Source organism: Gallinula chloropus, assembly GCF_964237585.1.
Source record: "Gallinula chloropus genome assembly, chromosome: 4".
In the NCBI taxonomy this organism is placed as follows: Eukaryota; Metazoa; Chordata; class Aves; order Gruiformes; family Rallidae; genus Gallinula; species Gallinula chloropus.
Window position 1 is genome coordinate 5,794,077 of NC_140088.1, and position 121,973 is coordinate 5,916,049.

General features: G+C 44.7%; 6 protein-coding genes across 6 annotated transcripts; 2 read left to right on the forward strand and 4 right to left on the reverse strand.

Annotated features, from left to right (window-relative positions):
- Positions 1 to 820: 820 nt before the first annotated feature.
- Positions 821 to 10,645, reverse strand: COQ6 (coenzyme Q6, monooxygenase; the record flags this gene model as incomplete). Its single annotated transcript, XM_084263414.1, has 12 exons — positions 821 to 971; positions 2,452 to 2,618; positions 2,977 to 3,092; positions 4,175 to 4,377; positions 4,794 to 4,901; positions 5,204 to 5,266; positions 5,371 to 5,478; positions 5,864 to 5,994; positions 6,715 to 6,838; positions 7,904 to 7,962; positions 8,628 to 8,762; positions 10,480 to 10,645. The coding sequence occupies 12 exons, from the start codon at positions 10,643 to 10,645 to the stop codon at positions 942 to 944; spliced, it is 1,410 nt and encodes a 469-aa protein (XP_084119540.1). The 3' UTR covers positions 821 to 941.
- A 286-nt stretch (positions 10,646 to 10,931) lies between these two features.
- FAM161B (FAM161 centrosomal protein B) lies at positions 10,932 to 20,354 on the forward strand (the record flags this gene model as incomplete). Its single annotated transcript, XM_084264224.1, is given in 9 exon segments — positions 10,932 to 11,050; positions 12,048 to 12,610; positions 14,174 to 14,511; positions 15,593 to 15,720; positions 16,891 to 17,058; positions 18,123 to 18,222; positions 19,592 to 19,722; positions 19,959 to 19,987; positions 19,990 to 20,354. Coding segments are annotated over 9 exon segments (1,635 nt in total). The 3' UTR covers positions 20,049 to 20,354.
- Positions 20,355 to 21,947: 1,593 nt separating this feature from the next.
- On the reverse strand, positions 21,948 to 38,729 carry ZNF410 (zinc finger protein 410; the record flags this gene model as incomplete). The annotated part of the gene is made up of 9 exons (XM_084263532.1): positions 21,948 to 22,540; positions 23,082 to 23,207; positions 24,376 to 24,465; positions 27,731 to 27,912; positions 28,661 to 28,820; positions 29,638 to 29,829; positions 30,124 to 30,357; positions 30,636 to 30,771; positions 38,697 to 38,729. 9 exons carry the CDS (start codon positions 38,727 to 38,729, stop codon positions 22,356 to 22,358), a joined length of 1,338 nt encoding a protein of 445 aa, XP_084119658.1. The 3' UTR covers positions 21,948 to 22,355.
- Positions 38,730 to 44,181: 5,452 nt separating this feature from the next.
- On the forward strand, positions 44,182 to 63,901 carry FBXO33 (F-box protein 33; the record flags this gene model as incomplete). The annotated part of the gene is made up of 4 exons (XM_084263453.1): positions 44,182 to 44,738; positions 50,968 to 51,078; positions 57,201 to 57,886; positions 61,397 to 63,901. 4 exons carry the CDS (start codon positions 44,182 to 44,184, stop codon positions 61,666 to 61,668), a joined length of 1,626 nt encoding a protein of 541 aa, XP_084119579.1. The 3' UTR covers positions 61,669 to 63,901.
- Positions 63,902 to 66,950: 3,049 nt separating this feature from the next.
- On the reverse strand, positions 66,951 to 104,490 carry MIA2 (MIA SH3 domain ER export factor 2; the record flags this gene model as incomplete). The annotated part of the gene is made up of 29 exons (XM_084263774.1): positions 66,951 to 67,501; positions 68,268 to 68,493; positions 68,832 to 68,908; positions 71,254 to 71,385; positions 72,596 to 72,748; positions 74,607 to 74,744; positions 75,107 to 75,189; positions 75,751 to 75,818; positions 76,778 to 76,813; positions 77,156 to 77,216; positions 78,474 to 78,575; positions 80,288 to 80,426; positions 81,667 to 81,757; positions 81,958 to 82,004; positions 82,837 to 82,960; positions 83,531 to 83,653; positions 87,547 to 87,651; positions 87,977 to 88,048; positions 88,374 to 88,484; positions 89,201 to 89,272; positions 89,661 to 89,749; positions 89,860 to 89,881; positions 91,788 to 91,919; positions 95,418 to 95,515; positions 95,646 to 95,861; positions 99,441 to 100,599; positions 101,428 to 101,514; positions 102,739 to 102,872; positions 104,376 to 104,490. The coding sequence occupies 29 exons, from the start codon at positions 104,488 to 104,490 to the stop codon at positions 67,350 to 67,352; spliced, it is 4,164 nt and encodes a 1,387-aa protein (XP_084119900.1). The 3' UTR covers positions 66,951 to 67,349.
- Positions 104,491 to 110,995: 6,505 nt separating this feature from the next.
- On the reverse strand, positions 110,996 to 121,609 carry PNN (pinin, desmosome associated protein). Its single transcript, XM_084262756.1, has 9 exons — positions 121,461 to 121,609; positions 120,921 to 120,992; positions 120,038 to 120,106; positions 118,277 to 118,349; positions 118,085 to 118,179; positions 116,337 to 116,412; positions 114,640 to 114,795; positions 114,419 to 114,557; positions 110,996 to 113,379 (listed from the first exon to the last, which is right to left on the reverse strand). Exons 1-9 carry the CDS (start codon positions 121,571 to 121,573, stop codon positions 112,097 to 112,099), a joined length of 2,076 nt encoding a protein of 691 aa, XP_084118882.1. The 5' UTR covers positions 121,574 to 121,609; the 3' UTR covers positions 110,996 to 112,096.
- Between the last annotated feature and the right edge of the window lie 364 nt (positions 121,610 to 121,973).

Below are 121,973 nucleotides of genomic sequence, written 5' to 3' on the forward strand. Positions count from 1 at the left end.
GTTGAGAAGCCAGTCAGGTCCTCACACTTACCCTAGTGCAATGAGATTATTTATTAGCTTAAATAAAGACTAAGCAGCCTTTTAAGAGAAGAGTTCTACTTGCAGCCCTGATTTGTATCTCTTCCTTCCTAATGTCTTCTAGCCCAATATGAGTGACTGAAGCAGCACAAGTAAAGGCTTTCAGTTCAAACCTTATGTTTCATTCTTTCTGATGTTAATTCCTCATACTGGTCAACTGTATGTGTAAGTCTTGCCCATGGGTATTGCTCACTTAATGTTGTGAGTGTCCAACGTCTAATGCAGGAGGCTGGTGTTTGGAACCTAAGACAGAATATCTTGAATGTCTATTTTTAGTAATTAAAACATTTGTAACAATATTCTGATGTTGTGGTGGAGTTTTCTGTCCTAGACACACTACTCTTGTCTTGCATCTCTCTTTTATGGAACATTGAAGTCTACCCAGTTCCACAAAGAACAGCATTATGAAATAAAGCACCAAGAGAAGGGCAGGGAAAAGGGGGAGAGAGAGACAGGTTAGAGCTTTCAAACATACCTGCCAGCAAGAGCCATCTCTCCTCTACTGAAAACTACCCCTCCTTTGCACATCCAGGCAGTGCAGAGAACTCAGGAGTAACACCACAGCCCTAGAAATCGTGTCAGAGAACACTGATAGTAATTAAGCAGCCAAAAAGTTGTAGCTGGCAAAATCCATCACTGCATTTGCAAAGAGACAGCCAGCTGCTTCCACCTCAGTCTTCCACCAAAAGGTCCAGAGTGAAATCACGCTGTACATACAGTCACCAATGGATGATGTCATATGTGGCTCAATCCCTCAGTTTTATTGTTAAATAAAATAACACAATTCAAAGGTTCAAGTCAGTCTCAGTCCTCAGAAGGGCAATGCATTCACTGGGAGGCTGCTGCTCCCAACTGACAACAGATCACTTGCTGGCAAAAGCCATGATTTGCTCCTAAAAGAAGGGAAGAAAAAGGTGACTAATTTGTGAACTGGCAAAACACATTCATTCTGGAGAGCAGCTGTAGCCTCCTTCCCTCTGACATGCACAGGGACAACTGCTCTTTGCCAGCTGTTTTAGCCACGTGCAGAGCACCTGTCCCTGCACACCAGAAAATGAGAGAAGCTGCTGCCTTCCTTCCCTTCCCAAGTCACACAAACCAGAGGGGTTACCAATGGGGTTCTGTGCTCAGAAAAGGGATCTCCCTTTGGTTTGCTGCTCTGGACAGAAAACCAGAAAAAAAAAGAAGTCTGAGCAGAGAAGCAGCAGCATAATCTTCTTTTTAGTGCAACTAATAAGGATACCTTGCCAGTGGCAGCTACTACACCTTAAGAATTTACTGCTCTTCAACACAGATAGTGTCTTAAGCATGACCATAACACTCAGGAAACAGACCTCCTGTGTGTTACAGGACAATGATTTATGGAATAAAACACTCAACTTGAGAAGTGGGGAATTGGGGTTGTTCAGGCTGGAGAAAATGAGCTTGAGGGGAGACCTAATTGTTCTCCTGAAAGGAGGGTGTGGAGAAGCTGGGGGCTGACCTTTTCTCTCTAGTGACAAGCCACAGGACAAGTGGCAATAGCATCAGGTTACTCCAGGGGAGGTTTAGAATGACTGCGAGGAAAAACTTCTTCACAGAGAGGCTTGTCAGGCATTGAAATGGGCTGCCCAGGGGGGTGGTGGAGTCTCCATCCCAGGAGGTACTTAAAAGACAGCTGACATGCTTAGAGACATGGCTTAGTGGTGGTTGGCAGGTTCAGGTGACAGTTGGACTTGATGGTCTAAAGGGTCCCTTCCAACCAGGACAATCCTGTGATTCTCCTCTGACTGCTTCAGAGCCCTGAGAGCACGTGGCTTAAGGAACCTCATGAAAATCCTGCAGCTAGGTGAAGACAGCACAGAGTTCAGGCAGACAGGCTGCAAACAGAGGGTCTGTGTTTAAGACTGAACCTCCTCCTCGCTGTCTTCTCCTCAGGCACCTGCTGTTGCAAAGACTTGCACTTCTGCCAGGAGGCAGCATTTTCACAAGGCAAACCAGCCCAGAATCATCTAACTCGTTTGAGCTGCACACACCTGCCAGGTCAGCTCATGTCTTGGTGAAGCCAACAGTGCCTTAGTGTCTCCATAGGGCTGGTTTTTCATAGGGCTATTTTCATACCACAGCAAAATAAAGCCAAAGACTTCTAACCTCTCACTACTGATACAACCTACAGGCACTTAGATCCTCACCTTCCTTTGTGTTGCAGGAGAAAACTGTTACAACCCAGTCCTCAGTTACTGAGGAGCTCCTCAGGCTGATCCAGGACACAAAACCTCAGTCTGAATGAGTTAGGATTCTCCAACTAATCCAAAATAATCTCCCCCAATTGCATTATGTTTCAAGATCAGTTCTGAACTCTCCCTATGGCCCCCACTGAAATGAGATTCTTACTTTGACAGGAGGCAGGGCATTTGTGGCTTGCAATCCCCATGTCCTCAGCAACACCAAAGGAGCCAGCCTGGTGGAGTAAAGCCTCTTTAGCACATCAATAGCAGCTATCAAGGAGACGTTGTGTCTCTGTCGTTCTGTCTCAAACTTTAAGAGATGTTTTAAAGAGCCTGGAAGAGAAAAAATGAATGGTCCTATTAAAAGTTTCTTGCCACAAAAGAATTGTGCACCTTATCTATACAGCAGCCTCCACCAGCAAAGGAAAATGTAGAAAGCAAAGGGAGATCAGCTGCTGGTCTTCACCTCACCAACTCTTTAACAACCATCCTGCAGATTGTATTTTTTTAAAGCAGCTTTGAGGTTTGTGGGATGGAAACTGGATCCAACAACCTTTAACTGCTCCACAGCCAACGGACATCTGAACAGTTTTTTGCCTTCAAAGACGTTTCTGCCTTTCAAACACAAACCAGCAGCACACAACCTGCAGCAAAAGCCTGTCAAACAATCATCTCGTTGGCTCTTCCTTACCCAGATCACTCCCACTGAAGGCTGCTGCGCTGAGGTGATGAGCTAAACATGCAATATCCCCAAAGCCCAGGTTCACACCTTGTCCTGCAAGCGGGTGGACTCTGTGGGCTGCGTCCCTGGAGCAAGGAAAGACAGAAAATTATCTCCCTTCTTGAAGAGTCATAATGGTTGGCAAAGCCCAGAAGGGATGAGTACAGCACTCCTCACCTCTCTGCAATGAGCACCACCTTACAGCACTACACAGGCTTTATCCAGAACCTCCTTGCATGCTGTGCTGAACTACCTGGCTGCCTCTCCAGTTGTAAGAAGCAAGACAAAGGGGAGATAAAAAGCAGCTCTGAAAGGAAAAGTTCCAAAGAGGTGGCAAGCCAAAGTCCTCTCTCAGATCACTGTGGAACGGGCCTTAATAGTTTTTTAAGCAACCTTGGCACATCAGGAGGTTAGCACATTTCACAAGCACCAAGGAGACAGACATCCTGAATACAAAGGAGAAGGGGCAATCACTGAACAGAAACAACATCAGGTTCTTTCATGAGCAGACTTATCTATGAAGGACAAAGACAGGCATACTGATAAGGGAGCCTTGAAGTTAAGAGAAATGACATGAAATTTGGGCATGAAACTTAACATCATGCATATCAACAAGGTATAAAGCACAGAGTGCTCCCCAGCTCAGAGTGACTCACAAGTTGGAAAGATGAAAAGAATAATATGAAGAAGAATATGGTATCCAGGAATTCCTGTAAGCTACCAGTGTATTGCAGCTGTGGCAGGGGGAAAAAAAAGTACATGCAGCTACAGAATGTAAAAGATGAGATCTGTTCCTATTTCTATAGGCCACTGTACAAAAGCCTATGACATCCCACCCAGAATAATGTGTAAGCTTTGTCATTTCTGCTCAACAGATGAGTTTAAAAAAGTTATTGTTTGGGGAAATGCAAGTCCAGCTTGAGATACTGGATTGTTCCACTTGAGACCACAAAGCAGAGAAGGGGAATCCTTATCTGCCAGCTGAGCCAGGCAGCACACACAGCAGAGAGAGCACTGCTCACACAGAGGGGCTTTGTTAACACAACAGCACGTGGTACCCACTGGGCCTGGATAAAGCCACCCAGAGACTACTGGGAGTTGCTATGAGCACGTCATGTCCAGCCACGTGGACACCCTCTCACACCAGGGCCACCAGTGGGGAGCTTACCCAATGAGAGCCAGGCGGTGCTGGACGTACTGGGTGGCGTGTCCCACCCCCAGGGGGAAGGCGGCTCGGCTCTGGGCAGCGACCTTGGCCACGCTGGGGGGCAGCTGGCGCACCGCGGCCCCCGAGGGCTTCAGCAGGGAGAGCGCAGAGCGGAACAGGGCCCCGGCGGTGTCGATGAAGTCAGAGTGGTTTACGTTGCTCCACTGAGGCAAACAAACACATCTTGAGGTGTTAAACCAAAGCAGACATATAAAAGCAGCCAGTTGTACAAAAAAAGAGCCAGGAACATGCTCTGGATACTGAATTTTAACCACTTGGACAGAACTATATAAAGTAGAAAAAAACCATCTTCATTGTTCCAGGACACACAAGTTTCCAACTAGGATGAGTCTACTCTTCCCACATTTAGGAAATGTAGTTCAGCTTCTTGTGTGACCTTCAGAACTGACCAAATTCAGCCCCAAAGAGTCATCTTTTCTTTGCCAACTGCCTTTTTAGCATCATCCCCACCAGAGGAGAATCCACCTCGCCCATCACTACCCTTTAAACCATAGGGTTCCACTTTATTTCCTTTGATGTCAACAGCCAGCCTCACAGCCACCACAGGGCTGATACTCACAAAGGCAGAGTTGATGCTGTCCACAAAACTTTCCTCATCCATAGCGAGAAGTTCCGATGCATGTTCATGAGATGTAGACCATACCAGAGAGCTGGCAGTGTCAGACAGCTTTTTCAAGGGAAAAAAATCAAAAGACAAGCAATCAATGCAAAGATTTCCCCACTGCCCTGCCCCACACCAGTCCCTCTGCATATTTCTCTTCCAGCCCAACTTGCTACAAGTGGGAAACACGACAGGTAAAGCCAGGGCAGGAGGGACAAACAAATGCACTAACTGAAAAGAAAGGGCAGAAGGACAAATTTTTAAGACAGAACCAACACAGGAAGGCATGGGCAGAAATTAAGCTACTGGAAAAGAACAGACTTTAAAAAAAAAACATTAAAGAATACAGAGACCACAAGTCATCTTACCGGAAGAAGTGCAATTGGGCCTGTGGGAAGGAACCTCTGCCATGCTACATTATTGTCTGTGGCCTACAGTGGACAGAAGCAAGCAGACAGTTATAACTGATGTGGACCTGGATCACCTCCTTAAGCTGTTCTGATAATTGACTCTTCCAGAAGTAGCAGAATTTCACCTCAGACAAGTGAAGAGTTGCCACAACAGCTGACTGGTCATACCGATGCTCAATGTTCTTAATTTCAGCTTCCTTCCGCACTACAGAGTTATGACCATCTGCACCAATCTGCAGGCCAGAGAGACACAAAGCAATCCCTTCAGCAGCTCCTAAGCAAGCCAATGTCCCAGCCTACAAACACCAGCCTGCACATCCACATTTTTTTGTTTACTCAGAAAAAAACCAACCCAATAATAAAAAAGATTCCCCAAAACCCAGAAGAGGTGACCCCTTCTGCTCCTGTCCAACTCAGCAGAGTCTTTTTGTATCAGGTCCAGAAAAGGCCTTGCACCAGGTCCCATAGCATCTCTGACAGAGTTTGCCCACTCACCTCACTCAAGCCCTCCACGTGGGTGGAGCGGCACACACGGAATCAGAACCCAATCCAGTGGGAAGGACTTGGGTGAGAGATGATGCCTGATCAACAGAAATGAAAAACAACAAATGTAGTTACCAGCAGTTTGGTGTGGAGTCTGCGTCCATCAGCTAACTCAACTTGGACCCAAGGGCTTGTGTCACAGCTGTGGGAGGGAAGGGGCCAGGTATACCCGACTGCTCTGCTCCCGTAGAAAACCTCCACCCGGTCTGATGGGAACACAAAGTACCACGGTCACAGCACGATACAGACATGGAACAAGGAAGAATTGCTACAGCAGCAAAGGCCACACGTCTCTTAATGGTGCCCCAAGAGCTGATCCCATAATGGCACTGTGAAAAGACCAGATCTGGCCAACCCTTTGTCACTGCAAGGCCTGCCTGGTATAGAAAGCTGCAGGTCCTTTTATTAAGTCTGTCTTTGGAGAGACTGTGTTCTGGAGAGAGGTGGGTGATGGTCTCTTCAGCCAGGGGACAGGAGATAGGACAAGGGGCAATGGCAAGAAGCTGCCCCAGGGCAGGGTTAGATTGGATATTAGACAAAAATTGTTTACTGAAAGAGCTGTCAGGGCCTGGAACAGGCTGCCCAGGGAGGGGGTTGAGTCACCTTCCCTGGATGTATTCAGGAAAAGGGTAATGAGGTACTTAGGGATATGGTTTAGCTTAGGATGGGGATGGTTGGACTTGATGATCTTCAAAGGTCTCTTCCAACCCTGTGATTCTGCATGCAGCAATTCACTTGCTAGGGAGATTCTGGAAGACAGATTTCTTCCTTCCCCCCCATTCAAGAAGTTGCCTGTGTCCTGAATGTTACTTAATTGTCTTTCTCCCTCTCATAACTCGGCGCACGCAACAGAAGGCTGAAACATGCAACAGAAGTAACTGAAAGCTCTCTGCAGGAGATAAAATAATAAAGAAGTTGTCCACTACCTGCTACTGCATCTAACTGCTTTGTGAGAGCAGACATAATGACATCATTCTCCACTATGTAACCCATGTCATCTAAGTCATCTTTCTCAAAAACGATCATGGCTTCTGAACAAGCATCCCACACCTACAAAGAAAAAAAAAACACATTACATGAAGCCACATGATAAAGAAGTCCTGCTCCTTTCAGGAACGATGGCTGTATCCATCTTAACAGGAAAAGGATGCAGCAGTCTAGAAATACAGAACTAGAAGCAACGTCCTGGGTTACCATCCATTCCCAGCTACTGAGGGAGCTCACATAATTCCTTTCATCCAGCTTCATCTCAGAAACCAACTGCAAAGGAAGTTTTTTATCCCTACTTTCCTGACATGTAATGAACACATGAAGCTACTGCACCACCTTGTGAATTAACCCTGGCAGTCAGGTCAGCACTGCGCAGCCACTCGCTGCCCCGCAGTGGGACAGGGGACAGAATCAGAAGGGTAAAGCTGAGAAAACCTGTGGGTTGAGATAAAGACAGTTTAACAGGTAAAGAGAAAGCTGCACACAAGCAAAGCAAAACAAGGAATCCACTCCCCACTTCCCATGGGCAGGCAGGTGCTCAGCCTTCCCCAGGACAGCAGGGCTCCATCATGGATAATGGTTACTTGGGAAGACAAACGCCATCACTCAGCATGTCTTTCCCCTCCCCTCCTTCTTACCTCAGCTTTACATGCTCAGCATGATGTCATATAGTATGGAGTATCCCTTGGTCAGTTGGGGCCAGCTGTCCCAGCTGTGTCCCCTCCCAACTCCTCATGTACCCCCAGCCTACTCACTGGCGGGGTGGTGTGAGAGGCATCACAAACCCAAATCACAGCCCCCTACCAGCTGCTGTGAAGGAAATTAATTCTATCCCAGCCAAACAAACACCCCCCTTTACCTTTGTTTCCTGACAAGTACCTACACCTCACTAGCTACAGCTTCCATTAGCAATCACCCTTTCATCCTGTAGCAGCAAGACTCTGAGGACAGGTGTTTCTGAGCTGACTGCTACCTCCCAAAAAAGCAACATCATAAAAAAGAGGCATCATCACAGGTATGACATGCCCTTGGCTGAAGGAAAAAACCTCTGGATCGTTAATTTAAGTAGATCTGAGAACCCAGCACAGACAGTCACACAGTGTACGTGCAGCTCTGCGCAGGCACCTGCATGCGCCGGAAGGGTTTGAGCCTCAGGCTGGAGACGTGATCCCAGGCACCAAAACCTACAAGAGAAAAGGGACACAAAACATGTGACACACAGACCAAACACAACTGAAGCTCACTTGACAGCCTCTTCCTTTCTCCCTATCAATGCCCAGATTCTGCTCCCACAGGGCCAGGTCTGTCTCAATGCTGTCACAGCTCCAGCACCACATTATTTCACCCTGAGCCCAAGCCAGCAAGAGCTTTCCATGAACACTGTGACTTAACAGTCAACTCTCACTGTCCTGTCACCAAGTAATAACAGACACAGAAATGCACAGCTGTCACTGTTTAGAACATTTCTTTCTCCACAAAGGAATCAAGGCTCAAATCTCTCTTTAAAATAACAATTAATCAGGAGAAACAAATTACCAGACCACTAAGCACATGTTTCCTTTTGTGAACAGAACGCTCCAGATGCTGTAGAGCACTTACAACCTTTTACTAGCTTGATGTCCCAAATATTTATATAACAAGATACCTGAAGACAGATCCCTGTTATCAAGAAAAGCCTAATTTAATCACAAACCAGCATGGAGAATACTAGAGACAAAGGCAAATCATTCCATTGACTTTAGGATGAAGGCAGCACATGCTGCTCAAAGGGGTTTTATTCAACAAAAAAAAAAAGAAAACCAGCTCAAACATCCTGTTATAAATGCAGACAATAGAAAAACAGACTTACTGCTGAGGAGGGTTGCTGATCCTGGGGAGATGGAACTGACCCTGTTACTGTACTCCTCTGGTACACCATCATATTCTTTCCTAGGACCAGCCTCCAGCAAAGCAATCTTCTTGTCATGGAAGTGGATATCATGCCCTAAAATAAGCAAATATGTGCTTTGTTACAACAGTCCTGCAAAAAAAAAAAACCCTCATTTCTCAGTTCTGTAACACCTATGGATTTCTGTAGTAAGAGTGGATGCAGAACTTCACCAAGAAACACATTCAGGACACAGTTTTTAACTAGGCAGGTGTGCTTTTGTATTTTAAAACCTTATGGCTGCCATCCTGTTACTGAGATAGACAACCCTTCTGCAGCTAAAGCAAAGCCTAAACATGTTCTTTTTGTGCAAGGCTTACACTTGTGTACCAATCTGTGCAAGGTTTTGAGTTCCTTGCTGATGAGTGAAATCTGCAACGCTTACTCCAAGCACAGAAGAGGGTTTTCAGAGCTTAAACTTAAAATTCACTCATGAGAACAAGAGATCAAAATAAAAACAAAACTCCTGCACTATTAGAAACTACATCCACGTTTTCTTTATCCTTATATTCTGACAGGGGGATAATACAGGCAGTTCAGACTTTAACTTTCAGTTAAAACAACCACTACAGTTGCAGAAGGTACTCAGACCAGAAATGGTGTCCTGAGAACACCCAGAGTTTACTACTAGAGCTGTATCTTCAACATAAGGAGATCAGATTGTGTGTGTAATGCAACCTCATCACTTGCAAGGTCCCAAACCTTCACAGGTCTGAGATACCACTGCTGGGAGGGGGAATCCTCATGCTGCCTCAATTCCATTGTGGTCTTGCTTAACAATGCAAGCAAAACAGCCCTGAGTTCACAAGTACTGATAGAAGTGGTTATTCCTTCCCAGGTGCCAGACTCTCCACTTGCTTTTGTTGAATTTCATCCTGTTTCTCCCTGCCCAGCTCTCCAGCCTGTCCAGGTCTCTCTGGATGGCAGTGCAGTGTCCTGTGTGTCAGCCACCCCTCCCAGCTCTGTATCATCAGCACTTGCTGAGGGTGGGTGCTGTTCACAGAATCACAGAATCTTAGGGGTTGGAAGGGACCTCAAGAGATCATCGGTTCCAACCCCCCTGCCAAAGCAGCTCCCCAGCTCATATTGCACAGGGCGGCGTCCAGACGAGACTTGAATCTCTCCAGAGAAGGAGACTCAACCACCTCCCTGGGCAGCCTGTCCCAGGGCTCCCTCACCCTCACTGGGGAAAAGTTCTTCCCCATGTTGGTGTGGAACTCCCTGTGCTCCAACTTACAGCCATTGCCCCTTGTCCTGTCCCCACAGACACTGAAAAGGGGCTGCCCATTCCCCCTGCATCCCAAGTCTAAGATATTTATAAACACTAATTAGGTCCCCCCTAAGCCTTCTCTTCTCCAGGCTGAACAGCCCCAGCTCACTCAGCCTTTCCTCACAGGGGAGATGCTCCAGGCCCCTAATCATCTTCATTGCCCTTCTCTGGACTCTCTCCAGGAGATCCCTGTCTGTTTTATCCCAGGGAGCCCAGAACTGGACACAACACTCCAGGTGGGGCCTGACCAGGGCAGAGCAGAGGGCGAGGGAGGTTCCCTCATCAAGGTCGTCAGTGAAGATATTAAACAGGACTGGACCCAACACCGAGCCCTGGGGATCACCGCTAGTCACAGGTCTCCAGCCAGACTCTGCTCCACTGATCACCACCCCCTGAGCCCGGCCCGACAGCCGGTTCTCCGCCCAACACCTCACGCTACCGCGGCAGGGGCGGAGGGGGGGACTCGGCTGCCGCTGTAAGGCCGCCCGGGGCTCACAGCCTTACCCAGCACGGCGGCCATGGCGCTCCCGACCATTCCCCCGCCCGACACCACCACATCGTAAAGCGGCGCGGCGGCGGCAGCGGCGACAGCCCGGAACGGAGCCCGCGGGCCGGCCCGGAGCCGCCCGCCCAGCCGCCCCAGCAAACCCCGACCCCACACGACCGCCATCGCTGCGGAAGTTGCGACAGACCAACCCCCCCCACACCACCCCCCCCCCTCCAAGCGGAAGTCGCGCTGGGAAACCATGACAACCCAGCCCGCCTGGGGGCGGGGCTGACAGAAAGGCTGCTTCCCGAGCACCAATGAACGAGCGGCTGGTGCTCTCCGTCCTGGAGGCTGAGTGGCTGCTTGACACCAAGAAGGCGGGGCTAGAGCGCTGCCGGCTTCGCTGATTGGCGGGAGGCGGGATCGGTACCGTTGGAGGGCTGAGGTCTGCGGGCAGCGGCCTCTCGGGATGGGGGGCCCGCAGTCCCCCTCAGGCCCGGGCTCGCCGTCCCGGGCGAAACGAGCGGGTGACTTGGCGGTCTCGGGAGAGGCCGAGGAGCTGGAGCGGTTCGGGCGGGAGGCCCTCAGGTAGGACGGTACCGGCAGCGGGCGGCAGAGGGCGCCGGGTCCCTGCTGCGGCCGACCGGCCAGGGCTGCAAGCACAGGGCGGGGGCGGGGAGGACGGGCCCAACGCCTGAGCGCGTCAAGTGGCGTTTGCCTAAAACACGGAGAGCACGAGTCTCGTTCCCCGGCTGAGCAGCTCATTGTGCCTCAGCCCCGCTACAGGCCAGACGCGTGTCAGCCAGCGGGGCCGGTCTCCAGAGCCCTGGTGCCTCCGACGCCTTTGGGGTTGGTCTGGGTTGAGGGTTGAGCGAGTGCCAAGCAGGGGTAGTGACCAGGAGCCTGGTTACACACGATCAGCTCCTCCTCTCCCTCCCTTTCCCCCATGTTCTTACTAAAATCCACCCTGATCCTTCCTTTTCCCTGCACTTACTCCTTTCCTCAGTTTCACAGTCATCCTCAACCATCCTCTGAGAAGTTTGTGATTGCAGTGAGACCCATGGTAGCATTGAGGGGTTTTTTTTTATTATTATTATTATCAATTATATGGTCTTCTTATCAGCTACAAAAGTTTCCAGCTGAACCTCTGAAGTGCAGTTCCTTGCAGTGGCACTTCCACCAACATCTTGGGAATTCTGGTGTGTGGTGGTGCTTGTTAGGATTTGTGCATCTGTGTGCTTCATTTATTGCCTCTCCTGAGTTTGTTGGTTAGTGATCAGCCAAGCTATGCCCAGAGTTGGAACTCTTTGGTTTACTTGTGGCCCTTCTGGCAATGGAATACAGCAGCATAATAAATTACATTACAAAGCTAGGTAGGCATAACCATGGAAAACAGAAAACAAGCATTAAGCTCTGCTCATAAACTTTGGTAGCAAAGCAGGTTACAGAGCTCAAAACCAAGCCCTAGGCCTGTCTTTTTAACAGCCAGCTCAGCCTACAGTGCCTTTCTCTTTACAGTGTCTCCCTTCTTTTAATTCTGTTTATTTTAACAAATCTCCCTTATTTCCCCTTCCTAATGTCTTAGTTGTACATCTGGTAACAAAAGGCAGTCCAGTTCTTTGACTGACCTCACCTTGGACAGTACCTGGGCCCAGCAAAAGCCTCCCTTGTTTCCTAAATCCCACCTGAGGCCAAAAAGTGCTTCATCTCCCTGGATCCCTTCCATCACCATCCCTCAGCCCTTCAACATGACGCTGCGGGAAGCTCGCCAGAAGTCCCAGTTGGTGGAGTCCCACATGTTTCTTGAGCTAGACAAACTGAGAGACAAAAGGCAAATCCAGGATGAAGCTGAATGTCAGAAACAGTTCCGGGCACAGCCTGTGCCTGCCCATGTGTTTCTGCCCCTTTATCAGGATATCATGGAGCAGAACGAGATCCGCAGGCGGATAGCCACACAGAAGAGAAAGGAGCTGCTCCTTTCATCCCAGAGGCCCTTCAGTTTCCTGGAGAAGGAGGAGAAAAAGAAAGAAGCTATGAGACAACAGTTCCTGGCAGCAGCAACCCCAAAGAAGAGCTCCAAGCAGAAGCAAGCCAGTAAGAAAGTTCCTAAATCTACCTATGGCCAGCTTCTTGGAGAGAAACTCAAAGGTAAAATGCCAGGGCTCTTCCTGTAAAAGCAACTCCTTGCTTGTCCCTCACTGGCTCTGTGCTGGGAAGTAGGATCACAGCCCACAGGGCATTAGTTGGACTATAAAGCCAGTACTGTTGCATCCCCTGATGATGTCTGGTCTCCTGTGCATCACCAGTCATTGCATATGGTCTGGGTACACTTACAGTGTCAGTGTTGGCAGCAGCAGTTCCATACCACTGCCCAGCCCCCGGTACACTCAGACACATTCCCATATCCCTTTTGTTGCAAATCATGACAGTTTGGGGATCCTTTCTGCTCTGGATTCCACACCTGTGGTTGCACTAAAGGGACTTGTGTGATTTGTGGCATGGCTGTGAAGACAGGTGGGGTGCCACAAGTGTCCATGGTCTGTATCTTGGAGCTGGCAGTTTTACTCCCACCCAAGTGGGATCTGTGCTGCACAGGACCCCTAGGAGATATCACAGGCCAAATGAGTGCAGTCACAGGCTGTGAGAGTGCAGTAGTGCAGTATCTCCTGCCATTCTCTTAATTTTTAAGCTACCTTCCCACTTCCCACCTTCTCACTGAGTGCTAAAACAGGGGAGGCAGGTACCAGGACCCTCCCAGTCAGAGGGACAGCCAAGGGAATGTTCCTGATCCTCACTTTCTTTCAGATGGCCTAAGCCACTGCATGTGTTAAGTTTGAAGTAAGCAATACAGACTTCACACTTGAATAGAGGAACTAAACCAGACCTTGATAATCCTAAGTGCTTTTCTCACCTTTTTTGGTTTTTTTTTTACAGTTTCCCACTCATTTCTCCTTGGACAGACACTAGTTTTCATCAGAAAAAAAAACCTTACAAATAAACTACAAAAAAATCTTTACTTTTCAAACAGCAGCACTGATTTCTTTTTCCTAAAAGAAAAAAGTAAAGAAACAACAAAGCCACAGCCAACTGATTGTCTGCATTTTCTCAAACATTTAGTGCAGCACAAGAAAGGACTCAGTTTGATGCTATACCCTGAAATTCTTGCTTTCTAAGGAAGAGTTTGCCACAGAAATCACAAAACATGACCCATCCACCAAATGTTCCCTACTTAAAAATCTTTTCCAGTATATAGAAACCCTGGTGGATATGACCTAGAAAAGCCATCATCTTTCACAGGTGTATTTGAACAGTGTGTTTGGATCACACAGTCAGTGATACAAAGCCCCATGTGAAAAGCAGAACCTTGATTAACACAACACATCTGCAAAACAAAAGGCACAAGTTATCTGGTACCCCTCAGAACAGGAGTAGGAGGAGAAGGCCTACTCAGTAATAAGTGAAAAATATCTAGGCATTAATGTCTAAGAGATTCCACCATGGGGTTTCTGGCATCTTTGATTTATTTTTAATTTGTTTTTTCCTGGGAGGCAGAGGAGAGAGAGGCTGGAAGGTGGGGACTGGGCACCCAGGGTGCCTGGCCTCTCCTATGCATAGCTGCCAGCATAAAGAAAAGCTTAGACTTGTGCAATGGCCGTTTCCCAGCCTGTTGTGTCACTCATCCTTCTCACTGCTTTGCTTTTGATTCACCAGAAGCTGAACTCTGCAGGGAAATCCGCATTCAGATGAGAGCCAGGGATTTGCTGGAGAGCTCCGTGGCTCCCGTAGACACCGGCAGCTGCCGGAGAGCCCCTCCACCTCGAGCTGCCACTAAAACCAAGCAGGACAGACTGGGCTTCTTGCAGGAGAACACTTTCAGCTTCAAACCAAGGATTAATCCAGCAGTGCCAGATTTTGAAGGGCTTTACTGGGCATTTCAGAGGGAAGCACTGAGGAGACAAGATACCAAAGAGGCAACTCGTAGTAAGCCGTTCCAGCTGAGAACCTCCAGCCTCTGCAGCAGGCAGAGGCAGGCTAATGAGAAGGTAAAGGTGCAACAATGGGATGTGTCTGTGGTACTGCTTTCTCTGGCTAAGGTGGCACCTTCTTGAGAGTAGCCCTGCTGAGAAGGACTTGGGGATTGTGGTGGATGAGAAGCTTGACATGAGCCAGCAGTGGCTCTTGCAGCTCGTAGGGCCAATGGTATCCTGGGCTCCATCGGCAGAGGGGTGGCAGCAGGGGCAGGGAGGTGATTGTCCCTCTCTGCTCTGCCCTCCTGATGCCCCATCTGGAGTCCTGTGTCCAGAGCTGGGGCCCCCAATACAAGAAAGATGTGGAACTGTTGGAGAGGGGTCAGAGGAGCCACAAAGATGATCAGAGGGCTGGAGCAGCTCCCCTACAAAGAGAGGCTGAGGGAACTGGGCTTGTTCAGCCTGGAGAAGAGAAGGCTGCGGGGGGACCTCATTGCAGCCTCCCAGTACCTGAAGGGAGCTTATAGGCAGGAGGGGATTCGACTTTTTAAAAGAGCAGATAATGGCAGGACAAGGGGGAATGGACTAAAGCTAAAGGAGGGAAGGTTTAGATTAGATATTAGGGGGATGTTTTTTACAGAAAGAGTGGTGAGGGGCTGGAACAGGCTGCCCAGAGAAGTAGTAGATTCCCCGTCCCTGGAGGTGTTCAAGGCCAGGTTGGATGGGGCCCTGGGCAGCCTTGTGTAGCTCCAGGCCTGGAGGTTGGTGTCCCTGCCTGTGGCAGGGGGGTTGGAGCTCTGTGATGCTTGGGGTCCCTTCCAACCCAGACCATTCTATGATTCTATGATTCTATATTTATAACATTTCTTTATGCATAATTAACGTCCTGTGACCTCTGCCCCTGTCTTGGGAATAGTGCAGAAGTCTAGGACAAGCCAGAGAACAAGATTCTACACAGAGAGATGAGCTACAACAGCTGAGGCTCAGCCACCCTTCCATACTCCAAATCACTTCTTGTCCTCCTCAACCCCTCCCCATGTACATCCATACTGATGGAAAAGGGAAGAATGAGCATGTTGCCCCCACACCCCAAAGACAAAGAATAGAGGAGATTCTAGATTGTGAAAAAACACACTGAATGAAGTTCAATTTTACTTTTCAGGAGTCTCAGCAGCTTTCCAAGGTTTCAGTGCAAAAAAGTCATTCTCTGACTGGACTTTCATCTCTCTCTTCTAACACGCTTCCTGTGCATATTACAGATGCAACTAGAAAAAGGGAATTTGCTATTAGGTAAGTAGAAGTTTGTTTACAAGACCATACACCAACTAATGTTTTCCCTCATCACGTCAACAATTACTTTTCCAAAATGCTTCTCTGCTAATTCACAGAATCACAAGGTTGGAAAAGACCTTTGAAGATCATCAAGTCCAACCATTCCCATCCTAAGCTAAACCATATCCCTAAGTACCTCATAAACCCTTTTTTTGAACACATCCAGGGAAAGTGACTCAACCCCCTCCCTGGGCAGCCTGTTCTAGGCCCTGACAACTCTTTCAGTAAACAGTTTTTTTTCTAACGTCCAATCTGTCCCTGCCCTGGGGCAGCTTCATGCCATTGCCCCTTGTCCCATCTCCTGTCACCTGGCTGAAGAGACCATCGCCCACCTCTCTACAACCTCCCTTCAGGTAGTTGTAGGTGGTGAGAAGGTCTCCCCTCAGCCTCCTCCAGGCTAAACATCCCCAGCTCCCTCAGCCACTCCTCATAGGATTTGCCCTCCAGCCCCTTCCCCAGCCTGGTTGCCCTTCTCTGCACTTGCTCCAGGACCTCAATGTCCTTCTTATGGTGGGGAGCCCAGAACTGGACCCAGCACTCAAGATGCAGCCTCACCAATGCCCAGTACAGGGGCACAATCCCCTCCCCAGACCTACTGGCCTCACTGCTTTTGATACAAGCCAGGATGCCATTGGCCTTCTTGGCCGCCCGGGCACACTGCTGGCTCATGCTCAGCCTGCAGTCACCCAACACCCCCAGGTCCTTCTCTGCCTGACAGCTCTCCAGCCAGTCTCCCCCCAGCCTGTAGCACTGCATGGGGTTATGTCCCATGTGCAGCACTCTGCACTTGACTGTGTTAAACTTCATCCCATTGGTCTCAGCCCATCAGTCCAGCCTGTTCAGATCCCTCTGAAGAGCCTCCCTACCCTCAGGCAGATCAACACTTCCTCCCAGCTTAGTGTCATCTGCATATTTACTGAGGGAGCATCCAACCCCTTCATCGAGGTCATTGATAAAGATGTGATAATTATTTGCTAATTCTTGCCCTGCCTCCCAGTTGATTTGGGCTGCTCACTCCTATGTCTGAAATTTTGCTTTTCTCCTTAGCAGCCTACAAAAATGGAATTCCTCACTAGCATGCAGCCTGGCAGTCCTAACTGAGCTCACTCCTAACTTTTTTCTGTATAGATACTCCCAAGATAACATAAAGGAAGGGGACAAGCAAGGAGCTTATTGGATGGAGAGACAGAAAAAGAAATGTCAAGCTATCCAAAAATCAGTAAACAGAAGAGCAAAAGCCCTGGATCCACATAAAAGTCTGGAGGAAACACACGAGGAGAAGTTGAAACAGAACTGGTCAGTATCCTGTTCTGCACAAAAAAAACCCCTATTTGCTTTACTTCCTGGGGATCATCACATAATTCTTTAGGAGCAGTTGGGCCTAAGAACATTCCTGGCCTAAGTGTTTTGGCTGTCATACCCATTCCACATAAATTTGGATTTCTTGACAATTCCACACTACTTTTTCCATACAAGAACAGTTGCCCTTAGATTAATATTTGTAGAAACTAATTTGTATGAACAAGCCAACTGAAATGTGTCATTTGGTAAGGCACACAGAAGATGAGGTTTGCTAAAACATGGACACTGGTTCTCTGCTTATAGTCCAGTAGAAAAGCATTGTTAGTGGGCCCATAGCTTGCCAGCAGCAGCAGTGCTTTGCTCAGCATTCAGAATCAGAAGAATTACCAGAGCTACTTAAAGGGTAAAAGTTACTGAGAAGTCATAGAATCCCAGGGGTTGGAAGGGACCTGGAGAGCTCATGGGGTCCAACCCCCCTGCCAAAGCAGCTCCCCAGCTCATATTGCACAGGGCGGCGTCCAGACGGGGCTGGAATCTCTCCAGAGAAGGAGACTCCACACCCCCTGGGCAGCCTGTCCCAGGGCTCCCTCACCCTCACTGAGGAAACGTTCTCCCCCATGTTGGTGTGGAACTTCCTGTGCTCCAACTTGCAGCCATTGCCCCTTGTCCTGTCCCCACAGACACTGAAAAGGGGCTGGCCATTTCCCCCTGTGTCCCATACTTAAGATATTGATAAACATTAATAAGGTCCCCCCTTAGTCTTCTTTTCTCTGGGCTGAACAGTCCCAGCTCACTCAGCCCTTCCTCACAGGGGAGATGCTCCAGGCCCTTCATCACCTCTGTAGCCTCCTCTGGACTCTCTCCAGGAGATCCTTGCCTTTTTTATCCCAGGGAGCCCAGAACTGGACACAATATTCCAGGTGGGGCCTGACCAGAGCAGAGTAGAGGGGGAGGATCACCTCCTGTGACCTGCTGGCCACACTCCTCCTAAACTCCTCATTCCTGATCACCAACAGTCAGAGGCAACCCATATTAGACAAGCAAATTTTCCATTTCAGGCAAAATATGAGAGAGAGAACAAAGGAATACAGGAAGGAGCTGGAAGAAATGCAGCTGCGAGTGAAGAACAGGCCGTACCTCTTTGAGCAGGTCACCAAGGTAACTGGTCAAAGTTCCAGCGTGCTTCTGGGCCACAGGATACATTCTCTTCCATTAAAGACAGGCATTAAGGCATCTAGTCTCAAGTAATTAATGAATAATCAGGTGCAGAGGGTTGCATATTCTCTTGAACACACTCAAAATAGCCTTCCACACTTGGAACACAGCCAAGTGGGATTTAAATTCCTCCCCACCATTTGGCAAAAGCTCCAGCTTCTCTCCTGGTTGTAGAGCTTTTCCAGTCCCTAGGGTCTAATCCAAACCAGAAACTAGGTGAATACCTATTCTGCACCTGAATACCACAGTGTACAGTCTCTGTCTAGCTGAGTCCTTTTTCTTTGTACCCCCTGTGCTACCAGAAAAGCATCAGTGACAGGTCAGTTGCTGACATGGCCTCCAAGCTCTGCTGTGTGGCATCGCGTTCAGCGCCGCTCGTCCAGCACACAGCACCATCTGCAACTCTCTGTTGCATTCAGGGTGTAAATACAAACTTTACTCTCTATAAATTATCTTTTTCCCTGGGTTTTCTCTTTCAGTTCCTTCCCTTGCAGGGGTGATACCTGGCTAGAGACATAGTTACAGTACATTGACAATATACTGGTTTAAGATTGCTCAGTGGAAAGCACCTGCCTGGGTCAGGCTGCCTGTTCAGGTGGGTGTTAATGGAGGCAGAGAACACATTTGTATGACAAATCCTGGTGACACTTCTATTTGCCAGGTTAGTAACTATTAACCAGTATCAACAGCATTCACTCACACTGAGACAAGATTTCCTTCTTTCCATATAGTACACCTGTCCCAGTCTGGAGGACTGGCCAGTCCCTCTGGAAAACCATCATCTCACACTAGGTTAATCTGCAGTGTTAACGGGGATGCAGTAAGGACACAGGACCCCAGATGTGTGGTTTTCAGTTTCCTGAAGATCAGGCTTCTCCTACAAAGCTCTTTCAAGGCATTCTTGGCTTATTGAACTCCACTGTGGTTAGGGCTTACAAATTTCAAGCAAACATGCTTCCAGGATTTCTCTAGCCCTTTTTGGCACATGTTCTCATTTTGAATGTTAGGCAGGGCTTGGACACAAGTGCCCTAGGATGGTAACACTGGAATACTGTAGAAGCAAGAGAACAGAGTAAGGAAAAAAAATAAGAAAGAACAGAAGCAGGAAAAAGTGAGCTCTGGCTTTGAGAGATGAGACATTCCTCTAGTATTCACTTTTGGTATCATACTGTGTGTATGACAGAAGTTCTGTGCAGGGGCTTTACAGTCCTCTTGTTCTCATTAGGAGCACCAGCTGTGACCTTTACAACTTGCCCATTGTGGAGAAGCCCCAGTTCTCTGTGTTTAACTGTTTTCAGTTTCAATTCCACAGCAAGATGCTCGCCAAGAAGCAGAGCGCCGCTACAGACACACCCTCCAGCAGCTTGGGCTGAACGAAGAATTTGTAAGGAGAAAAGCAGGAGGTGCCACTGATGAGCTGGAAGAAGAACCTGACATTCACAGGTAATAAAAACAAACACAATACAGCTCTTCTGCCCTTGAGTAGAGAGATTTCTATGTTCATGAAAGCATTCAAGTCTGTATCATCTAGTGCAGGCAAAAATCAGCTTCACTTGTTCAGCATTGTGGCTTCTTTATCTTAACTCCTTTGACTGCACTTTTACTTCTTATGCATGGGGCAAAGTAGCAGGTAAGCACTGCAAACCCTTTCTGGTATAAGGCAATCACTGTTTCTGCAGAGCACCCAAGCTTCAGGGTGAAAAGGACGACTGTGCTCACAGGAAGGAGAATCTCAAGAGGAACAGAGCAGAAAGGAAGTGGCAGCATGAGATGTAACAGAAGAATCCACTGATCACTTCTTGGGGGATTTTTTTGGGTTTTTTTTTTTTAAATTCAGGATTCTCCAGGTTAATCCTCTGGAACTTTCTGGTGTTGGCTGACACCTAAGAATTGCTCTGCAGTGGGATGTGAGAACTCAGTAAAGGAAAAAAAGACCAACTGTTGTTCAGAGCATGTCTTGTCCAACCCAGTGAAGCCTGGAGCCTCCCTTAGTATTCACAAGTGTTCCTTATGTGAGTCATTTCTCTTTCTTTAATGGGAAACAAACCAAGTTTAAAAGGTTGAATCACTGGCTTTGGATAAAATAGATAAGAAAGATTGAAGAGGTGCAACCTCTAGTGTCAGCTCCTTCCTGGGTGCTTCTGTGGCACAAACACAAGGGGAAAACACCTTTCAGTGTGCTAAACCTTGGTTTGCACATGTATGTGGTAAAATGCTTTTCAACAAGGTATTGCTAAAAATAAATAGTTTCTGGTTTTGACCTATATTGGGAGTACACTCAGAGGAAAGTCCTCCTCTGGTTTCTTAACTCTTCGTTCACTCATTACCAGCTCTGCTCCTTCTTCCCATTAGTCTTTCTATATTAAAACACCTCCTGTATTTCATGATTTGAAACTACTTTAACAGTTTGGCACATTCTGTCATTGATTTGGCTGGATAAAACACCAAAATTATGAAGACTGTTGTAATTAAACAATGCATCACTTTGGATTCTTATTGTCCTAATTCTACAATTACTGTGATTTCAAAGGTGGACTTTGGTGGGAGAAAGATTAGATATTACCTGTCAGCACGTTGCACTCAAATGCCTGGGGCACCTTAAACAGTGTAGTTCACACAGTAGGGGGTCTTCCTTTACCTGACAGCAATACAAACACCACCTGGAATGTTTTGTGAGAATTATGATATCAAAGCACTTTGTGATTAAAAGATTTTTAAGTGGCTATCAATGTTTCTGCATTGTCCATTTTTTGAATCCTCCTTTCCTCACTTTTCAAATGAAAGCTGTGTCTCTTCATCTTAGTTACCTCAAACCATTTCTCCTTATGCTGTAACAACAAAACCTCATCATCAGATCAGAGCTACAGTACCTGTATGAGCTACCACATTAGATAAAGATGTAAAACTGAGATCATGGCATTTTTAATCATAACAAAGTACTCACATCCCCAGGGTTTCAGGCTGCCATCTTTCACTTCCACAGACATCAGTTCATGCTGATACATGGCTGAATACATCAGGTTGCAGCAGTTCTCCTTACTGACCCAAAGAATCTCCAACAAATCTAACTTTAGACTTGTGTTTTTCCTTTTTTCATCCTTTTTCCAGTTGAAGACCTTTTCCTACACAGTGCACCTGCTGAGTACTGTGTCACAGACTGAAGTGCAGCTCTTCAGCATGGAAATAATTTCCACTTTTGTTCTGTAATTTTGCATTTTATGAAAATATTTTGTTATTTTCAGTTAAAAGAATTATAGCCTGTCCAGCTAACCTATAAAGATACTGTAGTAAAGAAGACATCTCACTAGAGCACCTCCCATCATCTGACAAGATGGTAGCCAAACTGCTTCTGCAAGAACCTCCAAATTACAGTACCTTCACCACAACAGCAGCAGCTTTACCTTCAGCCTGGGAGCACTGTCAACTCAAAGCATTCTCCTCACACAGGACCTGTTACAGGTGCACAGCATCATAGCAGAGCTCTGCATTCAGTAATGCTACCTCTGAACAGAGTTAAATTCAAAGCATCTACATGTCAGGCTCATTATAAAGAGCTTGATAAACCCCAAACTGATTTTGGAGGGAAGAGTGACTGGGAAAGGCAGGAAAAGAACACAGCAAATGTAATTAAATGATACCAAGTAGTACATTTATTTCAGATAGTAGGTCATCTTCTGACAGTGAGATGTATTAGAATATAGTCTCTGAAGGTAAGGGATGGAAGGCAGGCCTGTTGCTCAAGATACTGAATGGTTGTACAGTGCCTAGCACAATGAGGTCCTGGTCCTTGACTGGGGCTCCTATGTGTTCCAGCAAAACAAATGCTTTAGGTTTGAGGAGAATGGGCTGCATAAACAGTTTCAAATGGCGTTCCACAACATGGGCTAAATGACACCTAAGCAGCAGACTTCACCTGTTAAGCTCTGCAAGAGAGGAACTTGGTCCAAGTAGGTCTTCTCCAACACACCAGTTGGCCCCGTTCTCCAGCCACCCACCCACTCTGTGCACAGTTTAAGCACCGTTTGCTCCTCTCACTGTGACATGGTGAGCCTCTAGGAGAAAGGATCGATCCCACTTCAGTCACCACATATAAGAGGGCGGAAGAAAGAGCAGCTGGTCTCACCCTCCTCCACTCCAATAATCGACTCAGTGTCTGGCAGGTGCAGAGACTCAACACCAAGGCTGGGCTGAGAGTTCATGGAAATGAGATTCTTACTGTGTACTGTAGATTCTTCCAGCAAGCTGCTGCCCATCAGTGACTCTGATCGTGAAAAAAGAAGGGTAAACCAAAATTCTTATGATGTAATGACACTGCAGTAAGAACCAACCCCTCCTCCCCTCCAAGTCACATAGACTTCCCTCCCAGGCACCTGCTTTATCCATTCCTACTCTTGGGGCACTCCAATGGATGGTAACATCTGGATTTATTGTTTTGAGCCTTAGAATGGTGGGATGTCATGCAGGCTTAGCTTTCTCTTTAAATAATTCACGCTGCATGAAAAGCCCAGGCTGCTTACAAAAATAATACATGACAATGGGCACAAATTCCATGTAAAAAAAGATATTAGATTCATGTTAATTTTGAAAACAATACACCTATCTACCTCTTGATGACAATACAGAATTCTATCCTAGAAAAGGGGAGTGTGAGCAATCCATCCTCACCTCCAAGAGGAACAGTCTTTTATTCCTTCCTGGCTTGTGGTCTCATATTTTCAAGATAAACATCTTCCCTCCTCTTTGAGCATCTCCTAATTCTTTCCTGCACCCATCCCTCCCAGGGAGGGCCCTCCTTTCCTTACCTGGCTGCTCCCGCTCCCTGCTGCCAGCTGTTCCAATCCGGGAGTGGTGTTTCCTCATGTGCACGTTTCTGCTGCCACTCTGGGAAAACGTCTTCCCACATATTTGGCACTGATGGGGCTTCACTCCTTGGAGCAGAAAGGGGAAAAAATATTACCCAATTTGGAATAAAGACCTCATTAACGAAGAAGCCAGTAATACTGTTTTGAAATGGCTTCTGACGTCACTGATGCTGATTATCCCACACTCAACCCCCCTCCAAAAACAAATACCCCCCCCAACAAACACCAAAAAGAAGAAAAAAAACTAAAAAAAAAAAAAAGGGAGAGATATTCCTGTTTCCTGGAGAGCAATAAGCTCCAAGAACAGAAGAGTTTTAGGGATCAGTACTGCCAGCTGTTAGAAATCTCAAGTCTAAAGACTAACATAAAGTCTTCAAGTTTGATTTATGGGAGGGAACACGTTATTTGGAACCTCTTACTCAGTGACACAGAAATACCTGATGTCCCATTACCTAGAATAAAATGACCAGAAGCAAGAAAGCAGAAGCAAAGCCACCTCCTGCCATCAGGCAGTAACCTGCAGCATCTGGTTCACGTTACTGAGTAGACGCCGGATGGAGACTTGTCACTGTGAAAGGATTTCCATTTTACAGAGCAGCCCATCTCCCAACACAACAAACATGATGTCCATCTGTGTCAGCTCAGTAGCATGGGAGCCAAGGACACAGGAAAGAAAAAGCATGGAGAACTCAGGCCATTCCAAAAGTTACTACTCCCTTTCCATTTGAAGCCATATTAATCATGATATTTAAGATAGATTGATGAAAACACAAGTGTTTCAGAGCTTCTGCCTTCTGAAAAACATTTGCATCTAATGCTTGGTCCAACTACAAGTTTGTAGTAATAAAAAAATACAGCAAAACTCTACCCATGTCAGAAACCCACTCAGGAGAGATTTCAGATTTGAAGGGCTTTGATTAGTATGTTAATGTGTCAGAGTCTCTCTTTTAAATAAAACAATGGCAGCTATGAAACAGATATCCAGCTTCCTGACATTTTAGAAGCAATTATATTAAAAAAAAGAAGTCATTTTAATTTAGAAACATACAATTTAGAAACACAAATGGCAGAAAAGATTAAAGGATGCAGGCAACAGGCACCACAAAGGAAGCCATGGAATGCTATGACCAGAAGTCCTGTAGAAACCAGAGGGATGGATTTCTCAAGGAAATCAAATCTAAGCCCTACAGTAAATACCTCAGGACATGAAAGTTTAGATGGAGACTCCTCTTACCTGTGTGGACAACCAAATGTTTCCGAAGGCTTGAGTATTCAGCAAAGGAGCGACCACACCCCTGGGCCTCACACAGGAAGGGTTTTTCCCCTACAAGTGAAAAGTAAGTTCTTGTATTTTGGGATCACAACTTGATCTGATTGCCAAGGTCCCCCAGAAGAGCCTGGAGTTCCCTACTTCATTCTCACTTTTGGCCTCACACGGAACAAAGTTCGACAAGAAATTACATATAGGAAGAAATTACATATAAGCTTCCTAAGGCTTTTAAAACACTCTCTTCATCAGCTTTCCAGAGGAAACACTGTCATTTTTCCTGAAATATTCTTAGATCATCATTCACTGAGAGTGAAGCAAGGGTGTGACATTAAAAATAAATAATTAAAAAAAAGAGAAAAGTGCCTGTAGTGACATATCTTCTATATGCAGGTCTTAACCAGCTCTCTGCTTCACATACTCTCAGGATCCTGTTCCCTTTCTGTCTCTCAGTGCCAAAAGTCCCATTAACTGTATTTCCCCTCCTATCAGAGTCCACACTTTACTTCAGATCAGGCTGAACTTGGCAAAACCTCTCAGGAGACATTTAGATTCATGTGGAGGAACAGTAATTCAAGGCACAATTTGTTCTCATAGGCTGAAGTTTGTTATTTTTATACATCTCCACAGCTATTTTTGTATTTGCCTAAATGATGATAAATTGGGAGGTGACTACACTAATGCAATGCAAAATAAAACACCCTCTACATAAAGCCTTAAATTAACTAGAAGCAACTTTTGCCTGCAACATCCTACTCACTAAAGAATTCAACGTACGTGTTTTAACACCATGATTTCAAGTCTTTAACTAGACTACTGTACCAGAGTAACAGCAAGTCCACAGGAGACTAAGCAAGCTATTTTATAAAAAATATACATAGTTCTTTCATGGTAAACTTGTTTTAAAAGTCGTTGCTACTGTGATTTTGCCTTTAGAAGTCCTTTCCCTACAGTTAAATCTCTCAGCTTCCTATCTGCTATAGCATTCAACACATCTGAGCAAAAAGGAACAACACAGCATGTTCTGATTGGCATGACAAAGCTGAAATATGTAGCAGATGCTCAAACAGTGATGGTACCTTCTGGCTTGTTATATATATATTTAAAACTAAAAATAACAGCACACACTTGCATCCATAAGAAACTGTAGATCTATTTACACCTGCAGTTTTAGAACATCTTTAGTCTGATCAATTGCATGTCAGCAATTTGCAGTTAAAGTTATTATTTACTCCTCCAGGAGCTACTGCTCTGTTGGTTGCAGAAAACTCACTCTATCATGGGGGACTGTGCATGTGTCAGCTGGGCCCATGAACTTATCTGTGCCTTGGCTGGGAGCTTGAAGTGCAAAAGAAAACTGTAAAACAGCAGCTGCTGTTACTCCACAGTTGAAATTTTATTATTGGTACATGCAATATTTTAACTACATCCCCACATCTGCCCCCAAACCGTGTGTTCTAGCTAGGCTGTAAATTCTTCAAAGCAGCAACCTTTTTTGGGTGTGTGTCTCCAAACCACATACCATACGGTAGTGTTTGAGTAAGGCAGAAGGCACAAGCAGCTGCTGGCAGCCCACATAGTCTGTGATGTCATTTTACTAGAGGCCTTGTGCTCTCACAGTTGTCAAGGTTATTTTGAAATGTGAACCATCTGCAAGGCAAGGCTACCCTCCTAGGCCATCAGGGAATCTCTAACAGTATTCAGAGAGGCTTCAACTGGGTCATTTGTTTAAGTGGTGTGACAACCCTGAGGCTTAAAAACCAATCAACCAAACCCACCAGAATACTCACTGTGAATCACAGAATCACAGAATCCCAGGGGTTGGAAGGGACCTGGAGAGCTCATGGGGTCCAAACCCCCTGCCAAAGCAGCTCCCCAGCTCATATTGCACAGGGCGGCGTCCAGACAGGGCTGGAATCTCTCCAGAGAAGGAGACTCCACACCCCCTGGGCAGCCTGTCCCAGGGCTCCCTCACCCTCGCTGGGGAAAAGTTCTTACCCATGTTGGTGTGGAACTCCCTGTGCTCCAACTTGCAGCCATTGCCCCTTGTCCTGTCCCCACAGACACTGAAAAGGGGCTGCCCATTCCCCCTGCATCCCATACTTGGGATATTGATAAACATTAATAAGGTCCCCCCTCAGGCTTCCTTCCTCCAGGCTGAACAGCCCCAGCTCACTCAGCCTTTCCTCACAGGGGAGATGCTCCAGGCCCTTAATCACCTTTGTAGCCCTTCTCTGGACTCTCTCCAGGAGATCCCTGTCTTTTTTATCCCAGGGATCCCAGAACTGGACACAACACTCTAGGTGGGGCCTGGCCAGGGCAGAGTAGAGGGGGAGGATCCCCTCCTGTGACCTGCTGGCCACACTCCTCCTGATGCCCCCCAGGATCCCAAGTTTGCTAACTGTGAAATTGCTGATTATTTCAGCAGGAACTTGTGTGCTCCCTCAAACAACTTTCTAGGATAAGAACACCTAAAGCACTGCTATGCAGTCATCAAGCCTATGGCTGGCCCACCAACTTCTAAAAATACTGACAAGGCTGGATCAAATTCTCCAGAAGAGACAGCATCAACAAACCATGTATAAAATACAGCTCTGTGAAAGAAATGTTCCTGTTTTAGTTAATATAAAAAGCTGAGCATGAGTTAGACGTACACAGGCTTCAGCATATGGGAACATCCCGAATCAGTGTTAGCACAAACAGAGCAGTTTGCATGCCAAAATGCTGCCTGCTAATTACTGCCTTTTGCTACTGTGTTTTTGCTACTCATTCCACTCTATTCCTCACTTCCCTAAATCTCCCAAATGTAGTCAACTCCACAAGCAGCACAGGGAAACAAAAATTCATCAGATTCAGCCAGATGTTCGCACAGCTACTGCTGTGTCCATCAGGACTCCACATTGGAGAAGCAGCTAAGCTATTGTGCCTTTCAGGAATTTAAAAGACTCTTTATAAAAAAAAAACCAATTACAGCAGTTGTGTTCACTAATTAGTCCATTGGGAATAGTCTAGTTTCTCTCCAAAACACCACACACCCCTCTCCAAACACCCTGAGGGGGGAATGGAATCTTCAGAGCATGGGTCTGAGCAGAGTACAGCATCATCACAGAGTACTGTGAAATTACACAGGACAGTAAAGGGGGTAGGTAAGCAGTTGATTCATTTGACCTACAGGTCAATGTGAACTGATAGAAAAGGGACATTAACAACTGGCAGAGATAAACAACATAATACTCTCAAATTTTGAGGACAGAGGAGTAAGAGGTTCCTCAGTACAAACCCCACCTCTGCAGACCACAAATAGGTGAGCTCTAAAACACACCAGTGTGAATTCGTAGGTGGTTCTTCAGATTTCCAGCTGTTGTGAACTGTTTCCCACAGCCCAGTTCCGTGCACACAAAGGGTTTTTCACCATTGTGAGTTCTCATGTGCACCTTCAGCCTCTGCAAGACGTAGAAACTTTTCCCACAGCCTTCTGCTGGGCAGATGAAGGAGCGGTCGTTCCTAGAAATCAACAGAGTAGCTGAGTCATTACCAGCTACTGCAATGTGTATTTCATGAACTCTCTACTTCTCCTTTCGATTAAATAAAAAGCAGAAACATTTAACCAGAAATGAATTATACCAGAAAACAGAGAGACATAACCAAAGTGACCTAAGTACTGAGGAACTAGAGCCTGAGTGCCCCACTGGAAGAATTTGTTCATATTGTCTCTTTTCATTGCATTACCTTGCCTGTTCCCTACCCAGAATGACTTAGTAGAGCAGATTATATAGGAATGTTGTAAAATTTCAGCCACTGGAGGATCAAAAATCATTGTGTGTGCCCTCTCTCAGGGCAAGATAATGGGCTTATGTCTACTGGACTCCTTCCCACTGATTAAGCTTCTGCTCTACAATTTACCTTAGAGACTACCAATCTCTTGGGGAAGAAAGGCTAGGGTCATTTCTTACAGCAAGAAACTTTAAGGATATATGCAAATATGACAGCACCCTACAAGTTCTAATGCTCGTGCTGCCACAGAAGTGAGTATCTGTTAAAACACAAGTATTCTAAACTGAACACTAACAAGAAGAATCTAAATATGGTCAAAGTGTTTCAACATCAATGACCTAAAGCAAGTAACAGGCCTGGTATTTCTAAGAGAAACACCAGGTTTTCACAGCTTGTCGAAGCCAAAACCTGAGCCTATCCCAAATGCAGAGCACCTTGGTTTTGAAGTCATGAGAAGGCACAGCTTTGTTCTACCCACCGGTGTGTTTTCAGATGGTACTTGAAATGAGCTGGCCACACAAATGTCCGGTCACAGCCCTCAACTGTGCACTTCAGCTTCCTTTCCACGCGCGAGAGGTGAGGAATGGGGCTAGAATCTTTCGGTTGCCCATCTCCTGAGCAAAGATGAACGTTTTCACCTGGAAGAAAAAGCCCAGTTTCTATAATGTGTCAAATTCAATACATAAACCCAGCATCATATACGATACAGGACTATAAGGCAACTGTATGCCTGCCTGCTAATTGTTTACCAAGTCCTATATGCTGCTGCCTAACCACAACAGGGATCGGGCACAGGTTTGCAAACCTTAGCACACCCATAAACTATTCCCAACAAGCCACCTGTATCAGATCAGCTGGTACCAGGTGATGCTTACCACTAGAAAGCCAATGCATCAAAAATTGTAAAGATAGTCTCAGTATCAAATCTTAACCAACCAGTTTTAAGTATCAACCAGGATAGCTATTAAAAAAAAAAAATCTTAGCTAAAAAACCCAAACACAAGCCCACAAAAACCACCCAAAAAAGGCCCATTTGTTTGCAATTATTTATTAAAATAATTAAGTCAAAGGGTGCAACTTAACCCACTTAGGTATTCTGCAGAAAGCTGATCTCCAAACCCAGTGGAGCTAAGTATGAATTACAGCATGCATTACAAACAGACACTTGAAAGTGAAAATGAAAGTTGAAATGCCAGCAGCTGCAGTCAGAAAGTCTTTACATGTACCAGAGAACAGGTGGACTACAATGGAACTGCTGGCTCCACTGGAGTTCATTCCTTGAGAAAAACCAAGGAGTCTACTCAGTTGTTCTACTGCAGAAAAATTCCCTGACTGCTCAGTGTAAACCTGTCACTGATGATTTGAAGACATAAATTAAAAGCAAGACAGAGTGAGAGAGGAAGAAACAAGCTGCAATAAGGGGTTTTGAATGGCACAGAAGCAGGGATTTCCTACCATTACTGCTGGCTTTGGCACTCTTAGCGAGCTGTGCCCGCGTGGCAGCAATTAAACTGTCATGGGCCAGTTCCTGCACTCGTAGGAACCAGGGGGTACTGCTGTCTGTGCTGTCATGAGAGAGAAAGTCATTCCCAGAATCTTCTGCTTCATCTTGAACAAACACCAAGTGCTCTGCTGGAGACCCCAGCCCTAGAAAAGAAGACAACTTTGTGAAACAGCAGGATAACCTCACAAAGGGAAATTTCTTTTGCTTCCCAGGGGCTAGTGTTCATGGCATGGATGCAATAGCTGCACTGAACAAGTCTTCACTGAACTCTACACTGTAGGAAGCTGTTGATTAAATACTCCTGAAATATCCAATAACACACAGCAAATTTGGTGATCTTTCCCCTTCATAAGCAGCGGGACAGAGTTGTACTTGTATCTCCTGCATTCTGTTGTCTGAGACATACCCAGACAGATGACAAACAGAAGGGGAATTACCTGCTCTCGTTAGGTTGAGAAGAATAAATGAAGTGCTGTCACTGGGCTGGAGGTCTTGCAATAAACTGGAAGTCTCTGGAGTTGAGAGAAGTTCAGATGGTTTCTGCACATTCTGTGCCCTTGTTTCTTCTCCATCAGGGCCCACATTTACCTGGAGACTCCTCAAGACAGCAGACGAAGAAACATCTTTGGAAGAATTAGTGTGACTTGGAGAAGTGAGATCTCTTTCATCATCTAGTGAAGAAAGTGAAGTCAGAGTAAATAAAAGCGTAAGGACACTCTGGCTAAAAGATACCCAACGCAGTTATTTTTCTAGGGGAAACAAAAATAAGACCCTGAGAGAGGTTGGAGGAGGAAGGAATCTTCTAACTAGTCAGACTTCACTGTTAAATGAGAGAAGTTTCAGGACTTGTTCCTCCCTCCCTGGGATGTGTCTCAGGGAGAGGCAGGGTGCCCCCCTGGCACAGTAGGGACCGTGGTATGGAAGGTGCGACCTGCCGCGTAGGTTTTACCTGGCAACATGAGTCTGTTGCATTCTGAGGTCTCAGTAACAGGAAGGAGAGAAAGGCAGGTGATGTCTTTTGGTTCTGATTCCACCAGCCCTTGCCCCAGTGGAATAGAAGTATTCTGAACAAACTGAACCAGCAGCTGCAAAAAAAAAGATACTGAAGATTAGGACAGGAGCAGCAGCAATCATTTCAAGAGGCACTAAGCCCAGCCCACTGTACCAGACTGTCTCATAAGAGACACTGAATAAACCCTATGAACACACATTAAAGTACATGGAAGCTTTTCAATCTACATTTATGTCAAAGGAGGAACTGTTTGCATTTGTCATCATTTCTTTAACATACAATAAATAGCTCTGGATGATTGCAGACTACTCTGAAGGCTAATTAGGCTATAATACTTTTTAATTCATCTTTTACCAACATAAACTTTGCCAATATATGCCATGTTTTAAGAGAGGCATTCCTTTCTAATTCATCTTGTAGTACAGGTATTTTTAAAAATTACCTTTAAATACTTAACTGAAAGAAAGTTGACCCTTTTAAAATAAAAGGGCAAGCAGAAGACCAGTTGGGAAGGTGTCTAGCTAATGGCTATTCCAAATAGGCAGATAATGATCAGAGGAACAAGGCTGGAATGACCAAGGGGAGAACACAGCCAGCCTTATCCATCCAAATCAGCTACTCCTAAAGCCATCGTCCTCAGTGTGACAACCACCCACTAAGGGTGAAGAACAGAAGTAACCCTCTCCAGAATAGTTGGGGAAAAATAAGGGGGGCTATTGCATAAAGACATGGAATTTACCCCAGGATACATTCCCTGAGGAGGACTTTGGAACCTAGAGATTTGCTGGACTGCACAGGACTTATTATGCACGGTTCAAGGGCAAGGCCAAAGGCAGGAAAAGGAAGGGATCAATGTGGATCAGGGCAGAACAAGCAGAGGAGAATGGAGAGGGGAGGATGAAAGAGGCCCATTACATCTAAGCAGGAAGTTGGTCAATTCAGTTGTCTGGCGTGGCCTAACCATCACAGTCTGTTATTAAACTCTATTCCTACTCTCTGTGGGATCCTGCTCTGTAGAGTGTATGTGTCATATGCTAGTGAACTCCAAGCCAGACCAGTTGGTAAGCACAATGAGAGGTGTGGGGACATAGCCTGGAGCAGCCCATGAAGGTTTTCAGCAGCTCTCATCTCGATGGGCCCCAGTGGTGTGGAATACCCAAGTGATTCAGTCCAGCAGATTTAGCTATCCTTAGCTACCCCTGCCAGCTCTGGCAGTGCAAAAATTGCCCGAGTTATAAAAAAGGAACCTGCCATTTGAGAAGGAACTGGGAGTCAGAGAAATGCCTTTCCTCACCCCTGAAAGCCTTCCTGTATTTAACCACATTCAGAACAGCAAGGCACATGCCTTGTTTACTCCTTCTGCCCCCTTGACAATTCTCTATCTTTTGCCAGACTACAAGATATGATGCTGGGTGACTCTCTACCTCCCAGGCACAGAAATGAGACTTTTTATTCCCCAACAACAGACTGCCTTTATCACTGGCATTTAGAAATGGTGATGTACAAGATAGTTACTTGAAAGCTAGTGCCCTCACCGTGACAGGTTTTACCCTGCATTCACACAGAGCCCAGACAGAGTTGTCTGTGCAGTGAGATTGTTCATCAGTGTCAAAAAAACCCAGTAAAACAAGCAGGATATGCCAATGGTGTATTTGTGACTACAGCCCAACAGTGACTAACAATTGTTTCCTATTTTGTATGGGTATGTTGTGATTGCCTTAGTATTTAGATTTCTGAACTACTGGCACCTAATTCCATGTTACTTCTATAGCAGAAGCCAGCCTACTAAGCCTCTCCTATGTCAGGATGGAGTCCATTAAATCAAAGAAACAGCAAAAACCCCTCAGTAGTCTGGGCTCTTAACTTCCCTGTGGTTATTTCCTCTAATGAAAATACTGGAAATACTGGTGTGTCCTCAGTTGTACCTTGAAGAGTTACTGCTGTCAGAGCCCTGAAGCCTTAATTGCCCTGAGCAGTGTTATGTGTGGGGCCTCCACCCACACCCTCCACCTGCCCAGGGCACTCAGCCTGTGCCCTCTAGTCCCTTCCCAGGCTGTAGGTTTTCCTGTCTTGTGGATGGTCCCCAGTCTTTCACTGTATTTGTGTTTCCAGCTACTCCTAACTGGACTCTGGTTACACCCTGGACCTGGTTCATCACTTTGCCTCATCCAAACCTCTTGGGCAGACCCTGTTTCCAGCATCCACCTCTGCCTGCTGAGCTCAGGTGCTGCAGGACAACAGCCTGGTCAGTGAGAGCACTGCTTGGCCTGGGGTCATCCTTGGCCCCCAGCTCACCTTCTCCTACCTTAGGAGCAGCCTGTCATCACAGACAATTATGAAGGTAAAAATTAAGATTTGAAGTCAATGAAGTGGTAATGTGCCACTTTCAATAGGTGACAAGCCAGACTGCAGTTTGAAACGTTGGCATTTCTCCCTTAGGGATGTTATAGGATTACCCAGAGGCCCCAGTCAGAAGAGGGAGCTATATTTTATGTTGTCAAGAAACTACATAGGCAGTAAGAGACAGTCCCTTCCCCAAGGCCATGCATTCTAATTTAAGATTAAAAAATAGGAGGGGTAAAAACAGAAGGGAGCTAGAAATAGCAGAGCAAGTCAATCAGAAGAAAGAATCTGGCCAAAAAAAAATGCAAGCAGCAAGATGGTTCTAAATTACTGGAATGTCTTTCATTTAAAGGCTGTTCATGATCCCTACTGCTGCCTACTCCACCAGGAAACACTTGTTTTAAAGGCTCTTCTATTTTTAAACAGAAGACTTTCAATAAAACTTTCCTCCTACAGTTGGAAATACTTGTTTCAGACCTTCTACTTCCACGCAGCAACATTAAGCCACAAGGGAAAACCAGAATTCAGCAGCCACAAACAGGTGCTCAAAAGAAGAGATCCTTTTAATTTTCCTGCACAGTAATAACAAGCTAGTACAGAGAATTAAAAGGGGCAAAAGAAACAGGAGTAAACAAAAGACATAAATCATGCTTGTTACTAAAAATTTTAAATAGAAACCCCCAAGCCTTTCCATAAACTAAAGCAAACCAATTACCAACTCTACATCAAATAATCCAGAGAAAATAAACATTTTCATATGACAGTTGTATCTTGGCAGCCAAGTACTTCCAGGTATCTTTCCTGTTCAAAATCATCAGATACATTTGTGACAACTACAGCAATTGGAACATGGGAAAAAAAAACACCCCTGATAGCAAACACCGTGTGAGGCTTTCTAAAGTTTATTATAAATTGGCTTTGCAGCTGAAAGCCAACAGGAAATTGTAAGGGTACCTGGTAATTAGCTAGTCAACATAAAAGACTAGCTACAGGAGAGGGATAAATCTACAGATGCACAAACTCTAACAAACTGCTGATAAGAGAGAGTAACAAAGACCCAGAATTGCTGGGACACTTTTGAATGGGCCATTACAGGAACCATGACTCTGAAGTAATTCAACCAGAAACTCTGTAGGAGGCAGGAACAATATTATTATGGGTTACCACAGCACATAGGCAAAAGCAAACTTCTTAGGGGGATATGGTGGATATTCTGGGGCTGGGTAAAATATTTTTAAGATGTCTTAAGGGGAGGCTGTGGGAAAGTGAAAAAGTTGGGGGAAGGAGCGAAGGTGAGGAAAGGGAGGGGTCAAGGTGGTTAGGAGAGGTACAACCCTAAAGAACAGGAAAGGGGTGGGGGATAACATGGGTCAACCACAGGTTAGCAAGCTGCAGGTCACACTACCCTGGTCTGCCTTGTCACTGTAATCTATTGCCCCTTCTTCTCAAATGCTGTTTGCTCCTAAGTAGTCTCTATGTTCATCCAGTTAATTTCAAGGTGGTCTAGTCTGTGACTAGGAGGAAAGCATGATCTGGAGAGCCAAGGTCCCAGGGTCTGGAGATGGACACTGGAAGGACTCAAGATTTGGCACAGGCTGGACAATTCCCTGACTGTGAGTATGCATGTCACCTGGGAGAGAACATGGGTGTGACAGGCTAGCAAATTTCAAAGCCAATTACCTGATTAGTAGAAACACAATCAGGCTACTTGTGGTCTTCCTGTTCCAGATGAATGCCATTTGTGGGTGCCTGTAAAGGTACTTTCCTGCCACATGTAGGTGCTCATAGCCATACAAGTCTGTCCTGTCTATGGGTGCAGAGGAGCACAATTGGGGTTCACTTCTGCCTGCACCTGGAAAGAGTTCAGTGGTCTCTCTTGTCTGAAGGACCAGGAGGGAAGGAATGTCCTGGATGCTAGTTTGTCAGATCTCATAACCATGTCACACCTGCCATCACAAACAGGATCCAGATGGGCTGCAAGTATTCCTGAGACAGTGACTCTAGAATCTCTAGGTGAGGAGGAGGCTGATCCTTCTGCAAGTACAGCCAAAGGACTGCACTTTGTAAACAAGCAGATAGAACACTTTGGGGCACCTGACCAGGAATACTTAGGAAAACCAGATGTACAGGATATTAATAGAACACAAAAGGAATGATAAGGGGTGGGGTGTAAGGTGGCAACAGCCAAGATATCATATCCCTTGAACTTGAAACAATTTTGGTATTGATTAATTGCAAAGGGATATCCTCAAGTTAAGAGAGTCAAAATTTATGGGCCAGATACAGAGACAATATTTAAGCCCTGGAGGGAGAAAATGAGTAAAGTTCAGCTGCATCTTGCTATGAAGAACTTTAGTTTTGGTTCTTCCATAGCACCTTCTTTTACTTCTGCTGAAACACTATGTAAAGCTAAAAATACCTTAAGTAATGTAGACAGTGTATGTACTAAAAATATAAAATATTTATTGGCTCTTGTTATTAAGCAAATGGGCCACCCTTGCTGTTCAACAAGAGGTGGCTGGACAGGATGATCCCAGGGTCTAGCACCACAAGTAGTTCAGAATGCTTGTTACCAAGAAGGCTTGGATAAGGTCCCTCACCTGAGGGGGAGGGGGGGGGGGGGGGGAAGAGTTTAAAGAACTGGGAACCCCTCCTAGAGATCCTGAAAAATCCAAACACAAAACAAACCCAAAACACTGCAGAAACAAGTGAAAATATGGCCATCTGGGATAGATCAGGTTGAGGTTTGTGTCCCACACCAGCTAGACTAGGCTCCCAAAGCAGCAGGGACCGTGTTTTTAATCAACGCTGTTCTAAATTCAACTAATGAACCACTACAAAATAAAGAGGGCAAAAGAACATTTAGCAGAGGAGGAGGGGTGGAGCAGAAAGGAAGGGCTGGAGCTGAAGGGTGTGGAGAGCAGGAAGCTTCTGAGCTATCAACTAGGATGCCCTCCTCCCATACAACCTCTGGAGAATTAATGAATTCATAAGAATCTTTCCTTGTGAGGTGCTGATGGGGAAAGAAAGGAGAGGCTCAAATACTTCCCTCTACTCCTTTCAATTGCCAACCCAAATTATAGACCAAGGCTGTAGTTTATTTGCCTGTGCCAGAGCTACCCCCAAGAGCAGAAGGCATCCAGCAGTGGACCAGTGGGGTGGAGGTGCCTGGAAATATTTGCAATGGTAACAAACAGCCTGAAGGCTTAAAGCATGCAAAATGCAGATCCTATCAATTCCAGGAGGTAAACTGGTAAAGCAGCTTTGGAGGCAGGGAGACCAGGAGAAAAAGCAGATCCATCTGCCCATACAGACTCTCCAAGCAGCTTCATAACTTTCTATGGAAGGCTTCACCTCAGCACAAGTACTAAACTTTTACTGGCACACTGATGTCTTCTTTAGGGATAAAACTGTAACAAAGCAGCTTATGCAATCAATCCATAGTGCTTTGATTAATCTAGATATTACACAAATACAGTTAGCTCTTAATTAATAGCTTTATCCCACACATGAAAGAACATCTGTGGCTATAAAAATTACAGTGCCATGGCTCACCAGAGCCAGGACTGACTTGAACTGCTCTGTGGGAAAGGGGTAAATTCCACAGGTTTCATGTTAAAGGAGTAGAAAACAGTCCTGTCTTCATGCTCAACTTTCACAATCAGGACCAGAAAGAGGGTGTGTATAGATTTGGTAATCCATAATGCAAATGAATCCCTATTTGTGGTATAAAATAGCCTTGATCAAGATTGAGGAACATGGTTTGGAAGACACCTACTGAAAGGATGCCCCCTGCATCCACTGTAGCTTTCATGCACCAGGCCTGCTCTGTTCTGGGCTTGCTGGGAAGGAAATGCAATGCTGCTATGGGGAAATAGAGCTGTTATGTACACACATCTAATTAACAAACACCTTACTGAAGTCAAGAAAATGCAAGGCCCGCTCTCAGCTCCAATTTGAGGAACACACATTCCAATTATCCCGGTCTTTGGCCATCAGAAATACTCTATGGGACTCCACCCACTCACAGACTGAAGTAACCAAGTCCCCCACCTTATTGTTCAGAACTAGAAGACAATGTTATAGAAGTTCTGAGGTGTAAACCCTAAGGCAAGAGAAAGGAAGTCCTTGCAGCCCATGCTGAGACTATGAGGGCTACTCTAAATGTGCAGCTCCTCTTCCTGAACTGTGTGACTGAATGAAGCAGCCAAAGTCCTTCAAGAAACAAATACCTTACCACATCATCTGGGCTGTGATGTATTGCCAGCGTGTAATCATCATTCTCTGTCAGAGTACCAGTTTGTACCTGCTGTATTACATATGGACTGAAGAAGGATAGAAACTGAAGACTATAAAACAATTCTATTTACCCCTGTGAAGTTGCCTAAAAGATACTTTATAGCAGTACTATGTCCTCTGCTCTAGGACTGTAGCCCTCTGAAGAAGTAAAGCTGAGAATCCAAAAAACAAGGACACAAGGAGATGCAGCCCTCCTCACTTGTAAGTGGGGGAATGTACTCTGGCTAATGGATCTTCATATAAAGGCAAGAAACAGGAGAGGTAACAAATTGAACACAATTGCATTGAATGTAACAAACTGCAGACAGTTGTATCTAGAAAATTACAGATTAAGAGTAACAAAGACCAGAACTCTCTCAGACACTAATCAACAGGCCATTGCTAGTAAGTAAAACCTTGAGGAGGTTCAACCAGAACTTGTGTAGCCAGTAAGAAAACAAAATTGTCTTGGGTTTATAGGAAAGACTAAACTTACTGTCAGATGCAACAGGGTCTAAAGGATGTGTAAAACTTACTATGCAACACTTAGAGGGAGGATCAAAGAAGGAATCAAGGTGGGTAAGTTGAGAAAGAGCCACAGATAGGAGGAGGCACTCCAGTGATATATGTTAGTTGGTTGAAATTCTAGTCAACTGCTGTGTAAGTAGGAGGCAACCACAGCCTGTAAAAAAAACAAGGTTCCAGCCAGAAACCAGCTAAAAAGCCCTGGCTCTGGGGACAGGTACCTGGCAGAGACCAGACATACCTACAGATGTGAGAGCTGAGCAATGAAGGTACAGATATATTCCACTGACAAACTCTGATGCTGTTCATGCTGCCTGTGCTTACCTCCTAAAGGCACTTCAGCTGTGTGTTACTCTGTGGCTAGCTGAATGCACGCTGCACATGCACACACCATGGCTGCAATCAGTCCAGGCTCAGCTCTGCTACTGGCTGAACCCTGGAGTGGCCCAGCAGCCTCACACTGAGCAACCAGCACCCTTGGGTGCTGCTGCCTCTACCACTTCTGACAACTGCTTAATGGAAACACGGGTCCTTTAGAGAGCAGAGCTGGCTGATGCTAAAAGAATAACCCAGACTCCCCAAAACCAAGTCAAGTCAATTTGGTTTGGGGGAAAAGATGTAGCCAGCAGTTTAGTTTATTACTGTAACAGAAGGAACGTTAAAATAGTGAAAAGAATAATGTAACCTGAGAACAGGCTGACCCTTCAAAGGAGGGGAAGAAACCTGCAATATTCTTTAGTCTTTTTATCATTCAAATCAAAAGACAGAAGCATTAGAAGGCACCACTGGGAACACTTTTAAGCATTGCCCCAAAGTGCTCCTGGGAAGCAAACCCAGCCCACAGCCGCTCACCTCAGGTTTGGACTCTAACTCATCCGATAACATTGATTCAAGCGTCCGACTCCTGCAGCTGTCCTCAGCAAGGCACAGGGTTGTTCTTTAGCTGTAAGCTCAGAGGGAACAACACCCCCTGCTCACTCTCATAGTCTCTGAAGCGTCACACGGTGCGGTGGTCCTTCTGCAGGGAGCTGTGTTGCGCAAGTGCCCAGTTTAGCCTAAAACAACAACCACCACCAAAAAAAAGGAAATATAAAGAGATAGGAACCAAAAAAAAAATAAAATATGACAGCAAAGCAGAAAAGGAGCGAGCAGCTGTTGTGTGTAACTGTAGCACACACTTTGAAGTGCTGGGAAAACTCATTTACCCAGGTTCCTGCGTTTTTGCTGTCACTGAGTCAGCGAAATAATATTCCCAACACTGCAAGATTCAATTTCAAAGGCTGTTTTATCCCATTTTTTCTAGGCAATAGCTCATTTCCAGGAGAAAATGGAATTCGTTGTCCTGGAAACTTATGGGATCAACTGAAAATCGCGTGCAGCATGCAAGAGATAAGGCGGCTCAGTTCCCAGCCTGCAAAACAGTCAGATTATCCCCCTTGTTGATGAAAGGCGACCACATACAAACAGCCTGTCACTGGGAAACCTCTGCTTTCCCTGTCAATTAGGCTGTTACATTTCTTGTTACAAGAAACATCTTGATGAACACAGGTAGAAGGGGTTGGTTGGTTGTTTTTTTTCTTCAAATACCAATGCAACGTTTCTTTTTCAGGCTACAAGGGAAAAGGACGTGTTTGTATCTATTTTTGCCTCCTGGGAAAGCACTCAAACACTAGGGATGGGAGAAGAAAGTGAACTATGTACAGTTCTTCATACACCCCACCCCCCATCCATCAAAACGATGAGTCTATTGAATATATTGAGCAATGTGAGTACCAGAGCAGCTAAAAAGAGAACCTAAGAGCCTTCCTCTAGTACGCCTAAGACCAGGCAGTGCTGCAGGGGATACCCCACACAGGAGCCTCACCTTCTGCTGTGAAGGTGCCAGATAAGGCCAGCGGAGCGGCTCAGGCGGAAGCAGGTGAGGCAGGGGCTGGGGAACGCGCCCGCTTCGCTACCCCCGCTGCCCCTGTCAGCCTGCAGCCGGCAGGGCGGGCCCCGAGCGGCCCACGGGGGCGCCGGCCAGAGCTGCCAGGCCCGGCTGCCCGCGCCTCAGGCGGGAGGGCGCGGGGCGGGCAGCCTGGAGGATACCGGCCGGAGCTCCGGGATGGGGGTCGGGGGCGGGGGAAGAGGGAGAGAGGCCGGCGGGCCGGCGCTGACCAGAGGGCCGCAGTCCGGCTGCGGCCGCGCCCCTCCCCCTGGCGGGACAGGTGCGCCGCCCCCCCCCCGCCGCAGGAGCCGGGCGGCCGCCGCAAGGGGCATTCCCCGGCCGCGGGCAGGGCCGGGCCGCCCGTCCCCGCTCCCCAGCCCGCTCTGGCTCCCGTGCCTGGCAGAGGGCGCCGAGACCTGAGAGAGCGCCCAGACCCCCCCTCCCTCTCCCCACCTCCCCCCGCCCGCCTTACCGGCATCTCAGCCGCCCGGATGTGACGGAGCCCCCAGCCGGAAATGCCAAAGGCTCGGGAGTGGGCGGGGGACGGCGTCTCCTCCAGCTCTATGGTGCGCGCCGCCGGGAGCGCCGCTTCCGCTCGCTGCCTCCAGTTCCGGCCGCCGCGGGTGGCCGTGTGCCCGCCCCGCCGGGTCCCTGTGCCCGCCTCACCGGGACCCTGTGCCCGCCCCACCGGGTCCCTGTGCCCGGCAGCGCCGCTTCCCTTGGGCGCTCCCCGCCGCGGCGGCTCCCGTGACCCGCCTCCGTCCCGAGGAGCCGCCGCGGGCTGGGCGTTCCTAGCAGGGCAGGGGGCTGGAAGGCACCTCGCCCGGTCCGAGCTCCCGCTGAAGCAGCGTCGCGGCCAGGCGGGTCCTGACCGTCAGCTCCGGCCGGCGCCCTGACACCCTCACGGTCTCTTCCCTTGAGCTGGAACCTCCTGGGCTCCGCTTTGCGCCCGTTGCCTCTTGTGCTGTCGCTGGGCGCCGCTGACATGAGCTGCTCTGTGCAGGAGCCTCCTGTCCGCCCTGGGAGCTGGGTCAGGGAGCAGGGAGGTGATCCTCCCCCCCCCCGTGCTCAGCTCTGGTGAGGCTGCACCTCGAATACTGTGTTGGGTTTTGGGCCCCTCGTCACAGCAAAGGCATCGAGGCCCTGGAGCGTGTCCAGAGAAGGGCAATGAAGCTGGGGAAGGATCTGGAACACAAGGCTTACGAGGAGCGGCTGAGAGAGCTGGGACTGTGTAGTGTGGAGGAGGCTCAGGGGAGAGCTTATTGCTCTCTAGAGCTACCTGAGAGGAGGTTGTGCTGAGCTGGGGTCAGCCCCTTCTCGCAGATACCTAGTGATCAACGGCTGCAAGTTGCACCAGGGGAGGCTCAGGTTAGAAATTAGGAGAAATTTCTTCTCAGAAGGAGTGGTCAGGCATTGGAATGGGCTGCCCAGGGAGGTGGTGGAGTCACCATCCCTTGGGGTGTTCAAGGAAAGGTGGGATGGGGTACTCAGGGACGTGGTTTAGTTAGTAATATAGGTGGCAGGGGGATGGTTGGACTAGATGATCTTGGGGGTCTTTTCCAACCTTAATGATTCTGTGGTTCTTTCTATTTCCCTAAAACAACAGTAACAAATTGATACTTGGGTTTTTTCCTGGTCCCATTGGGATCACTACTGGTTCCTGTTAAAATAAACTTTGGATCTGGGGAATATTTTGGAGGTGAAGATTATGTGAGAAGCTTACAGTCAAGTTCAACATTTAACTGCTCATCTCTTCAATATAAAGCCTCACAAAAGACGTGTTACTGGAGTTTGGTACAGCACACATGGAAACACTGTTTTCCTACTGGGTTTCTGTTTCACTCTTGACTTGACGTGTCTGGTCTTGCAGTGGGTGATGGAAAACTCCTAACTTCACAGCAGCTCACTAATGACACACTCTATTTCCAGAAACACATGTGTCTTAACAATGTACTTAAAGCCCAAGAACAGCCTAAGTAATTTAAAAGCTTGTACTTTGGCTTTTGCTCATCAGCCTTATCTTGGTGAGGACAGAGCCCCTGAAGCAGCAGGGCTGCCAGCCTTTGGTCTTGATGTTAACTGGTGACCTTTGGGACCAGTAACCTTTAACTTGGTTACAGCTGGCCGTAGCTTTGGAGCCACACGTGATTGATTCTCAGCTCCTACACCACAACATCTGCCTGTAGGATGCTGGTGTTGGTGCTGCTGAGCAATGAGAATTACAGTGATATGGAAGTAATGCAAGGGGAACTGTGGAGACCGGCAAAACCAGGTTCCCTGGGGCTCCCTGGGCACATCGCCCCTTCTGATCCACAGTGGGCTATGTGAGAACCTGCAGTGGCTTCCTGGGTCACAGTAAAAGACCATTTCACCACGTTTATTATCACAGAGACAATCCCAGCAGGCCACATTTACTGATCAAATACAACCCAACAAAGGTGCCCAGACCCACAAAACTACTAACTGTAACCCTTTTCTTTCAGGGCACTGCATTGTAAAGCCAGACTCTGTCACATTAAGACACTTGGTAATCTTGGAAGTCCTTTGACTCATCCATCATTGGTCCAACAACGTGGAATTGTTGAGTAGGTATTAAAATACAGAAATGTGTGGGAGTGTGAGTTCCTTTCATTTGCATCCTTCTAGGCCAGATGAGCTTGGCTGCTTCAGAGCTTGCATCTTGGCTGCCCGGAGAGTTTTGGGTTTCATCTGATAGGGGAACCTGCAGTGGGAGCACCACAGCAGCTTGTTTATGAAGGTCCAAATCACTCACGCAGGTGTGTGAAGCAGCACTGGTCCCTGATGGCAGGGGAATTATCCAGCTGGGAATTTCATACAGTCCCACTTTGTCAACAACACCTGCCCCGCCCTTTCCCCCCCTGCCCCCTCCCGGGATCCTTCTCTCTAATCAAGGAGAAAGAGAAGACTCACTCCCATCTCCCTCACGGCCCAGAGCAGCAACGCTGGGTTTTCTCCCCTGCTGTGAAGCGGGGGAAATGGCCAGTCACAGAGCGCGGTGTTTTGGATGGCTGTTGATGGTTGTAACAGGACCCTGTTCTGAATGCAGGCGGGAGCCTGGACTTCATCCCTCTTAGCTCATCTCTTGTGGTTTCCAGCACATTTCTGTACGCTCAGACACAACGCTGTTATAAAAATTCAAGAGCGCTATTCCAAGATACCAATTTTATTGCCGTAAGCCTTTTAAAACTGAAAAAAACACACGTACAATTGCAATTTACTTCACTCTGACGTTCGGGCTGTGCAGCATCAGAACGGAACAGGCTTTTTAAGTCCCCCCCGGCAGCCTGTCCGCTCCGGAGAAGCCGTCTCTTCGTACAGCTGCAGCTGACGCTGAGCACGGGCGTTACAAAGCAATTCCGACCCGAGAGAACCGAGGGGCTGGAGCGCTTCCCCGCGGGTTGCCTGAGGCTCGCGTCCAGGCGGTCCCGCCACACCTCGGGCACCCCGTGGGGCTTCGCGCCTCTCGCGTAGTCAGCGCGTTTCCCGCCCCAGCCGCCGCTGAGGCGGTTCCGCCGCCCGAAAGGCGGACGCGCGGGCAGGTAATGGGGCCGCCGCGCCCCGGCGCCCTTTACAAGTTTTACTTGAACACAAAGCGCCCGGGGGCAGGCGAGGCGAGGCGAGGCCGGCGGGGGCTCTATCCACCCCCTCCCCGCCCCTCTACAGCGACTCCTGCGGGGAAGCTAGGTCGGGAAGCTGCCTCAGGAGCCTCGCCCCGGGCCCGGGCCTCCCGCCGCACTGCGTTAGGGCGGAGGAGCCGCTGGGAGGGAGGGGGTGCTCGCTCTGCCGGGCCGGCCCCTCAGGGCGCCGCGCCGGCGGGCACCCAGACGCTCCCGCCCCGCCCGCGGAGCCGCGCCTCAGCCCGCCGGTCCGCGTTGGGCTGCGGGGCGGGGGGGGGCAACGCAGCCCCCGCCGAAAAGCGTCTGGAGTTCCCCGGCTCCGCTGCGGGACGTGGCGCTGGGGCAGCGGCGCCCGGGCGCTGCGAAAGCGGAAGGGTTAACAGGCAGCCTGCCCTGACGGAGGCGGTTGAGCTGGCTCCGCCCGCCATTCGGCTGCTGGCAGGTTCCATTCTCCCCGCGGGGTAATTCCTCCTCCTTCCGCCAGGGAGGCTCTCTCCTCGCCGCGCAGGAACCGAGCGCAGCACTCGGCGGCCCGCTCACTCACCCTCCCCTCCGGGCTGGGTGGTAGGGCCCGCCCGGCGCCGCGCGGGCGGAGGTCTGGCCCACCGCCCACCCCCGTCCTCGCGGCACTGGGCGGTGGTAGGGCCCGCTCCGCCCCTCACCCCTCCACCCCCCTTCCACCACCACCCCCCCCCCTCGGCGGCGGCGCGGGTGGTGCGTCCCGGCAGCAGCCGCGTCCCGGCCGGCGCCCGCCCCCTCCGCCTTGTCATTGATGTTGTTGTTTTTGTCGCAGGAGCCGGAGGCGAGGCCGGGGCCGCCGCCGCCGCCTGTGGCCGCCGCCGCCGCAGCAGCAGCAGCGGGGCTCGGGCCGGCGCCAGGCATGTCGGTGTGCGGGGAGGCGGTGGGCGCCGGCTCCCTGCCCAGCGAGTTGGTGGTCCACATCTTCTCCTTCCTGGCGGGCCCTGACCGGCTGCGGGCCTCGGCCGCCTGCTCGCACTGGCGGGAGTGCCTCTTCTACCCGGCCCTCTGGCCGCGCCTCCGCCTCAGCCTCCGCGTCTCCCCGGCCGAGCGCCCGCGCCTCGAGTTCCTCATGCGCAAGTGCGGCTGGTTCGTCCGTGAGCTCCGCGTTCAGTTCGCCGCCGACAACTACCCCAGCGGCGGCGGCGGCGGAGGGGGGTCGGCGGCGGTGGTGGCGGCGACGGCGGCGGGCGAGGGCGCCGCGGCGCCGGGCGACGGGGAGGCGCCGCCGCTGTGCCCGCGCTGGCTCGACCTGCTGAGGACCTACCTGGAGCTGGTGCTGTGCGTCCTGAGCAGCGTCCGTAACAACAGGTACCGCCGCCGGGCCGCGCCGGGAGGAGAGCGGGCCGCGCCTCGCCCGGGGCAGGCCCCTCGGGGGTGTTGGGCGGGTGGGGGAAGCCGAGCCCCGAAGTCCCCTGAGCAGCGCCGGGTCGGGGTCCGGCCGGCCCGTCCACTTCCGCGGGCGGGAGAGCCGCAGCGGGGCCTGTGGGTGACCCGCGCTGGCCTCTGGAGCCCCGGGGCAGGGAAGGGGCGAGATCCGCGCAGCCGGCTTGGCTAACCCCCCTGCTCGGGAGCTGAGCAGGAGCGGAGGCGCGGCGCTTCGAACTGCCGTAATTTTGACCCTATTCTGTAGTTTAACGGAAAAAAAACCCCAAAACCCAGGGGCGCAGGCGCTGAGTTGGCGAGCGGCTGCTCTGCGCGCACGGCGGGCGTAGCTGAGGTGATGAACAACTCCCCCTTCCCTTTGAGAGAAGCGGGATCCAGCCCCTGTAGAGCGAGCTGGGGGGGTGGGAGTTTGAACGAGGCACCTCTCTGGCTTTGGGGTGTCGGCGTTGCCTTGGATCGCTCGTGCGCGATCGGTAACGTGGGGAGAAGCCGATGGGTGACATCGCAGCGCTGCTTTTCTGGAGGGGAGAGAGAGGGATGGAGGTGCCTCCCCAGCAAAAACGCCTTTCCCGCCACGAGGGTTTGTCTCGTTGAGGAGCTGGAGCTTTCCTGCCAGCTCTCGTCTTACCTGCTAAACTGAGATTTGACTCGGAAAGGAGGCTTTTACCTTTATACGTAGGACTTTCTTGACCCAGTTGAGTTTAAACGAAAGAAATCTTTTCCTGTGGTTTGGACTTAAGGTGTGTTTGGATCCTGCTTTTTCACACGCTTACCTTGGGCAGGTTAGACACTTAATTTCGTCAGATTGTGTTCTCCTTGCCGTGTGTGGGTGTGATCAATGTGAATATCTTTATTAAAAGATGATAAACAGGTATCCTAATACACGGCCTCTAGTCAGCACTCAGGACAGGAAAAGAAGGATATTACAGTTGGGTTTTGATGTGTTTGAAAAGCCACACAGATCTCAGGATAGGAAATGGTTAATATTATTTCCCCTCTGTGCTCATACAGCTTCACCTATCAAGAAAAAAACAAAAGCTGTGAGTATTTCAGGGTATCTTTAGGATGACTTAAACCTGGTGCACGGCCTCTGGAAAACTCCCTGCAACTGAATCATGGTCTGGTCACCTTCCCTCTTTGATTCTGGAGGGATCAAGGAGTAGTTTGAGGCCTTCCTCGCTGTTTTGTTTTGAATTGCAGCAGGAGAACTGTAAATGTAATTCCTCGGTGGTTTGAGATGAATGCAAATGTGGTGTGTGAAGTCTCACTTTCAGTTCCTCTGCTCTGTTGTGCCCAGCAGGTACTTCCTGTGGGGCAACTGTGATGGCTGAGAGTTACAAACCTTACATCTGAAAACTGCTCTTCGGTTCCAGCTCACCATTTTCTTGATTTATTTCTTGCCCCATGAATCCTCCATGTGCAAATCATGTTTGTCTGTCTCTGTCGGTCTCCTATTGCCTTTAAGGAGCATTCACTTAACTGCTGAATCTTTGGGGGCTCCAGCTGATGTCATAAGTGGAAAAAAAAAACCCAAAACTTGAAGTGATGCTGGTGATTATGTGTTCTGAGAAAAAATACCACTACTTGGACTTGCAGTTTTAAAATAAATACTGTCTGCAGGAGATGTTGCCTGGGGGTTTTGTTGGGAAAAAAAAAAAGAACACTTCTTTTTTTTTCCTGTGTTGGTAAAATATGAGGCAGTCAAAATGAAATGTGTTATGAGAGAGCTTTTTGAAGGAGATTCAGACTTCGTGTCCTTACCTGAAACCTGTGTGAGGACACTTGCTTTCTAAAGTTCCTTTTACAGGTTCTGTGTGTGCAGTGTGGCTCAGGACTGCAGTAAGATACTATGTAGAAATAGTTGTTTCTCCAGTACCTCTTCTTTGCTAAATCAGTGTAATTTCAGGGGTAAAGACTTAGGTGAAAAGTTACCAGCTTTGATAGGATTTTGCATTAGCATGCTTTCTTCTTGTCTTCAAATCATTTTCACGCTGCTCTTTTGTTCTGAAATTAATTATATGTGACCAGGGAACACAGGGTACCTGGATATTACAATATTACAACAGGCTTTTTTTTAAAATGATCATTTAAAAATTGGTGTGTGGGGGGGACATGTACATGAAACAGTTAACTTTTTATTCAGACTTACTTTCTGACTAGACTCCTTTTTTCCCCCTGGAATGAAGTTTTAGTTTATTTTGATGTTGGCACTGGCAAAGTGGCTGCAGATAACTGGTTGCTTTGCAGGTAGGACACTGTTTTTTACCTCGCTGGAGTTCTGAGATTAGAGGCAGGTGGGAAGGAGCGTTTTCCATGTGCCAAATCGCTGCTTAGTTCTTACTGTGACCCTGTGTCTAAACCGGAGGCATTGTCACCTGCCTGATGCCTAGTTTTGTCTAAGGAATGGCTGCAGTCTAGTCACTGTTTCTCTCCTGTTTATTCATCTGCAGCTTAAGGATACTTAATAATTCCTCCTTTTGTTTGCTGTGTGCCATTGTTCGTGGGATAGCTATTGTCGTTTCCAAAATAATGGAATCAGCTGTGGTTTTAACCTCTCCAGTGGCTTGAATCACTGTGAAGGCATTCCTTCTGGAATTAAGTTTAAAACAGGGTGGTTCTTTCCTAACCCCTCACGATGGCTTTTTGGCAGAGGAGTTCAAAGAACTTCCATCTTCAGAACTGAAGAGGAAGAAAGCTACTTTTGTGAAATGGTATGTTGTTTCCTAACTGCCTAATCTCGTTGCAGGCTTTTAAATCTATTATTAAACAAGATGGTAACAACCCCCTTCCTTGCAGGGGAAAAAAAAAAAAAAAAGCAAAAGCACTTTAGATGGCTGTAGAATTCCTTGAGGATTTACCAGACCTAGGAAAAGTAATGACTAGAAGTAATGCAATTTCTAGATGCTGCCGTGGGTGGAGTAGAATTATCTTTTCTGTGCAAAAGAAAACTGTTAATTTCTAAGCAAATCTGCACATTCAGTCTCTGGAAAAATATTTCACTAATCCTGTTGCAGATAAGGAAGTAACTATTTGTCTGCAACTTCGTTGAAAACCAGATGGCAATATTTTGAAAAGTATCACTGCTGGCAAAGAGTTATCATCCAAAAAACCAGCATATTCTGGGTCAGCCTTGTATTTGAGGTAGAGGTCAAGTTGCCACGAACTCTGTTTTGTGGGCAAGCAGCGTATTACTCCCAGAATATTGCTTTAATAGCACTGGGGACTGTAACGAGCTCTAAAAATCTATGATATGATTAATTAAAAGGTAATAAAGTAGCGTTTATAGTGATCTGTAACTTTCCCATGAGCTGTTATGTTTCTGACAGCAAATGAAGCAAAACAACTGAGTATATTGTTGTTTAAACAGTTGATGTGTTATTAAAAAAAGGGGGTGGGTGGGCATCCTGTTCTGTAACAATATGAGGAGGGACAAGTTGTCTTTTCATGGCTTTTAAGAGATCTCAATAGTTTGTGCCTTCTCAAATTGATCTTTCACAACTAAAACCTGGAAGGCAGGTGGGAGGGCGGCGAACTTTCTGTGAGTCATTTCAGCTCACACAGGGACTAATGAGCATCTCTCTGCGGATTATCCGGTAGTTCCCTGTTCTCTTACTCCACTGAAACCCCAAAGTGTGGCCTCTCCTCTAGGAGACAGGAGGGATTGATACCCCCCTCCTCCCCCTTCCTCTGCACTCGGTTAATTTGTGTGCTGTGCTTGGGTCCTGGCCGTGGAAGCGAAACTGCAGGTTGTAGTAAAATTCTGGTCTCTTGGTAGAGTACCATACCTATCCTGGAGTTGCCAGGGTCACTCAGCACAGTCAACCACACCCGTGTCTGTGTTTTTCTAGTGACACTCTTCTGTTGGTCTGAGCAGGCAGCTGAAACAGGCAAAAAACTAGTATTATACAATATGTGCTTTACCACTTTGTTCACAAGCAAGGCCATGTTGTTCTTTTTTTATTGGGAGTTCAAACAGACTAACTGGAGAAGGAGCCTATTAAGAAGCCCATTTCTTTCAGTGACCTTTTAGACCTGGGGGGAAAGAAATGGTTTAGAAATACCCCCCAAACACCTGTTTTTTTTCCCCAGCCACACGTGTGGGTAGTACATAGGATTAAGATGCCATTATGACTTTTAGCAGAAGATAACAATTAACTTTTAACTAATTTTATTTAGATAGCAAACACTTTTGCTGAGTGAAATAAAGGAGGTTGTGTGACACTCCAAACAGTAGCAAAAAGTCTAACATTGTGTGGAACTGTGAAGAGAGATTTGTTGGTGGTGTAAATGGAAAAATAATTTAATGTTTTCATGGCTTAAGTTTTGAGGTGGGGAACTTTTTCCATGTGTCTCTGTAGCAGGTGAAATGGCAGTCAAATAGACGTAGTAAAAAGGTGTGGGCTACTAGTAAGTGGTATTTCATGTGTCCTTCAGTGGCTCTGAAGTGAATACCTGCCCCTACAGTAGCTGATATACATGTGTGATGTGAATGTGCAGGGGATTCAGAGCTGTGCTGAAGATTGCATTTTGTCTCCTAGCTTTCAGAATTAAGTCACTGAGATGAGAAGATAAAAAACTTAATTATAGCACTGGCTGTGAGCGCTGCCTTTCACACTAGGTGGAGGTTTTTGCTGCTTTCCCTGTCACACCAGACTCTCTCTTACAGCTTTTGAGGGAAGAAGAGCCCAAAATACTCTCGGTGGTGGTGCCAGTGTCTTCAGATTTCCCTGCCAAGGTTATTCTTCAGCATGATAAGGCTGAATATTAAATTGTTGGAGTTTGTGAGAGTGAGTTGCAAGTTCTAGGCGTTTTGGTCCAATATTTGTCCAGCTTGCTATCAAGCTTGTGCATCTTCCTCTTAGGTTGTTCTTCACCTGTAACAGAAGACAAGTAGCAGTCGCAAGGGTGGATTGATTTCAGGAAACTGGTTATTAAATACAAGAACCCCAAGAACAGATAAACTACAATTGGTGGTAGATACCAACTAGAGACTGTGATTCATACTTAAAAAATGTGAAGCTTTACTAGATGCTTCCCTTCCCCCCCCCCACCCCCTCCACTGGTAGAACATCAGCTCATCCTGTGGAGGCAGTGAACTGGCACCAGAGCTTCTCTACCTTTTGAGCCTTGTTAACTGCATTGCATTTTCCTCTAAGCTGATCTGAAATATTAGTGGGTGCTTTGTAAGCCACCAGAAATAAATCCAACTCGCTTAATTGTCAGCTGCAAGTTAATTGGCATCTACTGTTAAGGATGAATTTAACTCGTAATTCATTTGTGATGAAACCGGAGTTTCTGCCGTGTTAATTAGCAAGTGCAGACTAGTCCTTGCATGTTAGGAGCAGATCTCATTTACAGCATGCATAAGTAGAAAAAACTGTTGACCTGAAACTCAGTTTTTAAAAAAAAACAAACCCAAAAACTTAAAAGAAAATGCCACACAGCTATTCTAAAAGTGCAGTCGTTTTCATCTCTTTTACTTGGTGTTTTTTAGGATTAGAAAAGATGCAGATCAGAGAAATAAACTGTACTGTGGAAAGGTAAACTGACTGTCTAGCACACTGAGTCAGATCCAGCATAAATTTACACGTTCTTTTTTTCACTTGTTTTTAGGTATCCCTTCTTAAAATTAAAATTGTATGTGATGGTGCATCGCTAATTCTCTTCTGGTCACTGATGGGAAATAGAACAGCTTCCTCTGCTTTGATAACTCAGAAATTAGTCTCTGCTCAGGGTGTGGGGAGCTTTTGCTTTTCCTGTATGAGGTTAGTGCTGCCTGGGTTGAGGCAGGTTTGGCCTCTCATTAAATGCAGCGTTAAAAGGAATAGATATTTTCTGTTTTCGCCTGAACACGAGTGTTCCCAGGGTTAAAAAGGTGTGTGAAAGGACTCCTAGAAGTTCTCTTTATGGCAGTGGCCTGCTGAAAATACTCCTGTGATGACTGAAACCTGGCATTTGCTGCTACAGCTGGATTCAGCAGCTTGTGCTTCATACTTCAGTCTCATTTTCTGTCGCTCCCAGGACAGCACGTTTCCCAAAACAGGCTGCCTGTTCCGTGTGATAATCCGTCCTTAACGTTTCTCTTGCCCAGAATGATTCTTCACAGGGTTTTAATTTTTGTGTACAGATTCCTTTTTATTTCCTTGCCTCATAGGAACCTCCAGAAGTTGAGTCTCTTTGGGGATATAAGCATTCTGCAGCAGCATGGGAGTATATCAAACACATACCTCGGCAAGGTCGACCCCGATGGAAAGAAGATTAAGCAGTAAGTTATATTTTACAAATTATCAAATACAATAAAATAATAAAAACAGCCAGCAGAACTCAGATTTGCATGCCTGAAATACACGACAGAGAAAGGTTTTAAGTTATTTAATAGGAGGAGAATCTAAATTCTTACACTGACTTGACTTTTGTTCCTACTTTTTACATGACGTAGTCTGGTTTTGTGGCTTCCCCCTTCCCCTTCCCCCCCCCCATCCTTTCTCAGCAGGGTAAGAATCCTTTCTTTCCTCTTTTCATTGTGTTCTAGAAACAATATTATGTTAGTGGAACAAAAGGAGAGGCAGGGATGGGGGGTTGTTACCAGCAAGTCTACTATTGCTGAACATGGGAAAAAAAAAATTAGAAAAGGACATAATCTGATTTGTTTCACAAGAGTTGAGGACACACAGCAAGTAAACTTGAAAGGGAATGTAAACCCCAAAAAAGGTACTTAAAGTTGCATCTCAGAACTGGGATTTGCAGAATTCCTGGAAGACTGTAGCTCCCAATGTGCTCGTTCAGTCCAGCAGTGCATTTTTAGCTTGCTATAATTACATTACAGTACAGTCCTCCGATGCTTGTAAGCAGAATAGCTAGTTGTTGTTCTTTGGAAATGGTGAAATACAACATGAAAAGCTGCTGACTTCTGGAATAAATTACCACAGAGGGAGTGATGCTAAGTTCACTAGTGTAGCAGTTCTGCTAAAACTTTCCATAGAGATAAAACCTGAACACCATAATTTTAATTCGTGTCAGTTGAAGCTTCTGTCTCCCAGTAGCACAGGACTTGAGTAAGTACAGCCACTCTAGGTCTTTGCTAGCATTTTTTAAAGCTGTTCTAGAACTGCTGTAGGTGTATTATCAGATCAGTATATGTATGTGAACACAACCATCAAATTAAATGCTTGGGGGGCCTGACTTAAATTTGCAAAACAGTGCAAATACAGTTGTGTTTCACAGTGTTTTTGTTCTGCGTTGTGCTTAGAGTGCAGAACTCCAGTCAGTTGGGGATTCTGCTTAACACATGTACTGTAGTGCTGTGTGCAGGTAAAAGGCTGATTTGGTAAAAGCTCCTTTTTTCTTTTTTTTCATATCCTTTGTTTGAAAACATAAATGTCTAATCAAATCTTTGCCAGGGGGCTTAAAAAGAGACATCTAAGCAGATGTTTACTCAGCTGAGTGTGTGGTTAAACATTTCTTCAAACAAATAACAGAAATAAGTGTGCACACTTCAGAGCCATAAACCATTCAGAACTGGCTATTTCATTTGAAGTTAGTCCTTTAGGTGAGTATTGACCTTTGCCCATTCTGAGAGGAGCAAATCAATGCTCCCTCTTTTTTTGTTTGGTTGGTTTCAGTGGGGTTTTCTTTGCTAGAATGAAACAATAGGTTTGGGGGACCTGCTAATTCTTTTTCCAAACTAAAGAAAGGCTGGTAGTGTTTTATTCAGTGCTCTCAAGTTCAGCACTAGCAGCAGATTTAGTCCAAGAAGTAAATATGACTCCTCAGTCTCTTGTATTTAGACTTCGCATCCGTAAAGTTGAAAGACGTGGGTATCGATGACTGATGCTGAAATACACTGAGCAGCCTTTGGGGACAGTGTCACTGGCAGAGGAGGAACTAAACTCCTGTGGTGACTAAACCTGACTAGCTGTTTCAGGAACTTCCTGCAATTAAAGTGGTCAGGGAAGAAAATGAAGAGCTTTCTTAAGTCACAGACTTCAGGGTTGAGCTGGGTGTTACAGACCGTGAGTGGAACCACAGAATCCCAGGGGTTGGAAGGGACCTGGAGAGCTCATGGGGTCCAACCCCCCTGCCAAAGCAGCTCCCCAGCTCATATTGCACAGGGCGGCGTCCAGACGGGGCTGGAATCTCTCCAGAGAAGGAGACTCCACACCCCCTGGGCAGCCTGTCCCAGGGCTCCCTCACCCTCACTGGGGAAAAGTTCTTCCCCATGTTGGTGTGGAACTTCCTGTGCTCCAACTTGCAGCCATTGCCCCTTGTCCTGTCCCCACAGACACTGAAAAGGGGCTGCCCATTCCCCCTGCATCCCATACTTGAGATATTGATAAACATTAACAAGGTCCCCCCTTAGTCTTCTTCTCTCCAGGCTGAACAGTCCCAGCTCACTCAGCCTTTCCTCACAGGGGAGATGCTCCAGGCCTAAATCATCTCTGTAGCCTCCTCTGGACTCTCTCCAGGAGATCCCTGTCTTTTTTATCCCAGGGAGCCTAGAACTGGACACAATACTCCAGGTGGGGCCTGACCAAGGCAGAGTAGAGGGGGGGAGGATCCCCTCCTGTGTCCTGCTGGCCACACTCCTCCTGATGCCCCCCAGGATCCCATTGTCTCTCTCAGCCCCCAGGGCACACTGCTGGCTCATGGCCAACCTAAAGTGAAGTCTCAGCTAGCACAGAGCCATTAGGATGCTCCCCCAGGTTGAGACTGAGGGCTGTTCTGAGGGAGAAGAGGCTTTGGGTTGTGTTTTCAAAACCCAGCACGGGTTTGTAACACTTGTTCTTTTCCTGTGCAGCACGTGTCCCTGGTTACTCTCTGAAATTCTCTTTACAACTCAGTTCCTTCGCGTTGGGAAGCTCAGAGTAAACAATACATTTGTCTTGAGTTGAACAAAGAGGGGTTGTTTAAAATTTTGGCTTTCTGAAATCTGCTTCCCATGATTGATCCATGTGGTTCAGATCGTTTGGTTTCCAAAAGAACCGGTTTAGCCTCTGTTATTAAACAAAACATCTTGATTGATAGTCTTTAATTAAACAAATGGGCTCCATATGGACCTTAGCAGTGTTTGCTTCCTGTCCAGAGCCATCCATGTGCTTCAGGGCTGGTCAGGACTGGTTTTGGGGCTTAAACAGTAACTGAGCTTGTCTGGTCACGCTTTGGTCACTCCTCTGGCTGAAAGCCCTCTGTGGGGCATTAATTGTGAAAGTGATTTATTTTGAGGTTTTTAGTTTTCAAATAGTTTGTTCCTCCAGTGTGGTCATTTGTGGGTTTCAGGTTGATGGTGAACGTGCTGTGATTGCTGTGCACCAGGAGTGAAGGGGCCCAGTGAAGTCCTTGTTGAGGCATCTCTAGGTTATTCCATGTGCTGAGCTCTGCTTATGTTCCATGTTATACTTACTAAAACCATGCCTAAACCTCACTGTTGTAAGTGAGCGCTGGGATAACTGTGTGTAAGTTAGGATACCTGTTGTACTATGTGCTGGGCAGTTGAAGTAAAAGTTACTGTGATGGTAAAGAAGGTGTTTGTTCCCAAGAATTCACTTAATGTGTCAAAATTTGTGGAAAATTGTTCAAACTATTTTTGCAGACTCCAGCTAGGTGCAGGCTGCTCATGGAAGTTAGGATGTGTGTAAGAGTTTTCAGGGAAGGGAAAAAAACACCCTGTTAGGGCATTTGAAAAATGTATTTGAAATCTGTTAAAAACTAATGGCCTGTGGTTTATATTGTGCTCCCTGTCTGGCCCTAAAGCTGGCATTTAAAAACACTCTGATGGTGATCACTGTTTAAAAAAATCCCCAGTGGCGTGTTTGATCTCTTCATTGAAGTGGCAAAGAGCTGGGGAAAGTTTTCTTAGGACCTGGAGGTTGTGGTGGACTGTCAGTACAAATCTAAATACCTGTATAAATACTTTGGTGCTTGCACTAAGAAGTTGATGTGTAGATACCACTAAATCAGTATCACTCCCTTGTAAAGTTATTTAGTGGAATTCCCATGGGGTGAAAACCCACTTTACAGCTGCAGAGTTCTGTATCATACTGCTTTTCATTAAGGACTGCAACAGTACTCTCCTAAACTCAGATACTTAAATTGTTACCAGAAGCACAATTTAAGCAGGATTTTAGTGCAGAGAGGTATATAGATGGTGGTACTCTACTGAGCATCACAAGATTGATTTGTCATCTGTTCAGTCATTCTGTAAAACATTATAAGCACACTTTAAGACTGATTACTTGACTATTAGAAAATAAATTCTACCATTGCTGTAACCATTACAGCACCTTTCCTGTATGTGTATGGTGTGAGGGGGAGGGAAGAGCCTTTGTTAGAGAGACTCTTGTGGTAGGATCTCTTTCTTAGGATGCTTGTTAGAGACTCTGCCTTTAATTTAAGCTTTGGCAGGAATAATTATGAAACAAGCAGTGCTGGAATCAAACAGGGCTTATCTGAGCTGTGAAAGAATTTAGGAGTGAAACAACAGGACTGTGTTATCTGTGACTCTTGACCTGCTGTTTAAAACTGGGTTTAATTTGTGTTACAGTTGCCAGTCTTCAGTTTTAAAAAAAAATAAATAGAGAAGATTTGGAAGAACTGAAATCTTTAAACCTGGTGACTGTAGGAGGCAAAACCTTGGGAGCTGTTCCAAGATGTATAATAGATAAATACAATAACCACACCAACTCCTGCACTTACAAAGAGAAGTCAGGGCTTGCCAACCCCATCTGTGCTTAGCTGAAGGAAGAAAGCCCATGTAAGCAAGGGAGAGGATGAATAAGGATTTGCAGAGGGAGAGGATGAATAAGGATTGATCTCTTGACTTTCTTACAACAGAAGGATTATGGGGCATCAAAGGTAGTAGGTGACAGGTTCAGAGCAAGCAAGAAGAGGGGGGAATTGCACTGCAAAGATCTTTATTATTGGATGCTACAGTTGCTAAAAGCTTACTTTGCTCAAAGAGGCACCTGGATGGGTTTGTAGAAGTGGGGTACTTGAGGGTTGCTAAATACAGAAGGTGACCTCTGGCTCAGGAGGTGAGTTACAAATGCTTTGGAACCAAGGAGGGACTTCAGAAATATCCTGATGTGCTTTCCTTGTTCTGTTGTACTTAAGGCATTAGTGTGTCTCTGCTGTCAGTCAGGATACTGGGCTAAAGAAGCCTTTCATTTTGTTTTAACATTATCTTGGATAAAGATACATGGATGAGAACAGTAACTCTGTAACATGGTTTTGCTTACGTTAATGAAGTTACTCTGCTGTTCATAGCAGCAAAGGAAAAGGTGTTCTGCAGAGAACATTACCTGATTGAAGGCACAAAGATCTCTGCTAACTGTGTGTGCTGGAGGTGTTTGCATCTTATTTCCTGATGTTTCACTGCACTGCTGTAGCCTGGCTCAGCTGCTTCCCTTAAATCCTGATCTTTCATGAGCACTTGGCTCTTGGGCCTTGGCAGCTGTGGGATGAAGACTGGAAGAATATTTATTTGGAGAAAGTTTTAGAGTTTGACTGTACTGCTTGAATTTGATACTCAAAAATCTTATCTTAAAACACTTCTGTGGAGGCCTTGAATTAAATATCAAACTGAAAGACCCATCCTTTAAACAAATCAAGGCTTAGAAGAGGGGGAGTGCATCAGAGCAAGTGTGTAGTAAATGGCATGAGGATTCTCACAGTGCCACAATCACTTGGCACTGATAATCTGAGATTGAAATGCTGGTTTTGTAAAACTTGAACCTGTTGACACTTGAAAATCCAGTTAGCTGTACGTTCAGAGTTATTTAAGGAATCCTCATCTGAAACGTTTGCTCTTTACCCTTTAATGAGCAAAGTCAAGCAGGTAGTTTCAGGTGGTTCTGAGGTATGCTCAAAGGCAAGTTTCTCCCAACCTTTCATTGCAAGTGACTCCTCCTCCTCCTCTCCTCTCCTCCCCACCCCCATGGAATCTGCAGTTGTGGAGAGGTTAACAAATAGGAAAGGCTGTTTGTAGAAACAAGAGCTGTGTTTTAAAAGCATTGCAGGTTTGGTGGTTTTTTTATTTGCATAACCTTAAATTGTATGTGGGAGGGTGTTAAATACATGCTGGAAAATACATGAAATGAAGTTTCACAGCGTGCCAGTATTTCTGAGAGGCAGAGTGCATTATTTTTCCTGAGAAAGCTTCCAATTTTAACCCTTTAAATGCAGTGGAGGTTAAACTGCTGTGGGAAGTCGGCAGTCAGGTTCTAAGGCCTGTAGTTCACAGGAACCATAAGAAGAGCACCTTCCAAGCAGAATAAGGCCATAAATGAAGGAAGAGTAATTCTTCAATTAAAAAATAGGATGGTGTGCAGTTGGTAAGACTGAACTGTGTTTAATGGGATCATTGTTTGGTTTTTTTTTTTCCCCTTGCAGAATACAACAGCTGTTCGAAGAGATATTAGGCAATAGCAGGCAGTTGAAATGGCTGTCTTGTGGGTTTATGCTGCAAATAGTAACTCCCACGTCGTTGTCCTCCTTATCAAACCCCATAGCCAACACCATGGAGCATCTGAGCTTGTTGGACAACCACATCCCTGGTAACACCACTCTGATCACGGCGGTGGAGTTGGAGCGCTTCGTGAGCCTGCGGTCGCTCGCTCTGGATTTCTGTGATTTCACAGCTGAGATGGCGAGAGTCCTGGCTGACAGCAACCACGTGCCTTTGCATCGACTGTCCCTCCTGGTCCACAGTGTCTCCATAATGCACAAGTCCTTGGACAGTATGCCAGAAGATGAGAATTGGAAGGCACTGACTCGCAACAGCGCTAACCTTCGGGTCTATATAATGGCTTTTGATGTCAAGAGTGATGATATGCTAAGGATTCTTAAGCCCAGTATTCCCCTAGAGAGGATTCACTTTGACAGCTATGTCACTTGTGTTTCAGGGGCTGTTGTTGACCTCATATCCAGGCAGTATGACAAGTTCCTCACTCATTTTATACTAATGAATGATGTGATAGATATGTCTGGCTTCCCAGATCTTAGCGACAACCGGAATGAAGATCCACTTGTCTTACTAGCCTGGAGGTGCACAAGGCTCTCTCTCCTAGCTGTTCATGGTAAGTAATGTGTTGCACTGGCATAGTGTGTGGCTTTGAAAGACAACACTTCAGCTGTTCCAATTATGTGTTTTAGTGGAGTGGTGGTCAAAAGTCTGCTGCACGGTTGCTCTGTAGGCTGTTGTACCTTATACTGGTATTTCCATGTTTGAAAGTAAGAAGATGTTTATTGTGTTATGAGTTACAAACATACTTGCAGCTTACTACTTTGTGTTGAGGAGTCTCACAGGATCTTTTTAGACTGCTCACAGAAAGGGGGATAACAGAACTGAGCGTTCCAGGGGGCTGACCTCTGCCCTGCACAGGCCCCACTGAGTGGCTGGTTATGTGACTCCAAACACTGAAAACATTTGCTGGCTTACTGTGAGTTTGTACCCTGGCAAGATTAGAAGATTGTGCTTCCTGTTTGTAAATAACGTGGGTTAAGTGCCCTGGGGCTGAGGTGAGGAAGTTTCTTACCAGTCTGGTAAGACTTTGTCAGCAGATGAAGGCTGAAGAACATTAAGTAGAGAGGAGGTTGCTTTGCTGAGTGCATTGGTGCCACCAGTAATCCCTGAACTAGGCTCAGCCCAGCTGTGCATTTGCCATAGAATTGCAAAGAGGAAAAAACCAAAACCAAACCAAAAAGCAGCCATGTGCATTTGTATTCAGCTCTGTCATCTGTACAGTACTTGCTAGAAGTTATTGTTGTTTGCCAAGTTTTTAAGACACCTGGAACTGAAATAGTGCAGAATAAGGCTTTTTGTTTGTGCTGGAATCAGTTTACCAAGACCAAGCTTGCTGGTGCATGAAGGAGTTAAGCAGTGACTCCATGTGGTGTGGTGTTACCTAAGAATGGCTGCTTGGGGAGTCAATCTCCAGTCACTCAGAGCAAACAGGAGAGATCTTTAGCAGGGAAGGTTGTACCTTCAGATGTCCTTTAGCTGAAGTCAGAACATCCTGCTGTATTTTTGCTAGAACATTTGTTTCCATTGTCTTTACTGAAAAACCATGGGGGGTGGGGAATACCAGTTCAGCTGCCTCTCCTTTCTAGTTTCCAGGTCTGACAGATTTTTGGATGCTGGCACTCTAAATGTGGATTATAGCAGTTTCTTTTAACGTTTGGCTACAAGTTTGAGGACCTTTAAATAAATAAATAAATACTATGCATCACCTTAAATTATCCTCCTAGCACAGGAAGTCCTCTGATACATTATCCAACCTTAAAATGATCTGAACATAAGCCAGTGTAATTATCACTTAATCTCTGCACGTGTCTGTTCAGTAGAAGCCATCAGTCTGTGCAGAAGCAAAGGCCTTCTACAAGTCTGCCTAGCAGATGATTGCTGCTGCACCTTCTTTCTTTGGAGAGATAGAGATGCTGTTTATACCTGGGGAGAGAATGGCCAGATGCCACCTTTTGCTCTGATGCTGGAATTCAGATTCTTTCTCCCCTTCTTTTCTCCCCTCCTTGCAGCAGAAGCGAGTGAAGCTGCTTATTAATGCCTCCTCATCTTTCTTTTAGCTGTGAATATGACTCCTCTGGTACCATACTATAAAGCACCTTTCTTCTAGACTAGCAACTGTGGGAAGAACATGACTAGGAAGAAAGGTGCAGGATGCTGTGATGCTTCAGTGCAGCATCTTGGCATCATGCTTGAATTGTATTTTCTGAGGTTTACCAGATAATGGTTTCTGGCCCCACCTGTCACATTCTTCATGACTCTGTCAAGCTTCCTTCAGGAAAAAAATTACAACTTTGCTCAGGGTGCCATAATTTGCTTTATATGTAAGTGCTCAGGTTTCTTCTGTGTCCTGCAGTGGTTATTCTTGCAATTTCCAGTACTTCTCAGGATTTTTCATTTTCCCTACTTATTGTTTTTAGTTTGCTATGGAAAAGGCTTTGATTTACATATTGTTTTGGCTGCTCCTTGTCACTGACCAGTAGAGGAGGGGATTAATCATCCCCTAAGGATGGTTTTTTCCTTGGGTGCCTCTTCTGTCAGATTCTCTTTGTCTTTTGTGGGAAGTCACAGCATCTTTCCACCAAGGTAGCATCATCAGGAGGAGAGGAAAGCTGATGGGAAGATAGGAAATGCTTTCTTATGGAACAAAGAAAGGGTGGGAAGAGTGTCTGGTGTGGTTTGGGGTGGGACAGTAGGATAGTCAGAGTGTGCTGTGAAGGATTTCTTTCATAAGTTCCTTTTGTGATCAAGATAACTGGAAGGTGTTCTGAGCTCCTTCAGGTCCTGATAGGGGAGTGTTGTTGTACGTTGTCCCTTGGGTTTAATGTCCTACAGCTTTACTGACAGCTTCATTTTCTGGGGACAGCTGTGCTAGAGGTGAAGTATCAGCAGATGGGAACTGTGGGGATTCATGCATTCCTGACAGTTAATTCACCAGAAATGAGCCATCCAGATGTGTGCAGGCTTCTTTATTGAAAACCTGCCCTGAGCAATGTGTTTGCAGGAAAACTTAGAGGCAAGCAGTAGGAAAAAGGAAAAGAAAGGAGAGTTTTGCATTCAGCTTCACTTTGGCATCAGTTTCCATTGTCCTTGAACCAGCTGTCTTAGTTTGATCCACTGTGATGTGGACCATGTTGGCTGCGTTGCCAGGGACCAAACCTCAGTGAGTTTTATTTCTCAGCAGCTTAACTGGGAAAGTTCATCTGCCCACAGCTTTACTTGGAACCTAAGTGGGCATCTCACCTCTGAAGGTGATGATGAAGGCAGAAATGAGCCTTTCCTTTTGCAGTGCTCACTTTGTCAGCAGAGCTCTCCAGATGGGACGTTCCTAGATCATCTGTGGGAGGAGCTCAGCCTTTGCCTTAGCCAGGGTGCAGAAAGCTACCAGGTAGCTGGGGAGCAGGTGTTTTTCCAGAGGGACACCAATATACACTGATGGGAAGAGAGAGAAGCTTTGCAATGATCCTTAAACTCAGGTAGAATAACAAGATGTATGTACCTTATATATATGTGTGTGACCTATTTCCTGGAGAGGCTGCTGGGTGGTGTGTGTTGGATTTTCTCTTTGGTTTGAGGGGTTGTTTTTGGTGTGGAGCTGGTTTGTTGGTTTTGTTTTGTTTTAAGTCTGCCTCTAATGCACCAAAAGCAAACCTCAAGATCTTTTTTTTCTCTAGCACAGTTTTAAAACACTCCCTTTGTACATTCAGTAATGGCTTACCTTTCTCATTCTATTTATTTACGCTGTGAAGTAGATCACGGCAGTCCACTTTCCTACAAATAATGAAGAAAAATTAAAAATTAGGTCTTGAAAAGCTGGATTGAACTTCCTGAAAGAGCTTTGAATGTTTCCTTATTCAGAATACAAAAATAAAAATCAAGCTTTACTATTTGCAACTGAAAAAAGAAAGAAGAAAAAAAGACGTAACAGCTACAGAGGGATTCTACCAGATGAAAGATGACAAAATAGTTTGGGAAGGGTGTTGAGATGTGCACTTATAGTATTAATTAAGTATTAATGCCTTGTGACAGAGCAACTTACCTTCTTTTCTTTCCCCCCACCCCCCAGGTTACACAGTTTGGGCTCACAATCTTATTGCAATCGCTCGTCTTCGTGGCTCCGACCTGAAGGTTCTTGAAGTCACAGAAGAAAGCATTGATTTCGACCAAGGAGAACTGGCTGATCAGGACGTGGATCCAGTACACAACCTCATTGAGCAAGTATCTCTGGGGTTGGGCCGGCCTTGGCACGCGGTCATGGACATAGAGCTGCTCAGTGTCTTCACTGAGCCAACCCGCCACTTCTACAGAGAGATGCAAAGCTTCAGTGAAGGCATTTAGCTCCTATTTACAATTCCTGTGGTTACATATGCAAGTAGGGTCCTATTATGTTTTCTCAGTAGCGTGAATTAACCCCTTTTTGTGCTGTGTTTAATCAGTATTAGCTATATAGAATTATATATGTGTATTCTACTTCTTGATCAAAGAACGTAGTCGGGTATTGGTTTAGAAGCTGAAAGTGGCAGTGTTTAGGGTTTTCACGGTTAATGGACTTGTCACCAAACCTTACAGAGGGACAGCCAGAGGCTGTCTGAGGTTGCCAGCTAACTTTGCTTCTATTGAGTAGTAACTGCCTTTTGAAGGGTTTTCCTGTCCTATCGGAGCTGTGTGCTCAGGAGCCAACTCTTCCCAACACCCATACCCATAGCCCAGTGGATTTCTGTCCTGTCACCGTGCGCTTAATCCGGTAGCGTGCTGCTTAATAGGCTGAAAGGAAGAGAAGTCTGTCCAGGGCTGCTCGTTGTGAGACTCTCACCTGGCAGGTTCTGAAGTGTGACTTACCTACCACCCTCAGCTTCTCCCAGCTGTTTAAGCGGCGGTGTGAAACACTGGCTTTTCAGGTACCTGCACGTACAGGGTCACTCCATAAGCTGTAGTCTTTTGGGTTCTTTGCAAACTCCTCCTCATTTTCCTCGTTTATTCCATGTTCTGACATGTTCCTTTTAAAAAGTTAGCTTTGGGCCAAAGCTTAAAAGAAAGAGAAAAAGACAAAAAAAAACCCAAACCCACCAAGCAACCCCCCCAAGAACGTGCACTCCGATGAGGTAGAACCATAACAGTGAAGACGTCCATACAAAGGGTCTACACCTGCAAACAAACATTAGTCGTGAAATCCCTAGCAACCGAGTCACTGGATTTTCTCTGTCAGCGCCTGTGTCAGCTGCCAAAGAATAGATTAAAAACGAAGAAGTGCCCACATGCTGGCAGGGGCAGGCCAACTTTTGGCCAGCCAGATACTGCTAGATTGTAATATATAAGGTCGAATTTCGACCTGTGGTACACAGCTGTGCTGTGGCTCAGTCAGCAACCTCAGAACTCTTAACAAACATGCACCTGTTTCACTGTGAATAGTGAATGTAAAGGAAGGAAAGGAAACAAAATACAAAGCTTGTTCTATCACAGGTATGAGCTGCTATGATGCATGAAGAACATTCCATGAAGTATGTTTTAAAATCTTGTTATATCTGAGAGGCTTTAAAAGCCGATTTAACTGTTTCAGGGCAACCGCGGTACAGACGTGGTCTCTGTGAGACTTCCACCTGACCCCAGTTTTAAGTGGTACGAATGTTGTGCATTTAATGTTTAAAGGACAGTCTGCAATAATAAAGTAAGTGGCCAACGTGGGTGCCCAGCAGTGCTGAGACCTGGCTGCTATATTGTAAGCTTTGGAAAAACACAATTTATGCAACAGATGTCCAGATATGATTCTATTTATGGAAAAAGTTTATATGTGTTTTACAAATGGTTTTACCATCTTATATTAAAATGACCTTTTGACAGGTGTGCGCTGTTTTGTCTCCAGTGAGCACATACCATGCGGATTTTATATGTACATCAGTAGAGTGAATCCACTGGCACAGTGTGTGTATATGCCAGATGTGGTGAGATTTTATCTTATAAATGTGATCAGATCAAAAATAAAAAAAAAACAAAACCTCCTGACAGAAAATGTAAGGAAACCAGCTGAATGTTTGAACTGATGACTGATGTTGTATGGTTTATGTTAAATGTATATTCTTTTAATCAATGAATAAAGCGTTAAAAATTTGATCCTCTGTATAAAAATATTTTATTGTATCAGCATGGAGATTTTTTTTTTTTTAGGATTTAAAAAGCACCATCGTTGATAAGCTGTGTGTAACTGGTAGCTCCCGTTGTGTTTAGGTCAACAAGAAGAGGCTCAAATAAGTCGTGCAGTAATTATTATTTTTCTAAAATTGGCTGAGTTTTGTCAACGTTTTTGGGGAGGTGAAGGGGTGGAGGAGGAGGAGGAGGAGAAGGAGGAAGGATGCTTTGCTGAAGATCAGACTATCAGACCAGTTAGCACAAACGGTGTATCATGACATGACGACTTAGACTGATACAGTAAAACTGTGGATTGTAGAATATAGAAGACTTTTCATTTTTGAGAAATTCCTGCATCCGTTGCAATGGCTTAACTCAAAATCTAATGTGCTCAAGAAAAATGTGTAGTAGTACTTTTGGTGTCCCACTATTAAATAGATTCTGAATACCTGCAATGCTTGGGTTTGGCCTTTTATCCGTCCTCAGGAGTACGTAGCTGCGCCTTCTGCGTGGAGCTGCCGCCCCGCTGCCCTGCGACGGCTGATTGCGCTGTGAGAACTGGTGGGGTGGCTGCCGAGCACGGAGTTCAGTTCAGCTCCTGAACTTGCCTCAGGCCACCACCAGGTGTGAGGATCAGCGCTGCTCCTTGTTCAATCCCTCTCCTGTTTCTTCTGAGTTTTGGTTAAGGGAGATGGTTCAGCGACGTACTGGAGACTCGGGTGCCTTTCAGGGCTCGGGAGGGGGATTTGTGTAGCAGGGATTGATGTGATAGGGTTAAATCTGATGGGTGCTTTTCAGCGCTGTCTGGACCCTGAATTTGGTCATAAAGTGATGGAGATTCCTGGCTTTATGTGCATCTTCCTGAAGGAAATGCTGCATTCTGTAGCTCAAACAGAGGGGTGGGATGTTAACTTTATCTCTGCCCACTATGGTGTTTCTATGGGCGACTGCCCCACGGAACGCAGTTGGGAAGTAACTTGTTTACCCTGCTGTTATATACATGTGTTTATCTTTTCAGTCTAACCTCCTTTCTGTTTCTAATTAACTTAATCTTGCAAGGTAGGACGAGGAGCAGGAGAAACAGGCTGCTTGTCTTGGGTAGAGATGCAGAGTCAGTCCTTTTGGGTGGTACAAGGGCTGCCTGTGCTCTGGGTCTGGGATTTGCCATGCAGCCAGAGGTCTAATGGCTGGGTATGGCTCATGTTCCAGGTACAAAGTCCATGTACTTAGACCACTCCAGTCTTGTACAGGGGGTGCAGTAAGTCATGAGCTGGTGATGAAACCTGGACCTTGAGCAGTGTGGGAGAAAGATGCTTCTGTTTGTTCTGATGTTTTAGGAAGAAAAGCTGGATGTGTTGTCAGTGTGGATTGCTGATGTCAGGATGAAGGGATTCAAGCTGGAACAGCCTGAGATCAAGTGTTGGGGAACTAAGATGGGCCTAATAGGGGAAGTGAACTTGCAGTTTGGACCTTACAAACTGTGTGATGTTACTTTGAGCTTGCATAACCCCAAATGGGATTTAATTTCTTTCTCTCTTGGCTGTATCCAGTCAGTCTTGCTGCATTCTAGAGATTTAGCAGTGGGAACTTGGACTGCAAGCCCCCAGCTGTTAAAACTGGATTGCTGGGTTTTTTTGACAGGGGGGAGGGTAACAGGGACTTCCCCACATTAGTGCTTGGGTGACCCTTTGCAGTTAAACACACCTAAATACATCTGACAGGTTACTGCCCCTGCCCTCCCCCCACCCCCCCCCCACTTCCTCTTGCGTACAGCTGAGCCTGTTTCCAAGTTGTTTGTCTGCCAAGTAAAATCTGTGGCTTTAACTGGGGAAAGACCAAAAAAGTTTGTGACATTATTCCCTCCTCGCTGCAGATGATGTAATAATCCACACTCACCCTGCCTTATCTTAGTCCTGCCACCTTCTGTTCTGCCTGCAGCTTCCAGTCAGCTGTAGGGGCCCAGGGTAGATTGTTTCAGTGGAGGAAGAATGGGGTTTTGTGGTTTGATTATTTTAGACAGTTAACTTGTTACAAGCTAGAACAAATATTTAACCCATGCAGGGAAAATAACTCTGTTCAGAAAATAGTTACATTCATAGCTTGCAACCCATGAAGTGAGTTGGGGAAAAAGGGTTGTTGGTGGTGGTGCCAGAGCAAGGAGCTCTGAACTCTCCAGCAGCAGGCTGGTAGCTGGCTCTTCTGGCTGTTCCTAGGGCTGTGGGATCAAGGACAAGGGTAAAGCCCAACAGCTCCTTTTAGAATCCTGAAGTGTTTCAGGGAAACTTAGAGCCTTTAGAAAGCAACTGCTTGGCTAAAAATGTCAGAGCTGCGAGTTAGCTGCGATTCAGCTCAAAACAATTGAACAGGGATGATGCTTTAAAATGTCTGTTATCAAATTTGTCATTTGGTGGCTCAAGCACAAAGGCTTCTCTGTGTGTGTGGTAGGAGCAGCAGCGTGACGTGGCTGGGGGAGAACCGGCACGCTTGGCAGACCTGACCCAAAGCAATTACAGCAGCAGTGGGCTGGAGGGTTTTTTGGGCACCTTCTAATCACGGGGTGTGGTGGCTGCACTTCTATTAAAGGCTGAGAGTGGGGTGTGTGTGCAGAAGCTGGGGGGTGGCAGTTAAACTGCCCAGCGCTGCTACTGCACATGGGGGCTTGTTAAATGTTTGTGTCTATCTCAAAGGGGCTGCTACCAGGAGCTTGGCTTTCAAGGTGAAGCTGAAGTGACAGAGCAGCCAGCAGCTTGCAGCAGAAGGCTTCAGGTTCTAGGCCTGGCAGCCATGGCCTTTACCCCAGGGGAAGCAGCAAATAGAGACCTCACGTGAAGAGGTGAGCGAGAACACACCCCCAAGTGCTTTTACAGGCACTCACTGCCTTGTGGTTTTAATTCTGCCTTTTTGTGAAGCCTACCACTTGCTACAAAGTTGTATTTTTTTGTTTTAAATACTTGCTTCTGTGCTGCTTTGACACAAGAGAAATTCTACCTGGCCTTGCAGTGCTAACTGCCTGGGTGGGGGTGAGGATGAGCGAGCCTACGGAATGCCCCTGCCCTGTTTTGTTCATAAATCTTGAAGAAAGGGGGAAGTGGGCTTTTTATTTTGTCCCACCTGGCTTCCCCCACACCTGTGTTAAAATCCAAAGCCCAATGACCTGAGGTCACGTTGAGACAATGAAAAGAACAGAGCAGGAAGTTCCTGCTGCTGTGCATCTTCAAAAGGCACCATGTAGCTATGGGAGGAAGGAGTCACATCCCAAACTCCATCTATGCATCCTCAGCACAGGAGAACCTCCTGCTATCTGTTCTGGAGAGCGATGGCTGTTCCACACCTCTCCTTCCCTCCCATTACAGTGGCAAGACAACTCCTCCCACTTGTAAATCTGACAGCTGAAAGATTACCTATGAGGTCATTAAAAGGCCATGTGTGGAGTAGGGGATATTAATTCCTCTTTACTTCAACTTCTCCCACAGCAGCACATTGACACTGCCTTCATTTTCAGTAGACTTTTATTAACCATTTCAATTCATTTTCACATTCTATTCAGAAAGCAGCATCACTTTTGGCATGCAGAGAGAGCCCCTGTACAGCTACACAAGGACAAAGCAGCTGGAATTTTAAAATACAGTTCATGTGCTTGGATTTTATACACCTCTGAAGAGATTATGCAAGTTAGAAATACTTAATTTAAAATGACTATTGTACAATGGAAATCACTTATTCACAATATTCATAGATATTCCTTATTTACAAAATACTATCCTGAGAATTTTCTAGTAAGCTTCAATTTGAGCAAAGTAGTTTATATATACCTAAGTAACAAGGGTTACTTAGGGTAAGGAAAAATGCTGTTCCAAGAGCACAGAGGGGGTCAGGGTGTTGCTCCGATGACTCTGTCAAGCCTCTTGCTGCGGTTGGGGTTGTTCTGCAGGGGAGGGGTTTGACTGAGGTGGCTCAGCTCTAGCTTCAGGAGGTGGTGGTGGGGGCATAAATCCAGGTCGCTGAGGTGGATAGTGAGGGTACGATCTCATTGGAAATGGGTTCCTCACTGTGAGAGGAAGAGAACAGCCCAGTTACCCCCCCATCACTCCCATAAGCACATCCCTTACTGCTCAGCATCGCCCTGCTGGAACACAAGTCACACAGCAGACCAATGTGTGGAGACAAAGCCACAAAGAAGAGGACCAACGCTCCCCTTTCTCAGTCGTCACCTGTGACAGGCTCAGGGCAGCAGCTGCCCAGGGGCTGCTGCTGGTGCCACCACCACAGCTGTCTGTGGTGGCTCTCACACCTTACGGGTACGCTGAAGATAACTGCTCCGTTCCCTGCAGGTCTCTCAGAGTGCAGCCCTTCCATCTAATCCTTACCTCTTCCTCTGCTACTGCAAACTCCAAGGGAAAACAGTGGGAAACACATCCCAAACGGCTGCTGTTCTACAGCCACCAGCATCACTCAAAGATAAAGGATGACACTAAGATTCATGTGTGATGCAACCTCACAGGAGAAAAAGGACTAGGACAAGCTATCTACTCCTTTCCTACCCCAAAAAAAGAACCCTTTCAATGCTGAGCAGCGTGTGCTGATTTTCCAGCTGCAGCCAGTATTAACAAAGAATATTACCAATAACTGTGAGGAAGAAAGCATGAGATGCAATTCACCTCCATCAGAATTAACCCCCATCGTGCTCCTGGCTCACTGAGCTGAGAAGCACCACGTGCAAGCACAGCTTGGTGTGCACCCAGTGTAGTAACTCCCTACCTGCCCCCAGCACTCGTGTTCAGAGGGGGAAGCCAGAGCTGGCAGGAGCTACGTACGTGGCAGCGGAGGGCGCGGGATCCCGAAGTCTCGAACTGGGAAACACTCCCGGGGTCCGTAGAGGCCGGCGGGAGGAGGGGGGGGGAACGGCGGCCCGCGCCTCACGAAGGGGGCTCTGGGATCCCCGGGCATCAAGGGAGGTCTGACTGGAGGGAAAGGTGGAGGAGCAAACCCAGACCCGAGGGCTTCGCCCTCAGACGCCAGCGACTGATCGGGCAGCGAGTTCTGCAACACAAGGCAGAGAGGGAGGATTGCCAAGGGGAAGGGGAAAGGAGAGGGAACTTGGATGCAGAGGGTCAGACTAGCTAACAGCTACTTCCAACGCAGCCTCTGGGCAAGTCACTCTCATCTTTCAGGTTACAATTGGTTGGCAGCAGGGATTATGTTAGTCAGCAAAGTTAATTCACAAGACAGGAAGTGCTGTGGTAAAAGTATACACAGAACTTCATCATTTGGGCTGCACAGGGCAGTGTAACGTGTCCAATGTACTAGAGGCAAGATTTCCTAAATATTCTGCAGATAATTAAAGCTGCTTTAAATCAAGTTTCTGTTTAGCTACTTACACCAAGGTCAGAACGATCTTTCATCTCGTTTCCACTTGGTTCTGTTCGTGGGCTGTTTTCTGAAGAGGTTTGTCCATCTGCATGCAAGAGATAAACACGTTACTCAGTGCTGACTTCCTCCTCTCCACCACTGATTCCAGTACTGCCTCTGAAATCAGGACACAGATAGGCAAGGGGAAGAAACAAACCCGCATTGCTGTACCAAGCAACTGTTCTGCAGGCAGACTGCAAGACAAGTGGGGAACGCAAAGCTCTGCCTGAGTACTTTCTCCAACCTCTGCACAGGTTGCAGGTGAATTGCAAGGGTGTAGCTTTTACCCAAGTTTATTGTATCCACATAAGCCTTTTTCTTCAATTTTTTTTCTTTTTAGAAGTTACAAGGGCCTTTTCCTCAGGATACATCATAACATTACTGGAACAGTTCTGTTTTTCCCCTTCCCTCCTGCTAATACCTTATACTGCGACCAGCAGCTTCAAGGAGGTGATCCTCCCCCTCTACTCTGCCCTGGTCAGGCCCCACCTGGAGTATTGTGTCCAGTTCTGGGCTCCCTGGGATAAAACAGACAGGGATCTCCTGGAGAGAGTCCAGAGGAGGCTACAAAGGTGATTAAGGGCCTGGAGCATCTCCCCTATGAGGAAAGGCTGAGTGAGGTGGGACTGTTCAGCTCGAAGAAAAGAAGACTAAGGGGGGACCTTATGAATGTTTATAAATATCTCAAGTATGGGATGCAGGGGGAATGGGCAGCCCCTTTTCAGTGTCTGTGGGGACAGGACAAGGGACAATGGCTGCAAGTTGGAGCACAGGAAGTTCCACACCAACATGGGGAAGAACTTTTCCCCAGTGAGGGTGAGGGAGCCCTGGGACAGGCTGCCCAGGGGGTGTGGAGTCTCCTTCTCTGGAGAGATTCCAGCCCCGTCTGGACGCCGCCCTGTGCAATATGAGCTGGGGAGCTGCTTTGGCAGGGGGGTTGGACCCCATGAGCTCCCCAGGTCCCTTCCAATCCCTGGGATTCTTTGCTAAGTCCCAGACACAAAGCTGGAGCTTGGACTTCAGTCACTGTTTGCAAGTCAGGTGGTTGGGGTGGGGTTTGATTTTTGTAAAATTTGTTGGAGATTGGTTTTTTTGGTGTTTTTACAAATACTCAAAGTCTGGTGAAATTACATGCCTCTAAAAAGAAAGCAACTCTTACATGCCCAACAACCTGCTAAATGATGGCAGCAAGGTTACCCAGAACCCTGCTTCCTTTAAGTAGGTTTTGAACTGGCCAAGAACTGATCAGATCTAACTTTTGAAGCTGCTGTCTGCCAGCAGACGCAGGAGAGGGTAAAAATGGGTACAAGAAGTGAGGGCCAGACAGCACACCTCTCCTGTCCTTCACCCAGCAGCTGGGTGCTAGCAGAAAGCTCTCAGTGTGTAAGGGCCACAAAATGTTAGAAAGCATAAGTGAAAGGCAGAGAGGTTTGGGAAAGGGGCAGGAAGGCAAGCAGCTGTAGTGAACAGGAAAGCCTTCCCTGTAACAAACCTGTAATAAGAATTCAGCATTTCCAGCTCTCACATTATGACACACCAGGTGCCATGGGTTCTTGCTCCTATTGCCAGAAACTGGACAACAAAAGATGGTAACCTACTACTAATCCTATGAGTAACTGAATACTGGGTGGCAAAGTTTCTGTTGTACGTTTAATGGCTTCAGCCTAGCTGATGAATCAGATGCATGTGACTTACTAGGCATTAAATAAGGATGAAAACTGCTTAATAAGTATTAAGGCTTTAAGCTCTTAAACTGTTTCAGCGATTAGGTTTAAGTCACCAAAACTCTGGCTCTGAGCTTCTGGCCCCTGCTAAGTATCACAAACTAGAATTTACACAGTTGGGTAACTGAAAGGAACGGTACTTGGGTCAGTGAAATGCCTGGTGAAGTTGGGGGTAACTGCACTGCAACCTACAAGACGCTGCAGGTGTGGTAAACACTTGGAAGGAGGAGACCTCAGGACCTTCTACAGGTCAGTACACAAAGCCAGCAGATCCCTGAACGTGTTGCTGTTAGAGATTCTCTGAGCCCTGACTCTAACTCTTCCCAGCGTCACCACGCGCGGCGCGGAAACGCCAGCAAGGCCGTGGGCTACGTCAGGGCTGTGGTGAGCTGCGTGGACAGGGCCAGGCAGCCTCCAGGCCCAACAGCCCATCCTGCCCAGTTACACACACAGAAACAACACCTCACGACTACCACACACTGAATCCCACCCAGCTGGCACAAGGGACTCCTGATGCTGAGAACAGGGAAGACTGCATCGAGCCCAGCTAACAGGTCTTAAACTGCTCTCACACAATGGAGCATCAGGTCCCCAGCAGCTATAAAGCTCTTACACTATGTATATACCAACACTCTCCCTTTGATAGCATCACAGAAGCAATTCCCACCTGTTTTATCAAAAGACTGCACATTGTAGGTTCGTAGTTCTGCTGGCCCAGAAAGTCTTCCAGTATTTGGAGGATTAGGGAAAAATCTTTCTTGTCTTCGAGGAGGAGGAACTGGATCAGTGTAAGGCTCACCTAACATTGACAACAATCAATCACAAAAACAGGTCAGTGAAGATTTATTCCGCCCATTCCATACAATTTTAATTTTAGACCAGCAAAACCCTCTGGGTATCTTAAGCTCCTGTAAATATCCAAAGTGACTATTACTCAGGGGAAGCAAAGAACGCTTAAAAAAAACCCCAAACACAGGAATCCCACCAAGTGTGTGCTACAGTTTATACTCCTAAGGAGCTGCTAGAGAAAGTGCACTGATTTCTGGTTAGCATATAGCAGAATTTTGAAAGCTATGACTGCCAAAGTCATGAAGAGCTGGGCCTTGAAACAGAGGTTCAGCACAGCAACAGAGGTCAATGGCAGAATCAATTACTAGATGTCTTAAGCCTCTCTTAGGTAAGAGCACTGCTTTCCATTTCATGGTGCTGTACTGAGTTCTCCACCACCCTCCTTGCATCGTTATCTAGCAATCCATCCTGCAGCTACGAGTCAAACTGTGCCAGTGAGACTCAAGCGCAGGGGCGGGGTAAGAACACAGCCCAGGTCAAGGAAACAGGACTGCCTCCCTGCAGAAGCCTGTCAACAGATCCAATCTGGCAAGTGAGGAACTACATCCTGAGTGGACTTTGAGTTTTACAACCAGGCTTTCACACAGATGTGTAGCGACTACAAGATTGCTTGTAGTATCTAATAATTCAGGTGCTTTGTGTACTTTACCTAATCCTAAAATTTCTTAACTTGTGGCATTTTTGGTACAGATTATGCTCTATTACAGCTATGCAGGAAGGCTGTCCTTTCCCCTGCACTGTTTATTTGAGAAATACCAGCAGTATCCTCTTGGATTCATTTCCTTTTTGAAGTGACCACGTACAAGACGGATGTTTAGCTGAAGAAGTGAGAGCAAAGGCTGGTTTTGCTGTTAATTATCACAGAGGCAGTATCAAGATAAAAATTTGGACTGAAGAGGATGGATGACTGTACCCTGGCACACCTGTGCTCTTCACTGCTAGTGCCAATATATATTTATAAAGATAGCAGAGAAGCCTGAGTGGACTGTGCCACTCAAAGGGGTGGGGCAGGGGAAGCCCTGCTATTTAAAGCCCCTTTCCAGTGTAGTTTCAAGAAAACATTTCATATTTTTAAGCAAAAAAAAACCCTTTAATATAGACACTGCAAGTCAGTAACTCCATTTTTCCCACAGATCTGGTAGCTAAACAGGTTTTTATACCTTGTGGAGGTAGAATTATCCTGCGTTCTCTGTCCCAAGGAGGAGACAGCGATCCAGTATCTGACGGTGGTCTGTGGGGATCAGTTAATCTATCAGAACTCAGCTCTCCTCTTTCACTACCTGATTCATACATGGCAGATGGTCCTCTGGATCCTAAGTGAAGAAATGAGATGATAGTTATTTACCCAGCTATTTTAAATTCTTTATTATGGCTGTCTTCATTAAGTCTGGAAATAGTAAGATAAATCATGGAATGCCAACACTGTCAAGATACAAGAGGCACATGGCTTCACAGGACTCTCCAGCTGTCTGCTGAGGACCAGTTATGTTTACTAGCAGCATTTAAAAGGTCTGTTTGGAATGAAGAAGTCTAGTTCAACCAGAGTGCAATCTACAGTACCTGCAATTTAGAAAAGAAATTAAACCACCTAAGAGTTTCAGTTAAGCTGAATCAGAGAAACTAGCACCTCAGTGGTATTTCATCTCAGTGCTACAAGACCTGCTGCTAATCAAACTGAAAATCAGCACACTGAAAGTTAATGCCTTCATCATAAGAAAACATCCACATTACATCCAACACTCTTATGGTTCTTTATTCAAGAAAAGAAGGTAAGAGAAGACCAGGTCAACACATCACCAAGTGCAAGAGAAACTTGTACCAAGGAGTCATTTTAGGTTGCAAACTTCCTTCACAATAGATTTGGTCTCAAAAATGACTGAAATACTGAATTCTGCTGTCATTCTCCAAATCTCCACCCTAAAATTCAACCTAAAATTTGAAGCCATTTTGTGTCTTGTGCAAAGCAGGACGAGCAGCACTGTAACTGCTCTGGACCAGGCATTATTTAAACACACCATTTGTTTCACCTGCCCGAGTTACATTAGTGCCCCACTGAGAGATGGTCTCTTCCCTCACTAATCCTGCATCCTGATATCCAGTTTTTACTCTTCCTCACCCAGCCTCAGCTGAGTTACCATTTAAAGATACATTGGACACCCCTGTTTGACTACTTACTGTCTCTACAGAAATATATTGTCAAGTATGATTTTGCTTGTGTGCAGTACTTGAAGATTCAGTTTCAAGCTTCTCTGACTTGGAGAATGCATCAAGGTTCATAGGCAGCTGGTTATGCCTCTTACAAAGAATTCAAGTAAATAAACAGTCCATGCTGTTTTTTTAAAAAATTAATGTTGAGTAGTGAAATCCTTATAGAAGAGACATTTAGACATATTTTCCATTAAATAAATAAAGGTTTCAACATTTGTAACAGTAGTAGTAGTTTAAAATGTAGCTTCTTTATTACCTGCAACAGATGCTGAACCCCACTCTAGCATTTGTCTATGCTACTTCCATCAGCATCAAAGGTAAGAAGGAACAGTGCTTTCCTTCCCTTACAATCAGTAACAACATGGCTTACTTTCACCTACTCTTCAATCTCTGAATTTTACTCCTTACACATAACTGTCCTGTCTCCTTTTGCCACTAGGGAAGAAACTGTCTCCATGCATAATGACTGCCTCAAACTTAGCATAAATTTTCTGAAATTTCTGATATCATGATCCACAATAAAACTGTCTCATGTTTTTGACAATGCAGGTACCCTCTCCTCACTGACTGTAGACCAATGAGATGAAAGTGACAGCATCCTTTCTTCAGAAGACTAATCAACTTTTATTCACTTCAAAACCTGAAGTTTGTTTCACCAGAACCCCATTTGTCCAAGAAATAAAACAGGACTAAGTTTGGCTTTTCACTTGTCTCAATCTGTGCTTCTAAAGTGAATCCACTGATTAACCTACCAGTAATAACTACATTTTCCATTCTACTGTTACACACTGAACAGCTTTAGAAGCAAGTTGAAAGACAGGAAGAGTTTGTCCAATTAACTGTTCATATTGAATTGATTGGTTTAATACTTTTTGTCACCAGCAAGAGGAAAAGGTGTGACAGGTTTATAGTAGAGGAGAGAGAAATCCAGAATAGATACATTTTCAAGTTTAAGAATTGTACCTCTTCCTCCTCCTCCTCCTCCACCTGGAAGCATAGGTGAAAGCCTTAAAGGACCCTCCAATAAAGTTGGAGGGGAAAGAAAAGCTCTTGTTTCAGATGAAGGCCGGCCCATTGGTGAGGGTCCATATGGGGAATGCTCTGGAATAGTTAAAACAAAATACTCAAGTTCACAATATTTAGTTTAGCAGGCTGTATAAAGTAATTAACTTGTCAGGTGAAGCTTAAAACTCAATTGTGTAAGTGAAATGAAAACTGTGCTCTGATTACCACACGTATCATATTCCCAGTCTGCTCTCATCGATGGTACAAACACCCAGTCTCAAAAAAATCACTCAGCATGACCTAGAGTCACTTATGACCAATTAATTTTTTTTAAAATGGCTGTTATCTGCACATACACATGGCCAAGACAGTTTTCAAATGATTACATATGTGTGGTCTTGGGAAACAAAAGCATAAATCAAAAGAATTAGGCTCTATTTTACAGTTCAGTACTGTACCTCTGCCAAACGGTCTCACTGGAACATCAAGAGCATAAGGATCTTTTTCTAAAAGGTCAAGTTTAAATTCATGTTCAGTTAATCTGCAAACAAACAACACAAAAGTAGTAAATAACCAAGAAGATGTACCTCTTCTGCATGGTTTTCTGCTAGGCCTTGTACTCAAAGGGTTAATGAAGAGGCAAGGTATTCTATTCCTTAAATAAAAGGCAAAGGATGTCACAGAACTCTGAAACTAAGAATTCCTCACACCTAAAGGTTCCTCTCAGCCACCAGCACAGTCTTTACTGCTGAGATAAGCTGCAGAAAATCATTAGGTAACCATGACATCTGGCTGATACACAGTTATTTAAAAACAAACAGAACTCAACCCCCCCAAAAACCTTTGAACTCTGCTTCTTTCCTGAAACATTTCAGTAGTTGGCACAGTTCTCACATTCTTGCTTTCTTGCATGCTATCATTAAGGAATGCCCATATCACTCCCCTTCTTTCAGAACTCCAACGGATTGCTGTGCTCCCCCTGCCCTCTTTGGGCCACAACTGATTAAACACAGGTCTAGAAAATACCAAGTTGCATAAATCCAAAACATACTTAGAGATCAAACTGCATTTTTGCTTAGAATTACATCAGGACAGCACTTACTTTTGCCTGTTATGTGCATTTTCTTTTTTTATATCATTGAGGTGTCTTTCAGCTGCCCGAGCTGTCAGCTGTGGGGAAGGACAAAAAAAAAAGGATAAAACAGATGCTTAGATATTGCTATTTATTAATTAAGTGCTTCACACATACCACAGGTCCTAGATCCAAGGCATTTTTTTCTAGGCCAAGCACATGAACTGTATTTTCACAAGAAATGACTTGTGTACAAAGTTTCTGAAACATACATATCAGTCTCACATCAAATGAGATGAAAAGCTCTATTACCCAAATTTTTGAGGAATGATACAGCTTTCCTACAGGTTCTTAAAACTGCAGAAGTTAAATTCTTTGGCTGCAGCTACTTTGAAACAATCTACAGATTACTGACAAGTTTTCAAGTCTCAAGTTTTCTTATATAAGAAAGTTTTCTGTTAAAATCCTGTAGTTAAAAACTGTAAAATTGTGGCCATGAAACGCCACAGCTTTTAACAGGATCCCATCTTACACAAGCCATTCTGTGAAACTGAAGAGTGTATTAAGTCAGGAGATATTTTAAAGTTTCCTGTTTGGAAAAAAGGTAAAAATGGATTTTGTAGCAAGATTCTTAGGAAGCTGTCAGTGGAACATGCTGTTCTCACAGGACATAATGTCTTCTATTAGTAGATAAAAGGAATGAACTACATCCAGGGAAAATATTAAAATGGCATTGAAACAAAGCCAAAAGCTTTTATTATTAGCAAAAATGTCACATACTTATTAAATGGTAACATGTTATTCCAGCAGACTTATTGCTACAGCAAATAATATTGTAATGTCATTCTACCATGCTCACAGGTATCTGGCTTAATCATTCCAACTGGTTTATATGACAGAAGTATTTTTAACATGCTTTTGTGTATTTCTGCAAGAAATACGTATGTTGAAAGGTGACAGGCTAATTTTGATCATCTGTTTTTAATAAGAAACACAAGAAGGACAAAGGAAGAAGGAAGATTCAGAAAGTTCACAAAATTCAGTACCTGGAACTTACCCAGTTATCGTGAGCTTTTTTCTCATGTGACGTGATCTGGGAATGAGAGATTCATTTGATCATTATTCATCTAAAAAAGAAAACCTGAGAATACACCCTTCTTCATAAATTTAATGTGTGTGGATAATTCATGAGACATCTACACTTAAAATTTAACTCTCTAATAAAGTTAAGAGCCTGGTGCTCTCTGCTGTGAAACTGTGTCAGTCAAAACCAGATGGAATTAAGAAGGGGAGAGAGGGAAGAAGAAGGTAGAACAACCCCCCACCCAATAAAAACAATCCAAATACTGTATCACATCCTAACTGAAAGTGGTATTTCAGTTGCAATAACATCACTCCTACTTGGTGTACATGCCAAGTAGCACAAAGCACATACCTGGTTCTGGTAAGAACGAATGGTTCTTTCCAGCTCTTCTTCAAGGTCTTTCGCTCGCTGTCTGTAACAGAATTGGGATTTATGACATCGTAATAAAATGTGGAGGAAAGTCATTTCAAAAACAGGAAACAGAATGCTAAGCACAAGGTATTAATTACATCCAAAAAGACAGTGCTGTCACTTAGGCCCAAGTGATACATAAAATTTATAGGAGCAGTGGAAAATGCAGGCCCTAGATGAGTGCAAGCAGGAATGTAAACAAGAGAAGGGAACAAAAGAACCCCAAACAAGATTTCCTTGACTTTTCAGTGGTCTGTGATATGCTTCCAAAGAAAGGATACTTCTCTGCATACATCCCTAAAGGCCAGGCTCACCCAGCTCAGCAAGTCACCATTACCTCAGTCAGCTGCAGGGATCAACACCCGCACTGCGGTTATCACCGACCACGGACCGCACGATGCCGCCCGCGCTGCCAGCTGCCCTGTGCACACCCTCTCTAGGTGCTACACTCTCCCAGCAAGTGGGACAAAGGCACAGTCATTGTTTAGCTATCCTCCACCTGCAGCATTCATATTCTCTCTAAAATTAAGAGGTCTGCAAAGTTCATGTTCTGAGTAAATCGAGAAGGGATGGATTCTGTCCTCCTGGGTGAATACTGAAGAATGTCTAACAAGGACTTTACAGTCTAGAAAGGGTGAATTTATGTAACTCTTCAGGAAGCATTGTTGATCAGTATTGTTCTGAGTCAATGCTCCCATAAACATCCAAGGAAGATGGGGAATACACATTACAGGCTGAAGAATTCTGCCATACTTCGAGAAACCACAGAAACGAACCAGAAGTGCACAGTCTGTGTAATGCAAAACAGGGTGAAGCAGTTAAAGCAGCTACAGAAAAAGATTCCTACATCACAGTATTTTAGTATTTTCTTTGACAAGACTAGAGATACAGCAATAGAATAACTATACAGCATAAATATAATAGGATGTATAGGAAAACTGATCATCACAACATTCTCTTAACTTCGTACTTTTAACCTGAGTTTAGTAAAGGGAACTAGATTAGGGAGGCACTTCTACCACTCCATGAAAGCTAACGTGCCAATACAATTAGTATTCTAAAGGAAGAAAAGCTGCTAGTGATCTTCCATACCCAAAAAACAAAGCAAAAACTCCTTCAGTATGTATTACTACACATAAACTATTATGTTTCCTTTGTCTGTGTGTGTGTTACACAGAGACTAGAAGAAAACACATTCATTTTAACTCCCCTTTATTGACTTTGGAAAGTGATAACAGCAACTAAAATCTGTAGTTACCTGTAGCTGTTTAGTTCTTCAGCAGCATGATTAATTCTCTCATCTACTTTAGAAAGCTTTTCTTCCTTCTGTAGGCGTTCTCTCTCTTCTACTGTCAGCTTCCTTTAAGAAACATCAAAAATTATGGTTAATTCTGTTTCAAGTCAGCAATTTTGTAGTTGGTCTGCCAAGAAAAAGGTCTCATATTATTTAGGCATAATGAATACATGATATTTATCCAGATAAAAGAGTTTTATTGACAACTTTTGAAGTGGCATAAATAGCCCTAGTTTGTATTCATATTAGCTTATTCAGTTCATGAATTATGCTATATGAAACAAGACTATCACTATTCCTAAAAGGAATCTGAAGAAACACTCCATGTTATCAAAGAATACTTCTGTTTGGGTGACAAGGGAAGGAAGCAGCAAACCACATTCTAGACCACAGACCATGCACAAGGCAATTCTAAAGAACACACAGAGATACTACTGCTGCTGCCTACAGTCCTGAATGGATAAATTGGTCATTTCCCTGTAAACAGCAGTTATTAGCAATTAACTATCTAAATTACAGACCTTTTGAACACGATTTAAACTTAGTTTCTACTCAATCTTTGTTTCCCACTTTTCCATTTTGCATGTTTGAACACATTAGCTTTTTAAAAGATGCCTTGTTAATGCCAGTGGCCTCCTTTGTTCTGCTATCCCCACACACTTTTGGTGTTTCTAAAACCTTTGATAAGCAGCAAACATTTGCCTAGCTTCAGTATGGCATTTTTAAGTATCATCCACACAGTCTGCAAACATTTTTCCTTTCTGACTGCCCATTATAGCTTCTTTTTAATGGGTTTCCCCTCCCCACCCCCTTAAAAGTCAATTGTTAATGCAGTGGATTTCTAGGTTTTGTTGTATGTACAAAGATGCCAAATATACACACATATATATATATCCACTGAAGAGCAGATTATTCAAAGTAATACTTTAAAGAGGTCCTGCACACTGCTCAGTACAGGATCAAGACACAGGCTGCTTCCCTTGCTGCCTTAAAAATTATGACTGCTCCTTGAAGAAGTAATTTCTGGCTAGTAGAACACTGATTTTATCATTGTGCCCTGAAATTATGTTCCCACTCCCTCCCTGCCCCATCACACACATTTCTGAAGGTTACTACAAGGTTACTACACGTCCGATTCCATCCCAATCAATTTGATTTCTAGTCCTTAACATATTTGTGCTTTCAATCATTAAATCATAATCCCTACTATGATCCTGACTGGGAGGCAGACAGAAGATGAGGGCTGTAATTTCTTACTTGGTGAGGAAAGCCTGATTCACAGGGGTTCTGTGTTGCTTACTGGTATCAGCTTGCTTACGTTTTAACTCTTAAGCTTAGTTTAGTATGTAATATCACTCCTCTGCTGACACTGCTAACTCTTTACTACATAAAATGTAGTTATCTTTCTTTCAGCAACTTTGGTATCTATACTACATCATAGCTTAATTTAATTTAATTTAAATATATGAATAATCAAACTTTCTAACTTTCCTCACCTGATTACAGAGATTAAAAATGCATTACTTCTTGTTTTGTCTTCATTCCTGTACTTACTTGTGGAAAAATCCCCTAATGATATACCACTACTTTCATGGAAACACCTATAAAAATACTGTGATCACAAATGCACACAAAGGTGCAGCATAACAGAGCTTCCACAATCCAAAAGACTCTGGAAAGCAATATGCAAGTTTTCAATCATTTCTCAGCCCAAAATCAAAGGGTTACAGTCAAATCAAACAGCAAGCATTGAATATATATAAAAGAGGAAACAGCACCTGTGTAGTTTCATTTCATTTTCCTGGTAAAGCTCTGTCATTACTTTAAGTTTCTGCTGAAGCTTCTGGACTTCACTTTCAAAGCGCTCATTATCAGACTGCAGGGAGGCTTGTTCCCCTCGAAGGTTTTCTACACGTTCTGTCATTACATTGGGACAAAGCACAACTCACAAAATTGAAGTATTTCCAGTTATTTCAGGATATAAAAACTCTGTAAAAACTTTTAATCCCATATTGACTTAATGTAAGTCATGTGTTAATACCTGTAAATAGATTTTTACACAAGGAGCAGTGTTGCTCCTTTTGATGGGAACCCAGCACCTATAGTCTCCACCTGCCCAAGCACAGCTCTGAGTGTACAGGCAGCCTTTGCTCCAAACACTACAGCTTCTTTGGAAACAATGCTGTTTGTAATTCATGATAGGAATTCTCATGTGGGGTTCTTAGTACAGCAGTTATTCTAGTAAAGGAGTAAAGTCGATACCATTATACACTCCTGCACATCTACCCACATGAGATCTTGCTGAGTAGCCTAAAGGGATAACTTGGTACCTTATCTTTGCAAATTAAAAATCAGTCCTGTCCCTTTTCCTATTTACTCCTCCTAAGCCTCTCTAACACAGAAAGCTTCAAGTTTGAATCTCTTAGGAAACAGGGTTGCAGCTAATTTGAAAAACACACTAGCCAGAGTCCATTTAAAGGACTATTAAAACCTGAAAAATACAGTTTTACAGAGCATTTCATCACCCTCATAACAAAGTACAGTACACTCAACTGTGATGGCTACTCTGCTGTCGGTTATCTATGAATGCAAAGACAATTACAGGCTTCAATTTTAATTACAGTGGCAATGTTTTAATTTCATGAGGTTTAATTCAGTATGTCCTATGCAACAAAAAATTAAAAACAAACAAAACCCAGAGCAAGATGCTTTTAGGTTCAATTCTCTAAAGGCAGTATTTTGGACTTTAAGAAATATGGAGCTTGCATCCATTACAAACTAATTACAATTAATTAAAATAACATTGGTAATAGATAGCTTCAAAATTTACATTAAAACTCCATTGTTTCATGTCCAGAAATTATGTAAAGGTATAAAATATTTATCACCACTTTGTCCACGTACTTCCAAGATGCTACAACTTTACAGCTATAGAACAGTTCAGAGTATAACAAAGTCTGCAAATGGTGCTTCAATTGCTTTTTTTTTTATTTAAAACAGGTAAGCAACTTAAACTCCAACAGGCCTTAAAAATAATTAAGTAGAACTATTCATGTAAGCTTAATTCAGTTTTTATGAGAAGTAATACTTAGAGCCTGTAACATCATTTTACAAAAGCAGTGTATCTTTATTAGTATTAAGGGAAAACCAACATTACCTGCAAGTTCTCCTTTAGCTTTATTTTCATCAGAGAGTTTTGAATACAACTGATCCCTTTCTGTTTCCAGGGTCTTTAAACAAGCATTTAACTACAATCACAATTTAGGGGAAAAAAAAAAAAGCATTTTAAGAGACTAGAAACTGTTTGCATGCAAAAATACCTAATTAAGCATTAAAAGAGGTTGAACTGGAATGCTTGTATCTATATACAATTAAACTTACCCTAAAAACTTGCATATATTCCCTCTAGTTACCCCCTTCCCCACACAATTTCCATAAAACCACATACCTTTGCAGCATAGATCAGTTTCTTCACAGTTCGCCTTTGCTGATCATCTGATTGACAGAATGGAATCATACATCACATAAAAAGCACAAAAAAAAGGTTTATGACAGAGCTTCACACTATTATCTTTTCTTGGTATCCTATAAAAAAGCCATCCCAAACATACCATGAGAGGCAATGCATACTTGGAGGGGGGAGAAAGAGGCTGCACTTGTGTAGGGATACACCTGTATTCTGGTGCTTTGTTTGCCAATCAATCACACTCAGAATGCTCATGTTAGAAGTGGAATGCTGCACACACACTGGGATTTACTGGGATGTGCCCTAAGGCATAATCAGCACCAGCTAAGAAGAAGCTGCAGCAAGGAAAAGGAGAAATAAAGGCTCTTCTGTGCTGCTGTTTTGAGGGGACCCACAGCTACACCCATCTGACTCCCACACTACCATACAGCCTGCAACACCTAACACCTGTGTAAGGACAAGGGAGAAGAAATCAGGCTCTAAGGACCCACAGTGCTACAGCTGGGCAATAAAAGCAAGGTTTCCACCAAATGCAAAATTCCAAAAAACTTTTAAATTCACTGCTTAATACAAACATAGGCTAAAGGAATTCTGTAAGAGGCTGGGCACTGAGTCTTTACACTGCTCTATGATAAGATGTATGCATTAGCTATAGCCATACACTGCTAAATAGTAGCAGAGGTGGTTATTCTGGAGGCCTCCAAGCATCAGTTAACTGTCCAACACAAATAATATTGGGTGAGGTTTGAAAATCTGATTTCTACAAAGCTAATCTTTCAAATTCCTGAAAGTTTGTTGGATCTGTATTTCTAGAACATATATTATCTTAGTATTTAAGATGGAAATCTACACCAACCATACCTAAGTGCTCTCCATTCTCTGTTTCACCCTTTATATCTGTGTCCCAGTGATTGTCTTCAGCCTCCTCATCTTCTCTTATTTCTGAACTCCAGTCTTTCATCTTCAGTAAGTATTGTGTCAGCGACTAAGAACCAGCCCACACAAAACAAACAGTAGAATAAAGGCAAGCAATGAAAACATAGTTACCATTACAATTACTTTTTCATGATTTCTCTCCTTTATTTAGTTCTGTTAGTAGATTAAGGCAGCCCCACATACAGGATTCCAGATGTCTGATATGACTTGGGGTTTTTTTGCAGGTTAACAGGTGTAGCCTTGTGAAGATTTTTCAGGCAGCCAAGCACACATGCTTTTAGCAGGGCTTGTGTATATAAGGTACACTATGTGAGAACACACTCCCATCTCCCCCTCACCAAGTTTGAAAGAATGCACATACTCAAAACAGTATCAGAATTAAAAGTCTATTTCCTTATTTAAGGTGCTGGCTTCCAAGGCTATCAGACTGCTCCACTGTGCTGCTAAGCAACATCTTTTGCTTAGCAGGAAACAAGAGGTTAGAGGATGGAGACAGCAAACAAAAGCCCAAAACATCTCAGCTTAATGTGTATTAAGAGGAGGCTGTTAGACCTTCCTGGAACTCAATGATTAGCATCAGTCTGAATTAAGTGATTTAATGCTTGCTGTCATCATTTACCTTGACTTGACTCTCTTTGTTTTTCAGTACTTCTTCTATATCTGTTTTAGATGACTCAAACATCTTAGTTTGTTCATTTAGTTCACTAAATCGTTCACCCCATCCTTCTGCTTCTTGTAAAAGCTAAAAAAGGGAAGTATCAGATTAGCATGATTGTCTATTACAACCAAGAATCAAGGATGAATGCTACTTGAGTCTGTTATGTATATTACCTATACAGAAGCAGATTTTGAACCTCTCACCTATCAGTAAGAACTATCACAAATAGACTACAAGACAGTTAAGCCTTAAGAGGTGAAAAATCAGATTTCTATGTTACTGTTCAGCTTCAATAGCTCTCCATTGTAATTAGCTGTTAGGCTATTTTGACACATTTCTAAGAATAGTTTGGTTAATATTGCACTCAGTTTAGAAACCCTGATATGACACAACAATAAAATAGTGACAACTTGTGTAACAGTGACAACCTTGGAAAATAGATGGAGGAGTGAAGACTCCCCAGAATGCACACACACTTCTGAAGCTGTACCCGTGCCTTTCCAACCTAGGAGAGGTCGGTAAGGGAAACCTGGAAGCTCTTTAAACTCATGTGACTTGCAAGACTATATTATTTCTCCTACTCTCCTCCATGCACCTCCTGAAGTAATTTTTAGATTTTAATCTAAAAAAAGCTTCCCTTGTTAATGAAAGCGACAGCAACTCTGTGTAATCAACACCTACAAGTAGGTATCTGTAATTAACTGTGGTTAACTAGAAAGACAGGAAGATTGCAAAGCTACATTTTACAGACATTCCCACCTAAAATCTACTTTCCAGCAAAACTGGATCAGCACACTTCAGCACCAGTTCCTTAAAAATAGCCACCACAATGTGTTAACTGATTAAACCATGCCTTCACATGATGCAAATCTCTGTTGAGACAGAACATGCAGTATGAAAACACGAGGTACGGGGCAGAAAAGATTGTCTGAAGGTCTGCCAAAAGAACCACCAGCTTAAAAAGCAGTGAATGCACAGAAAGGAATATTAGGTTGATCAACAAGAACATAACAGCCAGGCATACTAAAAATAAAACCAGAAAACAGTAGTTAAACAGGGGAACTGCCATGCAAAAAGACAAGCAAGCCTGAGCGCTACTTATCAACGATAAACTAGAAGGCATAAACCAGGAAGTGTGTGACTAGAATTGGATGAACCCCACACTGCACCCATCAAGCAGTAAAAGCCATGTATGAATTTGCAGCATCATGCAGACCAGGTTATTACAGATAAACCAAAACCACTCTTTATGCAAATACTGCTCTGAAGATGTACACAGGCAACTACTTTTATCAGTAAATGTCATCCTCAAAGGGAAGCTAAACTTTAAGAGATTCCTTCTTCCTGAAGCCAAAGAGAAAATAAATTGACATGACTTTATATACCTTTAGGAATTACAATAGAGAGAGATAAGCAAGGATTTGCAGTAAGATAAAAGAGATATATCTTTTTCTAATGTTCCTGCAAAAAACAAAGCATGGAAAGTCTGGAGTTCGTTAACAGTTCCCTTGTTCAAACTAAAAGGCCCAATCCTCTCTCTGACACATCATAAATCTGAGACAGCACATCTGTGCACATCTGTTCGTGCTTAAGCTATGATGTGCCAGAAGATTATGACCCATTAGTGTAAATGGACAGAGGAAGAGAGTACTCTAGTTTCTGTGAACAAGTAACACCTTTGTTACCTTTTGAGCATAAGTGAAATTCCATCTTAAAAAAAAAAAAAGAAAGAAAAATAAAACTGGAATACAGATATTCTAATACAGCAAACTCACATGTTTACAGCAACTGTATGAAAGAAAATAGAAATTATCAGATACTCTCTCTTCTTTATCAGGTTCTATCACCTCTTACCAGGTTACTGATCTACTAAAAAGGACAGCAAAAAACCAACAAACACAATCATTCTCAAACTACTAAAAACTGCAACAAAGCTCAATTAACAACAAAGCAGCGTAGTCATTCATCCTAAACAATGTGGTCAAAGATCTACTATACACAGGTTATTTTATCTGAAAGAATTGCAAAATCCCTTGGTTTTGATCTAGGCACCTATAAAGCTAATTACATCATGGGAGTTGGTTTTACTGATTTTTTTCCTGGTTTTCCTTGATATAACATGATTGCTTGTAACTCAGAGAGTAATGATCAGCAGTATTATCTTACTCTAAGTACTATTTTTAATAAGAGGAAATAGATTAATTTCACAGACACACAGAAATAACTGGATTATTGCCATTTGAACTCAATAAATTACCAGAGGAAAGAAAAAAACCCCAAAATAAACCCCCCACCTCTCTATTAAAACTATGTGTACTGCTTCACATTTCAAATAAATCATCAAGACCAGATCCTTCCTCCTCACAGAAACATACAAAAAGGATGTATGGATTGAATGAAACACTATTGAAAGAAAGTGATTCTCAAACAACTTCATCTCACAAGGTAACACCCAAATCTACTGTTTCTCCAATCACAACACCAAATAAAATAGCTTCCTCTTTTTTTTTTTTGTAGTCACAAACAGGTACTCCTTCTAAAATAAAATACAAAGTTTTATTGATAACAGAGTTGTGGAGAAGTGCAATATTGATCCTGATTTTCTATTTCCAGTAACCTCCTCCTTTTTGCCCTGCAGTCAGGTAACTCTGATATACACAATGTTCTGATACAGAAGATGAAACCACTCCCCAGTTTTTTATAACTATGCAACAGTTCGGGTTGGGAGGGACCTTACAGATCATGTAGTTCCAACCCCCCTGCCACGGGCAGGGTCCCCCCTCCACTAGACCGGGTTGCCTAAAGCCCCATCCAACTTTACCTCTAATGTTGCCATGGAGGGGGCAGCCACAGCTTCTCTGGGCAGCCTGTGCCAGGGCCTCAACATTCTCACAGAGAATTTTCTCCTAGTATCTAATCTAAATCTCCCCTCCTTCAGGTTGAGGCCATTACTCCTTGTCTTGTCACTACATACCCTTGTAAACAGTTCCTCTGCATATTTCCTGTAGGCCCATTTATGTACTGGAAGGCTGCTATAGGGTCTTCCCTTCTCTTCTCCAGGCTGAACAAGCCCAACTTTCTCACGCTGTGTTCATAGGCAGGAGAGGTGCTCCAGCCCTCTGATGATCTTCAGGACTGCTAAAGATCAACAGGCCTGTACTTCTACTCCACCCACCTCTCCCTCAGCCACAGGGATCTATCAGGTTACTGTTCAGATATAGCAAAGAGTTTATCAGGCAGAAAAATAAGCACATACCCATAAAACAAAACAAAACAAACCCCTAACCACCAAAACACACAAGGTCAAAAACACTCCATGGAAGAGTTCACATTCATGGAGTATATTTTTTTTGTTTTGTTAGAAAAAAAATACCCAGAACAGTAAAACAAGTATTGCATATGCTGAGCATTATTTTAAAATGATGCACCTGCTTTGGGATCTGGCTACAGCACTGCAGAAAATAAAAAGCTAAAATTTGGGAAGTAACCACCTTTTCTGTCCCTTTGCATTACTTACCTGACTCTTCATTAATTCATCCATAGCACAGCTACAGTAAGCTTTTTACCTGCCTTTTACATACTCTGCAATTTCTTAATTTCTTTTGTTTTCTGGATCAAGTACAAGCCTCTGCCTCTGTAGAGGATCCTAGCCATGGGCTTGCACAAATCTTTCTCCTTTCTTCCAGGTCTCAGCAAATCTCACCAGTCTAACACTACCACATGCTCTCTTTGGCACCAAATTCCATGTGGGTTTTCCCACAAACTCATTATTAAATTTCTTTTAAAACCAGGACTATTTTAGACAAAGTTATTCCAACATAAAGTCATTTTAAAGCCATGCCCTCTTCCTCAGTCTGTTTACTAGAACACACACAGGTTATTAACAAACACATTGAGGGTGAGGTCCTTGGAGAAATCCTATTTGCATGGTAAGATAAGAAAACACAGCTACTTAAAGATAACTAAGAAGAACATACCTGTTTCTCACTTTCCTGGAGATGGCAGTTTTCCTCTATTGCATCTTGAACAGATGTCTTGAGTCTCTCTGTATTAATCTGATACACTTTGAGAGTGGACTTGGCCTAAGTGAAACAATAAGCATGTCATTTAACAGAACAGGTGAAGATGCAAGTATGGTCAAGGACAGTAAGAAAGCAAAGCAAAGGCAGGTAATTACTCCCCAATAAAAGCCAATCCCCATATGGAATCCAAAGCTGCCAGATCAAGTCACACCAAAGCAGGAAGCTGTACAAAGATTTTGGTTTACACACACAGCATATTACTCCTGCATCCTTAATAGACAAAACCCCAAAAAAACCAACCAACCACCAAAACAAACCACTAACTACACAGAGAACAGAGAAACTGCAAACATCTGAAAACAGAAACTATAAAAACTGAACATACCTCATCAATTTGTGACTGGATAGATTTTGCTTCATTCTCTAAAGACTCCACTCTCTTCTGATTTTCATCCACCTGAAAATTATTAATGGTCATATAGCTTCCTACACAGATTTTACTGAAAAGGTCAAGGCAATTAATAGTTATTTTAATTTTCAAATTGAGAAGACCCTACAGCCAAATAAGTAAAACAGCTTTTCTTCTTTTGAGTATTTTCTTTACGGGTGTCATTTTTTCTAAGATGCTACAGGGAACATGAGGGGAGACAAAGTGGGAAATGTAGGTTTTGTTTAAAAAAAAACCCAAAGAATATAGTTTGTCTTCTCCATAGATACACTTTCTGTGGGAATTTTTTTTTTTTAATTAATAGTAACAAAGACAGGAATTAATTTATTCTTACCAAGTTATCATTTTCTGATTGCTTAGATTTTTCTTCTTCCAGTTCTTTTTCTAGATTCTCTATTTCCTGGTTGAGTTCCAAGTTTGACTTGTTCAGTTTTTCATGCATTTCCTAAATCAAGTTGTTTTGACAGTTAACATAAAACATTTGACATATGAAGATGACAGGCATGTTTTAAATATGACAGCAAAGTATGTGCTACAAATTTCACCATATTATTTGAGAATAAATATCAAAAGTACTCTAGAGACTATCACACATTAACAAAACCTGTTACAATCAGGTCTATGGGGTGTGAGGTGCACAACAAAATATGTCTATTGTTACAAATTTTAGAGCCCCTTAGGTATCCTTCTTCATTTTTTGGAACTCTTTTACAAATATATTCTCAGTTGGGATAATATAATTTTTTGGGTTTTTTTTTTTTTACAACTATGCTCCAGTTGCCTGTAAAACATATTTGAATTAATTCTGATGTGGAAAAATAAAACAGCTTCATGCACTACTCTCTCTCTTCTAGAAACAGGAACTATTTACCTACTAAAAATTAAATACTACCTAATATGCCATTTGTTCTAGCATCAATAATTTTCAATGCAACTGTTACAACAAGTTTCTTAATTTAAATGCTTCATTCCTGCATCATTTTCAGTAATCCAGGACTAAAAAAAACCAATGATCTCAATTAAAACAATTAAGTTTGGGGGAAAGGAGGAGTGCTGTTATTTTTGTCGTCATGGGTTTGGGGTTTTTCCTTAATATGGGCAACATTTCCCTGAAATGCTGCTTTAAATTGTAGAGTTAACAACTTCCACTTATCTTTTTACCTCAAAAAAAGAGGTGTCTGTTGATTCTTTCGTAACGTCCTCATCTTTCAGAGACAGTTCCAAATCTTCAAACTGAAAAGGAAATACTTCATGTCAAAATGTATGCCAACCATCACTTAAGCAACAGCATTCATTTATGATGCTCTAGTCTGAAACACAGCCACCACTGCAGTGCACCTTGCTGGAAACCAGGAAAGCCTCAGCCCTAGTATATTATTCCAGTGGCATAAATAAGACATCTTAATGTTGTTTCCAGTGAATTGTATCATACCAAGTGTTAAAGGCAGAACTTGCAAACGCTGTAATTACACTTTGAAGGCACTGAGAGGAAAAAGGATCTGAAGAATCACTTTGAAAGGCTTTAAACATCTTCCTTTTGGATAAATCTAATACTGTAAATACCTGGCAAATTGAGCCCGTCTCTGTGACGCATCTGAAAACAATAAATGAGGACTATTACCTCTTTTTTGGAAAGGCTGAGTTTTTCAAGAATTCTGCATTTATCTTCAACAAGTTCAGCAATTTTACTGGCAAGCTGTTTCTCCCTTCCTAAAAAAGAAAAAAAAAAAGTCAGACAGTTAAGTGTTGCAATATCAAAATAAGGGAAAAAAAAGGGGGAAGTCATACTCTTAAGAAACAGTATGAAAAATAAGGCTTACCTACATAAAGGCGACTTCTAACCTGTAATAAAAAGAATAAATATTGAAAACTTTTGCATACTACCTGAAAACTGATCTTTTAATCTGTGGTTCCACAATCAGTTTCACTGTGGAACTGAAAAAAGGAATATAAACACAGACTGCTGTTAAAAACAGATGATCACACCCTCTGCTCAGACTCCTGTATGGGGGTGTTTGCCCTGTCCTCCCTCCCACTCTCATTAAAGAGACAGAAGAAGGGAAAGGAGGTTAGTTTTCACCTGCATTACTTTTATAACACAACTCAGTGTAGTCATCACATGCAAAGCATTAGTGGGTACACACAGACAAGAGAGTAGGGAAGGGGAGGGAGGGGGGAAGCTCCACACACCATCTCAGATTTAACTTTCTATGGGGAAAAAACCCCACACGTTGTAACACTTAATGGTTTGAGCTACAGCATGGGTACTACTGGATGAGCATCCTGCCCAGATGCAGCTCAGTGGCAAGTGCCATATCAGCAGCTGCCACAAGGGGCCTAGTTCCCTAGAATCAAAGTGTAACAAACCATGGGACAAAATCTGTCACAAACTGCCTGGACAAGAGATGCAGAACTTGACTGAACCCACGAAAACTTTCCAGCACAGCATTCCTCTCAAGACCGGGCCTGGATCACATATGCCTGATGTATAATGGGTCCCTTAGAGTTTTTTCCTGTTTCCTCTCCATTCAAAAGCCACAATATGGCCAAAGAGAAAGAGAAGGGGGGAAAAAAAATCATGAACACCTTGTCCTCTCCACACCCTCTGCTAAACCCCTCCACCACTAAAACAATCTCTAATTCTTCAAAGGGCAGTCAGTGCAGTCCCAAGTATGGATGACTGAAAGAGCTATCAATAACTTCTGTAACATCTAACGTGTTAGTGCAAGAGGAAAACAATACTAGAATTGCTGCTTGACTGATTGCAGCTAAAACACCTCTTTCATACCACCTACAGGGATGCTGCTAGAAAACACAACAACCCAAATCATAGATACATTAACTTATACAAATACATACCCCCTTCCAGACAAGCTGGAATGCTGCTGCTGAGTAAGGTGGCATTTTTCCCCATCTAAGTTGATGTTAAACCCCTAAAAATGCAGTTGCTTGTATCCAAAAGAACTAAACCACTATGCAGCCTATCTTCAACCATGGGCATCATTACACCTAGCACCAAAATCACACCCTGCCTATTTCAGGGTAAGCAAAAACTGGGGAGAAGCTGAACAGTGTTGAAGTACCAACACTGACCCCTTATCATGAGCAGGGAGAGCATGGCAGGCAGCTGTTATTATTCAGATCCTTACTTACTCAGAATAAAGACAACCCCTACCTCAAAAACATAATCCGACTTGAGCGTTAAAAGGTTTAGTACTGTATTTCTCAATCATCAGCTTAATGCTCACAAACAGCATGGTAAAATTGGTTCAGTGTTCCAATAAACAGAATCAAGGTCACTATCCAAAGAGTTAAAAAATGTCTCCCCTGATGGAAATCCATCTGGATTGCTTTTGCTTACAGTTGCTTTGAAAGACCTGAGCTGGTCTGGCTACAGCCAGAGATAACACACAGCAGTACATCCGCACCAGACAAGACCTCTGCATCTCATTAAAATAATGTAGGGGCTGACTTTGAGAGTCTGGTGTAGAAATTAAAAAGGGAAAGAAAAAGGAAGCCTTTTACTACCTCAAGTTCCACTGCATTTCCTCCAGAGACAACAGTCACTGAGTACACGTCCAAACACTTACTGCCTTGACAGAACAGCTCAATTTCTCTTCTAGAGGGATTCCAAATTCAATCACAACAGAATTAAAACTCTGAAGCATTGTGTATCTTGAATAGAGGAATAATTTCAACCCAAATCATTAACGGGCTCTACACATCTGTATGTAACTTGAACACTTACTGATTGATAACTTCTGTACAGGAAGAGGAACACTGTAAAGACTCCAACAATGCCAGCACAAATCACTATTTCCCATGGGAAACCATACAGATCAGGACCAGGTCTCATTTCTTCAGGCAGTGAAGCCACAGCCTGAAAAACAAAGTAGTAAGAGTCAACTGAAGGAAAATAAATCCATATGTTCAATGGAAATAGGCATGACAGTAAGAAAACTGTTAACCTTTTGATTTTTAAATTACACATTTACCAAATGAAGAAATAAAAACACATAAAAAGGGGAAAAATTTCATCAGGGTGTGACAATAACCAGATAAAACTCTGAAAACTTTTCCTGCTGGAGCTACCAATGATGGCAGATTCTCCTTCAGGCCAATCTACACGTTTCCCTGCTACAACAGCCAATGCAAACCATTACTTTATAATTTACTAGTCAAAGATTTGCTTGGTAGAAGAACCAGCCGGACCAACTTACTGCCGAGATAACACACTGAGCACAAGCCAGCGATTGCACAAGCTTTAAGCACAGGCTTTAGGTGGGAAAGGATACCCCTGCTCTCTCAAAGGCACCAGCTGCCTAAGGCGCCTCACACTGTGAGCAGGAACCTGCTACCGGCAGCAAAGTCTCGATTTCTGCAAACAACCGGCCCACCCCCGCCTCAAGCCCAGCGAGGGTGCAGGTGTGTGCTGGGGGATGACCTGCTGGAGAAGAGCTCAGTGGAGAAGGACCTGGGGGTGACAGGGTGGCCATGAGCCAGCAGTGTGCCCTGGGGGCTGAGAGAGACAATGGGATCCTGGGGGGCATCAGGAGGAGTGTGGCCCGCAGGTCACAGGAGGGGATCCTCCCCCTCTACTCTGCCCTGGTCAGGCCCCACCTGGAGTGTTGTGTCCAGTTCTGGGCTCCCTGGGATAAAAAGGACAGGGATCTCCTGGACAGAGACCAGAGAAGGGCTACAAAGATGATGAAGGGCCTGGAGCATCTGCCCTATGAGGAAGGGCTGAGTGAGCTGGGACTGTTCAGCCTGCAGAAAAGAAGACTAAGGGGGGACCTTATTAAAGTTTATAAATATCTGAAGTATGGGATGCAGGGGGAATTAGCCAGCCCCTTTTCAGTGTCTGTGGGGACAGGACAAGGGGCAATGGCTGCAAGTTGGAGCACAGGGAGTTCCACCCCAACATGGGGAAGAACTTTTCCCCAGTGAGGGTGAGGGAGCCCTGGGACAGGCTGCCCAGGGGGTGTGGAATCTCCTTCACTGGATTCAAGACCCGCCTGGACGCCTATCTGAGTGATACGTCCTAGGGAGCTGCTTTGGCAGGGGGGTTGGACCCGATGATCTCTCGGGGTCCCTTCCAACCCCTACAATTCTCTGATTCTATGGAACCAGGCAGCGCCCGCTTCGGCTTTCCGAGAGGAGAACCCGCCCGCTCCGGCGGGACCCCTCCCGGCCCCGCAGCTCCCAGCCGGCTGCCGGGCCCCGGACCCACGCCGGCGAGGCACAGCCCGGCTCTACGCCGCGTACGGGGTCTCTGTGCCGCTGCCGTGCGCTCGGTTGCGGGGCCGCTCCTCTGAGACCCCCGGCCTCTCTTGGACTCCGTTCCTCCCCCGTCCCCCAGCACCGGGGCACAAGACCCCAGCCCTCCAGGGGGTCCGCCCGAGCCGACCCCCCGGTGGCGGCGGCGGGTCCCGCACTCACCCTGCGCGCCCCGTCCAAGGCCAAGCCGCAGTAGCGCTGCGCGCTCTCCCGCAGGCCCAGCCACAAGCTGGCGGTGGTGACGTCCAGCGCATCCCCGCGGCCGCCGGCGGCCATCTTACCGCGGGACGGGGGCGGCGGCACGGGCCCACCACTGCGCGGCCCCCTTCCGGCTCGCCACTTGACAACTGGCCCGTACCACTGCGGCGGGGGAGACGGGAGGGAAAAACCATTGCTGCCGCGGAGGGGGAAGAACAGCACGGCCGCGTGTAGCAGCCTGAGGAGCCCGAAGGGGGCGGCGGGCTATACCACTGCGACACGAATGGGGGCGAGACGCCATCACCGGGGGGACGGGGCGGGAGATACCATTGCGGGGGGAGGCAAGAACGCGACGGCGACAAGCCAGGACGCCAGGCCTCGCCGTCCCGCCGGGCTCAGAGCAGGGTGCCTCCGGGCCCGGCTCCGAGTTCCGGGGCCGGACGGGCAGCTTGGGGTGCCTTCTCCGCGCGGAGGGCGCCCGGCAGCTCTGGGCCGGGCACTACTGAGGGCCCAGGGAGCTGCAGGTCTGCGGGGCCTTTCCTGAGAGAGACTCGGGAAGAAGCGACAGCTCCCCTCAAGCCTGCGCCCGCCGTTGCACATCACGCCACCCCCCCGCCCCGTCCTCCGGTACTGACGTGGCCCCGCTGGCCACCAACCTGCTCCTGCTCCCCCTCAGAATAAGCCGGAGGGAAACTCACCGTCCCTCTGGCGTCGTGTGCCGCCATCCCTACCTGCGCAGCTGCCGGCCCTTACAGAAATAAAGCGATCTGGCCTACAGTTCTCGGGAAGGGCCCGGCCCCAGCCAGGGTGCCGTGCCACCTCGCCGATCCTGTTCCCAAAGCCGGAGCTGACATTGGCCCGGCGGGGGAGGGCGGGGAGGGCAGCAGGTGGGTCAGCGACCGGCGGCAGCTTCCCGCCCCTGCGCAAGTGGGTGCGGGCCGCGGCCGTCAGCGACAGGCCGTAGGCCACTGGCTTGTTACAGTTCGTAGTTTGGGGGTTTTAACGTGTGTTTTAACACTTTTCTGGGGATTTTTTTAACGCTGGGGAAACCCCGTTTACACAACGCCAGGTGAGCGGCTTGCCTGTGAAGCTGGTGCCACCTGAGAGAGGATAGGGAAGAGGTGGAAGCAGCTTGGTTTTTTAGCTGTATCAAGTAATACAAGAACCGGTTTGGCTGTGGCAGTGAGCACTGAAACCCAGAATGGTTCGTGAGGGGAGAGAACGAAGGAGAAAAGCTCCTTTGTTTTTTTATCTCCTGTGCTGCTGTTACGCCAGAATCTCTGTCAGTTCTTAAACTTCAGTTACCAAGTCTAAACAAAGTTAAACCAAAAGCACCAAAAGGAATTTACCATATCCCACTTCAACTGATAATACTCCTCTGTTTAGAGGGGACAGTCCAATGCATCTACCTTTTCTTACACTCCCTGGCAGCATTGTTTCTCGTGCAGTTATGTCCAGGAAGGTTCACCTTCACTCTCTCCATTTTGATAACTTAAGACATCCCCATAGCAATCATCATTCTATTTTTTATATTTGCTTAGAAAAGTATTTTTAATGCAATTACAAACGATGGGAATCTTTGTCAATTAATGCTTTGAAATTACTTTTTAAAAGCAATGGAAATGCTCTAGTTATTTTGCTCATCCTAACCCAAACTTTTAAACCCTAAGCAAATTTAATCACTACTGTAATGCCAACTAGATGGAGTTATGCATTTAATTTAAAACAAATTAAAAAGATGCCAGTATTTTGACTACTGAGGCTGCAAGGGGATTGCAGAGGGTTTATTTAGAAGGATCTTTTCTTCTTTCTTTCTTTTTTAGGACCTCCACTGCAATGCATCACCAGTAAATGTCTTAATTCTGCACCAATGCCAGCAATATATCACATAAAGAATTCTTACCTTTTTGGTAATACTCATCGCTGCTGAAAGTACAGATTTTACTGATTCCCCGATCTCAAGAGCATTCAAGCACAGAAGTATCTGATAGAACCAACCTCCTTCTCATTTGTTCATAAGGGGGGAAAAAAAAAAGGCTTTGTGTTACAATTGTCAATATAATTACAACTTTTTTTTTTTTTTTTTGATTGCAAATTTATTTTCCTTAAAACTAAGAAACTTGTCACTTACCATTACTTGGAACGTAGTTCTGGATGGCATCCGAGAAAGGCTTATTGACATCAAGTGGAAAGTCGACTGCTGAACTGTCCAGTTTTTCTTCAGAATTTACTGAAGGAACCACTACTGCTTTAGAGCATTGGTCACTATCAAGTTCACAGTCTACAGCCCCATTCATGTCATGTTCCTTCTCTGATGTTTCCTCTAGTAGCTTTCTTCTACTACCCACTCCTGCAAAGGGAAATCACGGTTATTTTTGGAGGATTCAGCTTGCACAGGCTCACACACATACCCTTTTATAAGATGTTAAGGTCTATAGAGAACTTCACTGGGTTTTTAAAAATTATTTTCCTCATCTTAAAGTCAAACACTAGGGTTTACTAGAGTAAAAGTGACACAGATTTCTGTTTTAAGAAATACAGGTTCAAATAATGGTCTTAGAGGTTGGAGGATAGACCATTAAACAAAACTGGTCTTGTGGTGAAGTAGATAAAAACATTGTTGAGGAAAAAAAATAGGCTTGCTGCGTCAGATAGTTATCTTAAAGATTCCCTATTCAGGGGTCAGCAAGTCTCTTTCTTATATCTGATACATGTGGGGAAAATCTTTATGAAAAAAACAATTACAAACACCACGTGGGGGTTAAAATTAACAACTTCCCACAAGGTAACAAACTTTACTGTGAAATACAAGAAACCACAGGCATACTCAGGCAGAAGTTTGACTGAAGACGCTGAGCTGCCTTGGTTTCAGTAACTTGGGGTACATTTCCTAGAGCAAATAAAATACTGCTTTTAGGACACCCCCACCACCTTGCCTAACCATGTTGAAAAAAAAAAACCCAAATTTTTACAAATTGCATAATTTTTAATTCTGTGTTTCAAGCCACTACTAGCCGAAGGCATCCATCACAAGTAGTCCAGAAGTCCAAACTCAGGAAGGGTAACTGGCTCTTAAACTCTTATCATTATATTAACTCCATCTGTATTAACAGATCCTCAAAATGCCATAAATCAGTCATTTAATACTATGAGACAGGCTATCTATCTCTTGATTTTAATTCACCAGAAGAAGATAATGTTGTATCCATTGCATTTTTTCCCTCAAACAAAGCACACTTCATTCCTGCCAAACCACTGTGAGGGAAGCATTGTTCCTGTACCTTTAGCTCCAGTTTGGGCTGCACACTTGATCACTAGAGCAGACAAAAGCTCTGGCAGCTCTAAAAGAATTTCCAGAGGGTTTTTCTGTATGTTTTCCCTGCCCAGTTTCCAAATGATGCCCCTTTTGTACAGACACAGTCACTCGTGTCCTCTGCGTAACACAGTCTTCATGTGAGTGAGCTGTGATTTAGTGACGAATCTTTTCAAACGGCTGGTGCAGCTCGGAGGTGCTGTAAGGGTTGCTCAACATCTTGTTTTAACTTTAAATGAAATTGTTGGAAAGCAGTCAATGGGTTTGGTAAATCTGAGTGTTTATCGTACAATATTTGCCTGGCTTTGGGGAAATGAACCCTGCCTGCCCTACTAAATTGATTTTTATCAATTTCCTTGTTTTCACTGGGTTCAGCAGCAGGATTTTTTTTCCAAAAGACCAAGCTGACCTTCCTCAAATTTATCTTGCCTGATTTCTAAGTTGATTTCATCATTATCTGTACTTTCTACAGATTTAGTAGTATCTTGATAGATTCCAGTACAGAAGAATGAGATGGAACTAAGAATTCTACTTGTCCTACTGTCACCCCAATTTTCGTTTTGGTTTTGATTTTGTGTTCTTAGCAAAGTTTTTTTTTGGGTAAAACATGAATCCTCAGCCTTTTTTTCTGCAGGATTGTAACTTTTACTAAATATATTTGCAAAGAACCCTGTTGGTATGGTAAAAATACTACCTGAAACTCTTCCTGTTAGAATAGAGTTGTTATTATTTATCTATCTAGACTTTGACTCTCTCCAATTTTCAGATACATTCTCTTTTTCTTTCCTGTCTTGTTTACTGAAACAAGCAGTTTACTAAAAGCAGAAGTTATTGTTTTCAGTATTATCCACCCTTTCAGTTACAGCAGTATCTACTTTTTCATCATATACTTTATCAGCCAGGTTTCTGAGCAATCCCAAGTTGCCAGAATTTCATCAGTCCTTTTTTTTTTAATGGCAGTCTGGCTCTCTAGTTTGAGGGATTTAGGACACCCTAACTCTAATGCTACTTCTTTTAAAAAAATGTCTTCTGTTTTGGAGGGCTGCTAGGGTAAAGGTTCATATTCAGTCAGACTAGTCTCACATGACTGCTCTGTTGTTTTACTGTCATTAAATTTTCTTTATAAGTGTCTTTGGACTTGGATTCAGTGGAAGACTTTGGTATTACTGTGCCCTTTGAAGTAGTGTTTGATGATGCCTTGTAAAACTCAGATTTATTTGCTATGTTTTTGTCTTCCACTGCCAAAATGACTTCAATTGATGGGCCTAAATCTCATGATACAGTATAATCTTTTCTTTGACTTCTATATTTCTTTCCAAGATCTAGATTAAGCCTGTCCTCTGACCCATTCTCTGGTACCATGAGCTCATGTTAGGAACATGAATCTCACAGTGCTACTTCTGCTTCACTTTCCTAGTCATGTTGCACGTTCATAGGAATTCGTTGAGTTTGTAGGTTGGATCTTTTTTCCCCTCTGCTGCCCTATTATTTTGCACTGCCCACTGAAAAGAAAGATCATTCTGTCTCTGGAGGTATCCACATTACTGTGATCTGATTAATTATGTTTAACCTTCTGATTTTAGGGTGCCTTCAGTTTCTTTTCCTCATAGTATTTTATCAAGGCTTATACTGCATCCTTTTTCATCATGGAAGCTTAGTTCTTCTATTCTCAGCATGCAGTTTTACCTTCCAATATGAAACTCCATTTATCTTCCAAGTGGCCAGTTTCTTCTGAAGTTGTGGTATCTGTTAAGCCACTAGATGAGGGGTGAGGAGAGAAAGGTTGGTTTGGAGTCAGTTCTTGGGACCCCTCAGATTTCTGACCCTGTTCATCATTTAATATATCCTGACTGAAATCTTTGAGGCTGTTTTCATAAAGACCCAGCAGGCTGTTTTTATTCTCTGGTCTGTGAATTTCCTCTTTCACATCACCATTCAGGTCGAACTGGCTTTTCGATGCTGAGTCTTGTTCTGCGTCACAGCATTCAACTGGTTTGCCTTTCCCAGATGCTTCTGGAGTAAGGCTTGGCTCATTGTCACGTGGGGTCTTCTTGATGTCCATTTGAACATCTGCAGGTCCTGGTAGTTCCCCATAGCTTGGTAATTCTGAATTTACAGGTTCTTGAATACAAGCAATCAGGTCATTTTGTTCTTTTTGCACCGTTTCAACTGTTTCCACTTTTGATTTTCCCTGCAGATGAGTGCCAATTTCCCTGTCTTGCGTTGCACCCGCAGCTTTTTCAGACAGCTCCTCGCTAACTCTCAGATTTGCTTGTACTTTCCCTGCTCTCTTGCTATGTCCTTGCAATAGGTCATCATTGTTTTCAGCTTGAGGGGCTTCTTCACTAAAAAGCACTTCGTCTTGCAACTCTTCTTTGGGTGTTGAACTCCAGAACTTCAGTACATCTGCAAAATGACTAAAAGAGGAGTGGCTCTGTTCTTCAGATATGTTAGGCTTCTCTTCTGTGTTTTTTGTATCTGAGGGGTCATAATTCTGAGGTGGGCTAGGAGAAGAAATTATCTGATCTGATGCAACTGATTCATGACCCTGTTGATTATTATATGTTTCCGTGTTATAATTAATAAATCTATTATAGATATTTGAATACCAACCTGACTGACCATGTTCACGTTCTGACTCCTGGTTTCCCTCCTTAGCTTCAGTGTTTTTCAGCAGTTGGCTTTCTGATACCAAGTCTAGTTCTGAACTGTAAAATTCATTTGGCTTCTCTTTGTCACCTGTTAGTGTATCAAAAGATGATTCTGTGCAATTTGAAGGGCTTTTGGTGTCATTAAGCGTGTGCACACTTGCTGGCATCTCCCCAGGATTTGGCATGTCACTGTCTGAATCTGTTACTTCTTGTGCATAATTCCCATCGTTGTCTCCATCTGTCACTGCTTTAACTGTGTTCTTTGGTTCTTTGTCTGTGTGTGATTCTTGCTGGTCTGCAGTCTGCGCTTCTTCATTCTTATTTGCTTCGTCCTCTGTTTGTCTGCTTTGCTGGTCTTCCACAGCAGTTGTTTCTTTCTCAGCATGGCCAAAATTAAGAACGTTACTGAAACCCAAATTAAACCAACTTGACTTGGATTCTTGGCTTTCACTCTTTTCTTCTTCTGTCTGTAACTCTGTGATCTCAGTTTCCTGTTCATTACTGGGATGTCCAGGCTCACCAGAAACATCATGGATTTCGAGATCATTTTTTTCTGATGCCAAAGCAACATCCACATTCTCTTCACCAGAATACAGAAAGCCCATCAGTCCACCTCGAAACCAAGAAGATGGTTTTTGTTCCTCCTTATCATTTAGCTCCTCTAAGTCATTTTCAGTAGCTACTGCTATTTTTCTGCCTCGGTATGTGTTTTCTTCTAAAGATTCAGTAGCGATGGCTTTTAAGGGCTCTTCGTCGCTTTCACTTCCTGCAGTGAACCATCCTGCAAACCAACTAGACTGAACTGGAGCGGGTTCTGGTGGGAGACTGTTTTGCATTTCTGGCTCTTCAGTGTCATCTTTACTGTTCTCAGTGTTGCTGCCCAAATCTTTGCTTGCAGACTCCTCCTGAGCATGAGATTCCTTGGAATCATTTCCAGAAACTGATTCAACTCTTTCTTCATCTTCCATGGAATCTCTTGTATGTTCTAAGAGTTCATTTTCATGCAACTGTGATTCTGCATCAGATGATGAGTATTCACTTTCTTTGTTGTGGTCATGTAACGCATTTTCTTCGTTTTCAAAAGTGTACTTATCTCCATGAAGACAAAGAAAATCAGTTTCCTAAAAGAACAATATTGAAATGGTTTTGCCTGTCATTTTCTACAGCACTGTATAGCACTACAGTGTATCTTTATTCTCTTTCTGTGTAATTATACCTGTGATAACTTCACACAATGAGTAATTGTATTATTCCTAATGGGTCCACACAATTTATTAGATAAAAACAAACATGCAACTGGAGCCATAATAATCATAGAATCATAGAATGGCATGGGTTGGAAGGGACCCCAAGGATCATAGAGCTCCAACCCCCCTGCCACAGGCAGGGACACCAACCTCCAGGCCTGGATCTACACAAGGCTGCCCAGGGCCCCATCCAACCTGGCCTTGGACGGGGCATCCACCACCCCTCTGGGCAGCCTGTTCCAGCCCCTCACCACTCTCTCTGTAAAAAACTTCCCCCTAATATCCAATCTAAACCTTCCTTCCTTTAGCTTTAATCCATTCCCCCTTGTCCTGCCATTATCTACCCTTTTAAAAAGTTGATTCCCCTCCTGTTTGTATGTTCCCTTCAGGTACTGGGAGGCTGCAATGAGGTCCCCCCGCAGCCTTCTCTTCTCCAGGCTGAACAAGCCCAGCTCCCCCAGCCTCTCTTTGTAGGGGAGCTGCTCCAGCCCTCGGATCATCTTTGTGGCTCCTCTGAACCCTCTCCAACAGTTCTACATCTTTCTTGTATACTACTAATAATAACAACAACAATAATAATAAGAAAAAACATGTTTTAAATCACCTGAAATAAAATCTGCATCGACACTTGAATTTCTAGGTGGATATTAGATTTTTCAATTGCTGTGAACTACGCTGGAAAATCTGGCGACATGGTCTTACCTTAGTGAGCACTTCAACTTCTTCCCCAATAAAAACCTCCTCAACCTTCACAGCATCTTTTGGGAAATACCCAAAATCCTTTCCTTTCTGAAGGGAATAGAAAAGGGGTTTAAAAAGCATTTAAACTTAAGCGATAAGTACGTTCGGCGCTTGCACATCTGCTAGGAAAGTACAAATAAACAAATGCTGAGCTTATAGGGCCACCTCCTGCCTCCTTCACTTTGTTTGGTCAGAAGATTGGTTCATTTTTCCTTCACAAAAGTGTTCCATTTGCCATGTCAGAAAGCAAGGGGTATTACATTACTCCATGCTACTGTTTTCTGTATTATTTTGTGCAGAACCAACCCAGTCACCTTAACACTGCTTCAATTGAAGAGAGTTTTATGCACACAGATGGTCTCAGGCAGCTCCTACTAAAATCAGCCCCCAATTTCACATCCAGACAAATGGGAGAAAAATCGTGCCTTAGAAAAGTAAGATATGAAATTCAGGTACAAGGCCAGTTGCCAGCTGAAGAGAAAATGACTATGAAGATGGCAATGCTACAGAAAAGAAGGTGATGTTACTGCCCAAAAGAATCAAGTGAGGGTCAGTCTGACCAAGAAACCGACCACTAGCTTTATGTCACACCATCAATCGTAGCCTTTAGTGGAGGAATACATCTTGGAAAGCATACTTGGACAAAACAAAGGAAGACAGAATTTCACTGTTAAACAACAAATGTGACAGATCCTTTACCAAAAAAGTTTTCCAGTATCTTCTGGGTACGAAGCACTTACACAATTCTACTAGCAGTAGGATTTGGATCAATGCATCCGTTCCTTCTTAGGTGGCTGTTGTAACTACATTGTCAGTTGTTCCAAACCATTAAGTGCACGTTAACTCTGCTGGGAACTTTCCTTGAGCACTGAACTGTGAAGTCAGGTCCCAGTCCTGGATTGCTGATTATGGGTCTGTAAACCCTTCCCACCCACAGACCTGTGGGTACAGACCTGGCATGATAGACCTGAGTGCTTCTCAGGGGACCAAATGAAAACATTTTAGCCAAATGATGAGATAAAGGAGACAGAAAACCTGGATTCTGATCTTGACTTTGTTTCTCCAGGAGCAATCTTTGCCAAGAAGGGCAAAAAGGGAATCTTTTCCCTTTCTATATAAGGATCATAACAATGACCTGGCTCCCAAATACTCTACAGATCCATGACTGGTTCCTGTTACAGAAGACATGGAAGATCCCAAGAAGCGAGCAGCCTGCAGTTGTTCTGCTATTATTACATTATTTATGTCAGCCTTTTGCATTGAAGTACTTACACTTCCTGTCCACAAATTTTCATTTTCCCTTGAAAGTTTGGAGTATACCATTATCTCTTCCCCTGTTTTGAAGTTAAGATACCGGCAGTCGGGCCCTGAGTAGTCTGTAGTGGCTTGAACTCTGCTCATTGCCGCTGGAATAGCGTGTAGAGAGAAAGAAACAGATGAGTACAGCCACCGTGTCAGCTGAAGTCAGGTTACTGAAGAAGGCTGATTGATACACACACACACATACATATATATAAACACATTAAAATGCTTGTTAACACATCAGTATGTGCTTTGTTATGATACTATTCTGTTCATATCATCAAGTGGAAAGCGAGTAATGCAAAAATCAGCCCTACCCTGCTTTACTTTCCTATTTACTTCCTAAGGAGAAAAGTTCTTGTGCTATACAGGCATTTTCCAGTCCTTATGCAGTCAAGCTTTCAATGCTGAAATGCATGGGGACTGCTAAAAAATACTTATAGTGGTGTGTTTTAGAAATTCTAAGTTAAATCTGGTAATCATCTCAAGGATTTTGTCCTGTATTTTGAATACACTTACGTCATGAAGAAAATAGGTAAGTTGAAGCAATATAAACCTTCAACACATTGTCAAAAACAAAGTTTCCAATTAAATTTGAATGACTTCCCATTCTCTTTGTTTCCACTCCTGTTTCTTCACAGAAATTGCTACCGATGTGTGTGGGCCAGTTTGGAGCCCATTGCACATGCTTTTCCACAAAGAGGGTGTCCCTGAGCATCCAGAACCCACTGAAGTCAGTGTGGCTCCACAGGAAAAATAAAGATCCATCAGCTGAGGAAATCTAAGGTCTCTCTCCCTCTTCCACTTCAGGGCAACCTATCTGCATTGAAAGTGCAAGAGTTAAGGCTGACAAACCATTGGAGACAGCGTAGACAGAGCTCCAACTCCACGTGATTATGACAGGTTTCACAATGGCAATCAATGGATAATAAATGGGGCCTTATTTATCGCTGCCCCCGTGGGATTCAGTGGCTCTGCCTCCTGCAGAGCTGTTTACTACCCTGGAACTCCTTTACTTAATTACTGCTCTTTCTTCCTGTTAAAGAAGAAAAAAGGTAAGGGGAGAGGATATACTAACAGTGTCCTTTTTGGGTAAGATTACTAAACCCCAAACCAAACGGTGTGCTTAGAGTAGAAAAGCAGAATTTTGCAGAATGGACTGCAAATGTACAATAAACACAAGCTGTATCACTTTATAACTTCCTTGATCTATAGGCTACCATTTCTGGGTGGTTTAAATGTCTTTTGTACCTGTAAAGAACAAGTTAAAAGACACTTCAAAGCTGCGTTACACTGCCTGTTTTGAGGAACCCTGAGAAAAACTAGCTATTCAAGAGTATTTTTACTGAACTTTGATCTTTATGTACTTAGACATTGCAACCCAGCAAGTATTTTCCTCTCTTTCTGTTCAAAAAGTTTAAGCCTATCATCACTCATGAACTTAGTACATTGAGAACAAACATTTTCAATGGCTACTCATTTTCAGTCTGTTCCACTGCTGATTTTGGCATTATGGTTTGTAATACCTGCACACACATCAGAGGCTTCCTTTTGAATAAAAAACCCCACCACCACCACCAAAACAAACACCAAACTTTTGTACTTACTCTCACATTCCCGATCACCACACTTCTTCCATTCTGAAAGTACCTTTGTACTCTGCAGGCTTGTTAAAAATGAAATTACTAACAGCAGAACTCTCTGATCCAAGATCCTTGACATTTTAAATTAAATCTGGAGCGTGCTGAAACTGTGGAAACTGCATCCATGTGCAGCTGGCAAGAGAATTCTACATTATTTGTCCCTAGCCTAACAAAACATTGCAGATAAATTTATAATCCTATTTCCCTCCTCTCATCTGCTTAAACAGAAGCGCACTATGCTAACCTGCCAACAATCTGCAAAGTCAGGTGTCCTGATTATGCACATACTTTTAATAATTAACTTTGTTCAGATAGCCAGGCTGGTGTTTTGAATCTGAAGAAACTAGCTCTGGCCACATCAACGTTTAGCCTCTGTCAGGTAGAGTCTCTTGCAGTGAGTTTGTGGAAGATTGTGTTGGGGAAATTCAACAAGAATTCCATTAGGATTTTTTTCTGGATTGTGAATGCATTTTTAACAGACATCTTTCGTGTCATTTTTTATGCTTATGTTGATTTGCATGGTTGTTAATATAATTACTGTTGGTTTTCTAGCTTTTTTGTTTAATAAACAATGTTTGTGTGCACTGATAGCTTTTAGATTATTTGTAGGGGATCATTGGGAACTCAGAACAGAGATGGCTTTTCTTTCCCTTCCATACTCTGCTGGAGTTTTCTTGTGTACTAGATGCAAAGTACAATCTTTTAGCATGGGGAATATATACTCAACTCTCATACCTCTTAAAGGTACTTTGCAGTTTTCAGGCTCTTAAGACAGCTAGAAAATCCATATGGTATCTCTACATCATATATCACAGAGCAATATATCAAAGTCCTGCTTTCTAAGGACTACCCTCTGTTTCTTAGCAACCTATTATCCAAGACTGGGTTATAAATAACATTTTCTCAAATATGGAGGTTATGAAGGGACAAAGCTGTGCTATAAATGGAATCCTGTGGAGAGGTTTCCATGAGAAGTAAGCTTTGCTCCAAATACTTTGCATCATAGTCCTGCACTTCCTTGGTCCACCTGAAGACAACATCCCTAATTTACCTACAGAAAGGACTTTGCCTTTCTCACTCTCCTTCATGAGAGCCTCTTCTCTCTCCCTTCTTGATAGCTCCCCAAGAATTTGCATTCCTTCCCAAACTGATAATACTTGCAGTCATATGCTTCCTAGTAGGTCTGCCCCTCCTTCAGACCTGAGTGTGACTCAGAACTCACTCAGACTTTTCTTTCCACGAGCCTACGTTGTGCCCTACTTGCAGCATAGTTCTCCTCCCTCCTGCTCCACAGCAGACACTGGTGCTCAGGCTCATCTACTGAGTCAGCAGACAGTAGGTTTGGGGGTTGGGAGGGAGGGCACCAAGCAAGCCAGGGGCACGCTAACCAGCAACATCCTGCAAACTAACTAAATAAAATCACAGTAGATGACGTGCCCTCCAGTTGCAATCTAACACTTTGGCCCCTGCCTTCACCACATGACCCAGTAGTCAGACAGACCTATCCTATGACCTAGTCCACCAGCTGCCTCTCCTCTGTTAGGTGATACACCAGAGAGCTGTCTTGTGCAAACACAGCATAGACCAGCTCTGCAGCTATTCCTGACCAGCTTCAATGCAGCCCCATCCCCAGCATCAATATTCTCTCCCCCTTCACGCTCCTGGATCTCACGTTCCTTAGAGGGTGAGTGATTGGGGTCCTCTAGGTTTATATGTAGGAGGTAAAAAGGGGGAGAAATGGAATACCAAGGAGATAAACATGACAAATGCAAAGAAACATGATGACCTGAGAAGTAGGACTTCTTTTTTAAAATTATTATTATGAATCCTAAAGATTAGGACAGATGAGAGAAGATATAACAAGTTTATCTTGGAGAGACTCTATATACTGTGTTGTACAAAACAAAAAAGGACAAAATTTTTATCCCACCAAGTCAATGTTGCACACATTGGGGAAAAAACCCCAATAATGGACCTAGACAGGTTCACAGTCCCCTTTTGAGCCAGTCAACATTGAGCTGATTCACCTAGAAATGGAAAAGCCAGGTATTTGGACAGCTAAAATTCCCTACTTCAGCAACCTCACCTTGAGATCCTCTCATTATTACTGTGTCTGTCAAAATAGGTCTGAATAGAGCCGGGCCCTGACTTCAGTTTTATAGGGACACCCAAGCTAATTATCAAGTCTATGTGGAGATAAAAGTGTTGCAGCTCATCTTAGCTACTTAGTTTCACCTACATCTGCACATTTCCAGTTATTCTGGGCACTGCTGCCTTTGAAGCTGTTAAAAGGCTGATGAGTGCTTCTCTGGTATCTGCTGTGTGTTATTTGCTCCTCTCCTGACTTCAGTAATAAATCATGTTTATCTCAAATATTCTTTCCTTCTGGGTGCAAATCCCCATCCTTGCAGAAGTTACACCACCAAAACTCCTGGTCACCTTTGAACTGAAGTCAAAGATTCGTGGAGTTTATCATAGCTGGCTTCCAAAGGACAAAGTTGAAAGCTTTATAGCAGGTAGAGTGAGACTTCAGTTAATTTCTGTTCTGCAACACACGTGAGTACTAGTACACGTGGAAAGACAGACAATGCTGAGGAAAGAGTGAGATCTATCTCCAACAGCTTTCACCAGGGTGAGACCATTACCTTTCTGTTTGCAATGACATCTTAGTAATTTTAACTACCAAGCTAGAAATGCTGAGATCCCTTACAATATATTCAAATTCATGGAAGGATCAGCTTAGAATTAATGGTGTAATTTAAATAAGCTGAGTGGCAGGGCACTCTGGATGGCTCTTTTAAGAGGTGATTTTCTATGAGTACAAGAGGTGTTGTGCTTCCTCAGACTGTTCAGCATCTGCACTAACAATAAAAAATCCCAAAGCTCATCCTAAATTGATCAAAGTTCTCCTAAGGGCATTAAAGTCAACGCCTATTTTATAACAACAACAAAAACAACAACAACAGTATATGTGTCTTCAGTTATATTCTTACAATAGCACCAGAAGGCTCCATACTGGATGGAGGGTTTCACCATGGACAGTGTTGCAATAATACACAGAATAATACAGTCCACAGCAAAAGCACTTAAAAAATATAGTTCTCCTGACTTAGGGTATTTTGATGAAACTACAGATCAACTTTTTATATGGAATCAAATGCCAGGCCCAAAAGATTTATTTCTTTAAAAAAAAGTTCTCTTTTAAAAAATAAGCCAGTCACAGGAGGAAAAGGAACACACACTCACTCTTCCAGTCAGGCAAAGCTAAACAGGGAACAGTCATTCGTCAGCCAGATTTCAACCAACTTTTCCAACCAGGATAACAGGAAAAAGCCGTTATTGCTTCCCCCCTACAAAAAGGGTTACAAGCACGACAACTAACTGCATTTCTAGACAATCAGGGAATCACAGAATCACAGAATCCCAGGGGTTGGAAGGGACCTGGAGAGCTCATGGGGTCCAACCCCCCTGCCAAAGCAGCTCCCCAGCTCATATTGCACAGGGCGGCGTCCAGACGGGGCTGGAATCTCTCCAGAGAAGGAGACTCCACACCCCCTGGGCAGCCTGTCCCAGGGCTCCCTCACCCTCACTGGGGAAAAGTTCTTCCCCATGTTGCTGTGGAACTCCCTGTGCTCCAACTTGCAGCCATTGCCCCTTGTCCTGTCCCCACAGACACTGAAAAGGGGCTGCCCATTCCCCCTGCATCCCCTGCTTAAGATATTTATAAACATTAATTAGATCCCCCCTTAGTCTTCTCAAGACTGAACAGCCCCAGCTTATTCAGCCTCTCCTCATAGGGGAGATGCTCCAGGCCCTTAGTCATCTTCATGGCCCTTCTTTGGACTCTCTCCAGGAGATCCCTGTCCTTTTTACACCAGGGAGCCCAGGTGAGGCCTGACCAGGGCAGAGTAGAGGGGGAGGATCCCCTCCTTTGAAAAACTTGAGACTTGCATTATTTTGAATCTTGGTAACATGTTTCCAAACTTCACAGGCCTCACTTTTTACCACGTAATAGCACACTGTCACCTAATAACAGCTGCCTGAATCAGGTCTGTGGTAAAACACGGGTTTGCTATACAACTGAGAAGATGAGAAGAAACCAGAAAGTCTGAAGCACAAAATGATATGCTCCAAAACACAGCGCTCTCTATTACTCATACCCCACTGCCACAGCATTTCATCCCATTGTGAGTACGTGCAGCCTCACAGAATTACTTCTTTGAGCAGGGAAACTCATTTAAAGACCTGGGACACAGGTAAAATGAGTAGGCTTGTCCTGTTGTACCACTGTTACTGCTACAAAATCGGCATCTGAACTAGACTCTTAAAAATTATAACTGGGTAACAAGACCATTACTTTCCGAATAAACAAAAGATGCTCTAGAAATATCTTTGCAAATCTCCTGGGTTTGAAGATGACTTTTGCTGGTGGGGGTGTTTAGTTCATTAACACTTTCTGCAGAAAAGTTCTTTTCAGGTTTCCTTTGAATACATACAATGAATCTGCTCTGTGCTCAAAGACATCATCATTAAGTACAGCAGCAGGAATTTGAAGAGGTGTACCTTTTATGCAAAGTCATGTTCCAGCTTATCATTAATGAACAATTTGCGTAAAAATCTACTCTGACAAGAACTCCTGAGTTTTCATCAGGGAAAAAACACATTCCTGGAGGCTTCCAGTTTATCTGTGCACCAAGACTTGTCTTTTTCTTCACAAGTAACAGGTATGGTGTCCACACATTGTATAAAAGTTCTGAAAAAACCCAAAGCAAACTGTCTTCTGAAATTATAACTAGAAGGAAGCATCTGATGAAGAAGCAATTCCATGAGACAGGCACAGAGCCTGCATGGTGCTTTGCCCACCCACATAAAGCATCTCAATTTCATTCTTAGTCTCCACCCCCCCTTCAATCATTCCTCCTTCTGCATTACTTGAATGAAGAGAGGAACCTGTTTCTTCCTTTGATCTCTACTCACCACTATCGTGAGGGGAAATAAAGTGCTTCAATCGTTTTCTACCCATACGTTATCTGTACTTAATTCTCAGAACCCCCAAACTGTTGCCTCAAACTGAGTCTTGAAATTGTCAGCTATTTGAAGCAGGAGACTGACAAAGGAGGAAGGAAATTGCACCCCTGGCCCCAGCCTTCTCCATGGCTCTGAAATCGTTTCAGGGTACGAGGATGGGAACTTGAGGGCAAATGTAACAACTACTACTGCTGTATAAAGACTGAAGGCTGTAAGTAATATTGTACCAACAGCATACTACTATCTTGCATTATTTCTGTAGTAGAATATTGGTTGGAATATCTACCCCTTTAAAAAGTTCACTCTTACCAAGTCACCACACTGTGATCTTTACATTGTGTTGAGCTGCTCAGATGCAGGCAAGGCTAAATATTAATTAGCAGCACCGTAAACTAGCAAATATTAATTTAACAAATACATCACCAGCTTGCACTCAGCAACAAAACTCCTGTATCTTTACCTTGTCAAAACTACATTGCTGCCTGTAATATCACCTGACACCATGATCAATCCATTCCTGAGTTCAGTTACGAGGACCTACCACGCTGGTTTTATAAGCCCTCTTAATCGAAGCCACTGTTTCAGAGGAGCATGGCTAGCAACTTGCTTCTCTAGCTTTGTGCAACGACTACAGGATCAGCCATTAAAACCTGCACTGCAGCGAATCATTCTGTGAAGCTCAAAATAACAAAACTTAAAAATACTCAGTGTTAGGAAAAACCAAAGTATAATTAATTGGCAACATTAAAACGGCTCACAAAGGCAGTTTGAACTGTGAAGTCAGCTGAAACATGCAAACCAGGAACATTTGCTCAGCATGAAAGCTTGTTCCTGGGGAACTGCTGGTGAAGGCATTTGAACTTTTGCTTGTCCCTCAAAAAAAGGGGACATTAAACCACCACATTCTTCAGAAGGGAAGGAAATACAGCTGGAGACTCCCAACAAGAGCCACAAATGATGCTTGGTTGTAGAGGAGCAAAGGCAAGCAGGACATCAATTGAGCAGCAAGTCAAAAATCAGAGCACAGCACTCAACTCGTTGAGAAGGGGGAAGTCAGGGGAGCTTTCCCCACGGTGCCTATTGCACTGAAAAGAACACTCTGTTTCAGCCCTTGCTAGGCACGTTTCTTTAAGCTAGGAAGTTCAGCACTTCAGAAGTCACTCACTACCCCAACTTCAGATGAAAAATCTAAAAAACAACATCCTCCCAAACTAGAACTTGGCAAAAGTCTGCTCTGTGCTGCAGAGAAGTGGGGTACATATGGCATTTCCTACACTAAAAATAAGCTTAGGTGTCATTTCCATGCCAAGATCTTTCTAGGACTTCCTGGTCTGCCATTTGGCATGCGAGATCCAAGAATACTCTTCCTGCCAAACACCACTAATCACAGTGGTGTGTCACACTCGGTTAACAGGCATTAAGTAAAGCCTCAAAGAGCAATTTTGGACACAGAGCTTCTAAGGTACAGCCACCTGCAATTCCGATTCCTGCTTTAAAGGTAGGAGGATGAAGGCCACACACCTGTGTTACAGAAAACATCATAGGCACCCAGAGAGTAGTCTACAAAGCCACATTTATTTGCACATGTACAGAACAGAGCGACAGATGTTATTGTTTCCCATACAAAATTATATAAAAACAGTATTCACCTTCATGGATAACACCATACCACTTCAAGTTGTATTAAATACATTCAGAAAGCATTCTTGCACGCACACAACATGAGTATTAGGTAGTCCCAGGTAACCCCAACACTGCAATGTAATTATTCCTAGTGGTATGAAAGGATCAAAGATTAGTCTGCAACTAAAATGAAGAGAATCCTGGTTGTGAAGCAAGCTGAAGTCTTTCCTCCACTGGCCATCAAAGCAAGGAACATCATTAAACAGATTCATCTGTCTCCAGAACACAGATGTAAATACCAAAGCACCTGCAGAAGGCAGCTAAGGGTGGTATTCCACACTGACTTGAGCTACCTTGGCCTGTGCTAACATTCCCAATTAATCATTGCTTGCCTACAGATAGGAAAAAAAGCTTCATAAAACTGGAAGAATAGGATTGAATAAAGAGCTTGTGATTACAGAAGAAAACAAAAGGTATAGATCCAAATCAATTACTTTCCCTTCCTACCCAGCACTGGAGAGATTACTCCCTTGACTGGGTCTCACGATTCCCATTCTTGCCAGGGATAGAGGGGAAAAGCAAAACTGCATGTTTCCAGCAACACTGCTCCCTACATACCATCTAAAAGGGGGATTTAATTGCCAACAGGACATCTCAAACAACTTATTTTAAACGCACATTTATTTCTACAAAAAAAAGTGTATGATACAGAAGTGATCACACCTACTTAAAGGTTTACCTATTAAAATATACAGGGGATCTTAATGAGTACAGGGTATTTAAAAAAAAGATGCAAAGGAGTGTTAATCTTTTATTTTTACATTTTCAGGAACTTCACATAATTTTGGTAGGTAACCTTTTACAAAATTATGTAAAAAGTACAAGAATGCCTGGTAAACAGTCTGCATTTTTCCAAAAGATTTTTTACAGCATGCAATTCTTAAGGCAGCCTTCTCCTCCTCCTTACAAGGAATCCTTTCACTCAAATAATCTTCTGCTGCAAAGATTAGGCTAAGGAAGCTTGGTCTCTTCTGTTAACGCCTTTTGTCTTTCCTGTCTGATTTACGGTCTCTTTCACTCCGTGAAGTTCTCTTGCCTGATCGACTACTTTCTGATATAGACCTCTTTCTGTCAGATCTTGAACTTTTATCCTTTGAGCTTTTGGCATCTCTACTCCCACCTTTCGAGGACTTGTGACTTCTATCTACTCCCGCAGCATCCCTTCGCTTCCTGTCCGTGCTCCGCCTGCGCTTCCTATCTCGGTTATGCCCTCTTCCTCGGCTTCGACTTCTACTTTCACTACTGCTAGAGCTACTGCTGCTACTGTCCCTGCTAGTACTCCCACTTGTAGTGCTGCTGGTGGTGGAACTACTCCGACTGCTACTGCTGCCAGTGGTGGAACTACTTCCGCTAGTAGTACTGCTTGAAGTACTACTGCTACTACTGCTGCTACTACTACGGCTATGACCGGTTTTGTTCCCTGCCCTACCCCTGCTTCTACTCCTAGTCTTACTCTTCATTTCTACACTCGGTGCCTGATTCTGCTCTGTCTGTGCCTCAACCACCTTTACAGACACCACAGCGTTCTCATCCTTGCCTGCTTGGGGCTCTGTATCCTGAGTGGCCTGCGACAGCTGAGGTGACTGTGGCAGCGGCACCGACTGTGGCTGAGATTGAGCCTCGGCCACAGGTTCTGCCTGAACTTCAGGAGCCTTCTCCTGTTTTTCTTCAGGTTCAGCTTCAATTTCTAGTTTGATACCTTTATCCTTCTCAGGAGAAGGAATATCACACCCTTTCTCTGGCTGAGCATCACACACTGTTTCTGGTTCCACTTCTTTGCCATTCTCATTTTCTACTGGTTCTACACTGTCTGCCTCATTCATTTCAGCCATATCCTGCTCATTATCCACTGGCTGAATGCTTTCACCTTCCTCTTTCACAACAGTGACCTCTTCATGCTGACCATCCTGTTGCTTGTCATTCTCCCTCACCTCAGTAGTCTCCTCTACTTTAATCTCAATTTCCTGTTTCTGTTCATCCTCCTCCTGTTCCTTCTCTGCATCGCTATGCCCTGAACCTGCTTTGCCCTTTTCCTCCCCTACCTCCTCCATTTCTACATCATTGTGCTGATTACCTGTCTCCATCTCTTCCACCTGCTGAGCCACCTTACCCTCTTCTTGCTCCTTGTTCTGTTCTTCCTTCTTTTCTTCATTGCGCACCTCCTGCTGTTCTTTTTCCTTCACAGATTGTCTTCTGGGCCTGGCCTCCATCTTGTTAATCTGCTCTGCAAATTCATTTCGCCTGCTTTCAAAGAGTGCTAGGGAATAAATGCATAAATAACAGCTTCAGACAACCTACAGACACTGAAGTCTATTTCCCCCTAAGCTGTGAGCTAATAAGTTACCCAATTGTTTTAACTTATAAAGTGCTGCACCCTTATTCACTCTGAAGTAGCAAGCCGGTCATGCACAATGAAAGAGACTGCTAGTTACCTTAAGGAAACAAAGCAGACGGGATAGTCAGCTCAGCTGAGTATGAGAACAGTAAAGCCCTAAATCTTAAGCTACCAAAAAGAGTTTCTGACTTCGTTAAAAATCAATCCAACCAACAGTATATCAAAATAATACCTTAAGTTTCCTGGAATTTGTATATTAACAAGGTTATACTTCCTAAGGTAAACAAATGACAGTAAGAATCAGCAAAAAAGCTGGTTAGGTATTAAGAAAGCTTAAATAACGTAATAAGCTATTCAGACAGGCGAGCTGGCTTCTCTTATCCCCCAGCCCCACACAATGAAAAAAGCTCCTTAAGGAAAAAGAAATACCCCAACACATTCTCAGTTTAATTAAAAAAAGAGAGAACAGTAAGACTACCATCGACCGCAGTATTTTAAATTGTTTTCCAAAAGAAAAACATAGTCATCCTGTGAAACAGAAATGAACAGTCATTAAGGTAAAAAAAAAAACAATCATCATGAAGTTCTAGTGCTGTGCTTAAGGAAATGCTTCTCAAACACTTTGTAAAAACCTGCATTCCTTGGGCCTTCAATCCACAGAATCTGCCTTTTGAAGAGCTACGTTGTTGCTCCAGCACATCTGGGTACTAAAGCTAATATAAAGGAGTATGTTTTAAACAAATACCTCCAAAATTGTTCATACACCTCTTCTGACTTCTTGTAAGAGAATCAAAGCACATTCAGCATAAAAGGAAGTCCCCGAAAGAGTAACATTCACTGATGATGAACACCCATGGAAGAACGTAGTTTGTCCTAACCACAGAATTCATGTATTTAAGCAGAGAGACTTAGAGATTTGTACAGCAAACAAAGGGAGGCCTTTGTACTGAAGATCCCTTACCATTCATCTTTTTCTGTGACTCTTCCATCAACTTCTGCGTAGCAGGACACATTCTGCCAGGTATGTAGAATAAATGGGGTTTTGTCTTCGTTCTTATGTACTTAATTATTTTAGCATTATGCTCATTCCATTCTTCTTGCTGAGAAATGAAAGAAAATAACCCTAAGACCCACACAAATAGTTTAAACAAGGGAAAGGCCAAGAGCAGAACTAAAACTTACCAACTGAGCAAGCTCAACCTTCTGCTCCAACAGCCGCAGCTCTGTCTGTTTAGCACGTCTCTCTTCAAACAGCTCTCGCCTTTCGTTTTCAACTTGCTTTCTTTCTTCCTCTGCCTGCACTTCCAGTTTCTGTTCAATTTCTTGACGCCTCTTTTGCTAAAGTAAATAAAGAAGTGCCTTCAGTATTTCTTCTAAATCAATAAACTGTTCTAGTTAGGTCCAATTAAAATTTTTTAATTACTTATGCCATTGAAGGCAATCCTAAAAAGACATTAATGGAAGAAAAGAGCATCATTGCTTGCTGGCACCTAATTTCTTGTGGGTTAACTATAAAGTACAGGCCCTGGTGAATTTCTGTCTGCTTTTGTTATTCAATTTGGATTTGTGTTTTTCAATACAAGTGTCAATGTCTTAATAAATTTCAGGTGTCTCGCTTGAAAGAAAAAAAAGCCAACTCCCCCAGAAACAAATGAAGGACTGCAGACTGGGGTTTGTGACCAACAAATTACACTGCACATACTTCCAGTATATTCATTGCTAATTAGAGATATTCTGTAATCCAGGAATGCCCTGTTTGTATGCCCTAGACAGCCAGATGCTCAGATCGTATGTACAATTAGTCTAATAAAAATACAATTTAGTGCCTAGACATCAGAATACTGCATCATAAAATTCCTCAGGCCTCTACTCTGACTTACAGCAAATTTGTGTATGATGAGAACAATGCCTCTAAAAATTCTCATAAAAAATTTGGAGAGAACACCAAGTCCTCAAAGTCTCTATGCAAACATGTACTATTATAAATTTGACAAGGACTCCTCGTTTCTGACCATCCTCATCAATAGTTTCTTGTTCTAAAAGCAAGCAGTCAAGAGAACTTTGGCCCTTTCTCATGTGCTGCCTGATAAGTTAGGTAATATCCAAATACTGAATCTGACAGTAATCAATACCAACACAGCAAGCCAGCTATGCTAGCACTAGACAGAAAATATTAGATTCAAAGACTTTGTATCTGCTTCCACCAGACTACTGAACACAGAACTTGCAAATGCTCTTTTTAATCTAAAGGTTAGTGGTATTAACTGAATAACCCACTTGGGGCACCAGTAAACAAACAGCATGATTTAAAAGGGCACACTAGGAATAAAGTTACCACTACATACATGCTTTTTAAAATTGCCACCAAGCTATGCAGTCTTCACTTCAGTACAATCAGACATCTGCTTATCAAAAAAAGGAATTCCTCTGTATTGGGGTGGGAGACAACAATTTCTAGTCAAACAGCATAATACAACCATATGTTTCTGTATTCTTGGCTGAGCTTAAACAGCTGGAACAGCAGTGGCAGGCACTGTTTCAGCAACACTGGATCACCATTATTTACAGGAGCAGCCTATGACTTGATTAAATTCCACTTACTTTGACATGATCCTCAAATAATATAAAAACACACAAAAAGATAACTATTTTGTGTCTTACATGTTTTAAGAGTGTACAGGAATTAAAACCCAATCAACAAAACATTACTCCCACCTCAATTCCACTGAACTAAACCAAACAAAACACTACATGCAGCCATAACAATTTGTTGCACCTGCAACCTACACTGTGGGGAATTTACATTGCTACTTGAGGCAGCTTAACCCCACAACTTTATTATTTACAATCCAGAATCTGACAGAACTAAAATTAAGTACCCTCTCAGTAGCAACTGTGGACTCCTGCTTGAATTTTTGAAGAGTGCCCATCAACAAGCCAAATATACGTCGATTCCTGAATAAAAACAAAAAGAAGTTTGAGACACAGTTCAGGAACAAAGATTTTTTTTTTTTTACTTGCAAAAGCAGAGAAACTTCCCACCTCAGGGACATTTATTTTTAAAGGCACCATATTACTTAAGGTCATCAGCAACAGAACACAAATGGGCTGTGCCAACAGTCAAGGATATAATTTACAGTGACATATCATATACAGAGAGAGCCAATGGGATCCTGGGGGCATCAGGAGGAGTGTGGCCAGCAGGTCAGAGGAGGGGATCCTCCCCCTCTGCTCTGCCCTGGTCAGGCCCCACCTGGAGTATTGTGTCCAGTTCTGGGCTCCCTGGTATAGAAAGGACAGGGATCTCCTGGAGAGAGTCCAAAGAAGGGCTACAAAGATGATTAAGGGCCTGGAGCATCTCCCATCTTTTCTTTCTATCCATTTAAGCCCAAATTAAGCCTTTCCAGCAAGAGGCAGACTCTCTCATTTGCCTTGGCCTTTTACCCAATTAAGAGAGAAAGGAAATGCTGGTTTGTTCACCACTCTACTGCAGTGGCACAAACCTGACACAAAGGTAAAGGTACTTGTATATGAAGTGGCAGAAATAGGAACAAATTAAAAAAATCAAAAGCTAGAGATTCCTCAAAACATATTTGTTTACGAACAAACATCCCAAAAGACACTGAACAAAACCAAGAGTTCAAGGGATGCTGTCCTCTTAAGGAGCCTCTTTCCACCCCAAGTCATGCAGAGATCAATACTGGCTCTCTCATCTGCCCAGGTTACTTAGCACAAAACAGTGAAACTGCAATTCTGAGGAAACAAACTTTTGATGTCTGTAGGACTAGGAAGTCTGTTAAGAATTTAGAAAGTCTCTGTGTGAGGGAAGTAGTTGCAAACGGGCGATGGAAGCAACAGCAGTCTCTTAGTAGTGGTGTAATTGTAAAAGAAGCATTTGAAATGCCTTTTCTGTGCTAACTGATCTGTACTCCTTATCAGAGAAGCTCTCTACAGTTCCTTATTCCAGCTCTCATTATTCTATTATTCTTCTTGGTAGAGATAAAAGTTATTGTTGCCCCAGGTGAGCTACAAGACTGAAGTGGATGGAGTCCAAGTGATTGGACACGGTTGCAAATGTGCTTTTCCACCCAACAGAGCTGCATTTCAGCAAGAATTTTTATGTGCTAGTCTGAAAGAAATAAAACACAGGAGAAAGGAGATTTGCATAGGAGGAACCTAAAAAGAAGCAGGGAAAAGGAGTCAGACCGTATGCACAATGTGGAGTCTGAAAGTCACATGATCTAACTACTGCATTTACAAAATAAAAATAGGGGGAAACCACCAAAATAAACGATGTACCAAAAGAGTTCCAACAGTCCAAACTGTTAGGTAACCAATGAAACTATATATATTTCTGTCTTACTCAAAGATGATCCATTACAATAGCACTAGCAAACCTATTCCTGTAGGTGGCCTGAGAAGCAGAACCCCTGTCAGTTATGTGAAACCAATGATGTGTTGTTACTGCTGTGAAGTGTTTTGAGAAAAATATCAATTTCATACTGTTATGGTACTCTTTCAACATCATATTTGATACATAACAGCATCTGCAGAACACTTTTAAAAAGTAAAGCTACTTCCTCTGCTAGTGCTCAAAGTACCTACTGCTCAAAAGATTTCTACATACCTTTGTTTTCCTTTCTCATCCATATTTTGATCTTGTATAAGGTCTCGACGTGTTCGCTCTTTGGAGGTAGCAACAACAGAAGATGGCAACGCTGGCTACAACAACAACAAAAAAAAACCAAACCCAGGCTACTTTGTTCACGTTCTGGATTACTACATTTCTTCCTGCATAGCTCTATTTATCATGTTTTACCTTTTTGATATCATCATCCTCTGCGTCGCTTTCTTGGCGTGATTCTCTTCTTGTCCGACGTTCTCCGCCCAGCCTGAGGAAGAAACAACATTAGTAGACACCAAAGAAAATGTATCTAGGACAGCATCTGCTCTAACATGAGATGAACACACGTCAGTATATCTACACTTCCAGGAAAAATCTCCCCACTGTTCCAATGACCTGTAAGCAGCATTTAACAGACAGAATCTACTGTTCATAAAAGTCAGTAAGAGAAAGCAGTTCAAGTTCAAATACAACTTGCACAGTAAAGTAAATCAGAAAAGCCCCCATTACTGCCACATTTGACTCTCTCAAACACCTTTGGAATTTAGTTCTTGCTTCTAATGTTTGCACTTCTCTTCTTCCAGGATCTCTAAAATATTTACTGATATAACAGGGTTGCAAGACAGACCTAAATGCCATTTAAGTTACCGAGCCAAATACCTACAACACAGGTGAGGAGGGGCAGAGAACCTGGATGATCTAAGGCTTTAACAAAGAACAACTAAGTAGCACATTAAATAGAAATTATTCTCAGCTTTCACTCTCAGTTTTGCAGCACAGCACTCTGCTACTGGTAATGATGCTTCATAGTATCGGTTTTCCGCTAACTCAAAAGCGAGCCTGGCTTTAGTCGAGAGCTACCACTGCAGGCCAGCACCCATGGAATCACAGCATCATAGAATGGTCTGGGTTGGAAGGGACCCCAAGGATCACAGAGCTCCAACCCCCCTGCCACAGGCAGGGACACCAACCTCCAGGCCTGGAGCTACACAAGGTTGCCCAGGGCCCCATCCAACCTGGCCTTGAACAGCTCCAGGGACAGGGCATCCACCCCCTCTCTGGACAGCCTGTTCCAGCACCTCACCGCTCTCTCTGTAAAGAACATCCCCCTAATATCTAATCTAAACCTTCCCTCCTTTAGTTTTAATCCACTCCCCCTCGTCCTGCTATTGTCTACCCTTTCAAAAAGTTGATTCCCCTCTTGTTTGTATGTTCCCTTCAGGGACTGGGAGGCTGCACTGAGGTCCCCCCACAGCCTTCTCTTCTCCAGGCTGAACAAGCCCAGCTCCCCCAGCCTCTCTTCGTAGGGGAGGTGCTCCAGCCCTCTAATCATCTTTGTGACTCCTCTGAACCCTCTCCAACAGTTCTACATCTTTCTTGTATTGGGGGCCCCAGACCTGAACACAGGACACCAGATGGGGCCTCACGAGGGCAGAACAGAGAGGGACAATCCCCTCCCTGTCCCTGCTGCCACCCCTCTGCCGATGGAGCCCAGGATACCATTGGCCTTGCGAGCTGCAAGAGCCACTGCTGGCTCATGTCAAGCTTCTCATCTACCAGAATCCCCAAGGAAAGAAGCACTCTGTAATCCATCCCACCTGACAAATCTGCATCCAGATACGAAAGCTCAAAATCTGAGTCACACTGTACTCATTCGATTTATTGAGCAGAAGATGTCAGTCACAGTTAAATTTGTGTCTACTGCAAAACAAATCTCAGCTACTAAGCAGAATACAACATAGCAAATTGGGCACAAAGTAAAACAGAAAAAGCCAAGGATTTTTTTATTGCTAGATCTTTCTGTGATTGCTATAATCTTTTATTGCTGTAAGGTATAAAGAAAAAGTATTTCACCACAGAGAGTGTCATTAGTTATTGAATCTAAGCATTCAGAATTTACTGTTATAAATTCCCATCCTGATAAAGCAAGTGCTCTGCATCAGTTTTTGCACCCACCTACTGGATGCCCCTTCTAGATCCCTCTGTTTGGCTGGGGGTCCTCCTCCACTATCCGAGAATCCACGCCTGAAAAGAAAAACACTTGTGATTTCCAAACAAGTCAGGCCAACCCCAGACCCATCTCAAGCCCACACAATCAAATGGTATTTTGGCTTTGCGATCATGAAGTAACAATTCTTTCCTCAGCTCTATCATAATTTACTGTTACTACAGCAATAAAGTGTTAAAGCATCCTGCCCATGGACGAACTAAGTTAGACTTGCATTTTGGCACTTACTCAACTGAGTAGCTACACTCAAGCTGCCCCATTATGTTCAAGTGGCAGGAGTTACAATAGTTTTTGAGACGTATTACACCTTAACGAGCAGTTTAATATTGACATTCAACAACAACAAACCCCCCCTGTTATGTACTTCATTAAGAAAGAACTGTGTAAGAAGAATTTGCCTTTTCACTCTACTTGGGGCTGTGTGTGTGTGAAAACACAGCAAAACACTAGTGTTTTTACCTAGAGGGGTTTTTAAATTCCCTTTGACTTCAACTCTTTCTGTTCATTCTGGAAAAGTTACTGGTTTCTTGAGACTGTTTCTAGACAATTTCAAAGCGACAAAGTCCCAGTTACCCCATAACACCTCCCTTAAAACTGATGCTTCCCCTCATTTTTCAGGCTAAGGCCACCCGTTTGAACCTGCTGTGACTCGGGATACGCGGGTGCTTTAAATTTCAGGCGGTGGCACGGAACCCCGAGTGCCCTGTAGGCCAGCTACGATGCCTGCCTCTTAAAACAGCGGTACAGCCAGCGACCAGGTAAGAAGAGAAACATACAAAGCACCAGGGGGAAGGGTGGAAGAAGCACCCTGCCCTCCCCACAGCTCCTTACCTTAGCAATAAGCTCCCACGCCCTCTACCTCCACCAGGGCCTGTGAGGGCTAGCAGTCTGTTTTGAGGGGGCCTGCAAGAGACAGCGGACGCTGTTAGCTTTACCTGCCCGGCCCCCCCCCCCCCCCCCCCTCCCAGCCACTGCAGGGAGCCTCTCCAGGGCTCGCCCGCCCAGAGGTGCCCGCGGCCATCACCATCCCCTCGCGTACCCCACGGCTGCGCGCCGCGGCCCCGTGTGTGTGTGTCCCCCGGCCCCGCAGCCCCATGACGGGCGGTCGCTGCCGGGCAAGCAGCGGTACCCCCATCCCCTCCCTCCCCCCCGCGCCGCGCCAGAAGAGCGGGGACGGCCCAGAGAAGGGCACGAGGGGCTGCGGCCTGTGGGCAGCTCGTCCCTGGGGCTCCTCAGGCGCTGCCCACCCCCTTCCCGAGGGAACGGCGCGGCGCACGCCGCCTCCCCTCTCCGTCACCCCCCCCCACCCCGGCCTGGCCGCTCCTCACACCCCCCCCCCCGCTCCCCATCCACCGAGCCCCCCCGCCTCACCTCACGTCATTGGGGTCCCGGCCCGTGAGCTTGCGGATGTTCTCGTCCACGTGCTTGAGGCTCTCCTTGGCTTTCTCCAGCTGCTCCTGCAGCGCCCGCACCGCCACCGCCATCCCGCCCGCAACGCGGCGCGGCCTAGCCGGAGCCCTGCGCAAGGCACCGCTGGGTAACGGCGGGGCAGGAGTGGGGGGGGGCGGGAAGGGCCCCGCCCACACGCGACGCGCCGCGGCCCGTCTGGCGGCTCAGCGCTCCGGCAGCCGCGGGTCGGGACGGCACAGCCAATAGCCCCTCGGCGGTGCCTCCCGACCGCCAATAGGCGGGCAGGAAAGGGAAGGGCACGCCCCCCCCGCCAGAAAGGCTCATCGAAGGCGCTCAGCGGTCACAGGGCTCGGAGGCGGAGTGGCGTGCCGGCCGGCCAATTAGCGGAAGGCTCTGCCCGGCCGCCCCGCGAATCAGCAAAAGAGGCGCCGGAGTGACGTCACCCAGAACTAACGAGAATTTCAATGCGTCACT

What these genes read in the sequence shown, in the direction of transcription:
- PNN (XM_084262756.1), bottom strand. Translation starts at nt 121,573, where the DNA reads ATGGCGGTGGCGGTGCGGGCGCTGCAGGAGCAGCTGGAGAAAGCCAAG. An exon ending in CCACAGTTGCTACTGAGAGG is followed by an intron (nt 114,796 to 116,336) that starts GTACTTAATTTT and finishes TATTTACTTTAG; the next exon opens with CAAAAGAGGCGTCAAGAAAT. An exon ending in AGGTTGAGCTTGCTCAGTTG is followed by an intron (nt 114,558 to 114,639) that starts GTAAGTTTTAGT and finishes TTCATTTCTCAG; the next exon opens with CAAGAAGAATGGAATGAGCA.